The 101,480-nt window shown below is 45.8% G+C and overlaps 7 protein-coding genes, 1 long non-coding RNA gene and 2 pseudogenes across 29 annotated transcripts; 5 read left to right on the top strand and 5 right to left on the bottom strand.

Annotated features, from left to right (window-relative positions):
- Positions 1-4,976: 4,976 nt before the first annotated feature.
- On the bottom strand, positions 4,977-12,047 carry LOC120707709. Of its 3 annotated transcripts, none has more exons than XR_005689061.1 (2): positions 9,255-12,013; positions 4,977-5,344 (listed from the first exon to the last, which is right to left on the bottom strand). XR_005689061.1 is itself a non-coding variant. In XM_039992696.1 (2 exons), exons 1-2 carry the CDS (start codon positions 12,018-12,020, stop codon positions 5,295-5,297), a joined length of 363 nt encoding a protein of 120 aa, XP_039848630.1. In that variant the 5' UTR covers positions 12,021-12,047; the 3' UTR covers positions 4,977-5,294. The 3 variants fall into 3 exon arrangements, 1 of the variants encoding a protein (XP_039848630.1); XR_005689062.1 differs by having other exon boundaries at positions 4,977-5,333; XM_039992696.1 differs by having other exon boundaries at positions 11,708-12,047.
- A 4,303-nt stretch (positions 12,048-16,350) lies between these two features.
- Positions 16,351-35,651, top strand: LOC120707706. 20 transcript variants are annotated; one of them, XM_039992674.1, is made up of 36 exons: positions 16,351-17,549; positions 17,987-18,136; positions 18,230-18,560; positions 18,675-19,085; positions 19,191-19,492; positions 19,575-19,833; positions 19,908-20,169; positions 20,233-20,340; positions 20,415-20,483; positions 20,619-20,903; positions 22,804-22,963; positions 24,355-24,447; positions 24,790-24,892; positions 24,998-25,160; positions 25,653-25,827; positions 26,487-26,606; positions 26,725-27,309; positions 27,395-27,982; positions 28,135-28,203; positions 28,905-29,018; positions 29,117-29,359; positions 29,646-29,693; positions 29,783-29,923; positions 30,554-30,721; positions 30,801-30,863; positions 31,336-31,446; positions 31,536-31,616; positions 31,734-31,781; positions 32,166-32,240; positions 32,573-32,668; positions 32,853-32,933; positions 33,009-33,080; positions 33,478-33,522; positions 34,221-34,304; positions 34,396-34,499; positions 34,895-35,651. In XM_039992674.1, exons 10-36 carry the CDS (start codon positions 20,860-20,862, stop codon positions 35,013-35,015), a joined length of 3,795 nt encoding a protein of 1,264 aa, XP_039848608.1. In that variant the 5' UTR covers positions 16,351-17,549; positions 17,987-18,136; positions 18,230-18,560; positions 18,675-19,085; positions 19,191-19,492; positions 19,575-19,833; positions 19,908-20,169; positions 20,233-20,340; positions 20,415-20,483; positions 20,619-20,859; the 3' UTR covers positions 35,016-35,651. The 20 variants fall into 20 exon arrangements, with proteins under 20 accessions (XP_039848608.1, XP_039848610.1, XP_039848614.1 ...); XM_039992676.1 differs by having other exon boundaries at positions 16,497-17,549; positions 19,575-19,828; positions 19,922-20,169; XM_039992680.1 differs by having other exon boundaries at positions 16,498-17,549; positions 18,056-18,136; positions 19,575-19,828; positions 19,922-20,169.
- A 734-nt stretch (positions 35,652-36,385) lies between these two features.
- LOC120707710 lies at positions 36,386-39,238 on the top strand (annotated as a pseudogene).
- A 24,689-nt stretch (positions 39,239-63,927) lies between these two features.
- On the top strand, positions 63,928-65,148 carry LOC120707705. Its single transcript, XR_005689060.1, has 2 exons — positions 63,928-64,504; positions 64,631-65,148. It is a non-coding gene; the product is annotated as an uncharacterized LOC120707705 (long non-coding RNA).
- A 1,734-nt stretch (positions 65,149-66,882) lies between these two features.
- LOC120707704 lies at positions 66,883-71,017 on the bottom strand (annotated as a pseudogene).
- Positions 71,018-73,136: 2,119 nt separating this feature from the next.
- On the bottom strand, positions 73,137-77,188 carry LOC120707703 (probable LRR receptor-like serine/threonine-protein kinase At3g47570). Its single transcript, XM_039992672.1, has 3 exons — positions 74,156-77,188; positions 73,682-74,063; positions 73,137-73,597 (listed from the first exon to the last, which is right to left on the bottom strand). The coding sequence occupies exons 1-3, from the start codon at positions 77,046-77,048 to the stop codon at positions 73,555-73,557; spliced, it is 3,318 nt and encodes a 1,105-aa protein (XP_039848606.1). The 5' UTR covers positions 77,049-77,188; the 3' UTR covers positions 73,137-73,554.
- A 4,082-nt stretch (positions 77,189-81,270) lies between these two features.
- On the bottom strand, positions 81,271-84,765 carry LOC120707702 (pentatricopeptide repeat-containing protein At3g09650, chloroplastic-like). The gene has a single exon (XM_039992671.1). The coding sequence runs from the start codon at positions 84,411-84,413 to the stop codon at positions 82,032-82,034; it is 2,382 nt and encodes a 793-aa protein (XP_039848605.1). The 5' UTR covers positions 84,414-84,765; the 3' UTR covers positions 81,271-82,031.
- A 264-nt stretch (positions 84,766-85,029) lies between these two features.
- Positions 85,030-88,742, bottom strand: LOC120707701 (receptor kinase-like protein Xa21). Its single transcript, XM_039992670.1, has 2 exons — positions 85,756-88,742; positions 85,030-85,651 (listed from the first exon to the last, which is right to left on the bottom strand). Exons 1-2 carry the CDS (start codon positions 88,667-88,669, stop codon positions 85,254-85,256), a joined length of 3,312 nt encoding a protein of 1,103 aa, XP_039848604.1. The 5' UTR covers positions 88,670-88,742; the 3' UTR covers positions 85,030-85,253.
- Positions 88,743-91,478: 2,736 nt separating this feature from the next.
- LOC120707700 (peptidyl-tRNA hydrolase, mitochondrial) lies at positions 91,479-94,516 on the top strand. Its single transcript, XM_039992669.1, has 8 exons — positions 91,479-91,757; positions 92,214-92,298; positions 92,801-92,868; positions 92,952-93,002; positions 93,101-93,174; positions 93,829-93,887; positions 93,958-94,034; positions 94,156-94,516. The coding sequence occupies exons 1-8, from the start codon at positions 91,545-91,547 to the stop codon at positions 94,270-94,272; spliced, it is 744 nt and encodes a 247-aa protein (XP_039848603.1). The 5' UTR covers positions 91,479-91,544; the 3' UTR covers positions 94,273-94,516.
- Positions 94,517-96,016: 1,500 nt separating this feature from the next.
- On the top strand, positions 96,017-97,961 carry LOC120707699 (threonine synthase, chloroplastic-like). The gene has a single exon (XM_039992668.1). It carries the CDS (start codon positions 96,125-96,127, stop codon positions 97,700-97,702), a length of 1,578 nt encoding a protein of 525 aa, XP_039848602.1. The 5' UTR covers positions 96,017-96,124; the 3' UTR covers positions 97,703-97,961.
- The last annotated feature ends 3,519 nt before the right edge of the window (positions 97,962-101,480 follow it).

The following is a 101,480-nucleotide window of genomic DNA, read 5'->3' as shown; positions in this document are numbered from 1 at the left end:
TCATCGTATCGCGAGCCGTCAGCATCTCTTTCGTGGGTTTGCAAATGCTGCTTCCCAGGAGCAAGAATCTTTCGCTCATCGGTGGAGTGTAAAGCACTGCAATCGTCTGACTAGCATCATCGTCGCTGCATCTCTGCCTCACAAAAAGTGTAGGGTCTCATATCGAAATGCAAAGTATTGTCTGTTATTTTGATGCGGATCGATTTGCCAAGGATCGGCAGTCGTTTTAAGCAATTTTTTTTTCCCATGGGTTTCTCTTGGCTGGTCGATCCTGAGGTAATTACAGTGCTCTGTGCATGCATGCATGATCGTGTCCATCCCGGTCGGGTCGGGCGAGCTTGTATACATGCATGGTACCCAGGCTGCCGACGCTGCTTGGCCGGCTGGCGGCTGGCGCGCACATGTAGATCGGCTTAATCTGACACCGTGAATCACCTGTCCACGCCACGATCGATCCACCTCGCAGCTATATTGGCGCGCAAGCCAGTACATTGACCCAAACCTTGGTGTGCACAGCCGTTAACGTTGGCAGAACAAAGCCACATGGATCCGTTTTTACATTCCGGTCAAAACAATCGCTAGCTGTTGACATGTAGACCGAAACTAATAACTGGCCTATAAAATTTCGAGTCAAAGCCTCTAAACCTGGTGGGCATGACAGACTCGCAGCTTCGCTGATTAGTCAACGATCGCTTCGTCTGATGATGAGGATTTAGGCCGTCATGGTGAGGATCCGATTCCGATCGCGGTTCTTGCTAATCAAGCCTACTTAATTATTATATTGTCCGGTACCGAGCCTCATGTTCATGGATTATGAGAAGTCCAGAACGCCATGGCATTCAAAGCATACTGCTCATATGCATCATCAACAACAATATGCAAATGTGCAGCTATGGAGTTGTGGTTCGCTTCAGTCATTTTGGCTTTTTCTTCAGAAAAGGTACCAAATGCTTGGAGTTTCTGCAGATAGATGCCGATCGAACAAATGGCGTATACACATGTCTGCACGACTCGATGCAGATCGGCAGGAGATATCAGTGAACGGGTTCAAGTTAGACTTGAGGACATTGTTTAGACTTTAGGGAGACCTCATTGTCCTAAGTCCTAATAACGAACCATGATCTTTCCAACCGTTGACAGAAACTAGGATTATGTATGTATGCCTACAGCTAGACAGAGAATCGAGTCGATTCCAAAGATACAGGAGCGTTAAGCCATACACACGTAGCCTAACAAAACCCTGGCGGAGATCTCTGTACCTCCAGTGAATCAGAGCGATTCTCGAGGCATTACATAGTTCACAGATTTTGGAGGCATTGTCCCCCCAGATCGACCTCGAGTCAAAGGGTCCCGGCCGCAAGTTGCCAAACTGCATCTTTGTGCTTTGGACTGGCATGCAGCTGATCACTCTAGAGACGTGGCATATTACGACATTAGTAAAATGTGATGCGTCATATTATTGTATAAAAGCTGACAACTAAGCAATACAAAGTCTTCCCTTAAAAAATGTGTCAGACCTAAGGTCCCTCACATTTCTCTCCCCTATATATAGAGGCACATAAGCACTTGCCCACAGGCAAACAGTGAAGGATTCCACTCAACACATACACAGTCTGCCCACTCTTAAGAGGAAGCCCTCCTAGTCTTGCCAGCCAATGATGAACAAGGCAACGAGCCAAGAGAAGAGCAGCCGGGGAGGCATTGGTAGAATGTTGAAGGAGCAGAAGTCGAGGCTGTACATCATTCGAAGATGCGTCGCTATGCTTCTCTGCCATCGCGACTGATCGCTGATCACTGCATTTTGTTCTCGTCAGAGAGTCCATTTTTTTTGTTCTGGTTTCTAGTTCCAGAATATAGGATCAGCAATTCTTTGGTGTGCATACTTTCTTTAGGAAGCTTTGATGTACATGTTGTTGGCTGTTATTTATCTTGTTTTCTTTCACCCTTTAACACAAAGTGTTTTTTGACCTTCTTGGTCGGTTCTGAAATCCCTGTTGTGTATTTGAATGACCACTCAAAAGAACAAATGCAGAGCTCCCTCACTGAGCAAGCATTCGGCATTCCTAGTATGCTCCACTAATTCTATGCCAAGATCTAGATGGTGCCATCTGAAATTAAGTCTGCACAGCTGTAATTGAATCTTAGTCATTGTATTTTCGAACTGCAATGTTTCGGTTACTAGTCAATGTGTATATGGATTCTGAAAGACCAATGAACTAAAAGACACCAAACCAGCCTGCCTTCTGTACTGTAAAACCGAAGATGCATGCCTATAATCTCTACTAAAAATGTGTCCTTTGACATTCAAAAAAAAAATGTTTGGACTTCCTCGCAGTTTTGGTTCACACTGAAAATTGATCCAAGAGTCTCTAATATTCCTCTAACATAAGAATCTGGTCTTGACCACATGCCATAAATTATTTACTGCAACGAAAAAGAAACAACTAGGCAGCTCCAGATATATATAGCTTTAGTTTTTCGGAAGATGCTTTTGTGTGTTAGTAATCAGGCTGTTACAAAATGGTGGTGCCAAACCGTGGTATATTTGAGCTGCTGTTTTAACGATGAGACAAATGTCATGGACTAAAATGATTATAAGGGGTTGAGTTTGAAGTCTAATTTCTAAATTTCCAATTGCAGCTAGCTCCATCCTCTTTCCATGTAACATTGTATTCAAGGTGGTTCACATGCTAAATTGATAAGGGTGTTATTCCCTGCATTATGCACTGTAGGTATATTTGCATTTTTCAAGGTGTATTCAATTGTTGTTCAGATCAAATACTACATTTTTAAATATAGGGAAAAGTCCCATTTACACCATCTAAATAACTGACAAATATCATGCCAATAGATAGGCTACATTTTTAGGAAAAAAATTGATACCCATTTCATAATTTTCTGTTTAAAATGAATTACTTATGAATCTTTTAGTTTAGATTTTAATATTAATTCACACAAAATGGGAAACCACCTTCCAAACCACCTAAGGGGTAAAATTTGCCCGATGTCGACAGTTGAATGGTCTCTGTTATCTGGTTTCGTAGTTGAAGATTAAAATCAGACTTTGTGATAATATATGACAATATTAACCTTTTTTATTCATTTGCTTTTGATCTTTTCTATAAATATCTATGCAAATAAATAAATCTAGAAGTCAACCCCAAATTACATTTGATGATAGATCTAGTGGTAATTATTTAATTTTACTTAAATAATAGATACGTGAACATTGTTGATCAAAATTCGAGCAAAAAGTCGATGATGTTATATATCTAGAACGAAGGTAACAACTTAGTCCAGCACAAATGCTTCCATTCAAACTCCAATCGATACCATTCTTGCACTGCCAGCCGTGAAATATACCATTTTTCGTGCTACTCGATCCAGGATGTTTAGCTTGATTTGAGTAACAGTCATTTTTGCTCTAAAGGCTGCCTTTTCGTCAGAGCGATCAAGGCTGGCTGCTTTTCGAGATTTTAGTTTTCCTTGCGTGGAAAAACCGGCGACGCAGCTTGAGATGACGCGGAGCCACGGCAGGCGCGTTCACCTGTGGCCATCCATCTCCTCGGCGCGTACGCCTCGGCACCTCGCCTCGCCATCTCCTCCTCTACGAGAATTTCTCGACACGAACCATGGCCGCGAAACACCAGCACCATGCGCGCGCCGACGCACCACGCACGGGAGCAGCCGGCCACGTTAGGAAAGACGAGAAGAGAAGGGCCCTTGCCGACGCACGCACGGGCGACACACGACCAGAGCATGAAGGCACGAACAGGATACCGGCAAAGCGGCAATGGCCCTGTGGGCGGCGAGCGCCTGCCGGGCTCGGCGATGTCGGCACCACCTGCTGCCTGCTGCTGGCCCCTGCGCTTATCTACCTGATGCCGCCGCGCGCACGGCCCGGGGAAAGGAAGCGTGCGCCTGGTCGCTTCGACACTCGGGTACTGCTTGGTTCGGGGAAGGTCCCGCTCCGTCCGCAGCTGCGCAGAGGCGCGGACAGTCCAGGTACAGCTACCCCGGCCGCACCGTACGAGGACGTACGAGGAATTTGGCCGGCGCGCCGGCCGGTTCCCGTGCGGACGCGCCAACAACCTCTCAGATCCATCAACCGGGGGACGCGCGGCGCTCCGACATGCGCGCGCGGACCCAGGTGATCCGAGGTAACCCCGGCCGGGCCGTCCGTCGCCCGATCACGATTTGGACCGCGCCGCGGCGAAAGCGAGGGCGGCGTGGCCGGCCGCGCTTGCTGGCTGGTCATCGCCGGCGCGTCGTGCGGCGAGCCATCGACGTTTCTTGGGAGATTTGCGAATACTTCCTGTCTGCTCGCGTCACCTGGATACGGGAGCAATGCAAGGAACTTTCTTTTTCCGAGGATCTCGAGTGCAGGTTAAGCTAAGCAATGGAATGATGATGGGGAGTTTTACCATGGGGATCGGAGTCGCTAAGCTTCGCTTATCTGACGGGGGATTGGCGTCTCTTGTCGATGCTAACTTTGTCAGAGAAGGTCGGTACATCGATCCAGTTCCTGTATGGGGGAAGATCTACCCGATCCGAGTTACGGCTGCAGTGACCCATTACATTGCCGAGTTGCGTTTGCAAGGTTCAGGGTATCGAGACGACCGAGGACGAGACTTGCTTCTGAAGGTAAAGGTTAACCAAGCTCAAACATCGCAGGTTACTCGTCTACGCGATTGAGACGCTCGCTACATCGGCACCCAAGCCAGTTGAGTTGACTGAAAAACCTTGGAGGACACAAACGCTAACGTTGGCAGAACAAAGGCGCGGGTATCTATGGTGGTCAAACGGAAGCTGGCGGTTGAATGGTTGTTGATGCAATCGGAAACCATTAGCTGTCCTAAAGTACTCGTTCAGTCAAAGCGCCTAAACTTGGAGGTAACACAAACGAAATGCACAGCTGCAAATGCAAGGTTCTCTCTGGTTATTCAACCATTGTTACTTCATCTGAAGATAGATGGTTTCGACGATCAACCTTCATGTTGACGATCAGATGTTCAGATTTTTTTTTAGATGAAGGATAATAAACCGGTCTCTGCAATCAAGGCTTTGATCGCATACAACCAACGAGATTCTACCCTGCAGCATATAAGCCGCACACCACATAAAGTGACACGATACAAGAGATTTAGATCACCCCAAAGAGACAACAATAAGATCTAAATAGATTCTAGTTATCAATTCTCTTGAAGATATTCCACCCAGCTTTGCTCAAAACGTCCATAGCTGTTATCTCCAAACTCTTGCAGCCTCTTAGCAGTCGGAGTTTCTCTTCCTCTTTAGAAAGGAGCGCCCAACATCGTATCCAGTGTGTCCCTCTGAAGATCACCTGCATACAAGAATTAGTTTTTGATTTTTGAAATGCCACGTCATTACGACACAACCACAATGCCCAACACAAGGCTGCAGTACCAATTAACACTTGATTTCTCAACTTAAAGGGGAAACTCTTGAGCCAAGAACCAAAGAGATTTGCAATACTACAAGGTGGTTGAATGACAAAAGACATACTAACTATATTCCACATCAAGCGTGCCAGATGGCAACCAAAAAACAAGTGCTGAATAGTTTCATTATTACTACAAAAACAGCATTGCACACTTCCTTTCCATTTCCTCTTAAGAAGGTTATCTTTAGTTAGAATGACTCCTTGTTGTAGATACCAAAGAAAGACTTTTATCTTGAGTGGAAGCTTCACTTTCCAAGCAAAGCACTCGGCTGGCAACCCAGCCCCTTTCATTAGTTCCTTGTACATAGAGCTTACTGTAAACGTTTTGCTCAAGCACCAGGAGAAAGCATCCTTGTGTTTATCAAGCTGTATACATGTTACCTCTCCTACCAGTTTATGCCACAAATCCAAGTTACTCCCAGTTAAAGCTCTTCTAAAAGAAATCCCTATAGGAGTTGTACTTAGTACTTTGGCCACAGTGACATGCTTTTTCCTTACGATGTTATACAGGGATGGAAATTGTTTCATCAAAGGCTTATTTCCAATCCACAAGTCCTCCCAAAACCTAACCCGGTTGCCCTCATGTACAACAAACCGACCCCTTTCCAAAAAATCCTTTTTAACTTCCATCAGCCCACTCCAAAATTGCGAGTCGCCCTTCCTCTTTTCCACTTGGGACAAAGTTTTATTTTTGAGGTATTTCTTCCTCAGCAAATCTTGCCACAGGCCTTCCTCATTTAAGAGTTTAAACAGCCACTTGCTCAATAAGCATTTGTTTTGCGTGTCCAAGTTTATAATCCCCAGCCCACCAACACTCTTTGGCTTACAGAGAATGCACCATTTGGCCAATCTATATTTTTTCTTATGTTCGTCACATTGCCAAAAAAATCTAGACCTGTAATAATCTAATTTCCTTAGAACACCTTTAGGTATTCTAAAGAAAGACAGCATAAACATTGGTAAGCTAGAAAGCACTGAATTGATTAGCACTAATCTTCCTCCTGTCGACAACATCTTACCCTTCCAGCTGCTAAGTTTTTTCTGAAATCTTTCTTCGATGATCCCCCAATCCTTATTTGAAAGCTTGCGGTGGCTCATAGGAATGCCCAAGTACCTAAAAGGTACCACTCCTTCCTTGCACCCAAACAAAGCTACATACGCATCGACCTTTTCTTTTGCCTCCCCGAAACAAAACAACTCACTTTTATGGAAGTTGATTTTTAGCCCAGATAATTTTTCGAAAGCATATAGTACTGTTTTCAGATTCTCAGCTTTATCTAAATTATCTTCCATAAAGAGGATTGTGTCATCCGCATATTGGAGGATTGAGAGCCCTCCTTCCACAAGGTGAGGTACTAAGCCTCTGAAGTGATCAAGCTTTGTAGACCTTTCAATTAGGACAGCCAGTATATCTGCCACCAAATTGAAGAGTACAGGAGAAAGAGGGTCTCCTTGTCTCAAACCTTTTTTAGTTTGAAAAAAGTGCCCCATGTCATCATTCACCTTAACGCTCACACTCCCTCCAGTGACAATTTTATCTACCCATGCACACCACCTCTCCGAGAAACCTTTCATTCGCAGCACTTGCTGCAAGAAAGACCAATTAACCTTATCATAAGCCTTCTCAAAGTCAATTTTAAGGATAATGCCACTCTGCTTTTTCCTTTGGAGTTCATGGATCGTTTCGTGCAGGACGACCACTCCTTCTAAAATGTAGCGACCCGGCAAAAAAGCCGACTGAGATTACCGAATTAATTTACTCGCTACCAAGGTTAATCTATTAGCCATCACTTTAGTAAAGATCTTGAAGCTCACATTTAGCATGCAAATAGGTCGATACTGCTGGATTTTCTTTACCTCCTTTTGTTTTGGGATCAAAGTTATTATCCCAAAGTTAAGGCTAAAAAGAGGGAGATCCCCAGAATGAAAATCTCGGAACATGGCCATTAGATCATCCTTTATGAGACTCCAGAACACCTGGTAAAATTCAGCAGGAAACCCATCTGGCCCCGGAGCTTTGTTATGTTTCATTTGAAAGATGGCGTTGCGAACTTCTTTTTCAATGAAATCTGCAGTCAAGATGCCATTCTCCTGCTCAGTTACCTGAGGGATATCTTCCGTAATTGACTGTACCAAAGAAAAATTATTTTCTTGATGTTGTCCGAAGAGACCCTTATAGTATTTTGTTATATACTTCTTAAGGTTTTCATCTCCTTCAATTATTCCTTCATCTTGCTCTAGCCGAAAAATTCTAGTTTTTCTTCGCTTGCCATTAGCCACAAGCTGAAAGTACTTTGTATTATCATCTTCTTGTAATATCTCCGTCGTTTTAGCTCTTTGGAACCATTTAAGCTCTTCCTGTCTAAGGAAGTGGGCCAAACGTTCCTTTATGCTTTGCTTTAGGTCGATTTCATGCTGGCTTAGCAGCTGGACCTCAGCCTTTTTATCAAGCTCATCAGCCCTTCGAAGTAGTTCTTGTTTCTCCTTTCTGTAAGCTCCTTTCATGTTCTTATCCCATCCCCATAAATATTGCCTCAATCTTCTAATTTTGTTTTGCCACCGCTGTAAGGGTGTACTCCCTTTATTCTCCTTTTTCCACACTTCCGAGACTAACTCAAAAAAATCATCACGTAGCAGCCAACCAAGCTCGAATTTAAATTGAGGCTGGGTTTGACTTTTACTCTTATTTTCCTCTCCCGAATTTAACAACAGTGGAGTGTGATCTGAAATCTCCCTACTCAAAGCGTCCACTGTTGCAAGAGGATATTTTTGCTCCCATTTAGTGCTGATAAGCACCCTGTCCAACTTTTCATAAGTTGGTGTTGGCAAAGAATTAGCCCAAGTGAATTTTCTTCCTGGCATTTCAATCTCTCTCAGATCAAGACCATCAATAATGGCATTGAACAAGAAAGGCCACTTATCGTCATATCTCTCATTATTTTTCTCACTCGCATTTCGGATGATATTAAAATCACCACCAATGCACAGAGGGAGATTTTCTTTGCTGCACGTATGTACTAATTCAGTTAGGAAGATCTCTTTATATTCTGGTTGAGCTGCCCCATAGACAGCCACAAGCACCCATTTAAAATCATCTTTCTTATTTCTAAGTTTAAACTTTACATAAAACTCTCCTTCCTCTATGCTACCAAGATCAAAAACATCAAGATTTACCCCCAACAGAATTCCACCAGATCTCCCATGAGGTGCAGTCCAATGCCATAAAAAATTTCTCCCAGCACTAAAATTATCTAGTGTCGACTGTGAGAAATCCTTTTTGCTTGTTTCCAAAAGAGCAATAAAATCTAAATTTTGCTCCTTGGGTGTATCCGCTAGGAACCTAGATTTAGCCAAGTCACTAAGACCTTTGCTATTCCAAAATATTCCCTTCATTTAATACTACTCTTAGAATGGTTAGACATCACAATCTTACAAGTCTTTTTCAAACTCGACTTAGCGCGGGACTTGTACTTTCTAGAGGTAGTTTTTTCCGCACTACTTAGGTAGAAACTATCCACCTCAAACACTTCCTCCATCAGATCACCACATAAACACTTCAGCGCATCAACCTCCAAAGTCTCCAAATCTTCCTCTTCACTATCACTAACTGTCCAAAATAGCTCACCCTCACCAAGTTCGACCCCTGCCCTCTCAGCATCTAAATCGAAAAGTTGTTGTAGATTTCTAATTCTATCATTCTCACCCGAACCAAAATTGATTCCTAACTGCTGTAAATTGCTAGATGCAACATCAAAAAGCAAAGAAGAGCAAGGTTCTATACGAGGCATACCTCCCGGGAGCTCGAGATTTTTCTTTGCCGCCCTTTCCTCAGCTCTGATCAAGGTGTGTTCATCTTTAGACTTCGACAACCTTGGACTGGAGCGGACATGCGGTATTGTCGCCTCCGGTATCATTGCTGCCCTTTCCATCCTCTTGTTGCTCTCCATTGAGTTCTCCGCATGGTTTTCTGTCAAATGCATCCCATCAGCTGTAGCACCCCCTTCCCCTTCCTCAGCAAAGCCACTAAACCCCCCTGAAACTGCTGTTGGAAACACCTCTTCCCCCATCACTTTATCTGCGATCTCCTCCAAGACTCGATCAGCAGCTATATCCATAGTTTCCTCCGCTTTCTCTTTCAAGAACATTCTGAATTCCTCCTCATTCATGTTCGACACTTTCTCTTTAAAGGTACTCAGGTCATTTGCATTGAAGCAAGTCTCTGAACCTGCAGCCTTCCCCTCCGATCCACCAATAGTACTAGAGTATTTGTGTCTCTTGGCCTCTCTCTCGAGCTCTTCTTTTCTGGGAGAAAACTCCTTGTCACCCTTCTCTCCCTTTCCTTCACCATCCTCTTCCCCACTCCACTCAAAAACTGCATCTTCCCCGTCTCATCCACTCCAATTTTTTCCACCTCAAAGCCCAATTCAAAGTAGTGATCCCCAACAACCACATCAAGGCTTGCTGGGATAAGCTTCGGATTAAGGACAGCCACAAAGATGCGTCCAAAATCACTCTTTCTAGTTGTCTCCATATCCACTATCTGCGTAGAACCAAGCATCGAGCCTACCGTCCATAACTCCTGAAATTCCCTTAATTCCTTTCTAATGCCATAGACCCTTACCCATACCTTTGGTAGCAAATATCCAGTCTCCTTTTCATGCCACATATCAAACCGAATCCTTACCGCAGGGATATCAACACCTTTAGCATCTGCCCCTCCAAATGCAATTGCCCTTTGCAGTTCGATTTTGGATGGGAATTTAGTGATGAAAGAGTTATCTTCATGCTCACTAAGCTCCCACTGCCACTTTCCTGGGAAGATTCTCGCAAGTTGCCTTTGCACCTCCTCCTTATCAAGCTGCCCGCCCTCTATTGAAATCAGCGCCATCTTTGTATCCTTTCTAGCCCTCGGCAAGGGAGGGTGAGGAATATGATAGAAACCTAGACCGTGAACCGCATAGCCAACCGCATGCGCCACCGGCCTAGGCATCTTCAACACTGGACATCTAAAATTTACATGGTCTTTCCGATCACAAATAACACAATAAATTTCTGTTGTGCAGTTCGCTGCTAAGTGCCCTTTCTTGGTGCATCTTGCACACTTGATTCCTGTCCTCACGTCACCACCTTCAGCTTCATCGTTTCGTGCTGCATCTGTCATCTCCATGTCTTGCTTGCCTTGCTGATATTTCCTCATCTCGTCCATCTTATCTTTGCTCTTAGTGCCCCCTTCCATGGATGACGAACAAGCCCCAGAGATCCTGTTCTTGTGCTGTTCCTGGGAGCTATGCATCCCTTCACTGGAACCCCTCCCTCCACGGGTCCGGCCAGAATTCTTCTCTTGCCAACTCCGGTCCCTGGAGCCCCCAGCACCACCATACTGAAAGTGGCCGCGGCCGCGGCCGCGCGCCATGAACCGGCCACCCCCTCGCCCGTTGTTTCCGATCCTCCCAGACTCCCTCGGAACACCTCGCGCCTCCTCGAAACTTCTTCCTCCCTGGTACCTGCCTTGCCCTTCAAACCTTGGCCTATGTAGCTCAGGCCACTCCCTTCCTCCCTGTTGACGCCCATCGCGCTCGGCATGGTCGCCGAAGCCATGAGACCTCTCCACGCCCTTCTACCTACCAGCCATTGCCGCATTCAATGAGTCGCTCGACGCGCACGGGAACCTAGGAGATGTGGGAGTGGAAGAATGTGGCTTTGGGAAGCCGACGGGTCTCCCTGCTCTCATAAAGAGCAGCCCTAATGCCCTTGCACACTTGAAAGTCCTTTGGGCCCTCAATTGTCCCTGGTCGGCCCAACACTTAGGCCCAGCAAGTTGAACCATTATGCAATTTCGAAATTCAAATTCTACATCTAGATCTGAAGCAGTCTTCTTCTTCCCCGGCGACGGTGACTCCACGGCCACCGGTGTTCGCTGGGCGTCGCAAAACTCCGACAGACATTTTCTTGTTCCCTTTGCACCATGTGAACGGGAGTCTCTCACCACGATATCACCTAGTGATAACGGTGGGGAAGATCTCGCCGGCGGCAGAGGGCCTTTCCATGATTTACTTTTCCGATCTCTTCTCTCAGCCACTGCATCCACCACCCTTCGAGCCAACGTACGTGGATGTTTTGCTTGACCTGCTCCGCAGTCCGCTGAGCCAAAAGCAGGAGATTGCACTTCCAGAGACAGAGCTTCTGCTCTTTTCAACTCATCAATCGAAAATCCTGAAAAGAGAGCATCACGAACGAACTTACCATCTCCGCCCGACTCCGTCGACCCCTTACCGACGTCTTCGCACTCCTCATCAGAGCTTTCTCCAGAAGCTAGCGCCCAGAAACGAGAACCCTCACCTGCCCATCTCACTCGCACCTCGGTTGGCGAAAACAGGTCAGGAGCCGAATGTCTCCGCGCCAGCGCGAAAGCCTCCGGTGAGCTTGACACCGGGGGCACTTCCTCCTCCGCCAATAGGAATTCCTCCGTTGCAGTTGGAGCAAGCGGCAGCTCCTCGCTAGCCTCCAGCAGGTCCGGGCTCACGGCCAGGGTTGCTTTGGCACCGGGGGCGCTCATCTCAGTGATGGATCGCTAGCCTCCAGATGTTCAGATGCTTTGGCAATTCGACCCCCCCCCCAAAAAAAAGAAAAGAAAAGAAAAGATAAAGAGTCTTTGGTTGTTCAAATCTGCGTCCCATCCTAGATGTTATAAATAACAGCGCAGTGCAATCCGCAAAATCTATAGGATCATGTGGTCACATGCGTCATCTCCGATATGTGGTCACAAATCGTTAGCCATCCTTTTTGAAAGAAAAAAAAAGAATGTGAAACGCGAGGAGGGTCCGCAAATAGTGTAGATAGATAGATACTCCCTCCGTTTCAAATTATAAGACATCCCAAAAATTTTGGAGAGTCAAAGCAATCTCAAGTTTGACCAAAATTATAGAGAGAAATATAAAGATTTATGATATCAAATTGATGTACTATGAAACTATAACTAATAAAGAATCTAATGGTACTTAGTTTATATAATAAATGTTATTATTCTATTATATAAATTTGGTCAAACATAAAAATTTGACTCTCCAAGATTGTTGAAATGTCTTATAATTTGGAACGGAGGGAGTATATAGATACTGAAATATACTGTTGGGCACATGTCTGAACAACTCGATGCAAATGTATAGCACGGTGAGATCATTGATAGTGTAAGCAGGCCTTGGGGAGCATTATTTAGGGGAATCTTATGATCCCAACCCATCAGGGTCTTCCAAACTCTGGACAGAAACTAAGATATGTACACCCAGGGCCAGACATGACCAAGTTGATGTCAGAGAAGCATGGATGTTTAGGCTAATTAATGAAGCTCAGAAAGAGAGAGAAATATGCATCTCCTGGGATTCAGAACGATCCATGAGGCATCATACGGTCCACAAATTTTCGATACATTGCCCCCCTAGATCTTGCATAAAAGTTTGCTCTAGTGCAACTTGTCAAGTTTAACTGCAGGTCTCCAGCATGTGTTTTGATAAGTGTAGTGCGACATCGAAATGGACTACAATATGTCAATACCACAAGCTTACAAGTTACAACTAAGCAAGGAGGGCCTTCTCTTCTTTACAAAAAAAATGAGCCAGAGTCTCGGGGCCCCTCCGTTCTCGCCCTATATAAGTGCACCAGATGCTAGGACAATGACCGTGTGCCAATCAAGCAGAAACACTTTGCCGATAGCAAAAGAATACACTGGCTCAACAAGGCCTGCCCGTTCCTTGAGAGAAACACCCCTGATTTCGCAACCAGGATGAAAAAGGCCATGAGTCAAGGGAAGAATGGTTGCGGCCTTACCAGGATGTTCAAGGATGGTGGCGACCTTAACAGGATGTTGACGGAGCAGAAGGCAAGGCTGTACATCATCCGGCGATGCGTCGCCATGCTTCTCTGCCACCGAGAATCGACGAATGATTAGTGATCAGTGCATTTTTTTGTTCTCGTCCGAGACTCCAATTGTTCTTCTGGTTATTGTTTCCAGAATGTAGGTTTTTTTTTAGGGAACAGAATGTAGGTTTAGCTGTACCTAGAGATATTTTTCAGTTCATCTTCTTTTATGTACCTTTGTTAGATTCTGACATTCCTGTCTTATATTTAATAGATCAGGAATACAGAACTTGTGATAGATCAGGAATGAAAGAATAAATGAAACAATGGAAGAGTATTGATCTGGAACTTTTGGTTGCTTATCAGTTCGTTGTATGAATGTTCGTGACGATGATCTGTAATTTAGAAGACTGCAAGGCATGATAGGTAACTCTAAAGTTATTTTTTCAGGAAATGTCAAAAGAGGTGTGGGAGGTGTGTTTGGGTCTATGTATGACTCTTTTCTTCTTCTATCAATACAATGATACGCAACTCTTTTGCGTGTTCGAGAAAAAAAATTCAGGAAATAATGGCATTTATTATGATGAATTGCTAGACTACTGGAAGAGCTCAAACAAATTTCTCCCTCCTTCACTAATGCAGGTTAATTTTCATTGTGTCATCTAACACCAATTGCGCCATCTTCAAGGAGAATATTTTAGCCACATTACAAACTTATGCCGGCCTAATTATTCTCACATGAGTAGCCAGAAAGCTTGAGTATTAATAAGATTTTCTTTGCCAGGAGATATTCATTTTTCTGCCGTCTTACCCAAACACAGAGATGCAACTTGCAGCACTGGACAACAGCTGCACCTGAAGTATCAAGGTATTAGCATCTAGCATGCAGCATCATTCTGTGTGCATATGAGTATATGTGACCCACATTCTGGCCTAGAATTCTCATAGCACCCGGCATATCTTACCCAAGAGTGGTTACTTGGTTAGATATCTAGCATGCAGCGAAAGGTCTTCTAGCTTGCTTGATTAGATAGCTCTGGTAGCTCTCCTCATGTCATGGGTTCGGCTTCCGGTGAGGAGAGAGCGAATTTTTAGGCTGAGCTTAAAAAAATTCCCCTCGATGGTAAGAGCAGCCAGGTTGGGAGGTCGACCGGAAAGCCGAAGTAGCTTCCTCTTAATGAAATACGGCGGCGGCGGCCACCATACCTCCCTCCCCCCGGTCGAGTTTTTTTAATCTTAACAGTTATATTAGGTGGTACTTGCTGTATTTTCATGTCATCTAAATGATCTGAAAGCTAGAGAACATGTTTTTACCTAGGACCTGGACAGAATATTGAAAGGTTTGCTGCTAATTTATTTGTTTTGAAACTTCTCTGCGGTAATAAAACCAAACCACATATCTTAAATTATACAGCTGCAACCTTTCCAATGGCACTGTCTCATTGGCGGCTTCCAGTTTTGATTAAACAAACTAATGCAAGGATGTGCAGTTCAGCAAACATCAAATTAGGGTAAAGCCCGTTTTTGGACCCTGAACTATCAGGATCGTCCGATTTTGAACCCTGAACTATGAAACCGGGCATCCCACGCCCTTGAACTAACCAAACCGTGCAAAATACCCCCTGAGCCAAAACCAGACCGGTTTCTTGCGACGTTCGTCGTCCGACTTGGCACCAGTCACCGAGTCAGCAAGCGCCGCCCCTCCCCTGCTCCGACCCTGCTCGCCGTGTCACATCCGCCGGCGAGGTCCCGGAGCGGCGGTGGACCTCGGCGCTCGCCGCCACCCCCTGGACCTCGACGCGGCGGGCCTTGCGGGGCTGCACCGGGCTCGCGCAGCTGCGCGGCGGCCGGGCCGACGGGGGCCAGGCACGGCGGCCTCCTTCCCCCTCCCCTGCGCTGCCTCCCTCCCGAGCTCCGGTGGTGGCCCTCTGCTCCCCATCCTCCTCCGTGCGCGAGCGCGGGGCAACGACCATCCACTGCTCCCTCGGCGGCGAGCGCGGACGGCGGAGCGCACCGCGGACGGGTCTCCTCCGCGCCGCCGCGGCCCGCAGGCGGGCGAGCTCCCCGGCGAGCTTCGAATCGGCGGCGGGCCTCCTCCTCCCCGGCAAGCTTCGAATCAGCGGCGGGCCTCCTCCTCCCCGGCCATGGCGGGTCCACGCCGGCGCCCCCCTCCCTCCTCTCTCTCGCGGCCATGGCGTACCGCCGGATCCACCCGAGGCCATGTGACAGGCGTGCCATGGGCGTGCCATGCATCGCGGCCCCGGCCACCCCCGGCGGCACGCCTCCCCGAGCGGGCGAGCAGCGTGCCGCCGTGGGCGGGCATTCCATGGGCGGAGGAGGGCCTCGCTGCGGCGGGCGGAGGAGGGCCATGCGGCGGAGCAAGGGCGGCCATGGGCGGGCACGAAGCGGGGGCGGACGGCAGGACGCGGTGCGGGCGCAGCAACGGCGGATGCGACGGCAGAGGAGTAGAAACGAGAGGAAGAGAGGATAAGGGGCAATTTGGTAATTTCCGATGGGAGGCCAGACTGCCAGCCACATCACAAAACCGCTGCCACGTCATAGCAATACCGCTTTGGTTTCAGCTTGGGGGTATTTTGCACGGTTTGGTTAGTTCAAGGGTGTGGGATGCCCGGTTTCGTAGTTCAGGGTTCAAAATCCATGTTCCGATGAAATACATGAAACGTGGTAGGAATGGACAAATCAAAGGTAACACTTCAGTTGCATGGTTCATGGCCTTGCTTCTACCATGTTGTATGACCCGGATTCTCCTTCCTCTTTCATGACCACCTCTTCTACATTCTATACATTCTAGCTGTTGTGGATCCTCCAAAATATCTATAGAAATTCATAGGGCAGCAAAAAAGATGAGTCTAATGGTAATTGGATGAATGTGCTAGAAATGTGGAGCATGAGGAGGCTCAGTGACCAAGGTAAGCAAGGGTTGCGTGGTGGAGGGTAATGGTAACAGGATGAAAGTGCCGTAAACATGGAGCTTGCAAAGGCTTGGTGGCCAAGGACTGCGTGACAGAGTGGAGGGGGGACAAGCATCCATGATGGGCCTTGGATCCATTTGCTCGCTCCCCCCTACGAGCCCACCAAGCATACATGTGCCACCTACCGTATATGAAACCTCATGCGACATCAATATAAGGGGAATTCTCCAAAAAGTGGTCCACACTCACCTTATCTCTTCCTTTTCTTCACTCGGTCCCTGGCGCAAGCCGGCGAGAGGAAGGGCACCGTGGAGGAACATGGCGACCTCTACTTGGATGGCAAGCGGCAGGTGGCCGGCGATGAGGCAAGTTCTCATCCTCTTCCTCCTCCGTCCCTCGGATTGAGTATGATAGCGCTTGGATTAGGGTTAGGATTCACGATTTAGGGTTTTTGTAGCCACCGGTCACCGACTTGGCGATGGAGACGGCCGTAAAGGCGGTGAGGTAGGAGCGTTATCTGTAGTTGGATGGTGGATATGGCTAGGGCGTGGAGCTCCGAAGTGGTTTATCTTGTTGTCCATGAAGATCGACGGAGGCATCAATCAACCAGATCTGGCAGGAGTTGATGCAGGCATCAGTGATGGGCTCGATAGAAAGGCGGCGGCGGCGACGGAGGTTGTTAAGGTTCATTGAATCCAGCCTATAAACCTGTTTGGACCACTCTGGATTCTAGAATCCAGCTTCCGAAATCCAAACATTACAAATTTTATCACAACTTCCATAATTCAGAAGCTATAGATTATACAATCTTAAAATCTGGGCAAATCTAACTTCTTGGTGATTCTAAAATCTGGAGGCATCCAAACAATCCCTATATACGCCATCGCCTCAAATCCTGTGGGCGCCGGCGGGCGCGTTTTTTTATATATTTTTCAAAATCGTTTTTTACAGAAATATATTTTCGGTTTCATAATTTACAGATTTATATCCCTACCGCCCGGCTGCGGGGCGGCTGGCCCCCTGTCGCCCTTCTGCCAGGCGGTAAGGACCTTAATATAAATAAAATTTATTTTTAATCGCATTTTGGCCCCTGGGGGGAGGCTGCCGCCCGGCAGCCGGTTGGCAGGTACCCGCCGCCCGCTAGCCGTGCGGCAGGCTTCCCCCTATATAAAAGGCTGAGCTTCCCCCTCCCCTCTCATTTGCTTCCCACAACATTTAGAGAGGGGGAGGGAGAGAGTAGGGGTGAGGGAGGGAGTTGCAGCGGCGAAGCCCTGCCGGATTTTGGATCCGAACCGCAGGTAATAAATATTTCTCAACTTTCTCATTCTAAATTTTTTGTATGTTTAATTCTATAATTAGTGTATGCAGCAGTAATGATATTTTAGCGATTTAGGTATTGTTTTTATTATAATTTAGGTAGAATTAGGATTAGTTTCTAGAAAACCCATTTAGGTTTACCAACTATTTTTGTGGTATTGATTAGTTGTTTAATACGAGAAAAAAATTTGAAAAATGCTCAGAAATTGTAGAAAATATTAGAAAAGTATATGAAAAATTCAGATAAATTGTAGAAAATGCAAAAAAATTGTAGAAAATGCAGAAAAATTGTAGAAAATGTTAGAAAAATTTATTTATAAAATTTTATTGTACAAAAATTGTAGAAAATGCTAGAAAAGTTTATGAAAATTTCAGATAAATTGTAGAAAATGCAGAAAAATTATATTTTTTGTGTTAGGTATGGCCGAAGATACGCCAGCTCTACTTGACCGAGTCATAGACTCGTCGCACCGGTCCTTCCTTGCAGTGGTCAGTGCGTGAAATTTAACGTGTTGCGTCTACGTCTACCAGCGGAGTGGATTCCTGTTGACCCACGATGAGTGCCCAGGTGATATGTCATCGGATTATGTTTCTGAGAATACGTTTGTTTCATATACGTTTCCTACATAATGTACTTACCTTTGATCGTTATACTTTTCAGGTTGAGTGAGGCTGGTCTTCTTACTATAGGCCGTCTTGCTGAGAGTGGTTTGGCAAAGCTGGACATGTCCCTACTGACGGCTCTGGTTGATAGATGGAGGCCTGAGACACACACCTTCCACCTCCCTTGTGGGGAGATGGCACCGACCCTACAGGACGTTGCGATGCTGCTGGGTCTTCCTATCAGTAGGGATGCCGTAGGGCCTCGCGTTGTCTCGTCTATGTGGTTGGACAATCTAGAAGAGTGTTTTGCAAATATTGACATCGCGATTGATTTAGAGGAGCACCCAAAAGCAGCAGGGCCTGCCAAGTCATGGATCCTGCAGTTCCAGGTACATACCTCGTTTTGTTATGATTAATGTTAGAGTTATGCTTTTAACTAGTGCAGTTATGATTTTATTTTATAATTGATCTCGTACTCATAAATGTTCATCTTTTCTATGCAGTCGGACAATTTGGCACATGATGCTGATGAGGATAGCGTCACTCGATCCCTTGAGGCATACCTGTTGTGGTTGTTTGGATACATAATGTTCAACAACTCACACGAGGCCTATGTGGATAGGGTGCTTGTGCCTTACGCACAGGAGATCGCAGAGGCAGCTGTGGAGGAAATGCCTCAATACAGTTGGGGTTCAGCGGTACTTGCAGCCACGTACCGTGGCCTCTGCAAGGCATCGGTGCAGAATAAGCACAATGCAATTTTTATAGGATGTCCGATTCTGCTACAGCTTTAGTCGTACGAGAGGATAGCAATTGGCCGTCCGATTATTGACCACTCACCGTATGAGCCGGATATGTACGGTGACACCGAGGACGATAGGCCCACCATGGGGACTCTCTGGTATGCTCGTCAGGTACGGAAATGACTACTACTGCTACTGTTCTGTTGGCAATTCTGTTGCTTTGTTTGACCCTCTTTGTATTTCTTATTGGTATATATTATTATTAATTTTGTGCAGAAGCGTTGGGCCCATGTATAGTCTCGTCGGGTCTATCCTGACTTTGTGGCTGAGTTTGATCGGTTGACACCTGAAGACGTTGTGTGGGAACCCTACTCCGAGTTGGCTATAACCACTCGTGCACCGTTCGGGATATCTTCGGTTTGCTTTTAGGACCAGGCCTTTTGGATGACAACTACAGCGTTGGTGTACGACGTTTACATTGAGGCTCACTGCCCGGACAGAGTCAGGAGATAGTTCGGTCAAAGGCAGTTGTATCTTGTGCCGTCAGTATTGGATCGGGTCCAACACCATGACCACAGGTAACAATTCATATGTCATTTCAGTGACTATGCATTGTACAGTTAACTAATCATATTTGACTAAGTTGTTTTTAATATTTAGTTTGTCGAGGACTGGTCAACCATTCTCGAACATGTGGGTGACAAGGGTGCAGCCTTGGGTCGATGGCTGGGACCAGGCAGAGGAGAACGTGGCGCTTTCGACCCCTGCACACACGGAGGCTTCGTACAGGGCGTACCTGAGCTGGTACGAGGCTAAGACTCGTTGCCGCTTGCTATATGCTGACATGTATCCACAGCCGCATGTTGCGACCCCACATGATGGTTATGCACGACATAGGGATGAGGCATTAACTGGTACAGTGAGTCAAAGTTATCATCGTTTTTCAAATACTTTGGATTAGAGTGTTAATGTCTTTTTTTTTCTTGCTTACAGTTTGAAATGTGCAGGTTGATGAACGTAGATGCCAGGGCGAATTTGATGAGGATTCGAGCGGGATCTATGATGGATAGGAATGAGCAAGAGTCAGCCTGGACCTGAGTTTCACAAAGAGTTCATTCCATGCTTGAAGCCTTTGGTAGCCGGACATCGTACGAGGACTCCTACGGTTCGTCTCAAGCCTCGACCTCGTTTCCTTGTGATCCCACACAGCAGCAGCCTTCCCCAGCACCTTATTGGTCTCAGCAGCATTATCCAGGTACGTGGGAATTCTTACTGACTTCCTACTTTGATAACAACAATTAATTCTCAGTCCATACAAGTGATGGACACCCACCTTATCAACCTCATGGAGGGACCCAGTTTAGTACCATGGCACCAGCTGCAGGGATGTCATTTCAACCAACACAGGCACCACAACGACCTTTCGGTAAACACATAGTTCATATCTTAATTTCAATTAATTTTGGTATGAAGTCTAATTCCTTTTGCATTTACATATAGGATCACAACAGTTATATGATGCGGGACCTTTTTCGTATTACCCTATGGCGACAACAGAAGGAACGCAAGGTAAATACCTAATTCGTGGTCCGAATTTATCATGTTCTTCTTATTTCTATGAATATTTTAAATAATTAGAACGGTTTACAGGATCGCACCACCAGCTTCCTGATATGGGTCCTTCTTCGTATCCACCACCAACAGGTACGTACGATGAATATGTACCCAAATATATGACTTATAAGACGATGATTAAGATATCTTAATTGCTACTGCATATGGGCCACACAAGATACTTTTGAGGCGAGCTTCGAAGACTGGAGTCGGTTATTTTCTACACCTAACCAGCAGGCCGATCCTACTTTCCAGACACCTGTGGTCACCGGACGTCCAGGTAGAGACGTAGGGCCTCTAGACCGACACACTTACCTTACAGACCACGTCCATGCACATCGTAAAAGAGGTCGACATGGCCGGGGTGGTTAGGAGGTGCTTTTAATTATTTCTGTATTTTTGTTATGGACATGTCGTCATGTTATACTTATTTCGTTCTCATGCATCACTTATTTCGTTCTCAGTTGCGTATGTGTATGAATTGTTAAGTTATACTTTTCATATTCATCTACTTTACTAACAGTTTTTATTTCTATCCAAAATATTTAAAACCACATCTAATGCCGCACTGCCGGTCAAGGTTTAACCTGCAGCCCCCCTGCCGGGTGGCGGGTAGGCCTACCTGACGCCCGGCAGGGGGACTGCCTCCTCCAGGGGCCAAAATACGATTAAAAATAAATTTTATTTACATTAAGATCCCTACCGCCCGGCAGGAGGGAGGCAGGGGGCCGGCCGCCCCGCAGCCGGGCGGTAGGGGTATAAATCTGTAAATTATGAAATCGAAAATATATTTCTGTAAAAAACGATTTTGAAAAATATAAAAATAAAAAAAACGCCCGGCGGGCAGCGTTGGAAAAGTAGTAATATAAGGAAAAAAAAAACAGGGGCCGCGGCGCACCTTTGGCTCGACAGGCACAGAGGCCCCCACGCGGCCCACGCTGCCAAACCGGACGGCGCGGAGACACTTACGCGTGGGCCCCGGTAGAACCTCAAACGGTCCTACGCGTCGGTCTCCTCCGCCCTATAACGTCGTGAAGGCTAGCGGCCAGTCTCTCCTTGGCCTGGCCCTTCTCCGCTCCTCGCCTCCTCTATCCCCGTGGCCTGAGCGGCCGCCTCGGCCCCGTGCTCCTCCCGCCGCTGCGTCGCCTCCTGCTTTGCAGCCTGCGGCCACTGCCAAAACAGAAACCCTACCACTAACCCAATCGTAGCTTCGGCTGAGCTGCCACTGCGTACTCCTACCGGCCGCAGACCCTCGCCCTAGCTGTCCCTCTGCGTGCCCGCGAGGCGCTGCGCCCCTGAGCTAGGGTTTAGGCCCCGAGCCCATGGAATTCGGGGCGGACGGCGCCCGGTGGCCGCCGCCGCCACCGCCGGGAGACCGCGGGGAGGTTGCCTCACCCCGCTTCGATTCGTCCCGTGCCATCAGGTGAGCCGCAGGTCATACCTTCCTGCACTTTCGTATCCGATGTAGTGATGCCCTCTCTCAGGCATGCTGGCAAAATTGTTTATATTGTTAGGTCTGTTTTCTTCATGAATTCAGGACCTGTAGCTTCTCTTCATGAATTCCGGACCTGTAGCTGGTTTTAGTTGGAGTCGACGTTACTGAAGTTGCTGAGTAAATTGTTATTGGATTAACCTTCGTAGATCTGACTTGCTCCGTTTTGCATCCATGCGTGCACGGCTGTTCTTGTGAAATTTTATGAGCGTGGGCTTGTCCAAGTTGTGATTTCTGTTATTAGCCTCTAGGGATCTGAGTTGAGCCTGGTATCAGCAGTGGAGCTGAGAAATTAATTAATTTTTGCACGAATCTGCAATAGCAGGAATAGTGCTCATTGATTTAGCGTGGTTTGGTTGATACCATCTGGTAGGAGGATGAAGCAATGATGTCAAAGTTTTGTTTCAATACCACATTCTTAATTAATTGAAGCATGGATCTTTGGAATGACGGGGTGGAACCCATGCTTGTGGGATAGAAGTTTTTTGTTATCTTTATATATGGTGTTTTGGTCAAGATAAATGTCCAATAATATCTTTAAATCTATATATTATTTTTTCCCCTGTTGATTCAAGGTTATATATTGTTTAAAGTGTCATTGATCTTCTTTAAGCAACTTGAGTACCCGTGAACAACTTGCTGAAATTCTTTGGAGGTAGTAAAATTGGACCTAATGTTTAGCCTAGTGCGAGTTAACAAAAAATTTGTTTATTTCGTTATTCCTTCCTTTCTGCTTGGGAAAACTGCTGTGGTAGTTCTCATATATATGTTTCTTTCTGACAGATTACTGAGAGAGCTTGGCACAAATGTAACAGAAGATTTGGTTGTGCTGATGCCAAATTTGCTGTCATTTTTGAAGCATGATGATCCTGCGGTTGTTAAGCAATCTATAGCTAGTGGGACAAATTTATTTGCTGCTGTATTGGAAGAGATGGCACTTCAGGTTGTTCTTTGTAAAACAGATATTTATCAATGAATAAATCCACAATTGTTGTAACTACCTACCGTTGTGGTGTTGCTATGATTATTTGATGAGGTTATTTGCTTAGTTGTTTCGGAATGTCTCACAAAATCCATCGGAGTGAATACTACGCTACAAGAAATGCCTGTTGCCTAACATAAAGCCTAGTTTTCATAGCAAGAGTTTCAAACTGCAATGCATGCTGTAGTGGTTGAAGACAGTGTAAATCCAGCCTTTTGTTGTTTTTTCCTGTTTACACTTTGTCAGTTCATGCAGAACAGTAACAGCCATTGACTTAGTGCTGCCGATGAAAGCACTTTTGTCTGTTCTCGGCTGTTGGCATGTTGAGAGTGAATGCATCTCTTTTTGGTCATCCAAGAACTGAAGACCACACAACCTAGTATGCTGCCACTGAAAGGCCAATCATTTTAGTTGTTTGCAAGGATTTAACCAAAACCTCCAAATACTTGTGAAGTCTGCTTCAACCATTCTTTCATTCTGAAACTCATTGTTTGCACCCTTTTCTTTTAATATTTGCTACACGGTCTCCATGAAAAACATGAGGGCAAGAATAGGCCTGATTCAACAAATGCTAGAATAGTATGGACAAAGAGCTGCATGACAATTTGGTGCTCATTTTTAGCATTTGAGAAAAGTCAGTTAACATAATGACCTCCTTGCCCTAACTCAACCATCTTAAATGTATACCCGCATTAAAGTGTTAATAAATGCACTGGATTTCCTTGTACTATTCATATTGCCATGAAAGAGAAACAAAGCCAACAGCATCCAGTTAAATGTTTGAAGGAATTTTGTAAATTTTATATGTTTAGCCAAGTGTCAAGTTAAAAGTGGTGCTTCCCAGTTGTATACACGACTATATCCATAATTCCGTAGGACTGTTAGAATTTGCTAGTGGTAAGAGCAATGTATTATTCTTCATGAAATATAATTGTGCGGGAGTGTAGAAGCTTATGGATCAGTGTTTCCCATTTGACTATGAGTTACACATCAAACTCTTAATTTTACATTTTTGTGCTATTGAATGTAGAATGCATGAAACTGAACCTGTTTTCTTACCCTGTGACATCTAGAATTCCAGACATCAAGAGGGAAAACAAATTTGAAATTTGTCAAACTAATCGAGGCATTATTTGTTTGGACTAATATCCAAGAATGATGTGTACTGAATTGTACTATTAATCTGGCATTGCCCCCCTGTTTTTGGAAAATATGAAGCATTCGTCAATTGCTTTTCATGGCACATGGGTTTCCTGCTTTGATTTGACGTTATTTATAACTTTATCTTTTACATGTTAGTAACTTGCTGCTCTTAGAATTGTTCCTGGTACTCACTATTCTACTGTATCTAGATTAACAAGTGCGGAAAACTTGAAGCTTGGCTCGAAGACTTGTGGGCTTGGATGAAGCAGTTCAAAGATGCAGTCCGTGGTGTGATGCATGAGGTTTGGTTTAATGCTGCATACATACAATAAATGCAACTGCTGTTAATCTGTCATGAGTAGTCGACACATCATGCAATTATCTAAAACTTTAAAACTGTGGGGGTCTTCATTGTTGTATTCCTCTTGATTTTGTTTAATTTTTAGTGGTGGTAAGTTGCTAGATGATACTATTGTACTTTACTGCAGTGCTTCCTGGGAATATAACCTGTTTTATGAAAAAAAAGACATGTCTGAGATCAGATGCAACTGTTAGCGCTGTGATTTCTGTGTGTGTTGGGGGGGGGGGGGGAGGGGTTATATTCTGTTACTGGCTGACACTATTGTTTGTGTGACATGTAACAGCCTGGACCTATTGCAACTAAACTACTCGCTGTAAAGTTCATTGAAACATGGATTTTGTGTTGCACATCTCAAGCCAACAGTGACCAAATACAGCCAACTGAAGGTGGCATTTTCCAGATTAACAGTAACAATTAATTGGGCAATATATATATTTTTTTATAGAAACTGGCTTTCACATTAACAAAGTATGCCTTCACCCTACATACAGGGAAAAACTGGAGATTTGATATTTCACGATTATCTCAATTTCATCCTAGCCTTGATCCTGTTGTTCTGGAAGCTGATGCACACAGAGCTCTCATCCTCCTCCTGGATATTCTGCAATCAGCTTATGCTCATCGAGGATCCTTCCTAGTTGGCACCATTAATTCGTAAGGGTTTTTACCAGCTGTATTGCATATATTGAGTACAAGTGATTCATCACACTCCCATTATTCCTTCATTTTATCCTGTCTCATTAAATAGCATCCTCTATGCATGATGATAAACATGATGATAAACATGAGTTTATTTAACACATGGCATCGTTTTTTAGCTATCCACATGTTTATCCTGAATTGTGAATATGTAAGCATTATGGAATAATTGAAATACTTTAGCTGATTGACGTCTTACACTTTTACCATATAACCTAAGTTCTTTGTGATCCTCTGACCTCTTATTTTGGCCTTTTGCCTGACCATTTAGTTTGGCCTTTGTGTGTGTTGGCATGCGTGCTTGGCTGCCAGCCCAGCTATATGTAAAGATCGAATATATCTTTGAAGCTTGGGGCTATGCATCTATTTGTACTGTTCACCTTACATGGCTGCATAGTTGTCTAAGATGTATTTGTTATTCTGAAATGCATATATGTCGTTTGTCAGTCTTGCGGCAGTTGTAAAGAATCGGCCAATTTACTATGACCGTGTGCTGCCAGTGCTACTTGATTTCAACCCTGGCTTGGAAACTGCAAAAGGTGCACACTCAGCAAGCCTGCGTTATGCCCTAAGAGCAGCCTTTTTGGGGTTTCTAAGGAGTCCTCACCAGGCAATGGTTGAGGTAAGATCATCTAATACAAGTTAAGGATCAGTTATCATTGATAGACTATCTGATTGAATGGATATACTTCATGCCTCGATGCAGCTAAAAGATTCTTAAACTGTTGCTATAATTGTTTTTTAATTTGCAATGAAATGTAACTTGGTTAGCCCGCTATTACGTTCTTACTCCATATTATGGCCAATTAACTAATTGTAATCCAATTTATGATGATTGATTGTAAATATGGAGGTCATATGTCAAATAATGACCAAGTGAGACACAATTCAGCTCTAGTATCTTTGGATTGTAAATTTATTGAGAACCTGGTCTGAGTTATTCAGCCTCTTTTCAGGGAATCACTCCCTCAAGAGGTCCCCACACCCCTTCTTCTTTTTTTTGATCTGGAATCTGTCTGATTTACCTAAGGAAAAAAAATTTGGTTGATCTTCCTGGAATCTTTTATGTGTGGCATGTCTTGTTGGGGTAACTGTTGATAATTAAATAAACTGACTAATATGTTTATGAGCTATCCAGAGACTTATTGTTTCTTTTATCGTATCCCAGAGCAGTATACCATTAATTTTTTTGTAAGCATTTGTTTAGGATTTACATATCTCATATTTGATTTTTACATATATTAGTTGTCAACCTAACCAGAGACTTTCTTCTCTGGACAGTCCAAAGACATATTGATGCGGCGGCTTCGTGCTCTCAGCCCTGGCGAGGCAATGGAACAAAATATTAGGCAGGCAGAGAAGATGTCTAGGAATATTGAGCGTGCTTCTCGCGCTGCCAAGGTATGCTTATACAATCCTTGTCAATGGATTGTACACATACCTTTGAAAATATGCTTCCTTTATGAGTTATGTGTTGTTTTCTCCTTTGAAGAATTTAAGCTGTTTTCTTATGTCACAGGATGAGTCTCCAGCATGGGAGATGCCTTATGGAGATAATCGGAACAAACCTGCTGATAGACCAAGTGATGTTCTTGCTATGTCTGATGGCATAGCTAAGAGAGCAAGATTTGACACATCTGCCACTTCTAACTTGCCAGTTCTGGGATCCTCTGATTATTCTGATATGCAGACTGACAATGATGCCAATGTGGGCCATTTATCTGATCCAGCTCTTTTGAACAGTGACGTGTCTCCTGTTGAGAAGATGATTGAAATGATTGGTGCTTTACTTGCTGAAGGAGAAAGAGGAGCTGAATCCCTGGGTATTCTTGTCTCAACAGTAGAGGCAGATGTCATGGCGGACATTGTGATAGAAACAATGAAACATCTACCAGGAGCCTCATTTCCTTTAGCAAAAAATAATGGTGTCCAGAAACCGGATTTTAAATATTCATCTGGTCTCTTAACAGAGAACCTGGCAGTCAATCCAGACTCGTCACTGTTCGCTGCACCATCAACATCCACAGCTGATGGAGTCAGCATCTCACCATCTGACCCCCTTTTTATGCCTGGTGTTCATGATGCTAAGCGTGATCCAAGAAGGGTACGATCTGTCTTTTGGTGATTCTCAGGTTGTGTTTTATGAAGTCAGCAGAAATGCCTATTCTGAGGATGCTGATGTCTTGCAGGACCCTCGTCGCCTCGATCCACGGCGGACAGTGTCACCTGCTGCTGTAAATTCGTTACAGGTGAGGGTGGAAACTAATAGCATGCATCAGACAGATAATTTGCCAAATGCACTTTGCTCCAATTCTGGGAAGGCTGAAAACTATTCAGATTATTCAAGAGATTTACCAAAAAATGAAGATGAACATCACTCAGCTTCTCAACCCAGTCAAACAATTGCCAAAGACAAGTCAGAGCTTTCAGATGTTACCACTGAGCCGGAGCCAACCTTTGAAGTTGAGGCACCAGTGGATGTTGGGATTCATTCTTCTGATGTCGATGAAGAGATGCTGAATCCCATGTCTTCAGAAGTTACTTCAATAGATGAATCTGATAGTTTGGATTTAGAGGTTGATCCCTTTTTACCAGGTCCTGAGGCATCAACACCAGATGATACCAATCACGACTTGGCAGTTATTACATCTCATTTGGAACTAAGTGATAAAAAGAAATCCTTATTGAACAAACTTGCCATTGGGCGGATAATTGGTGATTACAAGAAAGATAGTCTCAATGCCAGATTTTCTTTGCTTGCACATTTGATTGCCCAGGTATCATTGACATATCGGGATCTTTATTCTTGTTCATACTAGAGCTTAGTAATTTGTTTTTTCAAACCTCTTTTGTTTACTTGCTAATACTCTGAATGTACCTTCAGTATTTTGTTCTCACAGTACTGCCTTTTCAATCTGTGGCTTCGCAGAGTGCTGATGATGATAATATTATGGATTTGATTCAGAGGCACATTATCTTTCATTATCATGATCAGAAGGTACTTTACTAACAGTAAATTATATCAACTGTTTGGTGTTACCAGCATTGCTGTAAACAGAGCAGAAACATCCATCCTTTCGATATATCAATTCACTAGGGATTAGAATTTGGCTGAGTTTAGGATCTTAATTCATTATTCTCGTTGGGGTTATAATGCACATGCAGAACATATTAAGTCGTGAGATGTAAATTTAGACACTAAAACTCGGGTCACAATAGTGAACTTGGCTGGAACTATCATGACAAGCTGGTCATGAGCACAACACTAAGCTTGAAGTTGGTTTCAAGCTGATGAGCAGAGATTTGGTTTAATAGAACATGAGCATAAATTGAACCTATTAGAGCCAATCTCATTCTTCTCCTGATCTTTTGATCTTTCACACATGTGGGCAGTTGTCATTACTAGGGTTCAACTGATGAAGTGATCTTGTGTCTTCTGATCTTCTCTATCCGTTGCCCATTTCTGTTGAGCTTGAACCTTTTAAATGTTCATCAAGTTGAGCGAATGCTGCTAATTTAGCGTGTCCACAAGACAGGCTGATTCAAGATCATCATATTTAGCTATGTTTGAGATTGTTAAGCTTACTCTGCTTGTCATGTAATTCATAATTGCCAACTCCCAGACCATGCATGCGCCATATTAGTTATCTGGTAACTTCCCTCGTAAGATTCTCACCGCTGCCACACGTGTTTTTGTAGGGGCATGAACTGGCAATGCATGTATTGTATCTGCTACAGAGTATGAATGTTGCTAATTCGCCAGAAAGCTCTACCTCCACTTCTAAACATTATGAAAAGTTCTTTCTATCACTTGTAAGCATGCTCATCATTGTCAAGTCCTGTATGTTCTTTCTGGCAATTGAAATAAGGAAAGAAATAACATTTGTCATTTCTTTTGTTCTCATCTCTAGGCGAGGTCCTTGATTGACTCAATGCCTGCTTCAGACAAGTCATTTAGCAAACTTTTATGTGATGCGCCATATCTGCCTGAGTCTTCATTTAGATTACTAGAGGGTCTTTGCATGTCAGAAGACAACAGCCAACAAATAAAGGACGGGGATGGTGACCGTGTCACCCAAGGCCTGGGGACTGTATGGAGCCTTATCTTGGGCCGGCCTCCGCTTCGCCATGTTTGCTTGGATATTGCTCTGAAGGTTTGCTTGTTTCCTTCTCAAGTCTCAACTTCTAGAAATACAATTGGATATTTTTCTAAGTTGGCATGTCAATGTTTGAGTTTACTTAGTCATATTATCTTCATTTCTGTGTAATATTTCCATTAACCTCAAGTGCAGGCCTGCATCGCTCACATTCTGTGCTACTATAGTTTCCAATTTATGATAATGCCAAACTTAGTTCAGAAAAATGGTATAATTTTTTTTATAATAAATGTGGCTGTTATATTATTCTGTGCTGCACTTGTTCTTTGTTGTTAATTTGCAGTGTGCCGTCCACTCTCAAGATGAAGTCAGGGGAAAGGCAGTTAGATTGGTATGGGAACAACAATGCCCTATCATTTCTTTGTTTTGACTTGATATAACACTAGGCTATGTAATGCTGATACATGCATTATATCGTAGGTTGCAAAAAGGCTATATGATCTGACATACGCAACAGAAAAAATCGAGCAGTTCGCCACAGATAGTCTTGTAGGAGTTGCTAATGAGCATGATGTGGACACAGATATTAACTTGAAACCCTTAAAAGAATCTACAGCTGAGGTAACTCTGATTTTGATCTTTATGCTGGTTTGACCTCTTTTCTTTGTCAGGCTCTACTAGGGGTTGGCAAAGAGATTATGGAACATCCTAACTATTCAAATACCTATTTTGAATTCAGAAAATATATTGGGTTTTCCTGTTGGAATTGTAGTTTCTGTTCCATTTGACTTCATTGTTAAAAGTGAACTATGGATGTGAATTCACCCAAAGTACTGTGTCTTCGGTACTTTCATTTGAATTTTAATTCGGGAAACTAACATACACATATTGTAGCATGTTTTGGACTTTTGGTTAGAAAAATACCAAGGATAATTTAAAACCGATGTAGTAGCCCCATAAGCTTGTTGAAGTTCAGCAAATAAGCTGTTTGTTAAAACGAAACTTTTGCTGATTGCACACGCAGCTTTTATTGTCCCAGACTTGTTTTACCAAAAGGCTTTGTTGTTGTTGTTGTTGATGTTGAGACTTGTTTTACCATCTAGCAGTGTAGAATAGGGTTGATTTCTTAGAATTTAATTATTTGCGGCTCTCATCTTCTTTACACAGGGATAGAATGGCTTAAGATTATTTTCAATATTTACTTCATTTTGTTTGAATATTTCACTGATCACCAATCTTTCTTGAAAGCAGTTTGAGGTAGGCAGTCAGGAAACTTCAGTTAGCGGTTCTCAGATTCCAGATGCTGGGTGTTCTGAAAGTGGGTCACTCAAGACATCATTGATTTCACCGAAACAATCCTCAGTATCATTATCTGAGGCAAAACGCCATACGTCTTTGTTCTTTGCACTTTGCACAAAGGTATCCATTATGTAAATGGTATCTTGCTCTTTTCTTTTCTTCTTTTTGAGTGGTGGTAAAAGCATTTTGTTTCTTCCAGAGGCCTAATCTTCTTCAGCATCTGTTCAATGTTTATGGAAGGTCTCCAAAAGTTGTCAAGCAGGTTGGCCTGTACTTTTGCAATGTGCTTAGATTTCTAAATACTGACTACTCCCTCAGATTTAAAATACATGTCGTTTTAGGATTCGTGCTAGTCATTTTTTTAATCTTTGACCACCAATATAAAAAAAAATAGATTCATGATGCAGCACAGATGCTATTAGATATTTAGCTTCACTGCAAAAATATTCTTTTACAGTATTAGTTATGTTCTTTTTGAAATGCTACTCTGTATGTTCGGTATTTCCATTGTTGAAATGGAAATGGGGGTTGCCTCGGATCGAAAAAAAATGTTCTTTTGAAATGTCATATTTTTCATACAAATTGTTGGTCAAAGTTTCACCTTGTAGACTGTGTCAATGTCCTAAACGGCATGTATTTTGAATTGGGAGGGGGGCGGGGGGGGGGGGGGGGGGGAGGGGGTTTGATGGTGAATACAAGTACTGGCTGCTCATTGTGGTGCAATTTTTATCCAGTGTATCCATTGGCATATGCCCAGCCTTGTAAGTAATTTGGGGTCCTCATGTCCTGAGATGCTGAACATAATTCATAATCCACCTGAAGGCAGCGTACATCTTATTACCTTGGTATATCACCCTTTTCCCGACTTGTGTTTATACATCATCTTAATGAAAATAAGTTCTATATGCTTATTTTTTATTTTCTCATTTTAAAGATACTACAAACATTGACTGACGAGTCAACTCCTTCAGCTGACCTAGTTGCTGCTGTTAAACAATTATATAATACCCTGAAGGTATGCATAAAGTCTGCTCTCGCTTTGTACTGCTTGAAATTCACTTGTTTGCACTTTTGACAGTTATTTGTTTGTTTATTTAACGTGTTTGCTGAGTCTTGTGACTTTCTCTGGCAGGATGCATCCATTCTTATTCCTTTGCTGCCTTCATTTCCAAAGGAAGAGGTATATGTTTCAAATTTTATCACCCCATCGAATGTCCATAATTTGTAGTGGTGCTTCAACTTTGATCACGTCTGTTTGATGTAGACTTTTCTTTTCTTTTTAGTTGTGCAAATTTATTTAGGAGTGACATGGCAATATGGAATTCCAAATTAATTTACACATATTAAAAAATGTATGTTCAATATCATTTTGAACAATCACAATTGATGTTATTGTTTTTTTGATACTTTACATTTTGTGTGGTTCTTAACAATTGCAATTATTTTATGAATTTCATGCATTTTGTTTCTTCGGTTATTATGGATTTCATTCTTTTTTTCGATAATGATAGAATTGACATGTTTTATGAATTGCACATAATTTCTCTTATTACACTGGTCTCAGGTATTGCCCATATTTCCGAGGCTAGTTGATCTTCCGCTTGAGAAATTCCAAGATGCGCTTGCTCGGATATTGCAGGTGATTATTACACTGATACACTCCATTAACATGCATTACGTAACTCCTTCATTTTGAGCTCACAACAAAGGCCTGTCTGAGCTTTGGATTTGATGTTGGAAAATGTTGAAGTATGAACATATATGCCTGTTTGAGCCTCAATGTGATGGTGGAAGTATTAAAGTATAAGCAGGCTAGCTCTATTTAGGGCTGACCTGTTTGTGTTCTTTAGCATAATTTCTTACTTTTATGGTTGAGACAATGATGTCAGTGATTTGTTATCAAGGATGCATCTGTAATCTATTGTTAGCAAGTTATGTTTCTTAACCTTTCAACTAAATATCTTTTTACAGGGAACTGCTCATACCGGTCCAGCATTGACTCCTGCTGAAGTTCTGATTGCAATTCATGATATTAACCCAGAGAAAGATAAAGTTGCCTTAAAAAAGGTAATAACATTTACTATAATTGTTTAAATATCATATCATAATATTCTGACATGTTATGTAGAGATCGTATGGCTCCTGAATGATTTTGTACCCAAACACATCCACATGCATTTGTCTAATGTGTGTCATGTGTCTTCATTTATTTTCATGATTCTTTTAAGCTGCTGATGGAGACTCATTTCAGGTCACAGATGCTTGTACAGCATGCTTTGAGCAGCGTACGGTATTTACTCAGCAAGTCTTGGAGAAGTCACTGAATCAATTGGTAAGCATTACCACTGTATTGCAGTTTTGTGCATCTTTATTTTTGCCTTGCTTAATAAGTTTGACTGCTTTGCAGGTTGACAGGATACCAATTCCTCTTCTTTTTATGAGAACAGTTATTCAAGCACTTGATGCTTTCCCAGCTTTGGTACGCTGATTCTTGTTTTAATTCATGCATAATGAATTTGATCTGTTTATATTTGTTGGGAAAACGCTTGCTTTGCTAGATCATCTGTTCCTTTTGGGATCACTCTAATACACTCTTGAATATATTATTAAAAACTAAATGGTTACTTGCTAACTAACCTGTTGGTACTGTATGTTCTTGCTGATCAGATGCTGTATAGATCCCTATATTTCATTGCCTTTTTCCTCTATATTGTTTACAAAGACACTAATTTTGTTTCAGACTATGAACAATTTGGTCATGCCATTTTGCATTGTTTTCCATTTTCAAAACTATTATATTTGGGTACAGCTGTACAGAACAGTGAAGGGCATTGTGTTTATGATTTTCAGTTATCTGATCATCTTTACATATTCAGGTTGATTTTGTCATGGGAATACTCTCTAGGCTTGTCAATAAACAGGTCTGTCAATTTCCAGTGTCTCATGCAGTCGTAATTTGTTATATGACCTATTTAATTTCCTATGCTGTTGATTGACCAACCAAGAATCCATGTTATATCAAAGCTTAACCAAAACCCAACAAAGTTGTTCTATAGCTATATTCTTACCTAGCGAAAGAAGCTACTTTAACATATAGATACCCCCAGAGTGTTCGAACCCAGTTGGTGTAGTTCACTTTTCATATATGAAACTTAGAAACTTAATAGAGCCACTTTGTCATTTTCAGAAGATTAGTTATCACTGAAGCGTCCTAAATCCTAATATTATTAAAAAAAACTGGCTGAGAAAAACCCCGAACCTCGGCTTCACGCTATTGGGCCGCACTGTAACCTGGGCCAACCACGACCCAATGGGTTGGCGACCACTGCAACCAACCCCTGGTAGGAGGGCCCAAACTAACCACAGGTGCCACAGGTCTGCGACCTGCCACTAATTTTTTGGGTTGTCAGCGAGGGGATTTTTTTTTGTATCACCGTGATTTGAACCCTAGTTGGTGTCTCCCTCGACTGGGGAGCTTATCATTACACTACAAGAGTGTTGGCAGTGTTCTAATATTATTAATCCATATTGTTTGTAATTACGAAGAAATCTAGTTAGGTTTTCTATTTTGACGTATTGAGTGCTGAGCCTTTTTTTTTGTTTTTTTTTTGCGCTGCAGATATGGAAAATGCCAAAGCTATGGGTTGGGTTTTTAAAATTGGCATTCCAGACTCAGCCACGTTCTTTCGATGTCTTATTACAGGTATTATCCAATTTATCCTATCATATTACAGAAGCATTCCTGGATATCTATAATTCTGTTTTCTGATATCATATCCGGCTGCTACCTGTAGCTACCTCCACCACAGCTTGAATATATGTTGAATAAGTATCCCAATCTTCGAACACCTCTTTCTTCCTTTGTTAATCAGCGGAACATGCATAACACCTTGCCCAGGTACCTTTACAATATTACTGTTGGTTATACAAGCTTACTAAATACCTTCTTTTGTTGGCTTGAGCAGCAGATACTTCAACTTCCATTGTGTGCTATAATCTGAGTCACCCAAAATAGCATCAGTTTCTTTCCTTTTATTGGTTTGCTGTGCAAAATAGCATCAGTTTTATATTTGTGTTGTATGGCCAAGTGCCAGCCTCATAACATGTGCCTTATTGATCTTGAGATGTGTCCTGTTTATCGAGATATGAAAATTTTGATCGGAGTTTGTTCGGGCTATCTCAGTGTTCTATCAGTGAAACCATCAATACTATTATACCCTGCAGAATTTATCAAAGTATTCTTAGTTTTAATCTTCCTGACGTGCCTTATGCTGTGATTTCTCCTAATTGCAGACAGATTTTGAAAATTCTGGGCTTCTTTAGCGAACCTCAGCAGGCACCAATATCGTTTGTGCCTGCTACATTACAGACAGCAGATGCAACCTCCTCACTTCCTGGTGCAACCCTGATGTGAGTACGACGTTGTAGTACCAATCGGGCACTTACAGATCTTTGTAGACAGGAGTGATATGGGCTTGGAATGGAGCATGGAGGAAGATTGCTGTCCATCAGACATGCTGCTATTCTGTGATGACAAGTGGCTAGAAGTGCTTCCTTAGGAGATGTCGACAACAAAGAGAAGATAATTGTTTGGAGTGAGGTCCAGTGTTTGTGCAGGAGGGTTTGATTCTATGAATTGAAGTCCATCCAAGTTGTATAGTAGCTGTACTATTATGGCAAAATGTCCCATCGTCGAGGTTTGAGAGTCCCTCGATTGCAGGCCCAGGCAAAGCAAAAGGAAAGAGCTTAGGCTCATTACAGGAACGTAACCCATATTACCCGATCTCCATCTTTGTCTTCCTGGAAACAAGGAAGTCGGATCGCAGCAGCTGCATTCCTTTCATAGGGAGCCGGCATTTGACTAATTTACTCTAACCATTGCTGTAACAATTTGTCTGTGTACATTAGTTAATTGAGTTTTGCTGCCAGTGTTAACAAACATGCTCGCGCTTCCATCTGTTTCGTTATACTTGTTCTCTCTGGCGACAATAATTTACCGTCATGAGAGAATCCGCTAATCAAGAAACCAATAAATGGTAATGATTTTATATGGGGTTTCCGCATCATGTGACTTCATTTCTATGAATTCATAATTAGCGTATCTTTCCCCATTGGAGTTATTATTGTCTTGATGTACTTGATAAGTCCTCCCTCCATTTTAAAATGTAGGTCGTTTTGATTTTTTTAGATTCATATATTTTGCTATATATCTAGACATATGTTATATCTAAATGCTTAGCAAACACTATGAATTTAGAAAAGCTAAAACAATCTACACTTTGGAACGGAGAGAATATGTGGTTGGGTATGTTAATTTTTTTGCGGGTAATTGGGTATGTTAAATTGCCCTTTCGGCTCTGGCCTCATACTTTTTACTTTAGAACTGACTGTACTAAACAAAATTGCGCTAGAATGCGTTTCAATTAAGGGACACTGGAATGCAACGAGAGACGCTGCAAAAGAAGAGCTACACCAACACCAGCGGTTCTGTATTGAAAAACCGATCACACGGAATAACCTTGCTCTCATAGATCTCTCTTTTTTTTTAAGGTTAATGTTGATTCTGTTCGTTCACTCAAAAGTGCGCAACAAAACTCGGAGTACTAAGCATCTAAGCCGGTGCCACCGCACGTGTTGGAGTTGGACGCTGTGTGGCTGGGTAGACGCTCCATTGCGGACTCTGGACACGCAAGAAATTCAACCCCCGGCACGGTCGCACACCCAGGCCCGACCCGGGATCTCAACCCACTTAACCACACACTCAAAAAAAAAAAAGGAAAACCACTTAACCCGACCACGAGCCTGACGACGACCGCGCGCCGTCTCCGCCTGGTCGCTCGCCGTGCCACTGCCACCCCCTCAAACACCGGCGGTGGTCATGCCGCCTCCGCCGCCGCCGCAGCAGCCTCCACCTCCTCCTCCCCCGCCGCCTGCACCGCCACCTCTCAGCGCCCGCCGCCTCCCTCTCCCGCCCTCCCTCCCGCCCCAACCTCCCTTCTCGCGCCGCCTTCCTCCCCCGCGCGCGCCCTCGCGCTCCTCTTCCCCGACTCCTCCGCCCACCTCTTCCCCTCCTTGCCCAACCCCGCCCCGGCCGCCGCCTCCTCTCCCGCTCCTACCCCCGTGCCCTCCCCGCTTGCCGCCGCCGCCTGCTTCGCGCTCCTCCTCCCGTCCTCCCACCTGGTCTTCCTCTCCGCGCACCCGTCCCCCGCCTCCCCCGCGGTCCACCTCCGCGCTTACTCCCTCGCCACCGCGCCCGCTTTCCCGCGCTTCGCGCCCGCCCCGCTCTCCTTCAAGCTCCACGCCTCTTCCTCGGGCCTGCCGCTGCAGGGCCTCCCGTTCGGCATCGGCGTCCGCCTGGCCGGCGGGGTCAACGCCGTCGCGCTGCTCTCCCTTGCCGCCGGGCAGATCTGGGTACTCGCCCCGAAGCTAGCCACGGACGGGCGGACGCTGGAGCTGCACAAGTGCGCGGCCGTCGAGCTCGAGCCGGCGCGGCCCGTGTATGCGATGGAAGTCGCAATGGGGAGGCTGCTGCTCGGTGAGGCTGGCGGCGTGCGCGTGTTCCCGCTGCGGGGCTTGATGAAGGGTGGGAAAGAGAAGGAGGGGAGGAAGGAAGGTGCCGGTGCTGCAGGAAGGAAGAGCGTGCAAAAGAAGAATGGGATGGTGAATGGGTTGGTTATGCCGGTTAGGCGTGGTAATCATGGGGGAGGTGGTGAAAGAGATGATGTTTCCACTCGTGAGTACTTTTGCTTCTTGCTTTGATTTTGTTCAGTGATCCCGTGTTATATAATCTGAGAATTGCCACAAGGCACTAAGGTGGCAATCAACTTACATTAGCAAAGGGAGTCTGAGTGGAGAATTAAGTTTGGTGTAATATGCAGGGGGGGGCATCTTTGTGCCGATATGCTGGGCATTGTAGTGGTGCATTTACTTAGAAAATATTCAAAACATACTAATTGTATTGGAATCAATTATATCGCATACATCTTTAATAAATTTAGGATGTGCTGAAGTTTTTTAAACTGCAAACAAGGGAGCTTACCTTGTTCGGTTAATGCACTAAGATCATTTGGTTTAATTAGGTCTATTATGTTGTGTATCATTTACATCATATGATCGTAATCTTTCTTAGTTGATCCTTGTTATGTTTTCATGCAGCTATTGAAGCAATCTTTACGAGTGAAAGAGTCCAGGATGTTGTACCTATCTCCAAGGATTCAGTTCTCATCCTTGGTCAAGGTAAAAGGAGTTTGTGATCTGACATACTAGATTGCCAGCCTTTTTGAAACTTCCTAACATAAATATTATGTTGCAGGCAACATGTTTCTATATGGAACTTCTTGAATTTGGTTTTTTATCATGTGCAGTAAGTATAATCTATACCTATTACTAAAGCGAGTAAGGTTTCCACCCAAATTTTTGGTTTGGTACGTTGGTTTGGTCCGCCTATGTTATTGACAGGTGGGCCCATAGTCCATCAATCGGAATTCTAATCGGAATCCAAATAAATCAATCGGAATCCTAATAGGAACCCGAACAAATCAATACGAATCCCAATACAATAAAAAACCAGACAATTAATACCTCACGCGGTCATACATGTTGTGCATGGAGTTTCCACCGAAAAAATTATTGGGCCCATATATTTATGGGCAAAATGCTAGTCAAATAAGAATTTGCCATCTCACTCTATTCTTCAAGTAATTGCTTCAGTTTAACACCCACAAATTTCATCTGATATCAGGCGGAGACATCACTGTTCTTTAAAGCATGCTTCAAGAATTTGCAGCTTTGAATGGAGTTTTGGCTAAAACAGGGTGAGTTCATTAATTATCAACTGATATGGAATTCTCCACTTCTGCTACAATTCTAATTTGCTGCCTTCTAATGCTTCCTACCTTCTCTTCCGAACTGAAGTTTTAGTGATTTTGAAGATGAACTTATCCACACCTGTCTTTGAAGTCATGAGCTTCCTATTTATCAATCACAGTAAGAAGATGAAAAGCTCATGACTTCCACAGCAGCCAGCAAGAATTGAAAGGTGCACGATTCTCTACCTTGTATACTGGTGAATTTGCAAGCTTGCAATGCCATATTTCTACATGCCTCATGGAAACTTTTGAACAGATTATGCAGAGACGATGCTGTAATGGCTATATTGCTGAACATGCACATTTACATTGCTGCTGCAGTTCTTGTTGATGTGACCCGAAGAAGGCAATGCTGCAAAATCTATCTCCATGCCCAGCTGCCACAGAATGTGGATCAACACAAAGACCTTCAGCTACTGAACTAGACATCTGGTGGCGCTGGACAAGCGTTGTTGGTGTAGTTCAGAGATTGGACTGCGGTGTCGTGGAGTTGAGGATTGGTAACGTGCTCGGAGGACCTCACGAGATGATTGATGTTATAGTCGTGTAAGGTCATGTTCTCGCTACATGAAAATGCTGAAAGGCATCCACTAGTGCACTGTACTTTCTCGATCTGACATGTGAGGTTGCTAGTTGCTACGATGTACTAGTTGTGTTTGCTTGCTCCTGAAACTGAAATGCAGTTGTCTTTGTGTTGTTTTGGTTGCTGCCTGTGATATTGCAGCATTCATTTTGGTTTTGAATATTATTCATAGGCCATTACTGTGTTGTCCGGTATCTTTCTTCACTTTTTGTTGAGCTTGCTCGCTCTACATGCCGACGTGCGTCGGTTTGGTGGCTGACAATTTTTCCAAAAGAAGCACAGATGCAATCCAAACTACGCATCACCAATTCATCAGCATGACTAACTGATCGCCTGCAACAATACACAGTTATACATAGATAACCTGCAAAGAAGACTGACCTCTTTTAATGTACGTTAGATCTGCTATTTTTTAAATCTTTTATGGAAGGGTCTACTAATTGCAAAGGAAATGAACGCGTGCAATCACAAGCTTAGCCTGGCCATAGATTCTTGATCCTGGAATGGAGAGCAGACCTAGGGGATCTTTGGATGCAGGGGCAACTACTTATTTACATGTCAGATAATATGATTAAATATGCGCTGATTGTTAATCTAATTAATGGCTAATTAGTTATTAGAATCTACTAGCATTGTGCCCATACGTTGCTACAGGTAATACAAATTTTAGGCAAAATAGGCATCAAGTTCATCCCTCAACTTTCAAAAAGACCAATATAGTTTCTCAAATTTTGTTTTTAGGTCAGACTCATCTTTGTGCTATATTATACTCCATAATAACATGAGATTCATGTAAAAGGTCCTTTTTACCCTTGTCTCCTTCCCCTTCTAAATTCCTCAAAGTATTTAGCCAATGCAAGCAAATCAGTGTAGTGGTATGACCATCAATGCATTTAGAGCTGAATATCACAAGTGTTAACATACTCCCTCCATATAGGATTTAGATATCGTTTTGGACAAGTTTGAGTCAAACATTGGGAATATAAATCATGAATAACTTTTAAGTTATTGAGTTTGAAAAAGTGAAAATTATATGAATAGATTTGTCTTAAGAAACACTTTCATAAAAATATACATATATCACTTTTCAACAAATATTTTTATAAAAAATAAACAGTCAAAGTTATGCTTTGAAGACCGTGTCTCTATCCTAAACGTCATCTATTTCCTATATGGAGGGAGTAGAGTTTTATGTATCCATGCATCGCATCGTATTGTGGGCGTATGAAGAGTGGAAATTAAGGAGGGGAAGAAGAAGCCATGGGTAAAAATTATGTTTTTGTATTTATCTCATGTTATTATAGAGTATAATATAAGTGTAAGGGTGGGTATGACCTAAAATGGAAGTTGAGGGATTATACTGGCCAATTTAAAAGTTGAGGGACAATTTTGACGGCTCACTCCTCTCTCTCTCTCACTCTTCTTCTTCTTCTTCTTCTTCTTCTTCTTCTTCTTCTTCTTCTTCTTCTTCTTCTTCTTCTTCTTCTTCTTCTTTCTCTTTTGCCTTCAATGGAGTTCTTGGATAGCAAGGGTCAGGTCTCCCTGCACCCCGCAAATCCACCCTCAGACTAGAATACTTCCTCCATTCTCTTTTGATAGCTATATTTTAAAAACTCAAATATTTATAAATGATAGATATATTTGCTATCAGCATGAGCTATGATAATAAATAACACTAGTAACGAGGAGTATCCATTTAAAAAATTGGAGGACCAATAAAAAAGTGTATGTTGCATTTATTATATGATAAGTAAGGTTATTTTCCTTGGCATTGTGTCAAAGTGAAATATAGGTATCAAAACATAATAGAGTTCTAGGATAGTAGGGGTCTGGTCCCCTGCATCCCCGTAAATCCACCCTTGGTCAGAATAGCAATTACAACACTCCCAATGGCGGATCTAGAATTTGAATTTAGGAGGCTCATTTTCCTCCTCTTCTTCCTACCCCCTCTCTTTTTCTTCCTTATTTCCTTTTTCCCCTCTTCATTCATAGTAGAAAATTTGGGGGGGGGGGAGGCATGGGGGTAGGGGGCTAGAGCCCCCAGCATCCCCTGGCTTTGCCGCTGAATACTCCTTCCCTTTTGCCTCCAATGAAGTTCTTGGATAGTAGGGGTCTGCCCCCTGCACCCCTGTAAATTCACCCTTGGCCAGAATAGCATCTACAACAACAAGGATGTGTAAGAGCACGTCGAGAAGTGGATCTTTATGCATGGATGACACCTGTGACAACAGAGGAAAAAAATATAGTTTACACCATCGAACTATCGCAAAATTTGATTTTCATTATTCAATTACAAAATCGGATAATAAAAGCGATCTAACTGTTGGAACCAGACAAGTTTGGTCTTGATGTAATTTCAAAGCTAGTTTTGTATTTACAAAATAAAAATTCTAATTAAATCTAAAAAATTATAACTAATTCATTTTAAATAAAAATATGAAACTAGTACCAAAATTTTTCTAAAAATATAACCTACCTATTATTGCTCTATTTCAATCTTATTAAAATAATAGGTATAACTATAAGCAACAAAATAATACGAACATGAAAAAAGTGGATCTGAATAACTAACAAGCAGAGTGCCAATAAATAGGTTACATTTTTTAGAAAACTTTTAATACCTATTTCATATATTATATTTAAAATAAATTCTTATGAATTTTTAGTTTAAATTTAAATATTTTAATTTTTTATAAAATAAAAAACTATCTGTGGAAAGATCCAAAAGACTATATTTGTCCGGTTTTGATAGTTGGATGACCTCTATTATCGGGTTTTATAGATGATAATTGAAAATCAAATTTTTGTGATAGTTTGAGGGTGCAAATTGTATTTTTTCCTATAAGAGGGAAGCTCAAGGAAGAAGGGGAGCACTATGCTTATGTAAATGTGCATGTTCAGTAATGCATACACACATGCGGCATTATTAACACTCTTAAGAGAGTGATGGAGAGAACATTGGCCAAAGCCTTAAATCCCATGTATAGACTTGAGATCTCTTTGCGAGTCAGGCATTATTATGTGTGGTAACTGTGGAAATTTTCTGGAAGTATAAATTCTGTTGCTGGACCAGATTCTAAACATATAAATGTATGGCCCAACAATACCCAAGCGCCAAAAGAGCTAACCTGCTACTCTTGTCCACAATGTTAGTAAGACCCGGCATCCATCTAAACTTCCCAACTTTCTATTTGTTCATCTTAGTTTTAGACAAGAGAATATCAGGATCCTCTTGCTTCTAGAGAACCAGAGCCCCAAACTGTTTATCGCAGTTGCCCATGCTTGCATGGCCACTTGCAACTTACGATAGCCCCGTCTAACCGCTTGAACCTCCTCAACACTGCCATGCGGCCCAGTGGCGAAGCCAGCTCAGGAATGACCTAGGGCGGCTACGAGGCGGGCTGCAGGCGCGGCGCCCGTGGCGGTGCGCACCCCACGGGATCCGCCAGCGTGGCGCCAGCGGGTGCTGAGGCAGGGCTGCAGGCCGGATGGGGTCACATGAGATTGCGGGCGGATGGCGTCAGGCGTCTGCCAGCGTGTTGAAGAAGACACAGCGCTGGGCAGACTGGCGCTGGGTCGCAGGCCGCAACCCATTCGGCCGGGCGGCCACGAGGCCCACGGAGTCCTCTCGCCCATTCCGAGTCACGCCTAGACTGTCGTCCTTGCGTACGAGCCTCCGAGGGGCGCCGCCGTTCGCCCTTAACTTGTCGGAGTTAAGCTTGAGCTTAGCTCGCCAGAGTTGAGCTTGAGAACGGGGATGTGCTTAGGATCTCGCCCAAAAGGACCTAGGGCGGCTGACCTAGCTTGCTCTAGTGGTGGCTCCGCCTATGATGCGGCCCATGCACTATAACAAGATCCGCCCGCCAGAAAACTACAAATGACTTCCTCCTCCCCTTCCTTTATCCATGTAGTTCTACACTCTTCATCCTCGATCTCTGTGACTCGATCTAATAGAGAAAAGTTTTTCCCCGTTTCATTCCAAGGAACAAAACGTTCAAAAGAGTGTACACGTATTCGAAGTGCGTCCGCTACAAGTTCAACATAGCAGGCAAAACAGACATATGAGTAGTAGTCTCGCTAGACAGTAGAGCTACACCAAAAGTTGATGAAGAAGTGACTCGATCCACCCTCTGCGTTCCCAAGCTTGCTGGTAGTGCGCCAAAAGTTGATGAAGAAGTCGCACGAGCCGTCCCCTGCGTTCCCAAGCTTGCTGGCTGCCAGCCAATTCTTGGACTTTCTTTTGCCTTTTGTTCCAGCGCCACCACGACCTCTGCTAGATGCATGTTGTCCGCCTCCTTGTATAGTACTTTCCATCTCCGCAGCATACCCGCCGCTTTGATCAGCACGATCTTGACGTTCAACCATACACCTCCCTGAAAACTGAAGCGTCCCCTCATAAGAGAAGACTTAAATGTGATACAAATATCAGTCCCAGGAGGCTGATACACATTTATTACATCAGATGGTACATCACCGTACAAACCTCCAAGGAGGTGGACACTCGAGACAGACAATAACAAGAAGTAAAAAGGCTACGATGATACACCAGAGCATGACCCACATGGGATCCAGCTCTGGCTCAGAGTATTGCGCCAGCGAAAGCATCCTGAACAGGGCCAACACCACAGGCAGAGATGGGTGCAGGACGAAACCCATACTCAACGTCTTCGGAAACGAAGTCTAGATCTTCCTCTGTAAAAATTAGGAAAGGGGTGAGTACAAATGTACTCAGCAAGTCCAACTACACCCACGGAGGGGGGGGTATAAACAGAATATAATGCATAGGGTAAATCAATGATAAGGCTAGGGTTTAATTTGCGAAAAGCTAATTTTTATGTAGGGGTTCATTTGCAAGAAAAGGATTTTCAAAGCAGCTTTCTCGCACCGAGCAACACGTAGGGTTGATCCACACAGGATCCAAGTTTTAGATTTGCTACCGGACTCCTCATCCACCGTAGCACACGGCACAACTGCCGAACACTTTTCCGAAACAACTCACGCCAACCCATCCATTCCCAGAAGAAACACTAGTTGTGTGACCAAACCGTAACTCGCCCAGTACCGTGGGCACGGCTATTCGAATAGATTTTAACTCTATAGAGGTGTGCAACTTTATCCACAAGCGGGGTACCACAGCACGATCACCTTAGTGTCGGTACATATCCCAACAAAGCCATTACCCACCTTAGCTAGACCTGACTAACCACCGCGGGATCCACCAAGGGGCCATTGACCTATCTCCGAGGTTTAACCGGGGCATTTTCCCTTCCCACACACTCACACATTTTCTTTTTATAAAACAAGTGGTACCGCATTCGAGGTCCTAAGCGTTCTAGCAGCGATTAACATCCAAATAGAATAAATCATATTCAGACATTAATCTAGGTGGTTAAGGAATGTGTAACACCCCGGGTGTTTACACCGTAATTAAATAGGTGTCTGCACAGTAATTATGTTTGTTGCTATGCATCTTGTGCTTGAAATGGGTAAAAAGGATCTTTTTGTAATTATGAAAGGTTATATGTGTAATTATGATTCTATGCAAGGTCCTTTTTGCAGTTGTGTTGAATGGGTTGTGTAATTATAGTTTTAATGGAGGGTGTTTGTGCAAAATTTCAGTGCATTTAATGCATGGTAGTCATTTTGCTTGTAAGTCTACATTTGAAGTGTTTTTGCTTTGAAAAAGACAAATTTCCTAGAATTCAAAATCCCTTCAATGTTTTTTTTAATTTTAGCTCTTGAGTCTTTGGTCAAATAAATTTTTGCACAACATCAAAGTTGTAGATCTTGAAAAGTTGAACAACTTTCATGTTGGGCACTTTTTCATTTGAGCTTTGGTTTAAAAGTTATCGCTGTTTTACAGTGGGGTCCCTGGAACTTTTGGTAATTGCAAAACGACCCTTTTCTTCCACCTCAACCCCCCTGCTCTGCTTCTCGCCGCCGGCCACCGACAGCGCCGCCGTGGAGCGCCTTTCCGGCTTTCCCGGCCATTACTTCGCCGTGCGCTGGCTCCCACGCGTCGCCGGCGAGCTCCTCCCCCTCCTGTTGCCTCGCGCTGGAGCCCCCACCCCTCGCCACGCACCCCCGCCGCGCCCAGAACCTCCCCGGCGGCCGCCACCGCGACGCCGCCGTGGAGAGCCCAAACCAGAGGCCCAGCTCTCGATCTTTCGCGCGCCTGAGCACTACAAGAACCCCAGGATTCGATTTCACTCGCTCCTTTGCTCTCTCCTCGCTCCCACGCTGCAGAACACCACCGTCGCCCCGCTTGAACCCCGGCGAGCTCCACCCCACCGCGGAGCCGCCAACCCAGACCCGCTCCACCCCTACATCCCCCACCATTAGCACCGCCTCGACCTCGCGCAGCTCCTAGGCCATTTCCCCTCACCCGAACACCACCGGAGCCACCCCGCCGCCGTGCTCCGAGCCCGCAAGCCGCCGCTCGCCGTCGACACCCCCTCTCCGACCGCCCTAGCCTCGATTCCAAGCACCCAGAGGTGCGCCTTGAACCCGTGAGGCTCACGCACCCCTCCACCCTCGCCGCCGGTGAGCCCCTCGCCGGGAAACCGCCGGTCAAACCTCGCCTCCCCCTCTGACCCGACCCGAGGACCTCGGTTTTGAATTTGAGAAAGCTCAGGGGGTTGTCTGCGATGTCAGTGACTCAGAGGAATAGTGCTCTAAGGACTTGTTTGAAATAGTTTGCTGTGATCTTTGAAATTCAATATCAATTTGTAGAAAATTCGTAAAATAGCAAATCTTGATGTTTTGGAATCCTCTTGAAGAGCTCTATGCAGTAGAACCATAATATGTTAGGCTTTAGTTGCAAACTTTTGCTGTATAAATGGTTTTGTGTTAATAGGTATATAAATACTTGTTCTTTAATCTTTTTCTTATCTGATGCTTAAAAGCTTGTATTGCTCTGAAATTTTTGTGGTAGTTGAATCATGTTACACTAGCTTTGCTATAAAAATTTCATGATCAGTTCTCTTGTGTAGCTATTTATTTGATTTAATCTTTGTTTAGTAGACTTTAATCATGATAAATAGTTTCTGTTCTTGTTAAATCCTGAAAATATTCCTGAGTGTTCATGTAGAATATCTTAACTTGTCCAGGAAGTTTGAGCATCATTTAATGGCTAGAACAGGAGCTAAAATTTAATCTTTCTAAACTGATGTCTGTTTTGTTTATTTTCTCAGAATTATTTATGTATAGATAAAATCGTGAGAAATTCACAGTAGATAAATCATCCCTGTGTAGATCTCCTGTTAAATTTTGAGCTTCTACTTTGCTATATTTTAGTCTGTATAATTCAAGCTTGTGCTAGGTGTTGCCTGCATAAATGATTTATTGTGATTAAATGGTTACATGTCTTCATATGATTTTTTGCAGGGTAGCTTAGTATGTTCATGTTCTGTTTAGTGTAATTTTGGTATAATTTATTTCTATTTGTACTCTGAGTTGTTGATTTATTTGTAAACCGTGACTTAATTGTATAGGAAATCACCCCCACTTGTTTATGAAGTTAGTCAACTTCATTTGTGCTGTTGATCATGATGCCTTGTGTAGTTAAATTTGTTATTTAACTACTCTATAAACGATTGCCCATGTTTGTTTATAATGTTGTTCTTGCATTACATATAGATACGACTACTTTGTCAGACGGGACGTACGAGTTGATTCCGGAGTCTGACGGAGGTGATCTCGAAGCTCAAGTGAACACTGCGGAACTAACTGAAGCCCCGAACCAAAGTTCGGAAGAGCCTAGCGCTGAAATAGTTAGCAACTACCGAGAAGGCAAGCCCCGGACATAACCTATACTTCAAATTAATTTCATTTACTGTAATATTTTACTTGTGCATTTACAGTTCATAGGAGTTGAATTGAAACTCTAGATGCATGATCCTAGGAACCTATGTACTGAACACTAGACTTGAGTTCGAATAATTGCTAAGCTTATAGGACCGGTAAAAGTCGAGTGATTGCCTGTCACTCGCGAGCTTTATAGGAATTTCCTGTTTACTTTCTGTTATCAATATAAGGACTACGGACGGGGTTGTGTTCGATATCATGACCTTATGTGATACCCCGTCTGTGTTGATGAACTTGCTAAGGTCGCGGTGTGTGGTAGTGCTGGTTAAGTTTTTGAAAGTACTAGTCACATGCCGTAAATATGGTACGCGGCAAGCCTAGTAGCCGATTGGACCGGGGAGTGGATATACCTGACACTCTCTCTTAGAGATAGGTTTTATTTTATGTTGCGCAACACCACGACTTCTAGGGACAAGGGTGGACCGAGCACGGATGGACCTTGGAGCCCTGTAGTCGGGGAGAGTGTTCCTATCCACAAGCCGGAAAGAAAGGTCAACGGTTGTTTGGGAATGACCCGACGGTATTCCAGACGTGTGTGCTAGGTTACCCTTGCAAGGTTGAATTTCGATTCAGAATCGTCCGCCTCTCACGATGAAATGAGACTGCTTGATCTCTTTGCCACACAGAGTAATAAGAGCAATAATATTCTTATTAATCTTGATGTTTGCTTAGAAGTTCCACCATGTTTGGTTAGTAGATGCTTACATAGAATGGTTAATCAACTAGAATCTTGAAGCTAAAACTTGAAAGTAAGGACCTACTCTTTATTGCTTTTCAGCAAAGGAAAAACCAGAGCCTTACAAAGCCTTGCATAGTCTAGCTAAAGTGGGCTACTTATACCCGTTGTCGGTCAAGTCTTGCTGAGTATTAGAATATTCAGCCTTGCTGTTGAAACCCTTTTTCAGGTATGAGTTTTGAGGATCAGATCGCTAGCTTAACCTATCCTTGCTCGTTGCCTCCTGGCTGGTCCGTAGAGTGGGATACGTCTTCGGCCGGCAATGACTATGACGAGTGATACCATGCTTGGGCTAGCCTGGTATCCTTTTTGCGACGTGTTGTAGCCGTCGTGTTTTATCTTCCGCTGTTTTAAACTCTGATTCTACACTTATGTTTTGTATAACTGTTTTACTTAAGTTGGTTTTGTAATAATCTTTTGAACTGGTTTGTAATCTTTAATATGCCTGTGTTGTAAAATTGTGGTTGTAATATCTCTGAACTCGCCTTCGTGCGGGGTATGCTTGTTCGATCCGAGAATCGGTGGTTGTATCGGGACGTTACCCGACAGACCAAAAATTATTCCGTTTGAAGTGCGTTTAAGCTAATGTTGCCTTTATGGTGATGGTTTACGCACTTGAGCCGGGATAATTTAGGCGGTTCTGCCACAGCTGGCATCAAAGCTACAAGCATATACCAGAGGTGTTGGAACCTTAAAAATCGCTTTCCATATAAAATTGGAACCATAAAGAATTTCGGAAAACTACGTTGGATTCGTTAAGAGTTGTGTTTAGAACGTAAAGTCCTAGGGAATTTATGGGAATTACTAGGTGGTTATTTTTTGTATGGTTTATGTTATCTGACTTCCAGCACTTTATATTTTGTCAAACCATACTCACAAGCAACTCTTAATTCTTGTAACGACGCACCTACGTGAGGTAAGATGGTAAGGATCCTCAGTCAGCTGAGGGAGTCTGACCTTCCCGTCGGTGATGCGAGCCGAACGCTGCCCTCAAGCAGTGGCTTACTTGAGGTGCTTCCAATATATCGACTATTAGTTGACTATATTGGAAGTAAAATGTGCTCAGTCAGCTGAGGGAGTCTGACCTTTCCGTCGGCGATGCGAACCGAATGCTGTGCTCAAGCAGTGGCCTACTTGAGCTGCTGCCAATATACCGACCTCGGTCGACTATATTGGGAGTAAAGAAATTTGTGAATACGCCTCTGAGTAGCATATGCTAACGTGGGCCATACGGCGGAAATTGTATGGCTGCTGCTTCTATAGTGAGCGGTAATGTTTGGGAACGCTTTCATGAGTGCTGGCATGAAAGGTTCATTGGGGTTATATATTTATGTTCTGTCAATCTTATGCAGGTACGCTAACCACGATTCGATAAGATAAGAACAGTTAGAATGTATCGACTAGCTATATAGGGAGAGCCGTATTTATGTATGCCACCGTGCTAACCACGTAAGCCCAACGATAGTTGGCAATTGTTTATCTTGTGAGGAACGAACAGGACGTGCATGCATATCTAGTTGATGTTTGATTTGTTCCTAGTACTTGAAGATGCTACATGAGCTTGTTAAGGAATTTCTAGTATGAATCCTTATAAGATAAGTGTTAGTGTGCTTAAAACATGAGTGAGTGAAACTCTGATGTTAGTAGCATATTAGTAAAATGCTTAGGTTTCCTTAGATGAAAAATATGGTTTCGAGTCATGCCTTCCTCCTAAGCCCCATCTTGTTGTTATAAGGATCTTTTCATTCCTTAGAATCTCAAATGATGAACCAGTACCGATTGTGGTTTATTATTCTTTGAGTTTGGAATCATATCATCTTGTGAATTAGAATCACATTTGTTTTACCGTAGTCTTCTTAAAGCTTTATTTGAGAAGTCTTGAGATAATTGTATTACTCACATTTGAATCCTTTTTGATTCAGATGGCGACTTGTTCCCAGATCTTTTGGGATGAGGAGGGAAATGCTCATATCGATTGTCTGTACTGGGAGGGTTTTCCGAGGATTCTTTGGGATTCACTTCGTATCTTCCACTACCCAGATCCACCCCAGTACACAGGACGCCAGTTTTCGGAGGATGGAATTAAGAAGAACAGAGTTAAGATGATCATTCCTCAGCACCCCACCTTGGAGTGGCCACCAATTGAGATTGAGGTGATTGGGTATCGTCTTGTGGATGCGTTTGAGAAAGCAGCTCTCAACGCTATCACCACTTTTTGTGAGCACCATCCCGAGGAGGTAGCAGCATATCCTATTGGTTTGTTTCCAGCAGTCAGTGCTGGCAATGCAGAGTGGCTGTTCAGGGTCACACACTTTGGGCACTTGATTGGTGATGTAGCGGATGAGACTATCGAGGCAGTAGTCAGATATATGAATGCCCAGTCTCACTACCAGATACTTCAGCAGCGACACATGGACCAGGTGATAGACTTGGCCCAGAGTTTTCAGCGAGGCCTTCGTCTGAAGGATATTCAGATTGGGGGACTTCAGGATGCCGTTGCTGGGAGGGACACTGCTATTGCACAGTTTGAGCATCAGGCTATGGAGTATGGTGCTGAGATAGAGCAGCGCAACACAGTTATCGGTTTTCTTCAGGCGTAGGTGAATGAGCTGCAAGCAGATTGGGCTGATGCTTTAGCACATGTTGGTATGCTCCAGGAGCAACTAGATGCCCCAGCTGAGCCGGCAGCAGCAGAGGAAGACCCAGAGGAGATTGAGGGAGTATCTGACTTAGATTCAGAGCACGCACTTGCTGAGCCTAACCCTCAGCCGGACGACTCTTCTTCCGGTAGTGCCTCTTCTGTGGGCAACCTCGACGACTTCTAGGAGTCTTAGACTTGTCCTAGATAGTTGTGTTCTCTTGTTGTATCATCTGTATATAGGGAAGATGTTATTGTAAAATAGCCTTAGGGAGGAGTACCACTTGCTGTATTATATGTGGTAAGGTTAAGCGATGTTAGGTTGTAAGAACAAGGCTGCTTTGGATGTAATATAAGTAGCGACTACCAGTTTGGAAATCATAATCTTTCTACTTAGCAAATCTCTTTATTTGTGCATCTTCACGCCGTTTGATGAATACAAGAGGTTGCAAATTTTTGTGGCATATGTGCTCATCAAATGTTAGCATGTTGAATCTGTGAGACTAAATTTTAGTCCAACCCCTTCTATGATTTCTGTTGTTTAGCAACATAGTACATAGCGATGAAGAGCGAATTGATAGATTAGTTTCTTTACTCTTTGCTCTCAGCATTGAGTCTCTATACGATGAAGCATGAAGCTATCTAGCCGCTGACCAGTTTTGAATTTTTGTGGGTTGCACATTTATGTGTTGTGCACATTGTGCTACACCGCATCTAGTTACATTTTTGCTGATTTTGTTTTATCCAAATGTATGATCATTATACGTACCATTGATTTTGGAAGCGAGAAATATGTATCTAATGGATGTCTTCCATGATTACAGATGGTTGGTCATACACGCGGAACTCCTGATGGCTTCGGTTGTGAAAATGGCAGTGGATCTCAGCAACCACCGCCACCCCTGTCGAATCTGGCCGAGTTAATGGCCATGCAAACAGAGCTGCTTCGCCAGCTAGTCCATGGGCAACAAAATCAGCCACGCCAACAGTATGGAGGAAGGGAGGCACAACCAGCGGGTTACCAGGAATTCTTTGGTACCCAACCTCCACTTTTCAGCAAAGCTGATGACCCATTGGATGCCGATGCTTGGCTTCGTACAATCAATTCCAAGTTTGCTTTGTTAGCGGTACCATGTATTGATGCGAACAAGGCCCCCTTTGCCGCCCAACAGCTTCGCGGTCCTGCACGTATATGGTGGGATAATTATTGTGAAATGCAGCCTGCTGAACATATCATATCTTGGGAGGAATTCAGAACTGCATTCAGATCACATCATATTCCGGAAGGACTAATTGAAAGAAAGTTGAATGAATTCTTGGCTCTAGATCAGGGAACCCGCACTGTTCTTCAATATGCACAGACCTTCAATCATCTGTGCCAATATGCGGGCCATCATGCTGATACTGATGCCAAGAAACGTGATCGTTTCCGTCGTGGCCTCAATACTAAGCTCAAAGAACGTTTAAACTTGGTTCAGCCCAATACCTATAATGAGCTGGTTAATATGGCCATTACACAGGAAGATTGTATTGCTGCACATCGTGCTGAGAAAAAGCGGAAGGCACCAACGGGACCATCGAGTGCCCAGCCACCGAGGTATCGCCTGGTGCAAAATACTCCACCTAGGCCTCCACAAAGAAATGCCCCAGTGGGTAGGTTTGTCTTTAGGCCGCCTCAGCAACAAGGAGGATTCAGACCTCCAGTGCCTCAGCAACAGCAACAGCAGCAGTTTAGCCCAAGGTCGAATGCCCCACAGTTCAATAGTGGGAATAGTAATAATCGATGTTTCAACTGCGGCAGTGCTTCTCATTTTGCCAAGAATTGTCCACAACCCAGAAGGAATAATCCAGGGCAAAACTCTAATCAGAACAACAACAACAACAACAACAACAACAAGGGCAAGGGCAAGGGCAAGAGGCAAATGGTGCAAGTCCGGCAAGGGCGAGTTAATTTCACTACTCTTGCAGACCTTCCAGCGGGAGCACCAGTTATGACGGGTACTTTCTCTATCCACAATAAACCCACAGTCATATTATTTGATTCTGGTGCAACGCATAGTTTTATAAGTGCCAAATTTGGAGCCAGATTAGGATTGGATTTTTGTCATACTAAGGGATCTTTTATGATAACGACCCCTGGTGGGAGGATAGCTTCCAATCAAATCACTACACATGTACCCCTTAAGTTGGGTAGTAAAGTGATAAAGACAGATTTGATTTTGTTGAATTTAGAAGGCATGGATGTTATTTTGGGCATGGATTGGATGACTAAACATAAAGTACTGTTAGATATCTCTTCCCGAGCTATCGAGATAGATTCACCACATCAAGGAGCCACCATACTCTATCTGCCGCAACGAGAGTGCATTAACTCTTGTGCTTATGCCACAAAAGAAATTAAACTTGAAGATATCCCTATTGTGTGGGAGTATGCGGATGTATTTCCAGAGGATTTACCTGGAATGCCTCCTGATAGGGACATCGAGTTTGTTATCGAACTTCAACCCGGTACCGCCCCTATTTCTAAGAGGTCGTACCGAATGCCTCCAAATGAATTAGCAGAATTGAAAGTCCAACTCCAAGACCTTCTTGACAAAGGTTTTATACGTCCAAGTTCTTCACCCTGGGGATGTCCAGCCCTGTTTGTGAAGAAGAAAGACAATAGTTTGAGGCTATGTGTTGATTATCGACCACTCAATGCGGTCACTATTAAAAACAAGTATCCTCTTCCCCGCATTGATATTCTGTTTGATCAGTTAGCTGGAGCTAAGGTTTTCTCTAAGATTGATCTTCGTTCTGGCTACCATCAAATAAAGATCAAGCCTTGTGATATTCCAAAGACTGCTTTCTCTACCAGATATGGACTATATGAATATTTGGTTATGTCTTTTGGTCTTACCAACGCCCCAGCATATTTTATGTACTTGATGAATTCAGTCTTCATGCCGGAGCTGGATAAATTCGTCGTGGTTTTCATTGACGATATCTTGATCTACTCCAAGAATGAAGAAGATCATGCTGAACATTTGCGTATCGTTCTCCAACGATTACGAGATCATCATCTTTATGCCAAATTCTCCAAGTGTGAATTTTGGTTGGACAGTGTGAAATTCTTAGGTCACACTATCTCCAGTGATGGTATATCTGTTGATCCAACTAAAGTACAAGAAGTGATGGATTGGGAATCTCCTATTTCAGTTCATCAAATTCGCAGTTTTCTTGGTTTAGCTGGATATTATCGTCGATTCATTACTGATTTCTCCAGAATAGCCAAGCCTATGACGGAGTTATTGAAGAAGGGAGTGAAGTTTGTTTGGAATGATAAGTGTGAAGAAGCTTTCCAAACTCTCAAAGCAAGATTAACTACCGCTCCAGTATTGTCTACACCGGACAGTACTAAACCTTTTGATGTCTATTGTGATGCGTCGGGTACGGGACTTGGTTGTGTGCTTATGCAGGACAACCGGGTTATCTCTTATGCATCAAGAGCTCTCCGGGATCATGAGAAGAATTATCCAACCCATGATCTGGAATTAGCAGCTGTCATTCACGCTCTTAAGATGTGGAGACATCATCTTATGGGAACTCACTGTAATGTTTACACTGACCATAAGAGCCTCAAATATATCTTCACTCAAGCTGATCTCAACATGAGACAGAGACGCTGGCTGGAGTTGATAAAGGATTATGATCTAGAAGTGCACTATCATCCAGGAAAGGCTAATGTGGTTGCGGATGCACTCAGCCGCAAGTCACAATGCCATTGTCTATCTGTAGAACCATTCAATGAAACTCTATGCCAGGAAATGATGAAGTTAAATCTAGAAATGGTACCTCAAGGAAGTTTGAACCATATATCCCTTGAGCCTACACTTCATGATAGCATCATCATGGGACAATTACATGATGAGGGTATCAAGGTCATCAAGGAAAAGTTATCACAGGGAGAAGCAAAGTATAAATGTTTCAGAGTGGATCATAGGGGAGTTCTATGGTTTGAATCCCGACTGGTGGTACCTAAGGATCATCAGCTTAGAAAGCAAATCCTTGATGAAGCACATCTTTCGAAATTTTCGATTCATCCCGGTGGTACCAAGATGTACCATGATCTCAAACAAAATTTCTGGTGGACTCGAATGAAAAGAGAGATCGCCAGATATGTTTCTGAGTGTGATGTTTGTCAAAGAGTTAAAGCTAGTCATTTGAAAGTAGCTGGTACTCTCCAACCTTTATCTATTCCATCCTGGAAATGGGAGGACATCAGTATGGATTTTATCGTTGGTTTACCCACTACTCCTCATAAGCATGATTCTGTTTGGGTAATCGTTGATAGACTCACCAAGACCGCTCATTTTATTCCTGTACACACCACTTATCCTGCCAAGAGGTACGCAGAGATTTATCTCGATCAGATTGTTCGTTTACATGGAATTCCAAAGACGATTATTTCTGATCGCGGGCCTCAGTTTATAGCACGTTTCTGGGAGCAAATGCAGGAATCCCTTGGAACAAAATTGATTCGTAGTTCAGCTTATCATCCACAAACAGATGGGCAAACTGAACGAATCAATCAAATCCTTGAAGACATGTTGAGGGCATGTGTTATTCAATATGGCAAGAATTGGGTTAAATGCCTAGCACTGGCAGAGTTTTCATACAATAACAGCTATCAATCCAGCTTGCAAATGGCACCATTTGAAGCATTATACGGTTGAAGGTGTCGAACTCCTTTGAATTGGTCACAAGCTGGAGAACGCAAAATTTTTGGGCCAGATTTAGTGTCGGAGGCAGAGGAGCAAGTCAGAATTATCCAGGTTAATCTTAAAGCAGCTCAATCAAGACAGAAAAGTTATGCAGACAAAAGGAGAGATCCTTTACAATTCGAGGTAGGAGACTTTGTATATTTGCGAGTATCTCCTACTAAAGGTGTTCAACGCTTTGGCTTAAAAGGGAAATTAGCACCCCGATACATCGGACCATTTGAAATTATCGAAACTTGTGGACCCGTTGCTTACCGACTTTGTCTTTCATCTCAGTTGGCCGCCGTTCATGATGTCTTCCATGTATCACAACTTCGGAAGTGCACCAGGGTACCTACTGAAATCCTTGAACCACAGGATATCGAGATTGAATCCGATCTATCTTATACGGAGTATCCAATCAAGATTCTTGACACAAAAGAAAGAAGTACTAGAAGGGAGAAAGTTAAAATGTACAAAATCCAGTGGAATCAGCATACTGTAGAAGAAGCTACTTGGGAAACTGAAAATTTTCTCCAAAGAAACTTTCCCGACTTTCTTAGAACCAGTCCAGGTACCAAGTCGTTGCACCCTTTTCTTACTATAATCTCGGGACGAGATTCCTGTTAGGGGGGGAGGCTGTAACACCCCGGGTGTTTACACCGTAATTAAATAGGTGTCTGCACAGTAATTATGTTTGTTGCTATGCATCTTGTGCTTGAAATGGGTAAAAAGGATCTTTTTGTAATTATGAAAGGTTATATGTGTAATTATGATTCTATGCAAGGTCCTTTTTGCAGTTGTGTTGAATGGGTTGTGTAATTATAGTTTTAATGGAGGGTGTTTGTGCAAAATTTCAGTGCATTTAATGCATGGTAGTCATTTTGCTTGTAAGTCTACATTTGAAGTGTTTTTGCTTTGAAAAAGACAAATTTCCTAGAATTCAAAATCCCTTCAATGTTTTTTTTAATTTTAGCTCTTGAGTCTTTGGTCAAATAAATTTTTGCACAACATCAAAGTTGTAGATCTTGAAAAGTTGAACAACTTTCATGTTGGGCACTTTTTCATTTGAGCTTTGGTTTAAAAGTTATCGCTGTTTTACAGTGGGGTCCCTGGAACTTTTGGTAATTGCAAAACGACCCTTTTCTTCCACCTCAACCCCCCTGCTCTGCTTCTCGCCGCCGGCCACCGACAGCGCCGCCGTGGAGCGCCTTTCCGGCTTTCCCGGCCATTACTTCGCCGTGCGCTGGCTCCCACGCGTCGCCGGCGAGCTCCTCCCCCTCCTGTTGCCTCGCGCTGGAGCCCCCACCCCTCGCCACGCACCCCCGCCGCGCCCAGAACCTCCCCGGCGGCCGCCACCGCGACGCCGCCGTGGAGAGCCCAAACCAGAGGCCCAGCTCTCGATCTTTCGCGCGCCTGAGCACTACAAGAACCCCAGGATTCGATTTCACTCGCTCCTTTGCTCTCTCCTCGCTCCCACGCTGCAGAACACCACCGTCGCCCCGCTTGAACCCCGGCGAGCTCCACCCCACCGCGGAGCCGCCAACCCAGACCCGCTCCACCCCTACATCCCCCACCATTAGCACCGCCTCGACCTCGCGCAGCTCCTAGGCCATTTCCCCTCACCCGAACACCACCGGAGCCACCCCGCCGCCGTGCTCCGAGCCCGCAAGCCGCCGCTCGCCGTCGACACCCCCTCTCCGACCGCCCTAGCCTCGATTCCAAGCACCCAGAGGTGCGCCTTGAACCCGTGAGGCTCACGCACCCCTCCACCCTCGCCGCCGGTGAGCCCCTCGCCGGGAAACCGCCGGTCAAACCTCGCCTCCCCCTCTGACCCGACCCGAGGACCTCGGTTTTGAATTTGAGAAAGCTCAGGGGGTTGTCTGCGATGTCAGTGACTCAGAGGAATAGTGCTCTAAGGACTTGTTTGAAATAGTTTGCTGTGATCTTTGAAATTCAATATCAATTTGTAGAAAATTCGTAAAATAGCAAATCTTGATGTTTTGGAATCCTCTTGAAGAGCTCTATGCAGTAGAACCATAATATGTTAGGCTTTAGTTGCAAACTTTTGCTGTATAAATGGTTTTGTGTTAATAGGTATATAAATACTTGTTCTTTAATCTTTTTCTTATCTGATGCTTAAAAGCTTGTATTGCTCTGAAATTTTTGTGGTAGTTGAATCATGTTACACTAGCTTTGCTATAAAAATTTCATGATCAGTTCTCTTGTGTAGCTATTTATTTGATTTAATCTTTGTTTAGTAGACTTTAATCATGATAAATAGTTTCTGTTCTTGTTAAATCCTGAAAATATTCCTGAGTGTTCATCTAGAATATCTTAACTTGTCCAGGAAGTTTGAGCATCAGTTAATGGCTAGAACAGGAGCTAAAATTTAATCTTTCTAAACTGATGTCTGTTTTGTTTATTTTCTCAGAATTATTTCTGTATAGATAAAATCGTGAGAAATTCACAGTAGATAAATCATCCCTGTGTAGATCTCCTGTTAAATTTTGAGCTTCTACTTTGCTATATTTTAGTCTGTATAATTCAAGCTTGTGCTAGGTGTTGCCTGCATAAATGATTTATTGTGATTAAATGGTTACATGTCTTCATATGATTTTTTGCAGGGTAGCTTAGTATGTTCATGTTCTGTTTAGTGTAATTTTGGTATAATTTATTTCTATTTGTACTCTGAGTTGTTGATTTATTTGTAAACCGTGACTTAATTGTATAGGAAATCACCCCCACTTGTTTATGAAGTTAGTCAACTTCATTTGTGCTGTTGATCATGATGCCTTGTGTAGTTAAATTTGTTATTTAACTACTCTATAAACGATTGCCCATGTTTGTTTATAATGTTGTTCTTGCATTACATATAGATACGACTACTTTGTCAGACGGGACGTACGAGTTGATTCCGGAGTCTGACGGAGGTGATCTCGAAGCTCAAGTGAACACTGCGGAACTAACTGAAGCCCCGAACCAAAGTTCGGAAGAGCCTAGCGCTGAAATAGTTAGCAACTACCGAGAAGGCAAGCCCCGGACATAACCTATACTTCAAATTAATTTCATTTACTGTAATATTTTACTTGTGCATTTACAGTTCATAGGAGTTGAATTGAAACTCTAGATGCATGATCCTAGGAACCTATGTACTGAACACTAGACTTGAGTTCGAATAATTGCTAAGCTTATAGGACCGGTAAAAGTCGAGTGATTGCCTGTCACTCGCGAGCTTTATAGGAATTTCCTGTTTACTTTCTGTTATCAATATAAGGACTACGGACGGGGTTGTGTTCGATATCATGACCTTATGTGATACCCCGTCTGTGTTGATGAACTTGCTAAGGTCGCGGTGTGTGGTAGTGCTGGTTAAGTTTTTGAAAGTACTAGTCACATGCCGTAAATATGGTACGCGGCAAGCCTAGTAGCCGATTGGACCGGGGAGTGGATATACCTGACACTCTCTCTTAGAGATAGGTTTTATTTTATGTTGCGCAACACCACGACTTCTAGGGACAAGGGTGGACCGAGCACGGGTGGACCTTGGAGCCCTGTAGTCGGGGAGAGTGTTCCTATCCACAAGCCGGAAAGAAAGGTCAACGGTTGTTTGGGAATGACCCGACGGTATTCCAGACGTGTGTGCTAGGTTACCCTTGCAAGGTTGAATTTCGATTCAGAATCGTCCGCCTCTCACGATGAAATGAGACTGCTTGATCTCTTTGCCACACAGAGTAATAAGAGCAATAATATTCTTATTAATCTTGATGTTTGCTTAGAAGTTCCACCATGTTTGGTTAGTAGATGCTTACATAGAATGGTTAATCAACTAGAATCTTGAAGCTAAAACTTGAAAGTAAGGACCTACACTTTATTGCTTTTCAGCAAAGGAAAAACCAGAGCCTTACAAAGCCTTGCATAGTCTAGCTAAAGTGGGCTACTTATACCCGTTGTCGGTCAAGTCTTGCTGAGTATTAGAATACTCAGCCTTGCTGTTGAAACCCTTTTTCAGGTATGAGTTTTGAGGATCAGATCGCTAGCTTAACCTATCCTTGCTCGTTGCCTCCTGGCTGGTCCGTAGAGTGGGATACGTCTTCGGCCGGCAATGACTATGACGAGTGATACCATGCTTGGGCTAGCCTGGTATCCTTTTTGCGACGTGTTGTAGCCGTCGTGTTTTATCTTCCGCTGTTTTAAACTCTGATTCTACACTTATGTTTTGTATAACTGTTTTACTTAAGTTGGTTTTGTAATAATCTTTTGAACTGGTTTGTAATCTTTCATATGCCTGTGTTGTAAAATTGTGGTTGTAATATCTCTGAACTCGCCTTCGTGCGGGGTATGCTTGTTCGATCCGAGAATCGGTGGTTGTATCGGGACATTACCCGACAGACCAAAAATTATTCCGTTTGAAGTGCGTTTAAGCTAATGTTGCCTTTATGGTGATGGTTTACGCACTTGAGCCGGGATAATTTAGGCGGTTCTGCCACAGAATGGTTATAACAAATCAAGGGGTGGCTATCCAACCATGTTTTCAGCAGTCAAAACAATATACAGTTTTGTAAAATAGGCCAATAAGTTGTGTTTATAAAACTGGGACAAAATATGCATTAAAGGATGGGATTGAACTTGTCATTCACAAAGCCTTCCTGGTCGAGGTACTGTCCTTTGGGTTCGGGGTCGCGGAACTGGTCCTCGTTCACTTGCTCGCAGTACTGCTCATCGACGGGTTCTCCCTCGTTCACACTGTGATCTACGATGCACACAAACAAGCACACAATAAAGAAAAAGAAATAAAGATTTTATCGTTGAGCTCGAATCGGAAACAATTAAGATATGGAGATAGGAGTAATATTTTTGAGTGGTTTTCTAATGGCACGGCCGAAATTATGTTAGAAGTGGCGTGGTAATGTTTCAGGCCAATCGGGGAATGTTTGACGCATGAAATGATAGGTTAACGGGAGGTTTAAGGGCTAAACTTGGGTTTAGGGGTCTCTTTGTAATTATTTTTGAGATGATAGGGGCTCGATTAGAATTTTGGAAAATATTTGGGCTGTTCTGAAAATGGGCAGGGATTTATTTAGAATTAATTTCATATAGTAGAAGGGTTAATTCTTAAAAAGGGAGAAAGTGAGGGGCCTCTTTGTAAAGAGAGCATAGAGGGGGGTTCTTAAATGAAAAGGAAAAAGGCCAAGGGCCTAAGGGCAAAATGCCCTTTCTCCTTCCTCCTCCCTCCCGTGAAGCAGAGGAGGGGAAGCAGGGCGCCGGCGGCGCCTGGGCCGGCGGCCCTGGGGCATGGCGGCAGGCGGGAGCAGGGGGAAAAGGGGAAGGGCGACGAGGGGATTCCATCCCCCTCCTCGATTTGAGCCGGGGCGCGGCGAGGTGGCGGCGCCACGGAGGCCGGCGGGCGGCGGCGCCGTGGCGGCGGCCAGGAAAAGGGGGAAAAGGGGGAGGGAACCTCGGGGATTCTATCCCCCTCACTACCTCGGGCTGAAGCAGCTTGTGGAGGCGGCTCGACGGCGGTGGGCGGACGGCGGGCGGTGGTGCCGTGGCGGCGGCGCAGCGAGCTAGGGGAGGCGGCTAGCGGTGGCTGTGCGAGTTGTGGTGGTGGTGAGCGACGTTGAGAGCCCTTTTATAGGCGGGGTGAGGCGGTGGGGAGGTCGGGGCGCGGTGGGGGCTGACCGGACGGCGAGCTCAACGGAGTTTTAATGGCGACGGGACCGACGGTGGTGCTGTGCTGCACGGGTGTCGAGGCGAGCTGGGGGGCGGTGGCGCGTAGCGGGGAAGGCGATAGCTGGGGAGGTGCTCGGCGCAGGGGGGTCGACGTGCATCGACTATGCGAGCTCTGCTCGCAGCAAGTGCGAGCGCCGAGGCGGCGGCGCTGTGCCGGGCGGCGCGGCGAGCGCAGGGCGATGGGACGGGTCAGGCAGGCGTGAGCGGAGGAGGAGGCGCTGTGCTTGACGGCGGGCGGCGCGGCGAGCCTCCAGACACGCGGAGCGTGTGGGAGCAGGGGGCCAGGCGCGCATGGGCAGGGAGCAGAGGAAGAAAGAAGAAAGGAGAAGGAGGGAGAAAAAGAAAAGAGGAAAAAGAAAAAGGGAAAGAGAAAAAGAAAAGAAAAATAGAGGGAGGAAAAAGAGAAAAAGGAGGCGCCGCCAGGATTCGCGGCGGCGGTCGCGAGCCGGTCGCGGCATCGACAGAAGCGATGCGCACGAGAAACGAGGAGAACAGGGAAAATTAGACGGTGACTGATGCGGGTGTCGGGACGGCGAATCACCGGGAAAGGTTTCTGGGGTTTTGGAGTTCGGACAGGAAAGGATTGAGCTCAACGATGAAAAGAGATTTGAAAATTATTTTTAGCGCGTGATTTATTTTGGTAATTTTTCAAGCTGTTACAAAAACATAACGAATTTCTGAGTTTCCAAATACTCCAAATGTTAACCGAGGTATTGGTGATGGTGTGTTTTTTTTACGACACAGCCACCATTTTGCAACTGATTCAAAATCAGAAAGGTGAACCTGTAATACCGAGGTATTGGTGATGGTGTGTTTTTTTTACGACACAGCCACCATTTTGCAACTGATTCAAAATCAGAAAGGTGAACCTGCAATACCTCTGAACAGGTCAGCCAGGTACTGACTGCAACACAGCATTAAAAAAAAGATGGTTAATTGTTTCATCTTCAGCACAAAAGAGGCAGGAATTTTCCTCCAACTCTCTCCTCATCCCCAAGTTATTTCTAGTGAGAATTCTATTCTTGCAGAGCAGCCACAAGAAGACTTGGACTCTAGGGGGGATCAGCAACTTCCACACCACAGGTGTGTGAATCTGTTGAACCCCTCTGAAGCTAATAACAACATATAAAGACTGAACCGAGTAAATACCGTTGTAATTAAAGTCCCAAATCATAGACAGTCGATCAGCATGCCAACACCAGGGACACAGGTCGAAGAATGGTGGAATTCTTCGCTACAGGCATCAACTGTAGAGAACAGGAGTAAAGTGGCGGCGATTTTGATATACACGGCATGGAATGTGTGGAATGAAAGGAACCAACACATTTTTCATGGAGTTTCACAGTCAGCTGCAAGAGTTATGAGCTTGATCAAGGAAGAGATGGATGTTCAACGACAAGCTTGTGAGGACCAGGCGATCACCTAGTTTCTAATTTCTTTTGTACGAGCTCGAGTTCTTCAGTTATTTATGTAAGGAAAAGTCCAGTTTATACCCTCCAACTATTGCAAAAGTCCGATTTTCAACTTTCAACTACGAAATCGGACAACACAGGCCATCCAACTGTCAAAACCCGGAAAATTTGGCCCCTGGGGTGGTTTTGAAGGTGGTTTTCTATTTTGTGAGAATTAAAAATATTTAATTCTACACTAAAAAATTTATAAGTAATTCATTTTAAGTCAAAAAATTATGAAATGGGTATCAAAAGTTTTCTAAAAATGTAATCTATTTATTGTCACATGACTTGTGAGCTATTCACATCTAATTTTTTTATGTTCATAATATTTGGTTGCTTGCAGTTATGTCTATTATTTTTAATAACTAAGAATCAAATGGAGCAATAATAGATAGGTTGCATTTTTAGAAATTTTTTGGTACTAGTTTCATATTTTTCGTATTTAAAGTAAATTAGTTTTGATTTTTTTAGATCTAATTAGATTTATTTAATTTTTTAGGAAATGCAAAACCACCTCCAAAACCACCCCAAGGGTCAAATTTGCCTGGTTTTGACAGTTGGATGGCCTATGTTGTCCGGTTTTGTAGTTGAAGGTTGAAAATTAGATTTTTGCGATAGTTCGAGAGTGAAATTTGGACTTTTCCCTTTATGTAATAACAACCTTTGTACGAACCCGCTTTCCTCTTCTTATATAATCTGACAGCGCTCCTGCCGTAATTTTCAAAAAAAATCTTTTGAAACATTTCGCTCTCAAGTATTATATATCATGGCCAATTCATAAAGTGCGATTTGCCGGAATCATATTTTGTATGTCGATTTGCAGAAGACATGATTGATCATATTTTCCTGACTGGCCTCACGCTCTTGGACACATTTCCGTAGTTAGCTTAGGCTCCCACATGCCAGCAATATCTTGATCAAAGAAAACTAATTTGCTAGCACAAATTTAAGAATCCTTTTAGGATGCTTTGATTGCGTGGAAATTGTTACTAAACTGTTAAAAATTTGATTGCAGGTAGTAAGAATTTATTGAGCACTATGGGTTACTATTCTTGGCAAACAATAGAAAGAAAGAGTTACATTAGATCGGTGCATGGTACAGCTGTAGGGATGACCTTATCATCTATATATATTGAAGCAAAGCATGGCTATTGCTCACATCCCCAACTTGTTTTCCACACAGATCTATCAACCACCGAACCGAATAGGTGATCCGATATGAGGGACCATGGTAGAGTTGTCCTTGTTCGTGTGATTGTTATCTTTTTATTTGTGCTTTTTGGACGATTCATATTGCCGGCTGAGGGCATGTACAATAGTGTAGACGACTGCCGTCTATAAGTATCTAAAATACTGTACACAGACAATAAAATAGACAACTTATACAATGAGGTGTCTATTAGTGTGTCTATTAGCTATTTAATTCAAGCATGGGCACATAAAACATAGTGATCAGGTATGTAATTGATCTTTGTATACCATCTTGTTGTTTCTTAAACACAATACATAATTCGTGTCGACGGAGAGAATACAAGTAAATTAGAAGGATTGTTACACAATTTCATACTTTATTCCATGTCATTGTGCTTGCAAAAAGGACTTATATGAGATAATTATCTTCTACGGTGATTGTATTACTAAAATGTAAGGGCTGAATGGTAAAAGAGATCATCTAAAATATCTACCATGTGTGGTTGCAGGCGCACTTGTATCCTCTCGATCTTTCGTCTCTCTCTCCCGGTGACAGAAGTTATCCTTTCACTCTCGTATGGCTCGCAAGGACTGTCCGGCGGTCGGTGGGCTAGCCAGCGGAGGTTGCGAAGCTCAGAGGACAGTCGCCGGCGGGCAAGGCGCGGTGGCGGCCGGCTGGCTGCCATGCGAGCGACGGACCGACACATTGGAGCTGCACAAGTACTGCGGCGTCCACGGCCGGCGGTGCAGTGGCTGCAAGTTTGGGCCTCCGGCATCCGAGCGCCGCGCCGGGCTCAGCATGGGCGGGCGGCTTGTGCGGCGGCGAAGCTTGGGCCTCCGGTGAAGGACGACGGGCAGAGGTATGCGCGCCAAAAAAATCTCCCGTCCACAAGATCTGGAGACGCCGTCCATGGGTCGAAGCGAACCGTACAACGGGGAAGCAGCCGGCGCCCGGCGGTATGGCCTTGGGCAACGAGCCCACGCCATCGCCTCACGAGGCGACGAGGGTGCCGTCGTCGCGCTCCGTCAGGGTGCTTTGTGCAAAACTTACCTCTTACAGACGGCTCGCAACACCGCGTTGTACGTGCCCTGAGGGTATGTGCATGTATGCATCACCGTCTTATTTTTTTTCTTCTTCTTCAACCTTGTTATTAAATTTATAATGAATATATGCATACGCATTACCATTGATAGAAGAAAAATTGATTCGATTTTCAACAGGTTATCGTCAGCTACTTGAGACCAATAATAATGGTGCAAGGAGGAGCTCCTCAACTAATCTTACCAACGCACATTCAAATGCCAATGTGGCCAACGCTGTACCGCTCGATGGGAGGAAAGTCATCCTGAAGTTTTGCATCCGGTATTTAGGCTGTGATCACGGCAAAAGCTGCTACTGCTGCCAGCAGGCCCAAGAAAATTGTTACGATACTTTGGAAGAGTGCCATGACAACTGCCCCGCCTGCGACCCGACTTGCCCCCCGTTGCAGTCATCGCCTGGATCAACGGTGAAAGACCTGGCGATCAATGCAACTAGCTAGGTGGATTCATCCTGCTTGTTGCTGAGGGAGGAACGCGGAACACGAGCTTGATGGTCCGTAATGTTGGAATTTACGTGCTTGGTCCATTTTATTCATTTACAATAAAAAACTTAAAGCTCACTAATAAATGCTGGGGAGTTATGTGTTTAATTCCTATTGGTTAAGGATCTCAACCAACTTAAATAGTAATCGTGTGTATATCATTTGTGAAGTCGGGAAAAGAGGAATTGGTGAGCCACATCATTTGTGAAGTCGGTAAAAAAAAGGAATTGATGAGCCACGCACGCTCGCTCGCCTTGTCTCGCCGACGCCGTGGGCGAACCGTGTCGAGCCTGAGCCCCTCACACGGGCTGTTACTGGCGGGACTGCACAGCTGTGGCCACGGCCAGTGCGAGGGGCATCGGCTCCACCTCGAGATACAGATTGAAAACTTCTGTGTTTCTTTCTAATTTTTATGAAATTTGTGTTAACCGTAAACACTGCACATGCTATGTGATCTGTTTTAGTCAATACTCGTTTGTTAGGCTGCAGTTTCAAAATGATTCTGCTTGCTGGAATTTCAAGCAAACATGTGCATACTTTCTTGGTTGCAGTTGCAGCGACTCACCTCGGGGGCTCCTATACATTTTGTGGAAGGTAGATAAGTAATTTATTTTTAAAACTCATTTGGTCCAATTAGCTACTGCAAATATGTTCAATATTTTAATAGAATTAAGTCAATATTTTTCTTAAATAGGTTCAACATTTGACATCAAAATGTTGAAATTGTGAAGACAAATTGTTGAAACTAGAATAACAAAATGTTGAAATGGTAAAATCGAAATGTTGAACTTCTTCGCAGCTACTTCTTCTTTGGCGAACGTCTTCCCCGGCGGAATTTTCTCTGGCACAGCACTGGGCAGCGCGCGCGGCTCGGTACGGCGCAGCACCGGCGGCAGGGCCGAAAACGGCGGCGCATATGGCGCGGCGGTGCAGGGGACGGCGACACATGCGGTGGCCCAGTGCGGCGCAGCACCGGCAGCGGCGCACGGCACACAACAGCGTGGGGACGGCGGCACGCGGCCGCGGGACGGCGGCGTGCGGCTGTCGGGGCAGCGGGACACGGCGGCGCGGCAACCGGCGGTGGGTGGCGGCGGATGGCGGCGGGCAGGGGCATGGGGCATGGGGCGGCGGGCAGTGGGAGGGAGGAGGGAGGTGGGGATTAGGGTTTGAGTGGGATCCAAGGATTATAATTGGTTTGCACAAATCTCAAACACTGGAAGATGACTAAGAAAAAAACTTCCGGAAGATATATAGGATGCAGCACTCACCTCGGTATAACCCTGAGCATGGGCCGAGTTTGTTTCCTGGCCCACGAGCAAGCCCAGCAAGCTATGCTCTGCCGCCGCCCCGCCGCAGTCAGGCACAGCTCGCCGAAGAGTTCTGGTGATTCCGCCGTTCCGGCCGGGCCAGCCAGCGACGGCGGGTTCGCCGCGCGCCACTGCGCTTCACGCCGCGCGTGCGCCGCTACGATGCCGGTGAGTACCTTGTCTCTCCTCGCTGCGAATATCCTTGCACACGCTGTTGACCTGCACGAGCCGTTTCTGGTGACATTCAGTACGCTAGGATCGCGATGTGGCCGGCGGAGCCGCAGAATGCTGTGAAAGGGTTAAGGACTTGGGGGTAGGTTTGGCACTGCGCGTCTGCGCTCCGGTTCAATTTCGACGAGAATTGGCGTAGATTAGTAGCAGGCCTAGGGCGAAGTGGCAATCTCTGTGTTCGGGGGCCTATTACTACGGTTTCGCCCCTCACTCCATCGCTCGGGCCTAGTACTGAAGAACCTCAGTTGAATACCCCATTCAGTCAAATGAATCCTAGCTTAATTTATTCCTTCCCCCCGGAACACAATCCACAATACCAAGGAACGTGATAATGAGTCAAAGAATGCTAGTATTTGTTTTTATCATTTAGTCCATGATATGATGATCGATTGATAGCATCACTGCATCAGCGAGTGCACTGTAACTAAATATATCTCAAGCAACAATGCATGCTCACGTCATTAATTTTGCTTCAGAAACTTGACATCAGAAATTTACTTGCACTAGAAAAAAGAAAAGAAAAATACGGCAGCTGCAAACTTTCCTGATGTTCCAGTCGTGCACACTTACTCTTTCTGTGATTTAGGCATGTGGTGTGAGAGTCTGGCAATTTAGTACTTGTGACTAGTACTTCTGAAGTGAATCCTTTAACTCTAGCTGACTCGTGCCAGTGCTTGAAAACTATTGATATTCCTTTCTGTTGTTGCCAATGAAAGTTTGAATATCAAGTCTTCTGATGAATGCACCCATATTTTCCAAGCTGTGAATTGTAATTCGACTTGATCTTGTTTAACTTCACTACCACATCCTTCATTGGCATCCTTTCCTCAGGTACAATGCTTGAGCAAAGCAAGGCCAACTCTATAATGGATATTAGGTTGATATTCAAAATGCTGAAGTTAGGCTTACTTTCATCTTCAATACCATCTTGCAGTATGCTACTGTCAACTACATTTGAGAGTTCATGCGGGAATGCCTGACTAACCCACCTCCTCAAGCTCAACTCACCGACAAACATTGGATCAGTTGGCTTTTTCCTTGTGAAGACTTCTAGGAGAACAATTCCATAGCTGTAAATGTCACTGGCACGTGATGCTTTTCCTGTTGATCCGAACTCTGTTCATTCCATGTCAAAAGAAAACTGGTGAGCTTAAATAAAAATAGGGATGTGTGCTGCATCATACATTGCAAGGGGAATTTAAACTTAACAGGAGCCATGTATCCTACAGTGCCAGGCATGCTTGTTAACGTTATGGAATTTTCAGTTCCAGCTATCAGCTTGGAAATACCAAAGTCAGAAACATGTGCAATCATGTCCTGATCGAGCAAGATATTGCTTGGCTTTAAATCACAATGCAGGACAGCTTCAAAGTGCTGGTGGTGGAGATACTCCATCGCCATTGCAACATCCAGCATAATGGCAACCCTTTGGAGGAAACTGTGTTGCCTCCCATCATTTGAGTACAACCAATCATCCAAACTACCATGAGGCATGTACTCAAGAATTAGTGCTCTGAAGTCGAGATTGGAGCAAGTGCTAATTATCTTCACCAAGTTCCGGTGCCGAGCCATTCGTAGTGCACGGCACTCTGTGTCAAAGCTCTTGGAAGCTAGTTCATGCTCCATGTTTAGTACCTTTATTGCAACCACAGATCCATCATCCAATTCACCTTTGAAGACTTTCCCAAAGCTTCCAGCCCCTAGCAAGTTATCATCAGTGAAGTTGCTGGTTGCACGGACAAGTTCGTGGTATGAGATCAACTGATAGTTTAGCAAGTCTGTGCCTGAGGGCACTGTCATCTTTCTTCCTATATTCACCTTCACTCTTACCAACATATATAGGCACAGAGCTAAAACAAAAATTGCCAGGACTGCAGGTAATATGACTTTTAACACTTCTAGTTTTGACCATGAGTGGTCGGTGTTGTTCTGACATGGTGCTATTTCTAGGCGGGGAAGACCACAGAGACCATTGTTTCCCATCAATGATTCGAGGGTGATATTTGAGAACACCCCTCCTTCTGGTACTTGTCCATCCAGTCTGTTGAAAGAAAGGTTCAAGTTGGCAAGGTAAGTGAGATTGGTCAACGATTTTGGAATGGCACCTGAAAGCACATTGGAGGATAGATCCAACTCCTCAATACTAACCAATTTGCCAAATGAACCTGGTATCGACCCTTGAAATAAATTGCTGGACAAGTTCAGATATATCATCATGTGAAGTTCACCAATGGAAATCGGGATGCCACCTGATAGTTTATTTCTTGATAAATCCATCATGGTAATTGCTGATAATTTTCCTACATCAGTGGGCAGGAATCCACTTAAGAAGTTCTGTGATAGATCAAGCTCAATAAGTTTCTGGAGATGCCACAGACCTATTGGTATGGTTGAAGACAATGAGTTTCGGGATAATCTCATAATTTGCAGTTCGCTTAGGCTACTGACACTGCTTGGAATGGAACCGGTTAGTTTATTGCCATCAAGATGCAACTCAACTAGGCTTGTTAGTCTACTGATTTCTGTAAGGATGGTGCCAGACAAGCTGTTGTTCGAGAGGTTGAGTTCTTGGAGATTGTTCATTGCAGTAATGGTTGTTGGGATCTTCCCACTCAAGTTGTTTCCACTGAGAGACAGTTCCAACAGGTTGCTCAGATTAGCAAATGTATTAGGGATGCTTCCAGTGATTCTATTGTTATATGCAATGAAATATTGAAGGGTTGAGCTGAGATTTCCCATGTAGGGTGGTAGCATCCCTGCGAATTTATTTTCTGCTATGTTAATGGTATCCAGGCTCCTGCATTTCGATAGTGCTGCCAGGAAATCGAGATTCCCACTGAGTTGGTTAGCGCCGATAAAGATGCGACGGAGATTCAGCATATTTCTAAATGACAGTGGCACTGACCTAGTCAATTTGTTTCCAACTAAGTCTATTTGAGTAAGGTCAGATAGATTGCCTAAGGAATCTGGAATGACACCACTTATTTGGTTATTTGCAAAGCTTAGATATCCGAGGTTTCTCAACTGTCCCAATTCCGGTGGAATTTCCCCTTCTAGATTGTTCTCACTGAGGTCCAACCCAAGAAGCCATGTACTGTTGCTCAGTGCAATGGGGATCTTTCCAATCAGATCATTTGTTGACAAGTATATTATGGTGAGATTTGGCAGTGTTGCCAGCCATGAAGGCACAGTACCGGTGAAATTGTTCACTGAAAGAGCAAGCGTTTCAAGGTTCTGACAGGCGGAGAGACCCAAAGGGATAGGTCCACTGAACTGGTTTTCACCCAGAGAGATCACTTGCAGCATAGGGAGGTGAAAACTATCATTTCCAGGAATAGGACCTGAGAGATTGTTCTGTGCAACAGATAGTCCCCACAGCTGGGACATATTGAAGATAGCAGGTGGCATGGGTCCTGACAGAAGATTTTTTTGCAGGATAAGCTTCTCTAGATTTGACAGCGTGATTATGCTACGAGGAATGCTCCCTGTCAGCCTATTCGATCCAAGATGTATTGTGCTCAAACTGGGTGTGTTGTTGAACAGGTCTTGTGGTATTGCTCCACTCAGATCATTATCTGCCAATTGAAACATCTGGAGGCTGTGCAAATTTTGCAGCTCATATGGAATGCCCCCGATGAAGTTGTTACCAGCAAGATCAAGCAACTCGAGCCTTGTGAGATTGGCAAGGGTGTGGGGGATGGTACCTGACATACTGTTGTTTGGAAGAATAAGAGTTCGGAGCCGGCGCAGAGTGCCAAATTCACTTGGGAGAGGACCCACGAGGCTGGTGTTTCTGAGCGCCAAGCTGGAGAGGAAGGAGAGGTTGCCAAGCTGCGGCGTGATGCTGCCTTGGAGTGGCACATGGTTGAACTCAAGACCGGTGGCACGCTGCCCATGGCGGCTGCACGAGACCCCAACCCACAAGCAGAAGGATTCTGTGGCAGTCCAGTTGCTGGCAAGGATGCCGAGGGGGTCCTTGAGTGTGCTTTGAAGGCGAGCAGTGCTGCCAAGTCCGTGGTATTGGATGGTGGAGCGAGTGCGGTGGCACATGGCATCAGTAAGATGAAAAGTGCCATACGGATGCAGGAGATAGACATGGTGGATTGGTGGTGGAGACTGGAGAGGAGATGCTTGTGCTGTTGTGCAGTGCACTGCACTGGTCTGGTTCTTTTATCAGCGGTTCTGGACGTGCAATTTGCTAGATTGAGTCGCTGCCTTCTGGGAACTGAAATGGTGCTGAGTCCAACTTGCTGCGGCTCTTGACAAGGAACGGCATGTGCAGCTGTGCACCATTGAACATGGTCAAGAGGTTGACTTTCTACTTATACACATGTCCACACCCAGCGGTTTCTTGGAAACAAAATGTTCCTGCCACCTAGTTAAACTGACGGGAATAAGCACTAGTGCTTACCAAGCAGCCTGTCTCTGAATTACGCCTCTTTAAATTACCGCATACTGGATCTGTTTGATTTTGATTCAAAAATGTTTGGTTCAAAAGAATTGGAGACGTGGTGGTCGCTTGTTTCTAGTTTACAATTACAATCTAACTATCGCAGTCCCTGCAGACTGCAGGTACATCCCTTCAGGCCTCTTGGAGAATTTCCATCAGGAAAAATCCCTTCTTATGCTTTCGTCGAGAGTTGGCCATACGTTGCAGCCTGTGGTGCCACTGAGACTATTGGCATGTACCGACAGGAACAGAAAAAAGGTTGCTGATTTATGCTGATCCTGATAGGTGGTTGGGAATGCAAGGGGTTCTGCCGTTCTGGTTTGGACACAGGACACATGAGCACATCTTCTTGCACTGTAATTGATAACCTGTAGACTCTTCAGCATGATGACGCGCACATACTGTTGGGGTTGATCATGTACTGTATACGTAGCGGCGTAGCGCGCTGCGAGTTGACGACGACAGCTGACCTTTGGGCTTTGGAGTCAATGCACAGCATCTCTTGGCACCAGATGGGGTGGTCATCGACGGCGACGGTCGGCTTGCGGCAGCGCAGCGAACTAGTCAAAAAGCACGGCGACCCGTGCCGACTGCAGCAGTGAAGCCATTACTTTGGCATGACTATGATTCTTTACACAAGGAAAACTAACGGGAAGAGGACGCGATCGATGTTTCAGCTGAAGAGAGGTATTGGATTCCCAATGTTAACACTTAACATCGTGCTGCATAGGAGAAGAAAAAGAGAAACGAGAGGAGGCTGCCAAGTGACGAGACTAGTAGAAATTGCCTGTTGCTGCTTGGCCGGGCAAAAACCGGGGGCATGCCGAGTTGCCGACGCGGCCAGCAGCTACTCCTTGTCTCTCTGAAGACTTTGAAAGAACGCAATGCGAAGAAGTTTCCAGCGCACACACTCCACATCGGAGACACTGCTTGGTGTCCGGGCAAAGCAGTGTCTGGGCGCCGCATAACGTCTTCAGGAAATTGTACTAGGAGTGTAACCATCAGGCGGTTGTTCCTTTTCTTGATTTTTACCGTGCTTTCCTTTCTGTGCAGTTTTAAACTTCTTCTCTATCATACATGTTGGGCAAAGTTATTGGGTACTGTTGTACAGAGCAATACAAGATACATCATATACTACAATACAAGTAAGTAGTATCAAATGGGAAGTCCAGTTGTTAAATATCAATGCTATGTATGTAGTACAGTCTGAACTCCGGCTTGATCCCACACGCATGGAGTGGCAATGGCCTCAGCGTGAAGCGCCATTGCAATCCACTGCTCAACTCCGATCCTCGGCGTCGCCTTGCCAGCCACCTAGCCGCATCGCATGGACAGCCCCTGCCGGCGCTCATGCGCCCTTTGCCGTCCGGCCGCCACCCTCTCGGCCTCCCCCGAGTCCCGACGATATGCGCGCGTGCACGCGACACCAGCGCGAGCTCGAACCCGCTGATGCCACTTCTCCGCACCGCACAACTCCGGCGTAAGCATACGCGGCCGTCGCAGCGGCGGCGACGCCGGCGCGCACTGCATCACTCACAGGCCCTGCCCTACCGCCGTGCCGCCGCCGCCGCCGCTGATGGGGCTGCAGGGCTCTCCGCTCCTCTTCCTGGCTGGTAGCGTCCCTCGCCGTCTCCCGGCGCACCGGTGGGTGGCGCTCGGCGGCGGCGCGCGCCGCGGCAAGAGCGTGGTCGGTGCTTGATTTACCGTCCGGGATGGACGGTATTTCATTTACCGTCCACCCCGGGTAGCTAGATGCCGTCCAATCCATATCCAGCGGTCAAGATTAAGCCGGGGCACCCACTATAAGGCGCGATTGTCTCGCCGCGGTTAAGCAAGCGCGACGGGTGCGGGCGGGGCGCGACGGGGTCGGAGACAGCCGCCGACATCCCCGGGGTAGGGGCGGCGCTTCCGCCGGTGTCGGAAGAAGTGCAGCCGGAATCTACTGCTGTCAGGTGCGCGAGCTCTGCTCTGTCGGCACGGCGCTTCGCCCCCGCCACCCCTTCGCGCCGCCGTGTGAGTCCTTAATCTCTTCTCGCTGTCTCTTTCCATAGCGGCCTGCATGAATGCATGATGTCGCTGGTCTGCAGAATGTAGTGTACGGATTAGGTTTTAGTTTTAGTGGAGTCTGCCTGTTAGGTCAGTATAAGCGGATTGCAAATCGTCGATTTCCTGCCCTTCAGATACAATCCACAAGGCCACAACTGTGCCAGAAAACTGCAAATAAGTTTTGGCATCTCTTTTTTTTTTGGTACCCTTATATGATTGCAGCGATACAGAGTATATATGTTTGAAACAGCAATAGAATTTTACATCATTGTTTGTATGTGACAGTAATGTGTTATTCTTTAAGGCAATAATGCAATCATTGGTTTTCTATGGAATGGTAAAAGGTTGCACCCACCACCCTCCCTGGACTAATTTAGTTGCACTGTAAAAAATATGCTACTTCCAATCTGTCTTGGTGTTCCAATCTTGCATAGTTGTTATTTCTGTGATTTGAGTGCCTTGGGAATTGAATGGGGCTTGTGGCCACTACTTCTGATTTCTGAACTGAAGACTTTATTTCTTGCCGACTCATGCCCATGCTTGAAAAGTGTTGTTATCCTCCCAGTTCTTGCTGATCAGATTACGTAGACATTTGATTTTAACCAAAATGTGGTAAAAATTGGGAACATCAGGTGTTGTGTTGAGAAAACCTTACTTTCCAAGCTGTGAACTGTAGTCTGACTTGATCTTGTTTAACATCACTACCACATCAGTCATTGGTATCCTTTCCTCATGTTCAACTCTCGAGCATATCAAGGCCAACTCAACAATGGACGCCAGGTAGGTATTCAAGATGCTGAAATTCTCAGGAGGCCTACTTGCATCTCTAATATCATTATTCAACTCATCCAGCACTATGCTACTGTCAACGACATTTGAGAGTTCATGTGGGAATGCTTGACTAACCCACTGTCTTAAGCTCAACTCACCAATAAACATTGCATCAGTCGGCTTTTTCCTTGTGAAGACTTCAAGGAGAACAATTCCATAGCTATAAATGTCACTGGCACGTGATGCTTTTCCTGTTGATCCGAACTCTGTTCATTCCATGTCAAAAGAAAACTGGTGAGCTTAAATAAGAACAGGGATGTGTGCTGCATCATACATTGCAAGGAGAATTTAAACTTACCAGGAGCCATGTATCCTACAGTGCCAGGCATGCTTGTTAACGTGATGGAGTTTTCATCTCCAGCTAGCAGCTTGGAAATGCCGAAGTCAGAAACATGTGCAATCATGTCCTGATCGAGCAAGATATTGCTTGGCTTTAAATCACAATGCAGGACAGCTTCAAAGTGCTGGTGGTGGAGATACTCCATTGCCATTGCAACATCCAGCATTATGCCAACCCTTTGGAGGAAACTGAGTTGCCTCCGATCATTTGAGTACAACAGATCATTCAAACTACCATGAGGCATATACTCAAGAATTAGTGCTCTGAAGTCGAGATTAGAGCAAGTGGTAATTATCTTCACCAAGTTCCGGTGCCGAGCCATTCGTAGTGCACTGCACTCTGTGTCAAAGCTCTTGGAAGCTAGTTCATGCTGCATGTTTAGTACCTTTATTGCAACCACAGATCCATCATCCAATTCACCTTTGAAGACTTTCCCAAAGCTTCCAGCCCCTAGCAAGTTATCATCAGTGAAGTTGCTGGTTGCACGGACAAGTTCGTGGTATGAGATCAACTGATAGTTCAGCAAGTCTTTGTCTGAGGGTACTGTCGTCTTTCTTCCTATATTGACTTTCACTCTTACCATCATATACAGGCACACAGCTAAAACAAAAAATGCCAGAACTGAAGGTAATATGACTTTTAACAACTGTGATTTTACCCGTGACTGATCAATGTTGCTCTGACATGGTGCTATTCCTAGGTGGGGAAGGCCACAGAGGGCATTGTTCCCCATCAATGATGGGAGGGTGATATTTGAGAACACACCTCCTTCTGGTATCTGTCCACTCAGGCTGTTGAAAGAAAGGTTCAAGTTTGCAAGGTGAGTGAGATTGGTCAAGGTTTCTGGAATGGTACCGGAAAGCATGTTGGAGGAGAGATCCAACTCCTCAATGCTTACTAATTTTCCAATTGTGTATGGTAGTGATCCTTCAAATAAATTGCTGCATAGATTAAGATAGATCATCATCTGAAGATCACCAATGGATGTTGGAATTTCACCTGATAACTGGTTGCTTGATAAATCCATCATGGTAATTGCTGTCAGTTTTCCAACATCAGCAGGTAGGGAACCACTCAAAGAGTTTGATGACAGATCAAGCTGTACAAGTTTCTGAAGGTGCCATAGACTTGTTGGTATGGTTGAAGACAGTGAATTTCGGGATAATGTCATAACTTGCAGTTGGCTTAGGCTACCAACACTGCTTGGAATAGAACCGTTTAGTTTATTGCCACCAAGATGCAACTCAACTAGACTTGTTAATCTACTGATTTCTACTAGGATGGTGCCAGACAAGCTGTTGTTGGAGAGATTGAGTTCTTGGAGATTCTTCATTGCTGTGATTGCTGTGGGGATCCTCCCACTTAGGTTGTTTCCACCGAGAGACAGTACCAACAGGTTGCTCAGATTAGCCAATGTACTAGGGATGTTTCCAGTGATCATGTTTTCATCCGCTATGAAATATTGCAGCACTGTGCTGAGGTTTCCCATGTAGGGTGGTAGTATCCCTGTGAATTTATTTGCTGCTATGTTTATGGTATCCAGGCTCCTGCATTTGGATAGTACTGCCAGGAAATCGAGATTCCCTGAGAGCTGATTCCCAAAGACATAGATGCGACGGAGATTTAGCAAATTTTGAAATGACACTGGTATTGATCCGGTTAACCTGTTTCCTACTAAGTCTATTTGTGTAAGATTAGATAGATTGCCTATGGATTCTGGAATGCCACCAGTAATTTGGCTGTTTGCAAGGCCTAGAAACCTAAGGTTTCTCAGTTTCCCCAATTCTGGTGGAATTTCCCCCTCTAGATTGTTCTCACTGAGGTCCAACACAAGAAGCTCGGTATTGTTGCTTAGCTCAATAGGAATCTTGCCAGTAAGGTCATTCATTGACAAGGATATTCTAGTGAGGTTTGGCAGTGTTGCCAACCATGATGGTATAGTACCAGTGAAATTATTCCCGGAAAGGGAGAGCTGTTCAAGGTTCTTACAGGTAGAGAGTCCCAATGGGATAGGCCCACTGAATTGGTTTTCATGAAGGGAGAGCACTTGCAGCATAGGGAGATGAAAGTTGTTGTTTCCCGGAATTGGACCTGAGAGATTGTTCCTTCCAACATATAGCAACTGTAGCTGGGACATATTGAAAAGAGAAGGCGGCATGGGGCCTGAGAGGAAATTTTTTTCTAGGACCAGAATCTCCAGCTTTAGCAATGAGCTGACACTATCAGGAATTGCTCCTGTCAGCCTATTCACTCCAAGATATATGCTACTCAAATTTGGTGCGTTGTTGAACAGGCCCTCCGGAATTGGTCCGCTCAGGTCATTGCCTTGCAACCTTAGCATAAGAAGCCTGTGCAAATTTTGCAACTCATGCGGGATCCCCCCAAAGAAGTTATTCCAAGCAAGATCAAGCATCTCAAGCCTAGTAAGGTTGCCAAGGATGCGAGGGATGGTACCTGACAAGCTGTTGTAAGAAAGATCAAGAGTTTGAAGCCATGGCAGACTACCAAGCTCGCTTGGCACGGTACCCATGACGCTGGTGTTGCTGAGGACCAGAGTCGAGAGGAAAGAGAGATTGCCAAGCTCCGGCGCGACGCTGCCCTGGAGCGGCACGTCGCGGAACTCCAGGCCGGTGACGCGCTGGCTGCGGTCACATGAGACGCCGGCCCACGAGCAGAAGGAGGCAGTCCGAGTCCAGTTGCTCGCGAGGATGCCAAAGGGGTCCTTGAGCTGTGCCTTGAAGGCGAGCAGCGCAGCAAGGTCTGTGGCATTTGGTGTTGGGGTGAGTGCGGTGGCGCATGTTGTGCTCAGGAAGAAGAGGAGCACCATGCGGATGAAGAAGAAGAAGGCCATTTTTGGTGGGGAGGCAAAGATCAGTTCGACAGATATGGATGTGTGGTGTGCTTGACTACTGCTCCTCTTATAGTTAGCAGTTTTGGATGCGCAGAAGTCTCAAGTGGCTGGGAAGGCGGGAACGAAACGAGCTGAAACCTACTTGTACTTGTTTTTTTCTGACGAGGCATTTGCGTGTGTGCAGTTAGCTGAATATGGTCAACGCGTTTCCTCTTTTCCCCACATAACTAGTATGTGGTCCAAAGGTATGGACGCATGTGTCGTTTTTTTAACTTCTTTATTACAAAGTACTGTACTGCTTATGTTCAAAAAAAAACGTACTGTACTGCTTACTGAAAATAAGGACTTCTTTTCAAGAAACTCTTGCTTCTTGGAAAGTTTTCAGCAGGAAAAAATTCACTGATTGCATTTTCTCACGGGCGGTTTCAGCAGGAGAAAAGATCACTGATCACAAGACAGCAAGAACAAGCAGGGGGACAAAGAAAACATATATATTGCTCCTAAAATTTGCCATCTGGAGGGGTCAATTTGAGATGGTCCGGCATCTACACTGATGACGGGAACACACGGGAGGTCTTGGTCAGGCTGACCCTGAAAGGTTCGCACGCGTTCAGATTCATGCACACTAGCACGCCATCCCACATCATGGTTAGCCAGTAGACCCTGCAACTAGGCACATCATTAGAGGTGATAATTTGATATCCGGCGATGCATGCAAGTTGATGTGCTGGAGTAGCTTTCTGGCTTGCTGGACCATCTATCATCTCCGTTCTTTTGCTTCTGGATGGAGGACGAGTCTTTTTTTTTTTGGATTAGGGAAAATCCCGGCCTTTGAAGGAGTCTGGAGTCAACATGCATTGTAGTCGATCGAGATGGAGGTCCTTGCAGATCAGCAGGTCTGACCAAGTGACCATCGTATCCGAGGGAGGCAGAAAGCAAAGTGTGCTGCGTGTGCAACTTCTCTTCGTGGGTGGCCCATTGTTTTGTTTCTGTAGTGGGTAGGCTGCTGACCCGTGCTGTCTTCTTGTTCTGTTTTTTTTTTTTTGAGAGTATCTTCTTGTTCTGTTGCTAGGGTTGGTCGCACCTGAAATTGTTCGATGCCCCCTACCGAATACTAAATCACGGCGCGTCTTGAACTCTTGATCGTCTCATATTTATTTTATTTTGTCCAAGCTCTTTGCCAGAAAGACGCCGGCACGATATTCGGGAGGTGATACGGAAGCGGACCGGAGATATTCGCTAGAAGTACCATCACGTCGTGGACGGTAAGGCCGGCCGGCCCCTCGTGATGAAACTGGTGCCGCTCTCGCTGCTCACGCACACGGCGGCGGCTTGGCGGGTTTGGTGACGATCGCGGGGCTCGCCGGCGATGAACACCCGACGCCCGTGCGAAGCAGCAGTGGAAACACCCTCGTGCTGGGGCGTGCGCCGCAGCAAGTCGCAAGTCGGCCATGGCCGTGATCAACCATCGGACGCACTGTCCTCGTCCTGATCCTCCGAGCAGTGCCCGCAAATTTGTCGACGGAAGGCGAAAGGACCGGGTCGCCGCCCAATCGGGATTCCCTGACTTGCTGAGGGAACACTGTTCCCGCGACTTTTGAGCCTCTGTGGCATTCGATCTGAGATGGATGGATAGGATTGATTGCTACAGTACCACGCTACAGTGAAAAACTGAACCTTTCGAACAGTGCTCTACGAACAGTACCTGCTACAGTGAATCACGGTAGGGAGCACTGTTCATCCAGACTCAGAAAACTGCTCATCTTTGTGACTTCGCTTCATGAAGTCAGAGAAGTTGAATCGGCCGCCGCCGCCACCGAGCGATACGCGTTACGCGGCTCCACTCTCCAGCACAAAAGTGCGGCGGCACGGCAGCAAGGCCTACAACTTGCCCCCAATGCCGGCCCTAGGGTTTTGGAGGCCCTCTGGTGAGCTCGTCGCAACGGCTGCTCTAGAGTCTAGACCTTATATAAAATTTTATGACCGCGAGCGGCGAGCGCTCCGCGAGACCGCGACGATTTGGCTTCCATGATTCCGTTGCCCTCCGACGACAGTTCGGCGGCCTTTTAGTCTTCTGGCTGGGCTGTACTCTATAGCTACATATACATAATACTCTCTCTAGGTTGGTAAAAGAAGTCATTTCGGACATCGACATGGTCTCAAAAACAAATTTGATCACTACTCCCTCCGTCCCAAGAAGCAAGTCATTCTAGATTCAAAAGTTGTCCAAAAAAACAAGTCACTTTACCTTATTTAGAAAGTGCATACACATATAAATATCAATTACTGCCAAATATGAGTAATATATAGGAGCAAACATGATCATTTTACTTTTTTATTAATGACTTGTATTTTGAGATGGAGAGAGTATCTTTTTGCTATAAAATATAGTCAATATATATATTTTTACGAAACTGTATTTCAAGATGAATCTACTTATATCGTTTTCATATTTTCAAACTCAACCCAAAAGAATTTATTTATAGTCAAATTTTAAAATGTCCAACTTAAAACAAACTTAAAACGACTTTGTTTACTAATACAGAGACAGTACATATACATATCTGGGCTTGGGCTCCACTGGCTTGGTCTCTCGGCCGTCGCACATGCTGCCCTACCTAGGGCCGGCACTGCTTGCCCCCGGTACTGCTTGCCCCCGGTATTCTGCTTACTGCAGAGCCATCCAAATCAGGGTGGTATACTGGCATCTCTAAGAGACTTTGTATTTGAACTTGATCTTCTAGAAATAGAAGAAACCAGAAAAAAAATCTCCATCCAAGAGCCTCGCCATCATGGTCCGCTTGCCATCCAGACCCGTCGCTTGGCACTTTTCGCGAGGGACTCCGCCTCGCCATCTCGCTCGGGCCCACCTGTCGTTGAGGTCGTGCCCGCCCGTCGAGCACTCCGGGTCTACCGTCGTCGAGGCCGTGCCGTCTGCCGTCGTCGAGGCCGTGCCGTCCGCCGTCGAGGCAGCGCCGCGCCCACCGTTGAGCGTTCCCGGCCGCCGTCGCCTCCTCCCACCCTCGCGCCCACCATTGAGGTCCTCCGCCGCGCCCGCCGTCGAGGCCTCTCGGCTGCCGTTGCCTCCTCTCGCCCTCACGCCCGCTGTCGAGGCCGCGCCGCGTGAGAGCACGAGGGAGAGAGGGGCAGCCAGCCGAGCAACAGGGCCATGGCCGGGCGGGCCAAGCCGGCGCGGCCACGGGCAGGCCCCCCTCGCGGCGCGGCGGCCGGCCGAACGGCGCGGCTATGGCCCGGCGGGGCCGGCGGGCCAAGCCGGCGTGGCTATCGGCAGGTCCCCCTCGCGGCGTGGCCATGGCCGGGCGGGAGGCGTGAAGGAGCCTAGAAGGAGTGCACGGAGCAAAGCAGGCAAGATGAGGGAGAAAGAATACATGTCAGTGTGTGTAGAGGGGAGGGTTGAATAAATGGATAACTAGTCTGGACTCTAGTACACAGTATGGAGAGTCAATCTTAGTTATAGTTAAATGAAAATTTGGTTAGTCTGTTTTGATTGAAGAGTATGCGCACTGCGTGTTCTAATGTCTCGGGTAGTCAGGTTGCAGAATGCATCCGCACATACACTCCTGTCAGAGCCTAGCAGAGCGCACATAGACACTGCAACATCATACACCACCTGACAAATTGTAAAGAACGCAGACTGGAGCTGGATTTGTGTGAGAGAAAAATACTATTGGACTGGCTGGAGCTAGTGGCTGGAGCTAGGCTCGAGCAAGAATTTGTTTCCAAACGAAGCAATAAAAATATCTTCTCGAGTACAATCGATGGGTCTTCAAGCAGGCGATCATTACATTTTTTTTGATCCAGTAAGAAGCGCAAAAAATTCCACAACTGATAAATTAAGCCTCTGTAACTCAGACAAAGGCCGACGGTAGTGTGGAACTATATCGTCCGAGTGGATTGTGAGCATAACCACAATTGTTGGAGCAAACAGAGTTCTCCTATGAAACTATACGCACATGTGTGTTGCGGAAAGACGATGTGTTTTGTGAGTAGAGCTAGAAGAGTTGACATGAATAGGTTGTCATTCTGTTCGGCTGGTTGTGTCTGGTGGCTGGTGCTAATTTGTAGTAAGAGAAAAGTACTGTTAGTTGGCTGGTGACTTGTGCTGATTTGGTGGGAGAAAAAAGCATTGCTGGCTGGGTGGCTGAGAAGCCAGCCGAATGTATTTGACTACATACAATTAATTGACTTAAAAGTTCATTGATAACGGTTCAATTCCATTTTTTACAGAAAAATAAGACATAGGATCAATGTACAAAATAGCGCACTATAGCGGCGTAATAACATTTTTCAACAACTGCAGCTACAACATTGTTGTACTAAGTAGCGTGCTATAGCGGTGCAATAGCGCGCTATAGCAGTTGAGAAGAGCTCTCCGCTAATTATCATAGTCCGCTATTTTATACACTGCACATGATAGACCACTTATCGACAATACAAGCTCATTTGAAGAATTTGGTACCTTCCACGGAAGAATGTCTTGCTGTCACGGAGGCTCGTGGGAAGGTCAGGCTGCCTAAAGTATACGCTGCTGTGGAGAACCCAGCCCTTGGGTTTTGGTATGCTCTTCGTTAAGTGGAAATTTGAGACTGTGTTTCTCCAAAGATGCATTTGACTGTACTTTATCGTTTCCTTAAAAAAACTATACTTTATTGTTCAGTAAGCCAACATGTTCCGCATGCAACAGATTTGCTCCAAAATACTCCAGCCTTCAAGCAGTAAGTTTGAATTCATAGCTCGATTTGCGTAGATCAAAAGATGCAGTTGGTCCCCAAGCAAACACTTGGTAATCCATTAGCACCTAACTGATGGTCACATACTCGCCTTGTACATTCTGTTCCCTGAGGTTTACAACAAGAAACATGATGCATGTGCGTGTGCATATCCTTTTGTGAGTTTGACAAAATTTTGCCAGGAGGAAGGAACCAAATTTCCCTTCACGCTGACAGCAGGACTGGTACCACCTCAGCTCGGGTCATCATCGCCTTCCAGCAGAGGCTCGACCCGCCACTCGCTGCCGTAGTAGGAGTTGGGCAGGCCGAGCCAGAACTTGAAGGCCTCGGCGGCGCGCTTGCGCTCCCGGCGGCGGTCCCGCCGCGCCTGCGACGCGTGCTTGCTGGTGAACATCCTCGAGTGCATCTCGATGTACATCTTCCTGTACCTGGTCTTGTTGGGCGCGATGCCCTTCTCCTCCATGCACGCCACGATCTCCAGCGCCTTCCTGAAGAAGGCCGCCCTGACGCACACGTCCGCCAGCGCCCCCAGCAGCTCCTCGTCGGCCTCCTCCAGGCACCGCTCCCGCACCTCGTCCCACAGCACCAGCGCCTCCCCCGGCTTGCGCGCCGCCGCGATGCCCTTGGCCAGGCTGCCGTACGTCGCCACGTCCGGCCGCACCCCGCGCTCCTTCATCCTCTCCACCACCTGCTTCGCCGCCTCCACCTGCCCCAGCCGGCAGTACCCCTCCACCAGCATGTTCCACGCCGCCCTGTCCGCCGCCACCCTCGGGTCCCGCTCCATTTCCTCGAACACCTTGTGCGCCGCCTTGGGCTGCCCCGACGCGGCGAACGCCTTCATCAGCGTCGTGTAGCTCGCCGCGGACGGCGCGATGCCCCGCGACCGCATCTCGTTGAACAAGGCCAGCGCGCCCGCGCTGTCGTCCGTGACCACGCACCCGTCCATGAGGGTGTTGTACGTCACCACGCCGGGCTGGATGCCGGCGCCCGTCACCATCTCCTCGAAGAGCTCCCTGGCCTTGCCGATCTGCAGCTGCTGGCAGTACCCCTTGAGCAGGACGTTGTAGGTGACCCGGTTCGCGGGAACCCCGGCGGCGGCCATCTCGTCCAGCACGGCGCGCGCGCGCGCCGTGTCGCCGGCGGCGACGAGCGCTGATATCACCGTCGTGTAGGTCACGTGGTCCGGCCGGCTTGCGGGCACCGTCTCCGCCTCGCGCCGCATCGCCCGCAGCAAGGCCACGACGTCGTCGACGCGGCCGGCGTTCATGTACCCCTTCATCAGCGTGGTGTACACCCTGGCGTTGGGTGGGTATGCCTTGGGGAGCAGCGGCAGCTCGTCTGGCTTGGCGCCGGTGACGATGTCGTCAAGCAGGGCAGCACCCTGCTCGACGTCGGGCACATCGTCGCATTCCATGGCGACAGCTCTGAGAAGCAGGCATATGTCCTTGCGCTCTTCCCGCATCGCCTGCACGATCCTCTCCGCCGTGGGGATGTCGCCGAAGCCGACGAACGCGGCGACGAGGGAGTGGAAGGTGGTGGCGCAGGGGGCGAGGCCGGAGGAGAGCATGCGCTCGAGCACGCGCGCGACGAGGCCCTTGCGGCCGGCGCGCGCGCACATCTTGATGACGACGTTGTAGGTGAGCGCGTCGGCGTCGGCGCTCCACTCGCCCATTGCGTCGAACAGCTGCCGGAACCGGCGGCAGTCTCCGGCGTCGGCGCAGGCGCTGAGCGCGGCGTTGAAGGCGACCGTGTCCGGGAGGCAGGAGGGGGAGACTAGCTCAGGCGGCGCGCGGCGGAGGTGGCGGAGGACGGCGTTGAAGAGGCGGAGCGCCTTGGTGGGCTGCGTGAGGCGGGCGACGGCGGCGGTGTACGCGCGCCGGTCGGGGAGGAAGCCCTGGCGGAGCATGTAGAGCAGGAGGGAGTGCGCGAGGCGGGCGTCGCGGGAGCGGGCGGCGGCCGCGGCCGCCAGGGAGAGAGAGTTGGCGTCGAGGAGGTCGAGGGCGCCGCGGGCGCGGAGGCTCTGGAGGAGGCGCGCGACGCGGGAGAACGCGTCGGGGCTGCTGGAACCGAGCGAGAGCTGCGCGAGGAGGCGGGACGCCGTGGTGGGGGAGGAAGGGAGGAGCGAAGGGTTGGAGGATAAGAGGCGGTAGGCGGCGTCGGTGTCATGGGCGCGGAGGAGCGCCAGGAGGGCGTCGTCGGAGCCACCGTCCTCGTCTGGGCAGTCGCCGCCGTCAGGCGGGTGGGTGAGTGGCGGGGCGGAGCGGGAGGTAGTTGGGGACAGGGCGGCTGGCGGGTGGAGCCTCCGGCGCTGGCTCCCGGAGGCCGAAGACGAAGGCGAGGAGCATGAGCAAGAGCAGGTGGCGCCGCCGGGGAAGGAGGGATGGGGTTGGAGGAGCTGGAGCGAGTAGCGCGCGCAGCATAGCATCCCTGGAGCAGCAGCTGGTGGCACGGCAGTGGACGTAGGGTCGGTTCGATTCGGCCCGCCGGACGGCCGGAGGAGGAAGAAGAAACGGCTGCAGCGGCGGCAGACGAGTGGAGCGGAGAGGATGAGGATGACGTATTGACGTGGCCCAACTGAAGCGAACGAGCAAAGCATTGGCTCCGGCCCAGCCATATCGACGGAGACGAACTCAGCTGCAGAAACACATGGGCTTGGTCCATCCACACGGTGGAACTGACACCATAAGAAGTGTAAGCTCTGAGATTAATTAACCAAGAAGTAGACTTTGAAATCATAACGCCCCTGAAGACATCCATCTAAACGGAGCACTAACTCTATAGAGGACAGAGGTAAACTCTCAGCTAGGCAGCTGCAACCAGGGTTTCATTTACCGACCGGATCGGCCAAACCGCCGGGGTCCGGTACCGGTATACCGGTTCGGTTTGGCCGGAAACCGGTCGGTACCGGTTGAATTCAAATTTGAATTCAAAAAACTCAGTTCAACCGGTTCGTACCGGTATACCGGCCGGTTAGACCGGTTTACCGGCCGGTTTGAATTCAAATCCAAATTTAAAATTGCATGTGTAACCGGTTTGGAACGGTATACCGGCCGGTTTGACCGGTTTACCAAGTGGGCCTTAATGGGCCGTCTTATTTTTTCCTTTTCTTTTTTGGTTTAACTTTAAATGCCCGAAAAGTATGTTAAATGAACGAATTTTTGAGAAAATTTGACACCATTAAATTCGTCGCACCTTGAAGTATTTTTAGGATTTTTTTAGAATTTTTTCATTTTTTGAATTCAAATTTGAATTTTGAATTTGGGCCGGTTTGGTACCGGCCCAAACCGGAACCGGACCGGACCGGTTCCCACCGGTTTTGTAAACCCTGGCTGCAACTGCATCCTTATTGGGGCCATCTAAACCTGCAGAAGTTTCAGAATGCTAAGCATTCACTAGCTTAGCATCTGATCTCTGACGGCCACACCCCCAATCATTGGCCTTCAGTTGCAGAAAATCATCTGGAGGATGATAAACGCTCCTTGATCCGTGCAAGCTTAGCAGCCACGTCCTTCATCGCCAGCCTCTGCTCAGGCGAGTCCCGCGAGCACTGTAAACCCAAGTCCACCACCTGCTCTAGGCAGGTCCAGCCGTCGCGAGGTCCTTCCCCGGATGACCAGCTGACCTGTTGGATACCTCCTCCGCTGCTTGTTGCCTCCTCGTCTAGAAGGAGGACGCTATGATCCACGACCTGGGCAAGTCTCGATGGGAAAGCCTGGCTGACCCACTCCCTGAGGCTCAGCTCCTCGTTGAACATGGCGTCGGTGGGCTTCTTCCCGGTCATGACTTCGAGAAGCATTATCCCGTAGCTGAACACGTCGCTCTTCCTTGACGCCTTACCGGTCGAGGCGTACTCTGTTAGTGTTCGCAGCAGAGAAAATGGAGACATTATTAGTGATCAGAGAACAAATGAGATGGCATCAATTACAGTATGTGTCAAGTTTCAGGCAATTGCGTACCTGGTGCCATGTAACCGATTGTTCCATGCATGTTCCTCGAGACTATGGAAGTATCCTCTCCCAGCAACATCCTTGCGATGCCGAAGTCGGCTACGCAAGCCGTCATATCTTCATCAAGCAACACGTTGCTCGGCTTGAGATCACAGTGCAGGACTACCTCAAAGTGCTCATGGTGAAGGTAAGCCATTGCAAGAGCCACATCTGACATGATGCTCACCCTTTGGACCAGTCCTAGCCCACGACGGTTACCGGAGAACAGCCACTCATCTAGGCTCCCATTTGGCATGTATTGGAGCACTAGAGCCTTGAAGTCCAAATTCGAGCAAGTGGTGAGTATCCTAACCAAGTTTCGATGTCGAGCCATGCGAAGCGCACGGCACTCGACATCAAAGCTAATTGTGGCTCTTTCTAGTTCCATGTTGAGGACCTTTATCGCGACATTTTGCTCATCATCCAATACGCCTCTAAATACTTTGCCAAAGCTTCCAGATCCTAGTAGGTTATCATTATCGAAGTTATTTGTGGCACGAGCCAATTCAAAGTAGGAGATTGGTTTATAATTGCTGTGTGGCTCCAAGCTAGTGGCTGGCAGCTCCTTTGGCCTCTTGATAACACGAGTCCTGATCAGGACGAACAAGCAAACTCCTATTGCAATGGCGGCTACAACACTAGGAAGTACAAGTTTTAGGAGACCAAATCGGTGGTGATGCTTGAACACATCATTTGGGCATTGTGGGAACCCAAGGCGTGGAAGACCACATAGTGCGGTGTTCCCTTCCAATGACTGTAGTGTGATGTTTGAGAAAACACCGCTCTTTGGGATTTGTCCATAGAGTGTATTGAAAGATAGATTTAGGCTTGTGAGATAGCTGAGATTGGCAAAGGACTTTGGGATGGTACCAGACAGTGCGTTGTATGAAAGATCCAACGCTTTAATGCTACTTAGCTTACCAATGTCATCCGGTACCTGATCTTGGAGACTGTTCTTTGATAAATTCAGGTAGGTCAATGTGCGGAGCACTCCCAATGAAATTGGTATGTTGCCAAGGAACCGGTTGGAAGAAAGGTCCAAATAGGTTATTGCCTTCAGATTTTCGACATCTTCCGACAAAGCGCCGCTCAAGGCGTTTCGGGACAGATCAAGGTTCACAATGTTCTGAATGCCCCATAGCCCCATGGGAATTGTTGAAGCGAACTGATTATTTGATAATTCTAAGGTTTGTAGGTTACTCAGATTTCCAATACTATCTGGTATAGGGCCGTAGAGCTTGTTGTTGGCCAAGCCCAAGCCAAACAGGTTTTCTAATTTACCAATGTGTACGGGGATAGTCCCAGACAACTCATTATCAGACAATTCTAGACCTTTGAGATTCTTTAGCTCTGTAATTGATATTGGAATCTCCCCGCTTAATCGGTTGTTCCGAAGATCAAGGAACGAGATGCTACTCCGATTTGCCAGCATATTTGGGACGTGCCCTGTTATTTGGTTCTCAAATGCTCTAAAGATCTGGAGGGAGGAGAGATTGCTGACAGAGTTGGGGATACTACCGGTGAAGTAATTTTTCTCCATGACGATGTATTTGAGGCTCTTGCATCTCGACAAGTCCGCGAGGAAGCTGACGTCTCCACCGAGCTTGTTCCCGGCAATGTAGAGCTCAGCAAGAGACTCCCCGAAAGCTTTTCGTGGCACGGGCCCAGTAAGCAAGTTGTAGGACATGTCAAGGATGGAGATCACAGACATGTTCTTGATGGAGGTCGGAATGGTACCTGTCAAGTCGTTCATTTCGAGGTTAAGCCACTGCAGCTGCGTCAGCCGGCCCAACTCCGGCGGGATCTTCCCATGCAGGGCGCTCGTGGTGAAGTCTAGCACGGCGAGGCCGGTAAGATTGCTCAAGCCGGCGGGGATCTCGCCGGAAAGGTCGTTACCACCTAGTGAGATGACCGCCAGCTCCGGCATGGACGCCAGCCACGACGGTATTCCGCCGGTGAAGCGGTTGTAGGCCAGATTGAAACTCTGCAGGTACTTGCACGCCCCGAAGCCCGGGGGCACGATGCCGGCGAGATTGTTTCCGTGGAGAGTCACGCGCTGCAACATTGGAAGATTGAAGCAGCTCTGATTGCTCGGCAGCAGCCCGGAGAGGTTGTTGTTGGACAAGAACAGTTGCAGCAGACTGGACTTGTTGAACAGTGAGGATGGGATCTGCCCCGAAAGCTGGTTCCACGACAGAGAGAGGACTGCAAGGTTCGGGGAGAAACCGACGTCGCTAGGAATGTTGCCCATCAGGTTGTTGCGTGCGAGGCTCAGGTAGCTCAGCTGGGACGTGCCGTTGAACACGCCCCGCGGCACCGGCCCGCTCAGCTCGTTCCTGCTCAGATCGAGGTACACGACGCTCCGCAGATTGCGCAGCTCGTTTGGGATCCCGCCGGTGAGGTTGTTGGAGTAGAGGTCGAGGGCTTGAAGCCCGGTGAGGTCGCCGAGAGACGCTGGCACGGCGCTCGAAAGATAGTTGCTCGAAAGGTTGAGGTAGGCGAGGCGCGCCAGCTTCCCGAGGGAGGCCGGGACGGGGCCCCCGAGCTGGGTGTCGCTGAGGTCGAGGGTGGAGAGGAAGGAGAGGTTGCCGAGCTCGGGCGCCAGGGCGCCGCCCAGCGGCACGCCGGGGAGCGCCAGGGCCGTGACGCGCTCCTTGTGGCGGCGGCCGCAGGAGACGCCGACCCAGCCGCAGTAGGGCGTGGCGGCCGTCCAGTTGCCACGGAGGACGCCGGTAGGGTCGGACACCCGGGCTCTGAAGGCGAGGAGGGCTGAGAGGTCGCCGGCCGTGGCATTGGCGGGCGTGGCTGCAGCTTCGGCTGCGGTTGCGAGGAGCAGGAGCAGTGATGAGGCCATTAGGAAGGTGAGGTGGGGGAGAAGAGCCATGGTGATTGGCGGTGAGAGCTCGGAGCTGGACGGGACAGATATAGCTTAGCTAGCTAACGGTGCTGGCAACTGACAGTGCATTGTTGCAATTGCATAGAGTCGTGCTGTGCATGGCCAACTTATAGGCTCGTATGATTCGAACTAGCGTCGTCTTGTCTTGTGGAGTCCGAAGAGTCTGAATCCGATGGGGAAGAATTCCATGCATGGGAGGATTGGAATGATGAGGTAGAGGGGTAAAACTAGGGGTGGTAATGGGCCATGATTCTAGTAACCTCCTCATAGCCCAACAAGATTCTTAAATTTTTTAGCTCAAAATTATATAAGATTAGACCATTTACCACCCCTATGTAAAACTTTTAGGACCCGGTCCTTAGATTTTCTAGCTCAAAATTTTAGGCCATTTACCACCCCTAAGTAAAACTTTTACCATAAAAGCAGTAATTTTGCCTCTCATTTACCTCTAAAAATTCAAACATGCAGGGTAAATATGCCTCTTTACCTATTTGCCCTCCCCTTACCTCTCGAAGGATATCAAATTGGAGTAAAACTGAATACATGAGGGGTATTGATTGCTATTTCCAACCACTTTTACTCCCATTTTATCCATAAATCTAAACATCGCATGTAGTAGATTAGTTAGGGGCAAATGTGAGGTATAAAATATTTACCTTTGAGTAAATCTTTACCCCCAAAATCCAAACAGAGCCCTGATCTCACCAGAGAAAACTCAAGGGGTGTGTTTAGTTCGCGAAAAGTTCACGAAAAAGTTGTTGTAGCATGTTTCGGTTTTATTTGGCAACTATTGTCCAACCATGGAGTAATTAGTCTCAAAAGATTCGTCTCGTCATTTACAATCAAACTGTGCAATTAGTTATATTTTTAATTATATTTAATTCTCCATACATGTATCGTAAGATTCGATGTGATGTGCATCAGTGAAAACTTTTAGAAATTTTTCACGGAACTAAACACAGCCAAGCTAGTGTGAACTTCAAATCCGAATCAAAAGCTAGCAGCGCGTCAATGATAAAGGAAGCCTACTGCCTACCTGACTGCCTATTAGCCTATACGTACTCGTGAAGACTTTGACTTGCAATTGCTGCTGGAGGCTTGGGAGTCAGCAGTCAGGAATCCATCCTGCACGCGGCTTGAAGCCTGAAGGAAAACTACGGGACTGAGACAGCGCCCCAACGTCCGCGCCGGGATGAAAGCAACGGGACTGAAACCTGGAGCGTCTCGCTGTCCGCGCCGGGATGAAAGCAACGGGACTGAAACCTGCAGCGTATAAGGATGGCAACGGGGCGGTTTCGGATCGGTGGATTGTCTGGACACCTAAATTCAAAACACTAAGTTAAAATCCGAACCCGATCCGAATACTGATTCGGGTTAAAATCCATTGCTGAACCCGAAATCCGTAGATCTCCGAAACCCGATGGATAATCCGAAACCCGAAATAGTTTTTCACAGAACAGAACACACTACTCACCCAGCCGCAAACGGTCGACCGCAGCAATCACAGCTGACGCGCAGGCCCAGGCGCCCAGCCTCCAACAGCACCAGCCAGTGCTCAGTCTTCTCAGGTTCAAACGCACCGAGGCCCAACGAACACATTTGGCAGCCATGCACTTGTGGTGGCCCTCATTCAGAGACAGCGTGCGCCCACTCCTCTGTAGTCAAACCTGCGCCTGCGCATGTCGCCTGCTCCCCCTGGCAAACGGACGAGCCGGTCCCACCTCCCATGCTCCTGGCCAACCAGCGGGCAGTCAGTCAGAGAAGACATTTTGGGTCAGCGACAACCAGGGTACTCAAACTGTCGGAGATCCGCGGGTTAAATTAAACATCTGCCCTAAACCCGCTGCATTTCGGATACTCAAACCCGAAAATCCGTGGGCGAAAATTAAGCCTCGAAACCGAAACCCGCGGATCCGAAATCCGCGGATATCCGACCCGACCCGAACCCACTGCCATCCTTGGAACGTCCGTCAAGCGCGGGTGGGTGACCGCCCCAAACCACACGCACGCATGGCACATCGTCGACCCGATCGATCCGCGGAGAAGCATTTGACGGGTTGGAACCTGGAAAATGGAAATGGTTTGATCTGGATGACGGATGGCCGTAGCAGTCCCAAACCTGCATTGTAATTACTGTGCTTGAGAGGGACGGGAGTACGAAGAAGGCGTAGTATGTGGGAAATCACTGACTAATTGTTCTTGTGCCTCAGAAATTCCATCTGCAAACCGCCGGCAACCTCGACGTGGAAGACCCGCAAGACTCGCAGAAACTTCTGCCTGCCTCTGTTCATCTGTTGGCGGGCGCGCGCCAATGCAGACGAGGATTCAGGTCTTGTTTGGTTTCACATACTTTTTTAAGTCCCTGTTACATCAAAAAGAATTTTACTATTTTAGAGTATCAAATAAAATCTATTTATTAATTTTTTTGACAGGTGAGTGCTAATTCGCGAGACGAATCTAATGAGTCTAATTAATTCATAATTTGCTATAGTGATGCTACAGTAACCATTCGCTAATCATATATTAATATACCTCATTAGATTCGTCTCGCAGTTTAACCCTAGGGTTCTGCAGTTACTTTTATAATTAATTTTTATTAAATACTTTTTAATATTAAAATTTTCTTTAATATAACATAGACTAAAGTTTAGCCATTCGAATCAAACAACCCCTCAATGAAACAATAGCAGTAGTGTGACCAAATCTAATTAAAATCCTGAAGATGATAAAGAAAAGCTAGCGCGGCTGGCCCAACTGGCCCAAACTATGAAGCCCAATATGGGAATCCCGGCCCATCCCGCGCCCTTCCCAGAAGGTTGTCCCGTGCTCAGCTCGTAATCTCGTGCCAGCTGCGGCGGCGGCGATGCGGCTGCTCACCGGCGCCTCGGCGTCCCGCATCCCCTCCCCGCTTCTCTCACTTCCCCGCGCAAGGCCGAGATGCGTGCCCGCCTCCTCCTCCGCCTGCCGGGCCGCCTCCTCATCGGCCGCGGGCGCAGGCGACGGCGGCGCGCGGAAGCCGTGGCTCTTCGTCGGGTTGGGGAACCCCGGGAAGGTGTACCAGGGCACTCGCCACAACGTAAGCCGCCTGCCCACCCCTGTTCGCCGTAGATACCATTTTGCACGCTGGGATTGCGGGTTTTTCCTAGTTACCATGGGTCATCGAGTTGGGAAATGTTTGAGTTGTACAGCAAGAAAGCAGGATTTAACTTTGGAAGATACATGTATTGGCATCTAATAGGTTATAGGAATTTAGAAACGTGGTATATGCAAATTTGATTGTCCACTTTGTTTCTTGTTGTATACAGAATGAGATAGAAACGCTAAAGTGTAGGATTCAGTAGTCAGAGAGGAGTTTTTTCTTGGAGGCAGAGAAATTTGCTGTTCTACTTGTATTGTCTACCATGGTTTTAGTCTCCGTTTCGTGGAAACAAATTTGAGCATATAAATCGAGTCTTCAGTAAATGACTATGCTCGTCAAAACTCTAGTGCACAATCTCTTCATGGAGTTGAGATCATATCTGATTATTCTCAGGTTGGATTCGAGATGATCGATGTTATAGCTGAAGCTGAGGGTATACCTCTCAGCAGTATGCAATTCAAGGCAATGGTTGGAAAAGGTAACACTTTGGTATTATTAACACTTAATATACTCATATTATGCTGAAAAGTATGTGTTTCCTAATCTTTCTTGGACACTTTCCAGCGCTAAATTTTTGTCATTGTTTTTGGTCACTTCCTTTTGCTACCTAATTTGTTTGAACCTGAAAGTCCTCGCTACAATCTGCATACGGTTTCTCAATATGTACCTGTAAAGCAACTTATTGTTTATGATACTCCACGGCTGAATATTAAACATAAGGCAACATAAATATGTCATGGCAACTGTTTGAGGCCTGAGGGGAAGTGTCGATGGTGTAGATTGTATCGGTGAAAGCGGAGTGGAAAATGAACTCTTGAACATGGGTGGCGCCTTGATGCGTCGCGCCGTGGAACGAGGCTCAGAATTATATGTGGTCGAAGTGAGCAAAATCAATGACAACAAAGATGTGTTATTACTTCTTTGAAAATATTTACATTCCAGAAAGCATTCTTAACAAAAACTGCTTCACTGTTACCCAGGTCGTATTGGTGATGCACCTATCATGCTTGCCAAGCCACAAACTTTTATGAATGCAAGCGGTGAGTCTGTAAGTATAATGATTCAAAAGAAACTTTGAATTCTATTGGTTTTTGTTTTATATCTTTTTTCTTGACACGCCGAGTTATATAGGTGGGGCAGCTGGTTTCATATTTCAAGATTCCACTTAATCAAGTCATTGTGGTAAATGAATTCTTCAGTTGCTGTATCTTATCACAGGTCACTATAATTGCCATTCTCACTTTATTGTTATCTAATTATTGTTCTTTTCTTCTCTGCAGATGTATGATGATCTAGATTTACCCTTTGCAAAATTGCGCTTGCTGCCAAAGGGTGGGCATGGAGGGCATAATGGGTACCCCATTTCTCGTTTACTTCTTTTCCTATATCTTTTTTTTAAGAAAGAAATGCCTAAGCTCTGTTTCGTTATGGAAAACTAGACTGTTCTTGATTTACTTCTCATTTGATTCTAGCAGAACACCCCACCTATTCTGGTATTCCTCGGCTTACCAGTCCGGAAAAGTTCTGCATTTTCAGAGCACACACTATTAACAGTGCTTGATCAAGACACCACGCAACTCAAATTTTAGTTTCTATAAGACTGCTCCAGAGACAAATTCTTTTCTTATATCTACTCCATGTATATCTCAGTTGGTATTTTAGGATTCACATAAGAGAAGGATATTTTGAGCATATGATATGTGCCGTATTTGTCCAAAATAGCATGTGTATATTGATGTTTAGAATCTGACTATAAGGTGCTTAGCCATTAAAAAATACAGCAGCAAAACTTTGGTAACAACTTCATTTTAGTTTTGTTGGCTCCTCTTATTCTTCAAGTAAAGAGGCCGACGCTGTTGATTTAATTTCATAGAGGTCCTATATCATTGTGGAATCTTTGACAGAGACAGAGTGACGGCAGTGAGATTGGAACCTTGCCTTTACTGTTATTGTCTGGAGAAGACTGAAGAGCTTCTTTATTTATTTACCAGTTCCCCACCATTTGCAGGATGAGAAGTATCATCAACCATTTGAAACAAAGTCGTGATTTTCCACGCCTAAGAATTGGTATACCACTTGTCAGTCCTTTTCTCTTCAGCTGCACAGTCTGAAATATTCCTGTGATGATATTTTGCAGGCATTGGGCGACCACCTGGGAAGATGGATCCTGCAAATTTTGTTCTCCGGCCTTTTACCAAGAAAGAGCAAGAAGAGGTTTTTTTATACGTACCTTAGAGATATTTTGGTTCAACCAATTTAACAGCACATAATTGAGTGTTCTATATTAATCCATGTGAGACAAGGAAACTGTAACAAAAATTATCTCTTTGTGCAGCTTGATTTCGCGTTCCATAGGGGCTTGGAGGCAGTGCGAATAATGGTGCTTGAAGGATTCAACAAGAGCGCAACTTACGTGAACACTGCCCAGTCATCTGAAATGTTAAATAGATGATAGAATCATAGACTACTGAATTCAGTTTTATTCCTATGCCAAGGAGATTTAATTGGGGTATGAATTGCAGTAAGGCACACTGCAGTCAGATTCACCTGGTGCATCATTTTGCATGGTTCAAAAAAATTCTGACAGCCGAAGTGTTCATTGCAGCATACTGTATGATATGAGCAATATATGTATTGTGAATATATGATTCCGTAGCATTCCACTATATTGTACCGGCTTGTTAATTTCATATCTAGTGTGCAACCTTGAAATTTTGAAGAACTCTGTACCCTACTCTTTGAAAATCCATATATGTTTACTGCCTTAGTTCCAGCTTGCTTCTGTATACCGTAGTTGATCCATCTTGCTCTTGCTGGTTGCTAGGTTCCAAGGGGACAAAAAGACACATCACGCTTCCGCCTTCAAACAATTGGTGGCCGCCTGACTAAAGGCCCTGTTTGGATCATCTAGGATAAATTCTAGTACAAATTGAACTTTAGGTGACTAAATATTAGGCAAGTAAAGTTTAGCCCGTGCCTGATTGGATCTATAGACTGAACTTTAGGTAGGAAACATCTAGATAGAAATATAGAAATGTCATTTTTACCTTTGGATTATACTGTCGTTATGTCTACACGCGCATAATGAGAGGTTGAGAGGTAGTTTGTTTTTTCTTTGATAGGTTTTAAGGACTAATGGACTAAACTTTAGAGGTGGAACTAAACTTTAGTCCACATTTTAATCTACCTATTTGTTTCATCTAACGGACTAAATTTAGATTTGAAGTTTAGTCCATAGATCCAAACTCGATCTAAGAGTACAGGATATTTTTCCATACAGATAGAGGAAGCCCAGAATATGCTCCGTCACATCCCCTGACGCGACCATCTGTGGTGGTAATGGCCCTGGGAGGCTTGGGACCCTCGATGCTTCAGCGAGCACGTAGCCACGTACTAATCCTCATCCAAAATCCATGGGCAGCGCTCGTCCTCTCGCTCTCGACTCTCCACGTTCTGAACAGGCGATGCTCACGTTTTTCACAAGAAGATAGGCCATGCCCACCCGAAAACAACGGGGGCTGCTCGCTGAAATCGTCATTTTGGTTTGTGCGGTTGTGATGCTACGGCCTTTGAGCAATTGAAGTGCTGAGCTCCAGCGCCCAACGAGTCTTTCAGCTAGAGCTAGCGCCTAGAGAGGCCAGGAGGATCAACGTGACACGACGTGCGTTCAGCACAGGATGCTGCTGGTTGCCAAGAGATTTGTCATGCCATACCCAGCTGCCAACGAACCAGTGAAACGTTGAAAGGACAAAAAAAATCTTTTCAAACAAAAAAAAAAGGGTCAGCAAAGGCGATGGCATCAGGCAGCTGACCGTCCAGCCCCACCTGTCAGCGACCTCGGCACGGCAACTTGCCGCCAATTAATGTCCGGATCGCCCCCAACCTATTCGACTTCCCGTCGGTAAACTCCAACAAATTGATCTTTCTTTTTTTCTTTCTATTTTTTCTCAATATAGAGAATTGATGTTGAAAAAATCTACTCCGATAGATTGATTTTTCATCTCCCTTTTCCTTTTATTTTTTCTCAATCCCCAATAATTTATCTCCAATTCCCAATAGAAAAGGGAGACATCACATCTCCCTTTCCATATAGAAAGGGAGAAAAATCAATCTGCTGGAACACTTCTTCCATATATGTTGAAATTGAAAAAGTAGATTTCTCTATATGATGAGAAAGGGGAACAGGAAGATCAATGGAGTTGCTCTAAACCCTCCGCCACGTCACCCGAGCCCTCCCCTAATCGTCCCCCCATCTCCCAGTCCCATCTTCGCCGCCGCGCCGCCAAGCCCCGCCGGACACCGCCATGCCGACCTCCGCCGCCGCCGCGTCCTCCCTCTCCCTCCTCTTCTCGCACCCCCACTCCCGCCACTCGTCCGCCCGCGGCGGCCCCCACCTCCGCCTCCCTGCCCGCGCCAGCCGCGCGCGCTGCGCCTCCTCCGACGCGCCCGCCACGGCCACCAAGCACCGCCGCCCCGCGGAGGAGAACATCCGCGAGGAAGCCGCGCGGCTCCGGGGCCCCGTGCAGGGCTTCTCGGCCTGGTACGAGCCCTTCCCCCCGGCGCCCGGCGGCAATCCCGACGAGCGCTACTCGCTCGACGAGGTCGTCTACCGCTCCAGCTCGGGGGGCCTCCTCGACGTGCGCCACGACATGGACGCGCTGGCCCGCTACCCGGGCTCCTACTGGCGGGACCTCTTCGACTCCCGCGTCGGCCGCACCGCCTGGCCCTACGGCTCCGGGGTCTGGTCCAAGAAGGAGTTCGTGCTCCCGGAGATCGACTCCGACCACATCGTCTCCCTCTTCGAGGGCAACTCCAACCTCTTCTGGGCCGAGCGCCTCGGCCGCGAGCACCTCGGCGGGATGAACGACCTCTGGGTCAAGCACTGCGGCATCTCCCACACGGGCTCCTTCAAGGACCTCGGCATGACCGTGCTCGTAAGCCAGGTGAACCGCCTCCGCCGCGCCCCGCTCTCGCGCCCCATCGCCGGTGTCGGCTGCGCATCCACGGGAGACACCTCCGCCGCCCTCTCGGCGTACTGCGCCGCCGCCGGAATCCCCGCCATCGTCTTCCTGCCAGCAGACCGCATCTCGCTGCAGCAGCTCATCCAGCCGATCGCCAACGGCGCCACCGTGCTCTCTCTCGACACTGATTTTGATGGCTGCATGCGACTCATCCGGGAGGTGACTGCAGAGCTGCCAATCTACCTTGCCAATTCGCTTAACTCCCTTCGGCTCGAGGGACAGAAGACAGCGGCCATTGAGATATTGCAGCAGTTCAATTGGCAGGTGCCAGATTGGGTCATTGTTCCAGGAGGCAATCTTGGGAACATCTACGCCTTCTACAAGGGATTCGAGATGTGCCGCGTTCTTGGGCTTGTTGATCGTGTGCCACGGCTTGTCTGTGCACAGGCTGCAAATGCAAATCCGCTGTATCGGTACTACAAGTCAGGGTGGACTGACTTCCAGCCTCAAGTTGCTGAAACTACATTTGCATCTGCCATACAGATTGGTGATCCTGTATCTGTCGACCGTGCCGTGGTTGCACTGAAGGCAACTGATGGTATTGTGGAGGAAGCTACTGAAGAGGAGCTCATGGATGCAATGGCACTTGCTGACCGCACTGGGATGTTTGCTTGCCCACATACTGGGGTTGCACTTGCTGCTCTGTTTAAGCTCCGGGATCAGTGTATAATTGGGCCTAATGACTGCACGGTGGTTGTTAGCACAGCTCATGGGCTGAAGTTCACGCAGTCAAAGATCGATTACCATGACAAAAAGATCCAGGGCATGATGTGCCAGTATGCTAATCCGCCGATCAATGTGAAGGCTGACTTTGCTTCTGTGATGGATGTTCTCCAGAAAAATCTGAATGGTAAGATATAAGCCTATATGTTTAATTAACCCTCAAAACGGCTTTTTGTTTATCATCGCCAGGAAGATTCCTGCATCTTTTTCGGTTACGGTTGGTGAACATGATATGGTGCAAAGGTCCATCATATCTTGTAGTGCTAGGTCTGGAGGCTCATCTGGTTATAGGGCAAAGTGGATAGAGCTATTCCTTGTACTTTTATCTGTATCATGTAATATGAATAATAAGTTATGGGTCTAAGCGTTTGAATGAAAAAATGTTTGGAATGGCCAATGCTGGATTGTGCTTTTTTTCAACTTCTAGCGTAGATTTCACTGAGCGTAGGCAATTAGTATTGCCAATTTTAAACATACTGATGGAATTTAAGACAGAATTATTTTCCTTTTTGTTGCTTTCAACAGTTCAAGAGAATTAGGGTCTAAATCAATTGTAGCAGTTCACCATGCTCAGTAACATACCTGACTCTAGTGTAATAAAATAGTTTGGACTGTTAGTTCTACAAGCTATTCTAAGACCATATCGGCATGTCCAAATACCAAAAATCCTGATGTGTGTGACGATCTTTGCCTGCTTTGTGGAAGATTGTTTTAGAAGTCTATTCTGTAGTGATGCTGGTGTTGTTTTTTTTTTTTGAAAGCACCCAGGAGTACTGGGGAATCATTTAAGAACTCATATGGGCACCCACATTGACCGCACGCTCAAATGCAGGTGGGCTGCCGAGAAGTCTGGGACGCGCCTGGGGGGCTCACACTCACCCACACACACGCACACCTAAGCCCCACTACCCCCATGGGAATTAGGTGGGCAGCCTCGCCACTGCGAGTGCTACCACTGAGCCACCTAAGCCCCACTACCCCTCTGGGAATTAGGTGGGCAGCCTCGCCACTGCGAGTGCTACCACTGAGCCACTGGCTCGTCCGCGATGCTGGTGTTGTTGTGTTGGAGCCTTTCCATTCAGCCCATGGCATCGGACTGGACTGCAGGTTAGATTTGTTATTTATCCCGTAGCAGTAGCGAGTTGGCCTTCGAGTGATTATTATTATAGTATAGGGTGTAGAGAAAGCTGAAGCTTCTTCGTCTTCTTTTGACTTGGTTTGACACGACACATCGCTTCCTGAAGCACTGGACATAAGCCAAAAATACCACCACTCTTCATTACCCTTAAGGTTTCTTTCTTTTCTGATTGTTGCTGTAACCTCTCTGGCATGATTCAGTTTTTGCCTTTCTTGCTGGACCCGTGGTTAAAATGGATCCACTTTCTGTAACACCTTGAAGCTACAGTAATTCAAATTTCGAGATTTCACCACGGCAAATTTTTCTATTTCACAGAGTGAGCATAAATATGTAAACACAGCCTGCAGTTGCATAATCTCAGATGTCATATGTTCTGCAACATATGACACCAGAGATAACCCAGTGGCAGGTGCATAGAACACATATGTTGCTCTCCTGGGTAAGATCGTTCTGGAAGATTGTTTTGGGACTGCCGACTAGCCACGAGTGCCAGTGACAATGGTGCTCTCTGTTCCGTCATTCACCCGTAGTGATCAATTACGCCAATTTCAGTGGGAGTGGGAGTATCATGAGAGTGTTATAGATATTAAATTTGTTAGCAAGTACTAATAATATGAGGAGAGAAGATATGAGTGTCATGAAATGTGAGAGGAGTGTCATCACCATAACACTCTACTGGCACAGTTCTTAAAATTTTAGTCTAGGTAATTGTGTCGATAAAACTCCAACTGAGACTGGCATTCAGTCTAGGTAATTGTGTCGATGACACTCCCACTGATACTGCCAGTCTCAATAGAAGTTTCATGGAGGATTTCATGACATTAAATACCATCAATTTTGCTGACGTGGCAAGAAGAGAGAATAATAGAGTTTTATGAGATGTGAGAAGAGTTTCATCACCATAAAACTCATCTGGCACGATTATCTAGTTCACAGTCTAGGAATATGTGGCTGTAAAACTTTCACTGAGACTGACTTATCGCTGAGGCATGGTCTGGTGCTCCGGTGCCATAGGTTGGTACCGTTTGTGATTAGTTTCTATCTGCTTGTGCTGGTTGGTTGAAAGAGTTTCATCTCCACGATGCTGCAGCCTGCAGAAGCTTGGCGAGCGTGATTATATTGGGGCCCTGTTTAGGTGCCTGAAGTTTGTAACGAGCAAGCCCACTGAGAACTTCTTGTTGGGCTGGAGCCCAATGTGTCTAGAGCTTCTTCGACCTGTGACATGTCCAAGAAACTCCCACACTGTAGCTTGGATCATACGGAATGGATCCGCTGCACGAGATTGAGGTGCTTTTTCTTCTTAGCTTCCAGATTGTGGATTGCGATTGTTATAATGTGCGAGCTAGGGAAAGGGCAGCTGGATAGTTACAACTGGGATCAGTTTGCAGTCCGCAAGCTTTTCATTAAAAAAAAAGAGAGAGAGAAGAAAACAGACCAGGTATATATGTAGACATGCACACAGTATATCTCGTGCGCATGATGATTCCATTGTCTTTCATCAAGAGATCTAAACTAGTATTAGTGTTTCTGAGCAGAAGCAAATTAAAGACTAATACGTCAAACAGACGAATCAGAGCAGTATTGCTGTTGCAGCCGCTGCTGCAGTTGCTTTCGCTGGACTATGCGATTCTGGGCTTCATTGGTGAGCTAGTTCGTGCTCGTGCGTTGGTACCGAAAAAAAAATTTTCATGAATATACTATACACATTAACGATCTGAGATAACTATAAGTGCTCAGACATAATTTACACGCAATAAACAGATCATTGATCAAAGGAACGTACCAGGTGCAAACCAACCTCTCCGTGCAAACTATAAAAACTTCAATCTGAGTTATTGGATCAACATCCAAGGGGCACGAGGGATTGGATAATTTTACAATCTGGACCCACCCTTGGATTGAATAATCACACTTTTGCAAATCCCCCCTCCCACCACTCTGCGCCCCTCTCCTTGAATGTTGATCTGATGGCTCGGATTGAAGTTTCCATAGTTTGCACGGAGATGTTAGTTTGCACCATAGTTGTCGGGTATCAATATTAGGAATACCCAAAGTTAGGGGGTTAGCGGTTAAGCAACTTGGTTAAGCCAATGGACCACTTGATCCGACCCGCGCGGGAGAACTCTGCCTCGCCCAACCTCCGTGGAAAGGCGCTGCCTCATCCAACCTACGTGGGAAGGCTATGCCTCGCCCGACCTTTGACCCTGCACCGTGAGTGCAGCCGATCTACGAGAGGGCCCACAATGGCCCGCGCCACACGGAGACTGACAACAGCGTGGGCGGATAGGTGACAGGACATGCTCTAACGCAGCGAACAGTGGAGTGTGCCCTTATCACGGCCAACGACCGGTAGGCTGTATGCAGCAGAAAAGCTGCTTTGTAAATTTCAGTGTTACCACCAGAATCTCATTTGATATATGCTTCATTACCAATGTTTGAAATGGCGGACTAAGATGTTTAGCGGTCAGTTTTCCAGAAACTAAGAGAAGGCTATAACAGGATATGCCCCCGCTAACCTCATTTAGTGGTTTTGCTAATTGAGTAATTAAGTTTAAAATTTATATGTTCAGAACATCAAATCAAACAGATACAGGTCACAAAATTCATTACATCACGCGCTGAAGTACATCTAAAATTTCATTCCCACATTACATCACTGATGAAATACTAAGCTCTGTAAATGATGGAGTTCAATACTCTTAAAAATAGCAATGCATATTTGTGAGAAACTTCTAGAAGATTAGATAGTATACATGAACCATGGTTGCCATGCTTCAT

The sequence above is a fragment of the Panicum virgatum genome, chromosome 5K, assembly GCF_016808335.1.
Source record: "Panicum virgatum strain AP13 chromosome 5K, P.virgatum_v5, whole genome shotgun sequence".
NCBI lineage: Eukaryota > Viridiplantae > Streptophyta > Magnoliopsida > Poales > Poaceae > Panicum > Panicum virgatum.
The sequence above is the reverse complement of the archived record's forward strand: the minus strand, read 5'-3'. Positions and strand labels throughout refer to the sequence as shown.

Bases quoted from the DNA above. Each gene is read 5' to 3' on its own strand.
- LOC120707709 (XM_039992696.1), bottom strand. From the start codon at position 12,020: ATGAGCGCCCCCGGTGCCAAAGCAACCCTGGCCGTGAGCCCGGACCTG. The intron at 5,345-11,707 runs GTAAGTTCGTTC...TCTTGTATGCAG, and splicing joins GACGGAGTCGGGCGGAGATG to GTGATCTTCAGAGGGACACA.
- LOC120707706 (XM_039992673.1), top strand. From the start codon at position 21,851: ATGGAATTCGGGGCGGACGGCGCCCGGTGGCCGCCGCCGCCACCGCCG. The intron at 24,893-24,997 runs GTGGCATTTTCC...CCCTACATACAG, and splicing joins CCAAATACAGCCAACTGAAG to GGAAAAACTGGAGATTTGAT. The intron at 31,782-32,165 runs GTATATGTTTCA...CACTGGTCTCAG, and splicing joins CTTCATTTCCAAAGGAAGAG to GTATTGCCCATATTTCCGAG.
- LOC120707703 (XM_039992672.1), bottom strand. From the start codon at position 77,048: ATGGCCTTCTTCTTCTTCATCCGCATGGTGCTCCTCTTCTTCCTGAGC. The intron at 74,064-74,155 runs GTAAGTTTAAAT...TGGAATGAACAG, and splicing joins TGTAGGATACATGGCTCCTG to AGTTCGGATCAACAGGAAAA. The intron at 73,598-73,681 runs GTAAGGTTTTCT...TAATCTGATCAG, and splicing joins TACAGTTCACAGCTTGGAAA to CAAGAACTGGGAGGATAACA.
- LOC120707702 (XM_039992671.1), bottom strand. From the start codon at position 84,413: ATGGCTGGGCCGGAGCCAATGCTTTGCTCGTTCGCTTCAGTTGGGCCA.
- LOC120707701 (XM_039992670.1), bottom strand. From the start codon at position 88,669: ATGGCTCTTCTCCCCCACCTCACCTTCCTAATGGCCTCATCACTGCTC. The intron at 85,652-85,755 runs GTACGCAATTGC...GAACACTAACAG, and splicing joins AATCGGTTACATGGCACCAG to AGTACGCCTCGACCGGTAAG.
- LOC120707700 (XM_039992669.1), top strand. From the start codon at position 91,545: ATGCGGCTGCTCACCGGCGCCTCGGCGTCCCGCATCCCCTCCCCGCTT. The intron at 92,299-92,800 runs GTAACACTTTGG...ACTGTTACCCAG, and splicing joins CAAGGCAATGGTTGGAAAAG to GTCGTATTGGTGATGCACCT. The intron at 93,003-93,100 runs GTAAATGAATTC...TCTTCTCTGCAG, and splicing joins CACTTAATCAAGTCATTGTG to ATGTATGATGATCTAGATTT.
- LOC120707699 (XM_039992668.1), top strand. From the start codon at position 96,125: ATGCCGACCTCCGCCGCCGCCGCGTCCTCCCTCTCCCTCCTCTTCTCG.